The 144,179-nt window shown below is 40.5% G+C and overlaps 2 protein-coding genes across 4 annotated transcripts in view; both read left to right on the top strand.

Annotated features, from left to right (window-relative positions):
* Nucleotides 1-52,333, top strand: part of ACSL3 (acyl-CoA synthetase long chain family member 3) — a 78,668-nt gene extending 26,335 nt beyond the window's left edge. For both annotated transcript variants that reach the window (XM_082396808.1, XM_082396809.1), the window contains 14 exons: nucleotides 21,516-21,932; nucleotides 30,733-30,910; nucleotides 32,143-32,252; nucleotides 33,207-33,345; nucleotides 35,302-35,452; nucleotides 36,697-36,820; nucleotides 37,062-37,133; nucleotides 38,421-38,560; nucleotides 40,151-40,323; nucleotides 41,992-42,066; nucleotides 43,156-43,347; nucleotides 44,637-44,751; nucleotides 46,160-46,317; nucleotides 50,391-52,333. In XM_082396808.1, the coding sequence (XP_082252934.1) occupies nucleotides 21,555-21,932; nucleotides 30,733-30,910; nucleotides 32,143-32,252; nucleotides 33,207-33,345; nucleotides 35,302-35,452; nucleotides 36,697-36,820; nucleotides 37,062-37,133; nucleotides 38,421-38,560; nucleotides 40,151-40,323; nucleotides 41,992-42,066; nucleotides 43,156-43,347; nucleotides 44,637-44,751; nucleotides 46,160-46,317; nucleotides 50,391-50,548 (2,163 nt within the window). In that variant the 5' untranslated portion in view covers nucleotides 21,516-21,554 and the 3' untranslated portion in view covers nucleotides 50,549-52,333. The remainder of the gene's footprint in view (nucleotides 1-21,515; nucleotides 21,933-30,732; nucleotides 30,911-32,142; nucleotides 32,253-33,206; nucleotides 33,346-35,301; nucleotides 35,453-36,696; nucleotides 36,821-37,061; nucleotides 37,134-38,420; nucleotides 38,561-40,150; nucleotides 40,324-41,991; nucleotides 42,067-43,155; nucleotides 43,348-44,636; nucleotides 44,752-46,159; nucleotides 46,318-50,390) is intronic.
* Nucleotides 52,334-81,177: 28,844 nt separating this feature from the next.
* On the top strand, nucleotides 81,178-129,582 carry KCNE4 (potassium voltage-gated channel subfamily E regulatory subunit 4). Of its 2 annotated transcripts, XM_082396826.1 has the most exons (3): nucleotides 81,178-90,073; nucleotides 123,795-123,899; nucleotides 124,456-129,582. In XM_082396826.1, the coding sequence occupies exon 3, from the start codon at nucleotides 124,482-124,484 to the stop codon at nucleotides 124,992-124,994; it is 513 nt and encodes a 170-aa protein (XP_082252952.1). In that variant the 5' UTR covers nucleotides 81,178-90,073; nucleotides 123,795-123,899; nucleotides 124,456-124,481; the 3' UTR covers nucleotides 124,995-129,582. The 2 variants fall into 2 exon arrangements, with proteins under 2 accessions (XP_082252952.1, XP_082252953.1); XM_082396827.1 differs by lacking the exon at nucleotides 81,178-90,073 and having other exon boundaries at nucleotides 106,612-123,899; nucleotides 124,375-129,582.
* The last annotated feature ends 14,597 nt before the right edge of the window (nucleotides 129,583-144,179 follow it).

Genomic DNA, 144,179 nt, shown 5'->3' with positions numbered 1-144,179 from the left:
TTGGATTTATCGTATATGGGACTCTCTGTGCTTCCTGTACTTGATTGACTATTTCCTTTCCCATATTAGGGAAGGTTTCAACTGTAATTTCTTCAAATATTTTCTCAGTCCCTTTCTTTTTCTCTTCTTCTTCTGGGACCCCTGTAATTCGAATATTGGTGTGTTTAATGTTGTCCCAGAGGTCTCTGAGACTGTCCTCAATTCTTTTCATTCTTTTTTCTTTATTCTGCTCTGCAGTAGTTATTTCCAGTATTTTATCTTCCAGGTCACTTATCCATTCTTCTGCCGTTGATTCCTTCTGGAGAATTTTTAATTTCATTTATTGTGTTGTTCATCATTGTTTGTTTGCTCTTTAGTTCTTCTGTGTCCTTGTTAAACGTTTCTTGTATTTTCTCCTTTCTATTTCCAAGATTTTGGATCATCTTTACTCTCATTACTCTGAATTCTTTTTCAGGTTGACTGCCTATTTCCTCTTCATTTGTTTGGTCTGGTGGGTTTTTACCTTGCTCCTTCATCTGCTGTATTTTTCTGTCTTCTCATTTTGCTTAACTTACCTTGCTTGGGGTCTCCTTTTTGCAGGCTGCAAGTTTGTAGTTCCCGTTGTTTTTGGTGTCTGTCCCCATTGGGTAAGGTTGGTTCAGTGGGTTGTGTAGGTTTCCTGGTAGAGGGGACTGGTGCCTGTGTTCTCGTGGATGAGGCTGGATCTTGTCTTTCTGGTGGGCAGGACTATGTTCGGTGGTGTGTTTTGCGGTGTCTGTGAACTTATTATGATTTTAGGCAGCCTCTCCGCTAATGGGTGGTGTTGTGTTTCTGTCTTGCTAGTTGTTTGGCATTGGGGTGTCCAGCAGTGTAGCTTGCTGGTCATTGAGTGGAGCTGGGTCTTAGGGTTGAGACGGAGATCTCTGGGAGAGCTTTCGCCATTTGGTATTATGTGGGGCCAGGAGGTCTCTGGTGGACCAGTGTCCTGAACTCTGCTCTCCCACCTTAGAAGCTCAGGCTTGGCACCCGGCTGGAGCACCAGGACTCTGTCAGCCACCCGGCTGAACTGTGCCCTGAAGAGCAAGCATATCTTCTACCACCTGGTTATCAGGTTTAGAAAGTGAAGTGAATGCCATTGCATTGTAGGCATTAAAAAAATGGCTTTCTGTGGATCCTTAAGTGCCGGAAGACCTGGCTTCACGTGGACTATAGACGTCGTATGCCTGTGCCTGCGCGCACTGCACCCGCACGTGTCCAGCAGTGGAGTTTTTGTTAAACTGTAGCAAGATCTTCCTGTTAATTAGTTGTCATGGGGTAAAATACAGCATAGTTTTGTTCTTTACTTACTATGACTTCTGAAGTGAATTAGAATTTGTGAAATTTTGGGGCAAGAATTTAAGGATCAGGTGTCCAGAAAGTTTTTAGCATTCTGAGAAGTGAAAGTAAAATTGGTTAGAACCGTTATAAGGAAGAGTCCATGTTGGTCAAGTGCTTTGAAAATATGAGCAATAAGCGTTTTATCTATTAGAATCATGATTGTTGACATTTATCTGTTTCAGAAGATCATTTCAGAATCTTTGCCCACAACTGTTGAGTTTACTGATTTTACATTTTCTACTGATTTTTAAGAAATTACATGAATAATGTTTATTACTAAAAACTGTAAACAGTATAAGAATGTGCAACTAAAAGGGAAACTTCCCTGTCTCCTGTTTCTTTTGCTAGAGGTTACCTCTTACCAATTTGGAGTGCGTCCTTCTAGATTTTTTACGTGCATATCCAAGATTATCATCTTTTAATGAAGCAGGTATGATGGAGAAAGGCAAATACCTTGCCCATTGGTGTGCCTTCATTTTACGTTAGACATTTCTTTGCCTACATCTTCTTGAGCGATATACTTGGCTAAATGAAGAATGCTTTGAAGTGACTAAATATATTGGAACACTGTATTTTCTCTACAGATTTCTTTTAGCAAACATAAAAGGGAAATTCTTTGGAAACTCCAAACTTTAAATTTCTAGCTAAGAATAGATCAACATAGTTTAGATTTACATTGAAGTTAAAATCGCGAAGTTAATTTACTGTGTACTGAACAACAGGTATTAAAGAGTAAAGCATTTATATAAATGACTGCAATTAGTGTTGCCTTTATTGAGGGTCACCTATACTGGGGTAGAGAACGAAGTGGTTTTGGAATTTTAGTCTGTCTATTTAGGGTGGGGGAGGGAAACAGTGCATGGAGAAAAAAGTGCTGTGGCAAAGTGACAAAGGTAACTTTGTCTCTCATAATTTTGCCTAGACTTGATCAGGTATCCAAAAAGAGGAAAGGAAATTCGTTATTTTATGTAGGTTAGCTATATTATGAAGTAAATAGAATTTCATGGACTATTTGAGAAACCCAGTGTCTTGAATTATAAAACTTAGAACTCCACCTCTTCACATTTGGGAACTACTCATATTCAGAAGTTTTGTGACTTAAGATATGATGTAAAAATTGACCTGATTCACATGTGTGCATATCCTTTGTGTAGTTGTTAGATTGAAGCATTTAAAACAACGTAAGAAATTTGGAGAAGCAGATTTTGATTTGGGTTTTATTTTAATGCTACTTATTAGTAGTCCCCCCAAAAAATGACATGTAGAATTTAAAAGAGAACATTAAAAAGTAGAATTGTATGTGAATAAATTTAGATTCATTATCATTGCTATTCAGTAGTGTTTTAAATCTATGTTACAGATTCACAGCAAGTTGATTACTCTTTTTCTTGATGTTCAGTTATACTGATTAAAAAAAGGGAAATTCTATCTATGATTCTAGTGATTCATACTTACATATTTTATAGAGTAGACAAGTTTTGATGGCCTTCAGGATTTCATCACTCACTTGATCCAGTAGTCCACGTCCAGCTGGTAGCAGAAAGGGTTACTTGTGCGTATAGTCGTGCAATAGAGAGAAATTATTCAGAGTATTTTCATTTGTATTTCAGTGAAAATGATACAGATTATAAGTTTGCAAGGAGATGGGGACAGCAGCGGTTTTGCCACTCTCTTGGCATAACACGAAAAGGTTTCTTAGAGTCAGGCCAAATACTGCTGATAGCTATTGAAGGTGGATTCCTTTTTTTAACACCTTCTGTTTTTAAAACACAATCTAGTTTTTGAACATTGATGGAAAAGCTGCAGAGGCCAGAAGACTGAGCACATCAGAGAGTGGAGGAGAGGAGTGGGAAGACAACGCTTTATCTTAGTAGCTTTGATTTTGAAACCTGTTTAGATAAAGCTTTATTAGTGGTAAAATAATTGAGAATTTATGGAAAGAAGAAAATATTTTATGTAAATTAAACAAGGAAAAAATCATGAATAAAATACAATAAAAGACTGCTGACTAAAGGAAGTAGTTGAATGTTTAAACCTTATTCTTCAGATAGTATAAATAATGAAGTTGATGTAATGTTGTGATACAGGTCATTCATCCAGTTCTGTGTATTTCCACAGTGTACTTATAACGTCTAATTATATATGTTATTTGCTTTTTCTTAAGTTTGTTTTTAACTGGTATGCCAAGATTTAGATAAGAAGGGCTTTTGGGGTGAGGAGGTGAAAAAGGAAATATCTAAAGAATCTTACTGAACAATTTGTAAATCCTTGAAATTGAAAGAACAGGTTATAGAGTCAGACTGGATAATTTTCAGTAGACTTTAGATTGCAAAATTATTCTAGCATTTTATTATTTTTTTCTTTTTTACTAGAAGCATTTAAAAATTATCTTAGATTAAATTATCCTGAAAATCTTAATTTAGACACTTGAATCTCTTCATATTCCTGAAGGCTAAACTTACCTGAAGCGCTTTCTTTTCTCAAACGTGCATACTTTGCTCATTATAAGCACATTTAGTTTGCTGATGTATTTCATATGTTTGGAACTATTAAACCTTTGAATTTTCTTTAGTTTTATTTTAAATTTTACTCTAGGGAAGAAAATAGGTAAGTTCAAAAGAGAAATTGTTAATACAGCTAAATCAGCCTTCACTTAAAAATTAGGCCATCTGGGGAATTCCATGGTGGTCCAGTGGTTAGGACTCTTCGCTTTCACTGCGGAGGGCCTAGGGTCGATCCCTGGTTGGGGAACTAAGATCCCACAAGCCGCACGTTGTGGGCCCCCCCCAAAAAAAACATTAGGCCATCTGTTTACTGTTCTAGGTATGGGTTCATGTAATACTATATATAGCACTTAGCTGGATTGAGTTGGAATTATAAAGACCCTCAAGTACCAACCAGCCAAGCTGATGTCATTATATAATTTAATAGTTCATGTTCTCCTGAAATGTTTATATAGTTGGTCCTCATTAGCCATTTTGTGTGAGATCACTGGAATAAATAAGGAATAGTCCTAAAGGGGAAAATAGTCCTATTTAATATATGTTTTAATATAGTCAAGGAATTCAGTTCTTGGCTGGTTAGTACTTACTGGTAAATATTGTTATGTCAAAACAGTGCTACTAAGTAGGGCTCCTAGGTTTGGTTTCTCTGCCCTACCATTTGGGCAATGTAATAGTGACTAACATGCCATTCTCCCCATTCCCCTACAATGAATCAACCTTGAACAAAATTCTAATGTGAAAAGCTGTACTTTTGTATAGAGAATTTCATTATCACTTCTTTTGGATATAATAAGAGGAGGGTATATGTCTTGGGAAGGTAAGTAGAAAGCAGAGTAGGGGTAGGCTTTCCCATAGATGAGGAAGTTGAGGCAAAATGATTCAGAACCCTGAACCTGGGGCTTGTGTATGTGTGGTTGTCTGGGCGGGAACTGTTTGGTGATCGACCACACGATAATGAGATAGATGAATGGACTCCAGAGCCACCTCTTAGTACTTCCCTGTGTGTTGCTGGGTCCAGGTATGAGGTTGTTAAGGGTGGACCTAAACCCCTGAGAGTTAGGGAAGCTTGTTGAGGATCATATTCTTTAGGTGTATGGGGGCTGTGTAAGTTGAATTGGTTAAACAGAGTTGGTCCTGAGTTGTGTTCCACATGTATTCTGTACCTTTGGGACTGGAGTGGGATCCAGGGAGTGGGATTCAATAGTTCTGTGTTGTAAAATCCAAGGACATTTAAATTTTTGCATGGAGTACTAGACATGAGAAAAAAATATTAGTATATGTATTTTCTTAAACATAAATTGGTAATCATCTAACTAAAGCTCATGGAGAGAAATTCCCAAAACTGACTGGCTAGCTAAGGAGGCTCAATGGACTAGTACCAATTCCAAATACAAGATGTGTTAAGGGTCATTATTTTTGCTTACTATTTTATAAGGGACTTCATGGATGTATATATGGTTTCAGCTTCTTCTTATCTTTGAATCTTTATTTAATCAATAATAATAGCAGCAGCTGAGATTTCAGTGCTTATTATGAGGCAATTGTTATATTCTTTACATGTATTAACTGTTTATGTGATACAGATATTATTCTCCACATTTTACAGATGAGGGAGCTAAAGCTTAGAAAGGTAATTTACCTAAGGTGACATTTGGTAAGTAGTAGAGCAAAGTGTCAAACCCAGTGTGTTGGGACTTTCCTGGTGGCGCAGTGGTTAAGAATCCGCCTGCCAGTGCAGGGGACGCGGGTTCGAGCCCTGGTCCGGGAAGATCCCACATGACGCGAAGCAACTAAGCCCGTGCGCCACAACTACTGAGCCTGCACTCTAGAGCCCATGAGCCACAACTACTGAGCCTGTGTGCCACGACTACTGAAGCCTGCGTGCCTAGAGCCCGTGCTCCACAACGAAGAGAAGCCACCGCAATGAGAAGCCCGCGCACCGCGACAAAGAGTAGCCCCTGCTCGCTGCAACTAGAGAAGGCCCACGTGCAGCAACGAAGACCCAACGCAGCCAAAAAAAAAAAAAAAAAACCCAGTCTGCTTTACTGAGAGCTTAGGCTGTGGAACCAGAGTACAGTTGAATTGACTTCAGTACCTTCAGAATCAGAGGGGTAAAAGAAATTACCAAGATAAAAATATTGATATTGGTATCCATAGTTTTGTATAAACAAATTTAAATTGCTACTAAAACGTACGTTGTATTTTGTAATTTATGTAGAATGCTTTCACCTACTTTTCTTGTTTTTTCCTCAAGGGAGTTTTGTGAGGTATTTGTTATCACCCCAGTTTTACAGTGAACCTGAAGCTTGGGGGTGTTAATTGACTTGTCCCATGTTAAACAGTGAGAACGTGGGGGGCCAGCATCAAACCCAGAGCGTAGCCTTAGTTCTGAAAGGAGCAGGTCTGTTGAACAGTTTCTGTGTGCAATCAAACCAGTGTTGCAAGGAATAGGACCTTCAGTAGGTCATGTAAAAAGTATCTAAGTAAAACAAGTACCTGTCTGCTTTGAAGCTCCACATGAAAAAGAACTTTGTACCCAAACCAGCTATGCTAATAACTAGCATTTATCATGCCTTTGCATTTTTCCAGAGTCCCTTATATCTACTGCACTTTACATTTTGTACATATGGGGAAATAAGGTACAGAAAAGTTATTTCATTAGTAAAAGATCAGACTTGACTAGTGGTGGAGCCCAGGCTATAATTGGTTTGCTTACTTGGTGAAATGATTAATTTTAGGGTGACTAGCTCATTCTGGTTTGCCTGGAACTTCCCTGGTTTTAGTACTGAAAAGTCCTGTGTCCCAGGAAACCCTGAAGTCCCAGGCAAACCAGAGTGGTTGGTCATCCTAATTTTCCCACTTTGTGGTGGATTGGGGATGGGAGTAGGGTTGCCATATAAAATACCAGGCACTTAGTTAAAGCTGAATTTCAGATAAATGTTGAATAATGGTTTACTGGATGTCCCAGATATTGCACGGACATATGTACACTGAAATTTGTTGTTTAACTGAAATTCAGCTTTAACTGGGCATCTTGTATTTTTATTTGTTAAATCTGGCAACCCTAAGGAAGAGTGAAGGGACATTCTAACGGGTAAAAAGGCCACTTGACTGCTTTTTCTGTGTGGACCTCGGGTTTGTACATTTATCTATGTAAGGGAGCATCATCTGGCCGTTTCCTTTTCTGGGGTACTTGACTCGTTCTTTTAGCCAAGTGGACATAGATGTGAGAGGTCAGGATGAATATATGAAACCACATTTTGCCAATGCATTAAAACGTGTGTGTGTGTGTGTGTGTGTGTGTGTGTGTGTGTGTGTGTGTGTGTGTGTGTGTGTGTGTGTTTGAGCACTTCTCCTTTACATGGTGGGAAACTTAACCCAGATCTGAACCCCTCTGCTCTTTGTTGGATCAGTCTGTCCAACACCAGCACAATCTCACAGATCACCCATATCATCTTTAGACTATAGATACGTTAAAAAGTACTTTTGTTGTTGTTAAGATAGTACGTTCACGTGATTCAAAATGAAAAGGAAGTAAAGACTTTCCCTACGCCTTTCTTGCAACTCTTCTTTTTCTCACCATGGAGGCAATCTGATTAGAAAATGTTAGAATTTTTTTTTGAAGTGAACCATTTTTAAAGTCTTCATTGAATTTGTTATAATATTGCTTCTGTTTTTATGTTTTGGTTTTTTGGCCGGGAGGCATGTGCGATCCTAGCTGCCCGACCAGGGATCGAACCTGCACCCTTTGCATTGGAAGACAAAGTCTCAACCACTGGACCACCAGGGAAGTCCTGAAAATGTTAGAATTTTTGAAATGGATTTTTAGAAGTCTTCTCGTTGAGTGTTTTTTCTTTGTGTGTGTATGTGTGTTTGTGTGTGTGTGTTTTTAAGCAGGGAACTCTTTCCCTACCCCTTTTCCCTTCACCCCCAAAAGGAGAGGGGATGTACCTTATAAAGAAGACAGAAATGGGTTCCTCAGGGCATTTAAATCTCCAGTGTTTGACGGTTGTCAGTACTTCTAAATCAGTCTGGGAGTCCTTTACATCAATAGAATATAGTCTTGAAATAGATGTAGTTGAATTCCATCAACATTAATGGTAAGCAAATTAGGATTTAGTGACTGGGACAAAGACTCATAGTAATTGGGTGCAGAGCTGAGACTGGTGTAGGTGTGTATTCGTGTATTCTTGTGCATGAATTTGTTTAAAATCCTTGTTCTATAACAAGCAGAAAAAGGTATAAATTTCCTTGCCTAATTTCTTTGTTTCTTGTTTAATTTTATGCCGGTACCCAGCATTTTTTATTTTTTGAAAGAACATCTGGCTTGGACTTTATTTAGAAAAGGAAAATGGAGTAAACGTTTTCAGACATATATCTGTATTTTCACATCACTTTCCGTTGTAGGTTGTTATAATACATTGAATGTAGTCCCCTGTGCTGTACGGTAAATCCGCGTTGCTTGTCTATTTTATGTATAGCACTGTGTAGCTTTTAATCCCACACTCCTCATTTTTTCTCCCCCCACTTCCCCTTTGGTAACCATAAGTTTGTTTTCTACACCTGTGAATCTGTTTCTGTTTTGTATAGATCCATTTGTATTATTATTATTATTATTTTTACCCTTTGAGAAAGCTGAACATTTTTTTTTTGAAGTATAGTTGGTTTACAGTGTTGTGTTAGTTTCAGGTGTACAGCACAGTGATTCAGTTTTTATATATATATAAAGCATATATATAAGAATTCAGTTATGTATGTATAAAGAATATATATACTCAGTTATACATGTAAAGAATATACATATACTTTTCCAGATTCTTTCCCTTTATAGGTATTACAAAATATTGAGTATAGTTTCCTGTACTATACAGTAGGTCCTTGTTGCTTATCTATTTTATATATGGTAATGTGTATATGTTAATCCCAAATGCCTAATTTATCCCTTCTCCCCTTTCCCCTTTGGTAACCATAAATTTGTTTTCTGTGTCTGCAGGTCTATTTCTGTTTCGTAAATAAGCTCATTTGTGTCTTTTTTTTTTAAGATTCCACATGTAAGTGACACCTATGATATTTGTCTTTCTCTGTTTGACTTACTCCACTTAGTATGATATTCTCTAGATCCATCCATGTTTCTGCAAATGGCAATATTTCATTCTTTTTTTTTTTTAATTATTAGCACCTTTAATTATTATTTATTTTTTGGCTGTGTTGGGTCTTCGTTTCTGCACGAGGGCTTCCCCCAGTTGCGGCAAGCGGGGGCCGCTCTTCATTGCGGTGCGCGGGCCTCTCACTATCGTGGCCTCTCTTGTTGCAGAGCACAGGCTCCAGACGCACAGGCTCAGTAGCTGTGGCCCACGGGCCCAGTTGCTCCACGGCATGTGGGATCCTCCCAGACCAGGGCTCGAACCCGTGTCCCCTGCATTAGCAGGCAGATTCCCAACCACTGTGCCACCAGGGAAGCCCTTCATTCTTTTTTATGGCTGAGTAGTATTCCATTGTATATATATATGACATATTCTTTACCCATTTTTCTGTCAGTGGACATTTAGGTTGCTTCTGTGTTTTGGCTATTGTAAATAGTGCTGCTGTGAACATTGGGGTGCATGTATCTTTTTGAATTAGAGTTTTCATCTTTTCCAGATATATGCCCAGGAGTGGAATTGCTGGATCATATGGCAGCTCTATTTTTAGTTTTTTAAGGAACCTCCATACTGTTTTCCATAGTGGCTGCACCAAATTATTGATATATTCCCACTGACAGTGTAGGAATATATCACACCCTCTCCAGCATTTGTTATTTGTGGACTCTTTGATGGTAGCCATTCTGACAGGTGTGAGACTCATTGCAGTTTTGATTTGCATTTCTCTACTAATTGGTGGTGTTGAGCATCTTTTCATGTGCCTGTTGGCCAGCTGTATGTCTTCTTTGGAGAAATGTCTTCTGCCCATTTTTTGATTGGGTTGTTTGGGGTTTTTTGATACTGAGCTTTATGAGCTGTTTGTATATTTTGGATATTAACGCCTTGTCAGTCTCATCCTTGCAAATATCTTTTCCCATTCTGTAGGTTATCTTTTTATTTATGGTTTCCTTTGTTGTGTGAAAGCATTTAACTAGATTCCATTTGTTTATTTTTGCTTTTATTTCATTTGCCTTGGGAGACTGGTTAATTTATTTCTAGGTATTTTTTTTTTGACACAATTTTAAATAGGAATTTTTTTTTTTTTTTTTTTTACTGCTTTTCAGTTTTTAACTTATATTTATGGCAAAGACTTTAATTTTCCTCCCTCCTTTCTTCCTCCCTTTCTCCCCTTTTCTCTTTCTTTCCTTCCTTTTCTTCCTTTTTCCCTTCCAATATATGTCTTTAGGGTCAAAATCTTATTTTCTGAGGTTAGAATAAATATAAGCCTCATAGTTTTCTTGAAAAGACCAAACTATTATTTCCTCATCACATTTCCTAGTTGTGAATTGAAAGTTCACTTAATCCAGATGGTAATATGACTCATCCCTCTAAAAATGTCTTTAATAGACTTTCTGGTCCAGAATTTCTTGAGCTTTTTAATTTGTTGTATTAAGGAAGTACTTGCTGTACAGTCTAATTTCATTCATAGAATAGTAATAGCTGTGAGGTCAGAGTTCGCATTTTTAAACTTGTGAAAGGTTGCATTAGTATTTGAAGTTTTATAAAGGAAAAGTCTCTTTCAGTAAAGGAAGAGGTGAGAACCAATGCAGTACTGAGTCAACATAGTAAATTAGCTTATATGTTGATATTTGTAAGAATTAAAAAAAACTTTCCTACAGTTAGGGTCTGGGTGTTTTTTTGTGTGTTTTTTGCAGCAGTGCATAGAGTCAGTGAATGTTTTAAAATCATTCTCCTGAAGCAGATGTGTATTTTTCATATTAGGATCTTAGCATTGGGAGGCAGAGAAGCAAACATGTTCATCAGAGCCAGGGTCCCGCCTCTAAAATTCTTTCCTGATAGCAAATCATAATTGCTGGCTGTATTTTCTATGACAATTCAGTAAAGCCTAGTTTTGGAAAGGAAATCTTTCTTTCTGCCCTTCTTGACCCCAGTTTCTTATTTCAAAATAAGTAATTTGGATAATTTATCAGGACTCTTGGTTTCTGTAGAATGTATGTGACTGTGACTCTTGTGGAAGGGAGAATCTATAAGTAGTGAGGGGCTTTTTATCTTTTTTTTCCACCCCTTTTTTAAAAAAGAGTTTAGGAGGTATGGGGAATTAAAAAGTTTGGGTTGGCTTTGGAGTCAAACATGTTGGTTAAAATTTCACCTCATCTGTTAGATGTGTCTTTGGGCACGATCTGTTTGAAATTGGGTTTTTGTGACAATTAAATGAGATTATATGAAGCTCCCTACATATTACTTGCTTGCTTGGTACTCAGAATTGCTTCCCATTTATTGCAAGCGTGGTGAAAAATTCTAGTTACGCTTTATGCCAGCAAATACAGATTTCTTGATATTCATTGCTGTGCAATCCACTTATACCTCATTAGAGATAAAATGCTAAGCTGTATTTTTTTCCAGATATGGGTAGTTATATAGTATTGATGCATGTTTAGGTGTGTAGGCTACAAGGAAAATAGGAGGAAATAGGACTGGGTGGTGGGCAAGGTTAAGCAAGAAATAAATTGTGGGCATCAGGATGCCCCCTCTGGAGCATTTTTTTGTCACCTCCTCTCTCTTTTTGGGTCACTCCCTCTGCCCCCAGTGAATTTGTAGGAGAATTTCCAAGTTTAGGGGTTCTTCCCCTGCTCTGGAAGTTGAACCTTCAGGTGCCTTTTCTTGGTGGGGGTGAGTGTGGAAGCGTAAAAGTCTCTGTTGGCAGAGGGAATATAATGGTGTTAATTGACCTCTTCCCTCCTGTAGATATTGCAGATGTCTTAGATTCAGAGTGACTCCCATTTCCGTTGTTCAGTCCTCCAACTTGTGGAGGTTGATGGATTGAGATACTGCTATGTTGCATCTCTCCTGAGCCTATGACCTTCTTGTAGATGAACCAGATCTAAGCAGGTAGAACCATGGAATATGATAGTATGAACTTGATCCCTTTGGCAGCCTATACCCCGACACCCCACCCCATAAATTCAGGCATTTACATTTTTTTCCCTGTTACTAAAACATGTTGTCTCTGGAAGCTGTTCATATGAGAATTTGTAGCTTTTTTTTGGGGGGGGGCTGGCATTTAAAGAAAAGTGGGGACTTAATATAGGTTGTATGACTATGATATTACTAATACCCCTTGGTAACAATTTAAAACGTAAAATTTTATCTTAACATCAGAATTTCATATGCTCCTGAAGCATATTATTTGAAGGTGGTTTTGTAGGTGGGCATTAATCTCCATTGCTTTATGCACAGTCATTTTCATAACCCCAGCTTCTGTCTTCAGTGTTCTGACAGTTAGGCACAATCCTGTCTGCCCTCCTTCCTCCTCCTCCACTCTCTCCAAGTCTCCTGTGTTCTTCTTCTCAAATAATAGAGGCCACACTTGGAGAGATTTTTCTTAAACTTCATCATTATGATTTTAAACAAAAGCTAAATAAAATTATATAAGATCTGAATAACTTATTTTGATGTAATACAAATTGACCATTTACATAAAACATCATAAAAACATATTTCAGGTGTTTGAACCTAGCTAGTTGTAATCACACAGTTTCACATTTTAAGATTTAGTGTTGGCTAATCTATCATTGTGTAAATAATGGTGGGTCATTTTCTTTTAATGTTAAACTTGACTCATCTTGTTATTTTAATTAGCAGTTCTGAGAGCATTGTAAAGGTGGAAGTTATTATGGTCTTCAAAGATTAATGTACTTTGACCAATTATAGCTGCATTTAAATTTTTTTACAATTAACAAGATACGTGGAAGTCCCTCTAGGTTAATTGCAGGTACATATAACTTGTTTGTAATGGCTGCATAATTGTCCACACATAATCGTCCATAATCGTTTGTAACGGCTGTAATGGATCTGTAAGTTCTTTAGCCGTTCTTTGATTTTAGATTGTTTTCTGTTTTTAGTTGTTAAAATTTTCCACAATTTTCTGATCTAGTAGGATTTATTCAGCAGTTCAAGAATTAGGCAGCATCCAATCTAGCAGACAGAAAGGAGCTCCAAAGAGCTGTACAAAGCAAGAAATTTTTGTAGATCACGATGAGCAGGAAAAAGGAAGTTATACTGGGCATTTGCTGATTGGTTAAAGCAGGCTTATTTTCCTTTATATGGTGCAAAGGGTGGTATTGGAGCTGGGTCAGGTAACTTGTGCTGAGCAGGCAAGACTTATTGGTTGACCTACGCCTGCCTTTTCTGGGAGAGCTGAGCTTAGAAACTTAGCTAAGTTTTGCTTTGCTGACGTGGGGCTTAGCATGAGCGACTCCATCTTGGACCTAATCTGATTAACAGTTTTTTTGCCTTTGAAACAGTACTACCACATCCTCCAAGCTTTGCCTACAGACTGTACTACTTACCATACATGATTCCTTTTTTGTTATAGTCATCTATCCCCTTATTCCTTAAATATTAGAACCTCAGGCTTCCTATGACTCTACTGCTATCCTATCACGATTCTTAGCGTTTTCAATCTTTCCAGTACCACAGCCTTTCATTTCCTTAACCTCCTGTCCTTAAATGATCTCATATTCCAGTCTGCCTCTGCTTCCCCTTTCTCCGTTACTATAATCTAGACCTCCCTGTGATGGATAACCATACGCCCTCAGCAATCTCAACTTAAAACATTCTGCACAGACCATTACCTCCTGTGGTTCCAACTTACACCCTTTTAGCACCTCACCTCCAGCAATTCTGTGTCTAATTCCACTGATCTGTCTCCTCATAAATGCTTTCCCTCCTCGTGGCCTTCCTTTCTCAAGTTAAAATTGCCTTATCAGTCATTATACTCACTCCCTTGGAAACAGACTTAGTTTACTTATCTTTCCTTTCTTTACCCCTGTTTTGTTCTGGAACTTGCCTGATAAAATCCCATCCTATAGGAATAGGATAAGAATCCTATCCTAGGAGCTGTCTTCCTATTCTTTCTCAAACTCTCTCCAGTTGGGCTTTGATCTTTAACCACAGTTCTTTTTAAGGTCAGTAGTGACGTTCATGTTGTTAAATCCAGTGTCTGATTCCCAGTCCTCATCTTTTTTTTTTATTTTTTATTTTTAAAAAATTGTAGTAAAATATACCTAACAAAATATACTATTCATTGTAATCATCTTTGAGTGTATAGTGGGCATTAAGTATATTCACATTGTTCTGCACCCATCACTATCAGCCGTTCCCCAGAACTTTCCCATCGTTCCAAACTCTGTACCCATTAAACATAATTTTCCATTCCCCTGCCCCCTCAGCACCTGGCAACCACCATTCTACTTTGTCTCTTATGGATTTGCATATTTTAAGTATCTCATGAAAGTGGAATCAAATATTTGTCTTTTTGTGTCTGCCTTATTTCACAGTGTAATGTTTTCAGGGTTTATACATGTAGCATGTCTCAGAACTTCATTCGTTTTTCAAGGTTGAATAATACTCCATTGTGTGGCTGCCACATGTTGTTTATACATGTATGCGTCATGGATATTTGGGTTGTTTCCGTCTTTTGGCTGTTATGAGTAATGCTGCTGTGAACTTTGGTGTGCAGATATCTGTTTGAGTCCATGCTTTCAGTTCTTTTGGAAATATACCCAGAAGTGGAATTGCTGGATCATATGGTAATTCTGTGTTTAATTTTTTTAAGGGACTGCCAGTCTGTTTTCAGTAGCAGCTGTACCATTTTACATTCCCACCAGCAGTGAATAAGGGTCGCAGTTTCTCCACCTCCATCCCCCAGCCAATGCTTTTTATTTTCTGTTTTGTTTTTTTCTGTTTTGGTAATGGCCATCCTAATGGGTGTGAAGTCTCATCTCATTGGTGGCTTGGCTTACATTTACCTTTGTTGACAACATGTGTAAAGCGCATCAGTGCTCCTTGACTCCACCCTCCTGCTTTTCCTCTGTCAGCACTGACCCCTCCTCTCATGCCGTTTGCTGGCGCCTCTCGTCCCCGAGTCCTCTAAACATTGACATGCCCCAGGGTCTGCTGTTGGTACCTCTTCTCACTCCCTAGGCCATCTCAGCCAGTCTCATGCCTGAAATACCGTAAATAGGCTGAGAATTCCCAAAGTTAACCTTCCACAAAACGGAACTATATTTTTTCAAAATCTGCTCCCCCTGCAGTCTTCCCTGTCTCAGTAAATGACAGCTCAATATTTCTCAATGTCTCAGGCCAAAAACCTTAGAGCATAATGATTCATTCATATATATTCTTTTTCAGATTCTTTCCCATTATAGGTTATTACAAGATATTGAATATAGTTCCTTGTGCAATACAGTAGGTCCTTGTTGTTTATCTATTTTATACGTATCAATAGTAGTATGTATCTGTTAGTCCCAGATTCCTAATTTATCCTCTCCCGCCCTTTCCCCTTTGGTAACCATAGTTTGTTTTCTATGTCTGTGAGTCTATTTTTGTTTAGTAAATAAGTTCATTTGTATCATTTTTTTAGATTCCACATATAAGTGATGTATATGATATTTGTTCCTTTTTGATTTTTTTTATTTTGATTTTTTAATTTAATTTTTATTATTTTTTGGCTGTGTTGCGTCTTCGTTGCTGCACGCGAGCTTTCTCTAGTTGCGGCGAGCGGGGGCTGCTCTTTGTTGTTGTGCGTGGGCTTCTCATTGCGGTGGCCTCTCGTTGCAGAGTATGGGCTCTAGGCGCGCGGGCTTCGGTAGTTGCAGCACATGGGCTCAGGAGTTGTGGCACACGGGCTTAGTTGCTCCTCGGCATGTGGGATCTTCCCAGACTAGGGATCGAACCCATGTCCCCTGCATTGGCAGGTGGATTCTTAACCACTGCGCCACCAGGGAAGTCTCTGATTTTTTAAATTGTGTTTCACCGTAAAGAAATGTTAAATCTTTAAAATTTATGTGGAATTAATTTCTAAGAATTGATGAGAAAATTTTGAAAAATATGGCTAGTGAGGGTCTTACCAGCTATTTAAAGCAGTAGTTCTCAAACATAAGTGCACATTAACATCACATGGTTGCTGTTTAAAACTGAGTCTGCTAGTAGTTTTCAGCTTATAGGTATCGGGAAGGAAAGGAAGGGAAAGGTATGTCTGAGGAATCTTTATTTAAAATATACTCTAAGGTAACTCTGATCTGATTGGTCCATGGATCACAGCTGAAGAAGCATTGTTGTAGATCTGTCTTTGGTGTAGTGTGGTATTAGCAAAGCAGTAGACAGATGGATCCGAGAAACAGAACAGCGTCCAGAAACGAATCCAAGTGTGAATGATAACTTATTATGGAAGATGACATTCTGGTTAATTGAGAAAAGGATGGTTTATTTCATAAATGGTTCAGACAGTTCACCTGAAAGGAAAAGTTAGCTTTTTCCCTTACACAATGGAGAAAAATAAATTCCATGTTGATTAAAGATCAAAATATAAAGATTTTGCAAATACTAGAAAAAAATATAGGATACCATTAGTTTAACCCTGGGGTTGGATGATGCCTTCTTAAACTAAATTGGAAACCTAGAAGCTGTGAAGGAAAAGGTTAATAGATTTAATGGTTCAAGTTTACTTTCTGAAAGGTGATACTCATATTCTAAGCTGTGGCAACATAATAAAGTAGCTGTGACTGGTTTCCTAGTGTGGATGAAGAATGTTGCCTGCCGCATCAGTAAACAAAGGATGTTGTGGCGGTCAAGCCATGAGCCCATTCAGGATAGAGAAAAACAGAATACTGGCCCTACACAGTTAAGGTGCATATCAAAGGAATGATTTCAGTGAGCCCAGACTCTTGCATCTTCCTATACATAGAAAAGCACTAAATTCATTAACTTGATGTTTGTTTGTTTTCTTTAATTAGCAGAAATCTTTTGATATTCAACTACCTGGTTTGTTTTTGCAGAACTCCTATATATCCTGGCTCCTTCCTTACCTCTTTGGAATAGTCTTTCAGAGCTATCTGAGAGCCTGTCTCCTGGGCTTAAGCTCTCAGTATGTCTGTGGAATAAAACATAACACTCGACTTTTTGGATGTGCTTTCTTTCAGTTGACACTAGTCTACATTTTCTGTAGCCATTGAGCAAATAAGATGCAATTGACCAAAGTTTTGTTACTTTACCTAGTTTATCTAAAACATTTTAGAAAAGTTAAATGTCTTAATTGCATGTGACTGGTACATCTAGGCTACTCTTGACACCATTGACTCTCCCCTCCCTTGACTTTCATGACACTGCCCTTTCCAAGTTCTCCTACTTTATTGGCCTTTTCCGTGGGATTTTCCTCCTCTCAGTCTTGGCATTAGTTTCCCTCCAAAGTTTTCTGTCCTTGAACTTATCTTGGAGGTTTTCTGTGTGTTCTTTTTGGGCAGCTCTGACCCTTCTTAACTTTCACAGTTTGTGTATTTGGATGACACACAGACATCTTAAACCCATTATTTTCAAGACTTGTATTCATCTTCTTTCCACCAATCATCCAGCCACTGAGCAACCTCTTCACTTTGTGTGTTTCTGTCTCAGTTGAAGGCACCCCAGCTGTTTTCCCTCCTTTCACTGCTTCTGCTCTAATTTGCAACTTTATTCTGTTCACGATTCAGGTACAGTACCACCCTCACTATGTTAAGCAGAAAGATTTCAGTTGTTGGAAAGGCTGGAGGAACAGCTGCTACCCTTGCCACCCAATCCTGCCTCTGGTCAGTTAGGAGCCAGGAATCCTAGCTGCTCGCTCCTTGTCACACCCACCATAGCTTGTGACCTAGGAGTAAATGATTACTTGTTACCTCTTATGTGATTTCCTTCCCTCCAGTTTCTGCTGCCTTCAGGTTAGCCTCTGCATAAAGTTATTTTCTAATGCTGTGTGTTCATGTACATTGGAATGCAAACTAAGTTTCTTCCTCAGCATCAAAGCCCACAACAATTTGACCTTTAAAATTTGGGGCCTTTAATACCCTGCCCTCATCTCTCATCTCCTCATCCCTACCCTGCTCTACTGGGTGGCTGATGATTTCCTGAACACCTGCTGATTTTGGTGCTTGTTCAAGCTATGTGGTATCATCTATTCAAAATCTCCATTCCTCTGCCCTCCCTATCCCCAGACTTTTAAGATCATAATAAATAGCTGTTTGGTTCAAGAGGATGTCTCAGAAAAAGCCAGAACTAGCCTCTACCTTTTACTGTACTCTTCTTGAAACACTTTATACTCAATGATTAGTACTTATTAAAGTTTCATAGTTTTAGTTCTTATATTTAGACCTGTGATCCATTTTAAGTTAATTTTTTGTATGGTATAAGAAAGGGGTTCATCTTCGTTGTTTTATGTGTAGATGTCCAGATGTTCCAGCACCATTTGTTGAAAAGACTGTTCTTTCCCTATTGAGTTTTTTTGCCATCTTGTTGAAAATCAGTTGTCCATAATAGAAAAGTTTATTTCTGGACTCTCAATTTTATTCTGTTAATCTATACATATGTACTTTTTCTAGTACCACACTGTCTTGATTAATATTGCTTTGTATTAAGCTTTGAAATTGAGATGTGTGAGCACTTCAACTTTGTTCCTTTTCAAAAGTTTTGGCTGTTCTGGCTACTTTGAATTTCCGTGTGAATTTTAGGATCAGCTTAACAAAATTCTCTATAAAAGTCAGCAGAGATTTTGATAAGCATCGTGTTGAATCTGTACATCAGTTTGGGGAATGTTGCTATTTTAACAATATTAAGTTTTAAAATCCATAAACAGGATGTTTTCTATTTAGGTCTTTAATATCTTTAAACAATGTTTTGTGGTTTTCATAGTACAAAGTTTGCACTTCTTGTTATATCTAATCCTCAGTATTTTTGAAAGTGTTGTAAATATAATTGTTTTCTTCATTTTCCCATTATTCATTGCTAGTGTATAGAAATACAATTTATTTTTGTATATTCATCTTATATCCTGCAACCTTTGCTGAACTCTTTGTTTGTTCCATTAGTTTTTCAGTGGATTCCTTTGGATTTTCTATACTACAGTCATATCATTGGTGGATACAGATAGTTTTTTAAATCACAGTTATTTTTAAATTCAAAATACAAACATGCAGAATTAAATTTCAGAGTACTTAGTGAGATAACATCATTCTCCTGGGTTATTAAGGTACATCTCTATTCTTTGCAGTTCTGATGTCCTGAAAGTATTAGGGCCATTGTTTTCGTTGTGCCACTTCTCTGTACAGAAACCTTCAGTGGCTCCCCATGCCCTTTCTGGCAGAAATCTAGATTCTTTGGACTCATTCTTCAGGGTCCTACACAATACGTTGTTGAAGAAAAGAGCTTGGAATGGTGAACAGAGCCCAGAGATCAGTTGGGAGTCCTGGCTTCTCACCAGCTGTGCATGAGCAAATTCGGAGGTGTCCCTTTTCTTGTAAAGTTGCAGAGTTTGACTTTTAATTTTTTAAGAATGGTTTCCTTTAGTTCTCTGAACATACTTATAATATCTGCTTTGATGCGTTGTCTGCTAAGTCTGACGTTTGGGTCCTCTCAAGGAGGATTTCTGTTGCCTGCTTTTCTCCCTGTGTGTGGGTCATACTTTCCTGTTTGTTTGCATGCCTCATAATTTTTTGTTGTAGACTGGACATTTTAGATATTTTTGTAGCAGTTCTGAATACTGATTCCGCCTTCCCCGTTTCCGCACTTTCTTGTTGTGTTGTTTGCTTGCTTGTTTGCTGGCTTGGCTGACCGGTTTTGGTGAAGTTTACTTTTTCTGCAGTGTGCCTCCTCTGATGGGGCTCCTTCAAGGGCACAGCCTTGGGAACACGCACAGTTACTTTGAAGTACCTTCTTCAGGGGGTGACAGCACGGTTCTTGTAGGGCTCCCTTTAACGGTCTCTCTCCCTCATCTGCCTCTGTGTTGGCACCGCACCCAGCAAATATTCTCCACTGATAGCTAGTCGATTGCTTTATTTTGCACAGTGCCCTGGGCTGTAAGTTGCCCCACAGTGTGATCCAGTTAAATTAGATGGTTTTTGTAGGGGTTGTGTTTGAGGCCAGTCTTCGAGCTGCACTGACTCTAGGAGGGCTCTTCCTAGCTGTCTCTTTCCATGATTCCATTGAACTTCTCTGGATCTGTTCTTCTGCTTGTTTCTGTTGTGGAACTACCAGCCTCATCTTAGTTGCTCACCACTGAAGTCTCCATTGTTTTCCATAGTGCCATTAGGCTTGAACTTCTCTGTTCTCTTTTCCAGCTAAGGTCAGTCCTCTTAGGGATTGCTGAGTGGTTCTGTGTTCTTACAGCCTGCTTCTCTGGCCTGGGGAGAACCTCTGTGCCATTGCTCCAGAGCCAGGGCCAGGGGCAGCAGCTTGTCCTCTGCTCTGGGAGTGGGGTCCCGGGCTTGGCTGTAGCCACTGGTCTCTGGAGCGTCTCTCCCTGCATCCACCTTATGAATCACGGTGCCCAGTCTTGGTCTGCTGCGTCTGCCGTAGATCTTCTGCCCTGAGTGGAGACTGGGTGAAAGAAGGGATTCGTCAGATCTCTTGGCCAGAACAGAATTTCTACAACATGGAGATGAAGAATGCTAGAAATCATAATCCTGGATTTAGAGCTGGGTGGAGTAATCAGTTAGTAGTTAGCTTCAGTTTTGTTTCTTCAAAAATGATATTATCACCTACCTAGCGAACAAAGCCCGTGTCCTCTGCCTCGTGTTCTTCTTCCCCACTCTCCCTCTTCCTTTAAGTCTCAGCTCAAATATCACTGGCCAGGGAGGCTCTCGTGGACCACCCACATACTAGAGCGCCTCTTTAGCCTTGCCTGGTCACCTAGTATTTCCCTTACTGGGTTCATTTTTCCCTCTTAGGGTTTCTCACCATCTGGTGATATTTGTCTACCTCTCCCAAGGAATGTATAGGTTCCATGGGAGGAGAGACTTAGATTGTTTCCTTCACTATTATAGTCTCTGTACTTAGAACACTGTCTGACACATAGGAGATTCTCAATAAATCTGATAAATGCAACATATAAAATGTCCAAAGTCTGTTGTCTTCTTGCTTCACAATTTAACCTGCCTACATTGAAAAATATCTAGAATCACTGTGGGAAGTGAATTTCATATTGTTTGCTAACTCCAATTGCTTGTTGCTGCCTAGAGTGGGAGAAGGGGGCTCCCTGGGAAAGAAAGCAGTGATGATTTAGCAGTGGCTGCAAGGGTCAGGAGAGAGGAGAATGTGGCATATGTGCTAAGTGTTTGCCATCTCTAATGTAATGAGACACTGAAGAACAGGAAATGGGTGCATCGTTGGTCTCCATTCTCTTGTAGGTCTTCTGGCTTGCTTCCTCTTCGCCACTGGGAAGTATTTGTGGTTACTTGGGGTTAGGTTGGAAAAGCCACCTGTTTACAGAATGATGTGGAAACTTTTCTGTAGAAATCCTATTGTTAATAGATATGGCATAAATGTGTATCCTGTAAATATCAGGAGTGGACAGGACATTGCTGGCGGCCAGTATACTAGCTGCTGCTTATTGGAAAAAAAATCGTGTGCCTATCTGATATGAAGATTTTTTCTTTAAAGTTATTTAAGAATGATTTTTGACTAATAACTTTCTTTCCTTTCCTTCTAGATTCTTACGGAAATCTGTTAATTCTACTTTTTGAGCACTATGAATAACCACGTATCTTCAAAGCCATCTACTATGAAGCTAAAACATACCATCAACCCCATTCTTTTATATTTCATACATTTTATAATATCACTTTATACTATTTTAACATACATTCCATATTATTTTTTGTCTGATTCAAGACAAGAAAAATCAAACCAAATTAAAGCAAAGCCTGTAAATTCAAAACCTGAGTCTGCATACAGATCTGTTAACAGCTTGGATGGTTTGGCCTCAGTATTATACCCGGGATGTGATACACTAGATAAAGTTTTTATGCACGCAAAAAATAAATTCAAGGACAAAAGACTCTTGGGAACACGTGAAATTTTAAATGAGGAAGATGAAGTGCAACCAAACGGAAAAATTTTTAAAAAGGTAATGTGGTTTTCTGTTGCCTTTGAATTCGCTCTGAATAAAATGTACACTTAGAAATGGTGGCAGGGGACAAGCATGGCCTGCTTCTATTGGAATTTGCTCATGTGGCAGGAGAAACAGGGTAGAAGGGGACTAGACTGCGCTTTTTTCTCCTTCTGCACCCCCGGCATGGATTTGTTCTGCATTTTCACAAAGACATTGAGATCACTCACTGGTGTGGGGCACTTCTGAGCCTGAATGGCTACCAGGACTTGGAATAGAATGTCTAGGGCAGTTTGGGGTTTGAAACTATATTCCCTGGTACTTCCAGAAGCACCTGTGAGCTTGAGATTGCTCTGGGTTTTGGGGTGTGACCTGCTTTTTCTGATTACAACGTAGGTTCCATTGGATACTTAATGATTTGGTACTTTGGTTTGTGGCAAGTGCTTTGGTTTTCTAAGAATTTCTTTTCACAGATATAGAAATTGCCATTATTGATTTGAAACAGAGGATAAGACCTCCTTAGAGGCAGTGTAACAGTGGTTAAGAGCCTGGACTCCAGATACAGACTATGGGTTCGAATCTCGGCTTTGCCACTTACTAGCTGTGTGTGACTTCGGAAAAGCTACGTAACAAACTTGCCTCAGTTTCTTTAACATGGAGGTAATGATCATTGCTGACATTTATTAGCATTTCTTATGAGCCAGGCTGTTTTAAGAGCTTCACACATATCAGCTTATGTAAGACTTACAGTAGCCCTACGGGTTAGTGTGATCGGGATATCCTCCTTTACAGGTGGCGGCGCTGAGGCACAGATAGGTTAGGGAACTTACCCAGGGGCATTACAGCTAGCAGATGGTGAGGCTGGGACCGGAACCCAGGCTGTCTAGCTCCATACTCCTTAAACTAACCCCAGCTCAGAGCTGTTGAGAGGATTAATAGAGAAAGGGAGTGAGAGAGAATGAGAGTGTATGTGTGTGTGTGTGTGTGTGTGTGTGTACGTTCTACAAGTGTGTGTGTGGAACAGTTTGTGGTATCTAGTGTAAATGCTCCAGCTTTTGTTATCATCTTGGGAATTCACTGGGCAAAAGCGTATGAATGAATCTGAAGACTTATATCATGGAGTAGTGCAGCCCTGTGAAGGGTAGTAAGTATAGAAATGTCATGAAAATGCTGTTTATGAACTTGGGTATGTGAGTTTCTTATAAACGGTTCTTGAAGCTCTGGTAGGTGAAAATGGAAGATAAAGTTTTTTTAGAGGCAGTAAGATGATCTGTAGTTAGTTGATAATTTGGTTAGGTTATAGGTTTAATACCTGTGTAGGCAAAGTTGTTTTTCCCTTACCCTCTTTTTCCAACTACATCCTGACTCCAGCTGTCTTTTTTCTGTTAATCATGAAGGAACTCTCAGATCTTGGAGGAGAGTCCAGATAAGCACAGCTATGGAATGAAAGGCTCAGATTTCTTCCTTACTGCAGAATGTGGGGAGGGGAGTGAGAATGATGTTGTTTAACTTAATGGTCCATTGATTTTGCCACTTACCACACAAATTCCAGTCATCATCTTCTAAACGTAAAGGAGATGGCACGCAAGTTAGTATCAGTAACGCCTAGAAATTAAAAAAACATTATTTTAACTCTAGACAACAGAATCTGTATGTGTTCCTAACCTTCAAATGGAGTGATGTTTTATCTTGTTGTGCCTGGAACCATCCTGACTTATACTTGTTGTTCTGGCATTAATAGTGCCCCCTACAGTCGCCAGAGTGATTTGGATAAATCCTATGGTCACTCTACTTTTAAGGCATTTTCCCTATTTCTTTTGGTGACTTAGTTTTGCCTCACTTAAATGATTTTTTTTTTTTTTTTTTGCTAAATTAAGATCTAGCTGGGGTTAGTTAATAGCACATTTCGAGAAATTGAAGTCATGTAGTTAAGCATGTTTGATTACTCTTCTCTAGCCTATAGATTATAATTTGCAAAACACTTTATCATAATGGTGTCTGATTTTTGTCATATTTAGTTGCTATTTTTTATGGTGTACCATCCTTGATTCTGTCTTTGCGAGATCTGGTAGTTATAAAAGGTACTGAAAACACTACATTTTTTAAGTGCTAAAGTTTTCCACTCCTCTGCCTTCTTTTCTGTGCTTTTTGTATCTAAAATAAACATTCATTTTTGTCCTTTGACAATTCCTACTGCTATTTGAATTCAAAGATTGGGTTCTCTTACTTTTAATGTAAGCATATATAACAGAAATCCTGTTTTAGCAGGAAGCTTATTTTTTCTCTAGTATCCTGCACACACTGCAGGATAGTGAGTGCAGGATACACACACCGCATGCATTTTATGGAGCTAGCACTTTCACTCATCCAGTGCTCACAGCAGCAGACTGGTTCCCAAGTATATAAAAAGGAGAAAAATATGGTGAGTATGAAATTCTTTCTTAATTCAGGTATCAGTATAATTAGGACAAAATAAAATCCTAGAGCTATCATAGTTGTTCCTTAAATGTGGCCAGATAATGCAGTGGACACAAGCAAAGTTCTTCTTCTTCTTCTTTTTTTTTTTAATTAATTAATTAGGTTGTGCTGGGTCTTAGTTGCGGCACATGGGCTCCGTAGTTCTGGCTCACTGGCTCCTTAGTTGTGGCATGTGAACTCTTAGTTGTGCCATGCCTGTGGGATCTAGTTCCCCGACCAGGGATCAAACGTGGGCCCCCTGCATTGGGAGCACAGAGTCTTAACCACTGCACGACCAGGGAAATCCCAACACAAAGTTCTTATGCCCCGTGCATGGGGTGTGTGTGTGTGTGTGTGTGTGTGTGTGTGTGTGTGTGTGTGAGAGAGAGAGAGAGAGAGAGAGAGAGAGAGAGTATGTATGTGGCTCTTTCCTCCCTGTCTTGACCATGGTGCCTTTGTATTCATTGTTTATTCAACAAAGAAATATTTGAACTCTAGTAGAAAAGTTAGAAGGTGAGAGAAACCATTTTCAGTTAGCACCCTTTTCTGTCTATACTACATCACTGTCGGGGGTTTGCCTACCATTGACATTTGCCATTAACTTCGCATTTGTGATTCATCAAACTTTTTTCAGAAGTCTTTAATATAAACTCTGATGTAGAAAACACATATTTTTTCCTGTTTGAAATTAGACTCATTGGGAAAGTACGTTTTGTGTATCACAAACAAAGCAAATATTTTCTGTTAGCCTTACTGGAGAAAGTGTGCTATACCACTGGTTAGCTAAGACTTCAGTTTCTGTTGGTCTGCATTGCAACTGTAGCAGTGGTCTGTAGACTGAATAGGGGGTATCTCCACTGTGTATTAAACTAGGCTGCCCCGCCCTTGGTTTCTTATTTAACGCCCATTGTATTGCAGCAGCAGCTGCTGCTATGGAAGGATGGTGAAAAGGGGACCTTTCACAACCTGCCCCTAGATGTATAAGTGGAGTTGCTTAGGCAGTGTGGCCTCTGCTCAGAGTGCTTACTAAGAGTGGAACACATACGTAATCTTGATGGAGTGTATCTTCATTTAATAGTTTCCATAAATGAAGATAATCTTCTATTGGAAAATAAAGCTAGTGATTAGCAATATCTAAAAATTTTCTCCCTGTTTTGGGGGACTGAGCTTTGGGGATTAACCCTAGAGTGTATCTGGCATGGTTGAAACAAAGATACTCAAAGCCTTATTTCAAATGAATGAACTCTGAAGCTTTGTTTCCATCTTATCCTAAAAGTCTGGTTTGAGCTTCCAAGGGAAGGTAAGTGGAAGCTGTGATGGTTCCGCTGTAATTATGCCCAGGATAGTGCGGCCATCAGCTTCACCAAGACAAGTTTCCCGAGGGGCACAAACAGAAGAACAAACGGCGAAGAAACAGAGGCGGCTGTGTTCTCGAGGCTTGGCCAGCTTTTCCAGGACTGTATCCTGCTGTCATTTTAAGTCTCATATGGTTTTATAAAACTGTGGCAGAGTGAAGCGTGTGAAACGTGTGTCAGTAGCTCCTGATTCCAGCCTTCCCAGCAGCAAGTGCTTGTGCTGATGTCTTTTGAAATGAATTAACAATGAAATGATCAGTTTCCAGAACGTTTTAAAAATACATGTACCTGAAATAGAACAAAGTTGCAAAGAGTAAAAATAACTTTGCAGTGAAACAGAAGACACAAGACCACCTCAAACATTTAGTGATCTAACTTCCAGAGATACTTTAGGTTTTTTTCTTATATATTTTACACACCTTAGAGAGAAGAAACTAGAAGGAATTATGCAGTCTCATAGTGCTTAGAAAGAGAAGTTTCACTATGACTGACATTCCTTCTAAATTGATGGAAAAAGATACTAGAAATACTCATTTCTGTTCTTAGGAGTTGACTTAGCTTTCTTTTCCTCTTCCTCATTGCCTACTTTTGTGTTATTTCTCTCTTGAGTCATGTTTTTATCCTATTTGCATATGTGTATGACATTTATTTTTTGACTTACTAGGATATTTACATAATTTATATAAAAAATAATGACCCATCTCTTGGCCAGAATTTGTGGTTGGTTATTATATTAATACTCTCCCCAGCCAGAACGCTTGGTTTTTCCTTTCCATACTTGCTCCTCTCCCTGTCATACCCCTGTTTGTTAAAGGCACCGCTGTGTACCAGATGGCTCAAGTCAAAAACCAGGAGTCTGATTTTTTTTTATTTCCCCCTTACAGCTCCCTCCACCCCCCTCCCTTTTTTTTTTTTTTTTTTTTAAATCAGGTCTTCTGCTTCCACTCTTGCCTCTACTATAATCCACTCAAACACAGCAGTTGAAATGATATTTTACAGCTGTTAATCAGGCCACCTTACTCACTTGCCCAGTGACATCTCAACTCCTTTCTATAGTGCAGTTGGAGTGTTGTGATTTAGTACTTAGATTCTGGAATGAATCTGCCTGGGTTCATATCCTAGTCTGTCACTTAATAGCTGTGGGATTTGAGCAAGTTATGTTTATTCTGTCTGTGCCTCAGTATTCTCATCTGTAAAATAGGGATAATAATAGTAATTGTCTTAGAGTTATTGTGAGAGTTACTTACAGCATACCTAGCACGTAGTAAACACTAGTAAAGGTTAGCTTCCCTCATCGTCGTCATGGTTATTACCAACTGTCCAGATCTCTTGAATATTTTCACTCTCTCTGGCTCCCTCACAATAATTTGTTTGTAAAGATCTTCATTTGCAGAGGGAAAGGTTAAATGAAGCCAGATGTACTTTGTCGACAGTAGGAAAGTATATACTTTTGAGATATCTCTGTTCTGAATGGTTAAAGTGAAAAGTTCTAGTGTTGATAGAGGTTAAACTCAGCTACCTGAAAACTTAACCTTTATAGAATATCTCATTCTTCAGGGCCCTGACTGGTTAAGTATTGTGTGATTTTGTTTTATAGAATGTTCTGTATCTTATCTCCATTTTATTTTTATAGTTTTCTTTTGAGATAAGAGGCCTTCCTCATCAGCGTAATCAAGGTATCTAATTTCATAGGTTCCTAAACAAAGGTAAATTATTAAGTTCCTGTGTCCCAGGCAGTGATAGTCTGAGTGACAGCATTGATATTTACATATGTGTATGTCACACCTGTCACAGAATGAAAATCCAGGCAATTGAACGTGAGAGAGGAAAGTGACTGTAGGGATCGTTTAGCCCCCAACCAGGTTTACAGATGAGGAAACGGCTCAAGACTCCATGGTAGTCGTTCACGTAGCCACCCTAGTCATGCGTTTTCCTGACTCTTAGGACAGTCAAACATATCTATGTCTCATGGGTCACAGGTAGGAATATTTAAGAGGTGGTGGCAAAGGATGTATGCGATTGAATGGTGATGACAACAAAAGAAGCCAAGGGAGTTAAATGATCACGTGGATATGGACCTTTAAAAAAAAGTCCTTTAAAGACCTTTAAACAAATGAGGCTGCTGGAGGAGAGGTTGAAGACTCCGAGGCCCAGAGTGAATTGAAGTTGTTTCGTTACACCAGTCCGTTCCACACATTTAGCGAATAATCGCTGAGTGCCTACTATATGCTAGTACCGTCCTAGGCACTAGGAGACAATAATGAACAAGACACACAGATTACTCTTTTCTGGATCTTGTATTTGTATGGGAGGAAGAGAGACAATAAATAATAAGGTAACAGATTTAATAACTATTTTGAAGAAAGAAAGCTGATTGGAGATCAGTGATAGCCTCTCTGAGTAAGTTATGGCTAAGTGGAGGCCTGAAGGACACGGAGGAGCCAGCTTTGTGAAGATCTGGGTAACGAACCTTCTTTGCAGTGGGACAGGATTGTGCAGTGGCTCTAAAGCAGGAATGAGCCCAGCTGGGTGAGGCACTTAGGGAGCAAAGTTCATGACGGCATTCAGACCCTGAGACTGAGTGCCTCCTTAAATTTCGTGCCCTGAGCACCTGTTTTGCCTCATCTTGGGTCCTGCGCTGCCTGTTTGAAGGACAGAAAAGACAAAGTTGTATTTATAGGAAGTGAGTCAGGACAGAGGTTTTGAGATGAGCACAGAGACTCTGGCAAAGTCTAGGACCCTTAAGGCTTTGTAGGCCAAGGTAAGGTTTTCCAACTCCATTCCTACTGGAAAGGGAGAACACTTGCAGAGGAGTAAGCTGATTTATGTTTTTCAAAAACTCACTGCTGTAGGGAGAAGGGGCTAAAGGGGAATAAGAATGGAAGTTGGCCAGTCAGCATTCATTAGTTCAGGGGAGAGATGGACTACATGACAGGTGCAGGTGGAGGGAAGTGGTTGCATTGGGGGAATATCTGTTAGACATCTTAGTTGCACAATCAGGTGGAAAAGTAGGTTGGATGTCCAAGTACGGGTGGTCAGGACTAGAGGTGGAAACTTGGGAAGCTCTTCAAAGCAAAGTCCTAGTGAGTCGAGCTTTTGTCAGGGACACTCCAGCCGCTGTGATACCGTGAGGGACTGCAAAGGGTATGGGTACAGGTGTATGTAGGTTATTAAACTTGGTGGTAGGGAGCTAAGGGAGTTTCTGTGTAATTTCTGGTTTCTCAGTGGAGTGTAAGATAGTATCGTCACATGGAAGTGGAGAAGGGAGAGAAAGGGTAGAGGATATTTGAGTAGAGAGAAGGTTTCAGACAGCCATTTCAGAGGGTGAGAAAATGAATGTAGCAGGGAAGCGTAATAGGATGGCTGGGCGGTGAGATCTGTGATCCTGGATTTAAAACACCCGGTTGGTGTTTTCCAGCAGTGCTCTACAGTATAGGCAGGGGATAGATGCATGAGCTTAGTCTCAGGTTGGGCTAACCATAGGGACAAAGTGAGGATTTGAAACCTTTTCTAGCACAAGTCAGATAAAATTATGCGGTAGGCAGGGTCCCTTAAATGTAATCTTTATGGGAAAGATCACTCCTAGAAAATTCAGTGGTTTAAAGAACTAAATTCAGATTTTGGTTACACTTGAATTAAACTCGTGACTTGATTTCTTTGCACCATCATTTATTTGGGTTTATGTATTTGGGTTATATAGCTAATGCTTTTTCAGAACACATATATTCTCTGAAATTTACAAAACTCATTTAGATTCTAGAATCTAAGAGGTAACTCATGCCTATCTTTGGAGTGTGAAATTCTTAATAATGGTAAATCCAGTTCCTACATGTTTCGGCCAAATTCTCATCTGCCTTCTCACCGCCACAGAGCTCCTTTTGAAGCCGTTGGAGCTCCACGTGCTGAGCATTTCATGGGGGTGCAGAGCAGGGTGAGGGTTTGGGACCCACTAAAGTTAAATGAGCATTTTAATTTCAGCTGCTTTATCCAACAAAATGAAAATTTACTTCTCAAGTCCAGTTTGGAATAGGGCACTAGAGGGCAGTATTTAACTTTTTCCACTTGTATCTTCATCCAACCTCTGTTTCTAGAAATCTCTTAAATATTATAAGCATTTTTGAAAATGAATATGGTTAGATGGTTTTAAGGCATGAGAGACGTATGTTAGTGACACAGCCATGTTTGGAACTGTCTGTATATTTTTGCAGCAAGAACAGCTTTCTGTCTAATCTGTATATAATTGGGGATTTACGGTCTGATATAAGTTGGAGAAAATTCCTAAAGGTAGTTAAGAGGGGGTTGTTACTAATGTGAGCCTTGATGTCACCTGCACAAATAAAAGTCGAAAGCCCTGCCACGCCAGCGGGCATTCAACAGAGGGACTCTGGAAAATAGTATAACAACTCCCCACCTGGTCGTATAAATAGAGACTTGTTTACTCTGCTTATCCAGAGTTAGTTAACAGCAGTTCCAACTGAATGGCCATAAGCATTTCTGTTAGCTTGGGTCTGCCAGGTTCTGTTTGTGAATCATGTTATACTGTCTGATATTGAAATCCAGGAATTCATAAGTAGAGGGAAAGTAAAATGTTGGTATCAGTAGTACTTGACACTAGGCTAAATTATAAACTAACATCTACCTTGTTTAAATAAATGAAGTCTATAAATGAATTATTAATATATGTGCCTTTGGCCAGAAAGTTGACATTTAAGATCCTGTCAAACCTTGAATGATTTTTTTAAAAGAAAAACAACCCCCCACCCCCAAATTACAGTTAAAGATTTAGCAAGAGATTTGAGTTGTCATAGAAGATATCACAAAATAGCTAATTTTCAAAATAGACTTTTCACTTGAAACTCACTTTCCAGCTTTTCGTTAGAACAAAGTAGTTTATATACAAACACAACTTTCTGGTTTGTCAAAATTTGGAACACATCCTGGCTTCTTTCTAGAAATTAATATCTTGGTTAATTTGAAAACTATTTGTATGCTTTCTGTTTTATCAGGTTATTCTTGGGAACTATAATTGGCTGTCCTTTGAAGATGTCTTCGTTAGAGCGTTTAATTTCGGAAATGGCTTACAGATACTGGGTCAGAAACCAAAGACCAACATCGCCATCTTCTGTGAAACCAGGGCTGAATGGATGATTGCTGCACAGGCCTGCTTCATGTATAATTTTCAGCGTACGTGGACTTTCTTATCTGCTCAAAGCGTGGACCTAATGTTGTGGGAGAGATGATACTCACTTTTTATTATAAATATCTACTCCCAAGAGATTAAAATTCTGATATTAATTTTTACCTTGTATCCAATCAGTGGATAACTCTTTGTTATCATTTAGAATTACTGGTCTATTTTGGAAAAGGAACCAGTCGTGGACCAAATTACACAATGTAGTAAGGGGACTTGAACCTGTTCAGAGGGGACTTTCTGGGTGTGGGGAACTCGATCTATACCTGTGGGTCATTGCTCTGCTACCCCCTCTCAGAATTTTCTTTTGAAGTTAGTGTCATCTTGTTATGCCACTTCTGTCAGTAACAGCTGGCCTCTAAAACACTTCCAATACTCAAAGCTAGCTGCTCTGTTAAATGATAATTTTTATGTTGTAACTATAACACAACCTGTGGAAGTTGTGATGCTTCAGTCTGTGAGGTAGTCCTGGAGGCTTAGTTCAGAGGTCTTGGTGCCAAATATGATGCAAAATACGGACATTGCTTATCCTTCAGATGAAACAGAAAAGATACTTTTATCAGATTTCTTGCTGTAAATGCCTCCGCTGGTTTTTGTTTGTTTGTTTGTTTTTAAACTGGCATACCTTTTTGTTGTCACAGGTTTAGGTTTACAGTATGTTTCTTTTAAGAAGCTTTAATTATCTCTTAAAGTGACTTTAAGTCTAACTTTTTTGAATTAAGGAGAAAGCAAATAAAAATTCTCTTCCTCCTCATCATTATTTAATTTCGACATTTCTAAGAATGTCTTTCTTTAGATTTTTCTACTTTAGCATAAGCAGTATTACCACTTTTTCATGCTATATTCTTAACAAGTAATATCTTAAATATGACATTCAGTGTGTTATCTTATTGGTATATTTTTCTTATTTTAGTATCAAGTAGTTAACAACTAAGACTGTGACATTTTAGAAGTCAAATGTAATTCCTTTCAACATGACAGTCTCAGAATAGCATCTATAGGTAAAACAAAATAAAATAAAAAATTTTTAAATTTTAAAATATTGCAATTTTGGGGGGAAGTTACAGAAGGGTGAGTAGGCATAATGTTAGTTAATATATTAAAATAATTTAGAAAAACAGCATGATTAGATCACAGACTGTGGATCTAACAATTTAGGGTTTAATTCCTTTTAGTATTTCCATGAAATGTCCAAATGTTTGACTTGCCCTTCTTTTCCCTGTAGTTGTTACGTTGTATGCTACTCTAGGGGGTCCAGCGATTGTTCATGGATTAAATGAAACAGAGGTGACAAACATCATTACTAGTAAAGAACTCTTACAAACAAAGTTGAAGGTGAGAACTAGTTTTCTAATAACTCTTCCATACTTTAGTATTTTCAGTGTCATGAGCTCATCATTCTTTTATGATCTTTAAAATCCTTAATATCTCAGTAAACTTTGTGGGACTATCATACTTTATTCTTCTCCTTTAGAAAAGAAAAAGTGGATTTCATATATATTTGTGTATAAGTAGCATAGAGAGCTACAAATTAATTGTTAATGTGTCCATGTCAAAGGTGAAGGGATTACAACTTTATTGTGCTCATCTATTTTCTAGTCTGTTTTCAATAAATTTGTAATTTTTAAGGGTTATTTTTAAACTAGTAATTCACTTGGTTCTGAAGCGTTTGAGTCATTACAAGTTTCAGAATTTTTTAAAGGGAAGAAAAAGACTTTACAAAACTACAGGAGAAGGGTTTCTTTCGTCTCCAGACAACTGAAACATTACAAGTTTCAGAATTTTTTAAAGGGAAGAAAAAGACTTTACAAAACTACAGGAGAAGGGTTTCTTTCGTCTCCAGACAACTCCAGACAACTCTGTGAAAACAATAATATCTGTTTTTTTTTTTTTAATCCAAGTTTATAAGAGAATTCCCTTCCTCTCCCCCTGTATCTTTATTTGCCTCTTAAAAGCATGAGGAATGTTCGGCTACCCTGTAGTTCAGGCAGTGTGTGTTTACATGCCCATTTTTGTCAGGAACTGACTTTATTGATTAAGATTTTACCAAAGAACAAGGGTACACACAGTAAATATAATGTAATAAAACAGTAACTTATATTTCAGACCAGTAGTTCTCCATCTGAAAAAAGGGGTATTCATACCAGTACACCCCACCCTTGCTTTTTTGAGGCAAGAAATTAACAATTTGCTGAATGTGGTAAGCTGCTTTTCTTGTGTCCTGGACTATTTGCCAAGCTATTCAATGAAGAGTAATGAAGACTACAACGAATGCTTGTGTTTTCCCAGGATATAGTTTCTCTGGTCCCGTGCCTGCGGCACATCATCACCGTGGACGGTAAGCCGCCGGCCTGGTCTGAGTTCCCCAAGGGCGTCATCGTGCACACCATGGGAGCAGTGCAGGCGCTGGGAGCCAAGGCCAGCGCGGGTATGTGGCGGTTTCCCAGTTCCTCGTGTACGTTCTGCAGTGACCGTGTTCTCCAGAAGTGCTCCAGATATTTGATTCTAAAGTTAGGTCAGGTGACAAACTAGTTTCCTAGGCCATCACTTTGGGAAGAAAGGTCACCCTAGGTATACTCTCATCTACCCTTTAAAAAAAAAAGCTTAAGGAAAAACATGAACATTTATTTATTAAAATGTTCTAAAAGTAGTATCTATTTGAAGTTAATTTAAAATACTTTTTACGTTATACAGTTTTCCCGTTTCCCTTTTTCTCTTTGGTTTAAAGTTAGTCTTTAAACCAAATAACAAATAATGCCATTATTTGTCTAAACAAATAATGCCATTAAACTTGCTCTATGTGAATTATCTGTAAGTATTAACAGATACGTAAAGTGTCTAAACCTGCATCCCTCCTTTTACTTTCTGCTCCAGCTGTGTTGTTTCCAGAAGGGGACATCTTTCTGTCCTCCAACTAGCACACCCAGGCATGGTAACTGGAAATTCCCACTCTCAAATAAGTGTCAGAAAATGTTAGAGAATATATTGATGTTTAAGGATATCACAAAAGCTGTTAGGATGGTGGGACTGTACTTCCTTTATAGTTGGAAACATAGTGATGAATTAGATGTAAACATTCACTCAGCTTGGGAATGGGGTTATGCTGAGGTTAATTTTGGACATGTTGAATTTACGTGCTGGTGAGACATTCAAATAAATGTAGCTTTGTAGTGGGGAGTGGCCTATACAAGTCTAGTACGCTGGAGTTTAATTTGGAGTTAAAGGATTTAGAAGCTAGAAACAGATTTTAATTAAAGCTGTGGGAGTAGGTGAGGTCACCCACAGAGAATGGTACCTCCAAAGGCCACCAAGAATTGGTCAGAGAAGGAGGAAGAAGACACGCAGCGTGTGGTTCGTGGGAGCCGAGTGAAAGGAGCCCCTCAGTGAGGCAGGAGTCTTCAGAAGGACCAGGTGCACTGCAGGAGGCCGATGATGCAGGGATTGCAGAAGCACCATTGGACTTCTTAGCCAGTGTCGCTTCAGAGAGAGCAGCTTCTAAGTGCTGGTGGCAGAGGAGAACGGTGCCATGGGATGAAGGAGTGAATGACGGATTAGGAAGCAAGAACTTGAATAATAACAATTGTCAAGAAATATATCTTGACAGGTAGGAGAGAAAGAGTTCACTTGGGAACATGTTTAAAATGTTTTCCTCATTTATTTAAGAAGACCGCATTGAGGGTAGTTCCAAGATTAATTCCGGCAGATCACCAGTGCTATCCGTGACCTACTTCTCTTAGTCTTTCTTACTGTGTCACCTCTGTAGGATGTTGGCTGCTGTTCTTAGGCTTGTGCAAATGAGGGACATTGTCTTTTAATCCAGGATTCCGAGTATCGCCATGTTAACTTCACCGCTCTGAAGCAGAGAACATTTTTTAGCAAATGTCTAGGTACCCTAGTCTAACCACCCTTATTTCTTAGTTGAGTTGCTGGAATAGCCTTTTGTCTCCCTATACCTCCTTCCTTTCCTTTTTAAGTTAGGTAGCCACACAGTAGCTAAGGTGGTCCTTGTCACAGGTGATGACAAGCCTCTGTTCAAAGTAACATTGCTTTCCACCCAGAGTGAAATCCAAAGTCCTTCGCATGGCCTCTGAGGCTGCATGATATGGTGCTGGCGGCTACTTCATCTTCATTTCCTGCCACTTTTGCTAACATCTTCTCACCTTGCCCTGCTTTATTTTTCTTCATAGCTCTTCTAACATAGATTTGTTTATGTCTGTCCCAATAGCATATGTCTCTTATGTGCGGGGACTTGATCTGTTTTGTTGAGCTTGTATGAACCCAGTTAATAGTTGTTAACTCAGTTAGACAAATAGATGATTATGAAAAAGTTGGTGATACAGCTAAATTTCTTAGAAGTATGTGTGTTTTTTCTTCTCCAATACAGAAAACAAACCTCATAGCAAACCAGTGCCCTCAGATATTGCAGTAATCATGTACACAAGTGGATCCACAGGACTTCCAAAGGGGGTCATGATCTCCCATAGTAACCTTATTGCTGGTATAACTGGGATGGCGGAAAGGATTCCAGAACTGGGGTATGTCATAGTAAATAAATTTGGGGTAGTCCAGTATTTCTGTCTGTTGTTACATTAATGTTTGTGTCATTTATTAGTATACGGTTAAATTAGTCCTTCAGAGTCTGTTTACAGTAGGTATTTCTTCAAGAAAAGGACATTAAAATTACAAAATAGTTATAGTTGGGGGTTTTAAAGTATAGTTGATAGACATCATTGTTAATATTTACTTGTTACTTTAAAAGTGCAAACTTTAACTGACTTAAATGTCTTAAATTATTTTAATCAGTTGCTGTTGTTACCTTCATAGTCATTTTTATACCTAAATATTATAATTCAAGTGAACAAATAATATATCCAATAAATGCTTATTGAGCTTCTGTATTCAGTCTCTGATTTTTCTTTTTAAGACACATTCCAGTAGTACTGGGGGAGAGTGGGTATACTGGGATGGGAAAGAGACCAATGGAGGAAACCAGACGGGAGCGAATTTTAGGGGTGGTAAAGCTAGCATTCACAGAGATGGAATCAATATTGTGATGACTGATCTAGTGCAGTGGTTGGATATTTTTGTTGCCTTTATGCACAGAAATTATACACACACATGTTACTGTGGAATTGAATTTAGGAATGGAGAGAGAAATTTTTCTTGTGTGTGCATAACTTTCAGAAAAAAAACTAAGAGCAACTAATTCCTTCTGGGAATGGGAGCAGTTCTTGAAATATATGGATATGTATACATATACATTTTATTACGTAAGGTATAATTTAACTCTCAGAACAAGAATCTCATCCTGAGATTCCTGACAGACGGTTGTGGATCCTATTTGAACTCTCCTGTTTGATAGCCCATTAGCTTTAAAGACCATTTCCTCCTTGGGGGAATTTCTTCTGTCCTTCAAAAGAACCCTCATTTTCTTTTTCCCCCCTCCAAGCCCATATTTCTTCTGTCCTGGCACTTCGCTTCTGCAGCACTCACAGTTAGTGAGTGCCTTCCAGGAGGACCCGGAAACAGGAGCCACTTCCTTGGAGTGTCTGCCTCCTCAGCTTTAGGTTGAGCTGTACTATAGTTCTTTTCCCTGACACCCCCAGTGTCTGTCTCTGTCTCTCTCTCTTCACACACACACACACACACCACACACACACACACGCATGCGTGTGTGCACACACAGAGAACCCAGATTGAGCCCTGAGGGTAAAGCTCGCTCCCATTTTCACAGAAACAGCACCTGACTGTTGCTTCCTGTATCTCCCTTTGCTTTTAGGGAGAAAGATGTTTACATCGGATATCTGCCTCTGGCCCACGTGTTAGAATTAAGTGCCGAGCTTGTTTGTCTTTCTCATGGATGCTGCATTGGCTACTCTTCACCACAGACTTTAGCAGATCAGGTAAATTAAATTCTGTGATTTGAGATACTAAAAAATCATAATTATCTTTAACACAATTTTTATTCAGTATGACAGTATATTGTAAGGCTGACAGTTAATCATTCTAAAGGAACTTGCCTTTTAAGTGCTATTTAGAATATAAGTGAATTAAAATGATGAATTTGTAATGTGTTTTTTTAAGAGTTTCACTGAATTTTTAAAATAAGGATCACTTTATATAGATAACTTTTTCTCTCTGTAGTCTTCAAAAATAAAAAAAGGAAGCAAAGGAGATACATCCATATTGAAACCAACACTGATGGCAGCTGTCCCGGTAAGAATTGACCATTAATCAATATTGCCTGCTAAAAAAGCATCTACAGAAAGTAAATGCTAGTGGAAAAGATATTGTTGACAAGGTAGCTTATGTAGGATTTATTCCTTATTCATTATCTGTGTTACCTTGAGCTCTACAGTATTTATTTGATCTTGTTTATCTTTTTTTTTCTTACTTATTAAACAATCAACTTAGTTTCAGCTTCGATATGATATTATCAGTGCCTTTCCCTAAATAGCTTCTTGCTCAAATCATTTTTGTGATATCTGTTTGCTATTGGTAGAAACCTGAAGCCCAGCAGGAGATAGGAGAAAAAGTTTGATAGCACCTCCTTCTAAGCAAATCATATCTCCCGAGTCCTTGGGGAAAGTCTGGTCTAGACACCAAAAAAAAGGGACAGAGAAGTTGGTGCAACTTTGAATTACCCTAGCAGCACTGTGCATCTTAATTTAATACCAGGCATAGGGAGGGGCCTGGGAATAAGAGCAGTAGAAATGCGATAGCAATGATTTTCTGCTCCCTTAATGTAAATTTTACGAGGCTTTCTGATTTTGTTTGAAAGTGTTGGGAATTATAATTGGATACTGAGTGTTCACATTCAAGCATAATTACGTAGTTATTCCAAAGTCAAATATAAATGACCAGTAATTTTGGAGTTTCATTAGGTATGTAGTTTCCTTAGTACTATATTTCTTTAAATTTTTGGTTCACATAAATATTAAATATAATTTAAAATTGTAGAGAGAAACTATTTCAAGTCATTAAAGTATATGTCATAGGAATAGGCATAGCAAGCAAAACACAGTGCAGACAAGGAAATTCTTCATGGGTGCAGCATTAAAAATCAAACAAACAACCAAAATAACCCCACGGTCTTTTTGTGAGCAAAGAATGTAGTACTTTATATCTTTATAAGATAGAATGGTTTTTAAAATTCTCTTAATTTTATATAGTTGTTCATTTATTTAGTGAGTTTAGTTTGTAGTTCAGAATAAATAAGAGCAAAGCAGTATAAAGAATCAATAATGGCATATTACTGCCCTAAGGTTTTTAATATCTCCCTGCCCCCCCCTTTTCTTTTTTTTTTACTACTCATGAGCATCTATTAAAAATTACAGAAATCTCATTTTTAAACAAATTGTGGCTCTATTTTAAAAGTTTATTCTTGACAGAATGTATCTTTTAAAATGCCTCTATTGATGGAAATAGTAATCTGATGTTAAGATTTTAAATAAGGTAGCTGATAGCATTATTGACTGTTTTAACCCATTTTTATACATCTAGGAAATCATGGATCGGATCTACAAAAATGTCATGAATAAAGTGAATGAAATGAGTAATTTTCAACGCACTCTGTTTATTCTCGCCTATAATTACAAAATGGAACAGATTTCAAAAGGGCATGGTACTCCGCTGTGTGATAGGTAAGTAAAGGCTCTCCCTCTCCTTGATAATTTGATCATTTTATTCACATTAATAGCCCAATTAATTGAGATAGTTATAAGAAAAAATTATCTTAAAAAGTCAAAGGGACTCTAAAAAAAATCCATCTTGCATAAGAATATGAGCAATTAAAAAAGATTGCAATGTTATTTGAAAAAAATTTTCACTAAAAATTTTACTGTGTTAAATGTGTGCTTATGTCTTCTGTGGACACTTATATGATTTTAATTATTTTGAGAAGTAGTTTCTCTTTGCTTTTATATTTATTTCAGTATGAATATAAAATGGCAACCAAATATGATTAAATGTTTTGTGTTTAAAGTGTTAAATGAGTTTTACCACACACTTGTCCCCCCCTCCCCGCCATGGCACTAATAGAATAAGTAGATTTAACTATAAAATAGTTTAGAAATTAGAAAATAAAAGTATGACATTCAAATTATTTTTTATGGGAATGTTAATATAGTTTTCAGATGTATTTCACATTATTTAAAACTTTATAATATTTTTTCCTGCTTTTTACTTATATCTCCAGTGACATACAGGATTGCTTTGTAAAGCCTATTTACATATATATATATATATATATATATATATTTTTTTTTTTTTTTAATGATTGCCTCTTGGTCTTTTTTCAAAGTTATTAAAATACAAAACAAAACCCTTCCCCCTTTTTCATCTAGGTGGTAAGCAATCTTTTTAGTTAGTGTATTTTCAGAAACATTTCAATTAGATGTTTGAATTGTTTCTTTTTTTAGTTTACCAGATACTTCAACTTGAATTAGTGAAATTTTAAAGACTTAAATTGCTGTATACAAATACGTATACATTTCTAATGAAGTAAGCGAAAGCAAAATAATAATTTTTCATACTAAATTTTATGAAGATACAATAGGATTATTCAGTATTAATATAATATGTATTATATAATGATATAAAACTAATTGCTCTGGCCATAAGCAAGGGTTTTCCATTACTATATAAAATTAAACATGACAATTTTGAATTCAAATATTACTTGAAGTTCTCAAGAGAAAATCACATGTTCTTGGTTGAATAAACTTGGTTGAATAAACATTTAGATTTAAGTAGTGGGTCAAGAGAGTATCTTAAATTGACTTTGTGGCCTTGGATAGGATACTTAATCTCAACATCTCATATAGGTGTACCTCGTTTTATTGCACTTTGCTTTATTGCGTTTCACAGTTACTGTGTTTTTACAAGTGGAAGGTTTGTGGCAACCCTGTATTGTCAGATGGTTAGCATTTGTTAACATAAAGTATTTTTTAATTAAGGTACGTACATTGCTTTTTAGACGTAATGCTATTGTAAACTTAATAGACTATAGCATAGTATAAACATAATTTTTGTATGCACCTGGAGACCAAAAAAGTCATGTGACTTGCTTTATTGCAATATTCACTCTATTGCGGTGCTCTGGAACTGAACTCTAAATATCTTCATGGTGTGCCTGTGTATCAGAATTGGAAGATTAGTCTAAATGATTTGGAAAATCCCATTCAGCTTTAAAATTCTGTGATTATCTGATTGATTTTTTTTTTTTTTTTAAGGTTTATTTTCCGGAAAGTTCGAAGCTTGCTAGGTGGAAATATTCGGCTTCTCTTGTGTGGAGGTGCTCCACTTTCTGCAACCACACAGAGATTCATGAACATCTGTTTTTGCTGTCCTGTCGGTCAGGGATATGGACTCACTGAATCTTGTGGGGCTGGAACAATTACAGAAGGTTAGTGTTATCTACAAAGTGGTGTGTCCAACAGAGGCTGGGGTGCAACTCCAGGCACTTTTTAGTATGGGTTGTTTTTTGCAGATATGTAGAAGAGCAGTTAAAATATTTGTGTAAATCCTAAGTAGTGTGATTATTGATATCAGTTTTTAGAATGTATTAGGTGTATCTAATTGTCAATAATTCATCTAGAGGAGTTTTCGCGTTAAAACTATGATATGTAGTATTAAAAACTCCTTAGCTTTCTAGAAAAGAAGTTTTCGTCACAAGCATTGGCTGTATTGTGTACATTTATCATCTTATATCAGTTTTTAAATTTCTTTTTATGTAGAAAAATTAATGTGTATTTTCTGGTTGTTTAGGTATGTTTATTAAGGCTCAAATTGAGAAATATTTATTGGGGTGGGTGGTCTGTGTTAAGTGCAACGAGGAACTAGATTCCGGTCTAGAGAATCTGATTTCCGGAGTTTATCATGGTGATGAGGTTGAGGGGGCAGTCCATTACTTGAGTGGTGCCCAGATGACTCCCCTAGTGCCTCATATGCCCTTTTGTGGAAGAAAGTTACTTTGTTCTCCAGTCCTAGATAAAACTATGCTTCTCCTTTGTGTTTTCTAGATACTGATAGACACTAAACCTCTTCACTTTTCATTTTCCCTTATTTACCTTGAGCTCTTTTGTGCACCATTCTTACGCCAGGTTTATCCTGCATTACTTCTGTATTTTCCAGTTTTCAGTTACGTTCTCTGTATTTTATGTATTTTTGGAAGCTGCTTCTAAGTCTTGTTTTGCACAAAATAGACAAGCAATCTTAAAAACATGCATATACGGTTCCTGAAGAGCCTTAATTTCTTCCATTTTTAAGGTTTCCATTGGATGTGTGATTAATCAGTTACGGTTTATGTTGTAAATAAGTCTGTAAAGTATTAAATATCAACCTTTCATTTCTGATATTTGAATGCTCTTTGAAGAGGAAACATAATGCAGTAGTAGTTCGTAATAGTGGTCGGTTCTTTCCCAGATCCTTGAAAGTTAACAATCTTAATCTCCAGCGTGATCTCTGAACTCTTATTATATGAGTTTATGAAAAAATAGGGTGTGATAGTATAAACTGATGTGAGGGAAGCTTCAGAGATCTCAGTTTGAAATAGTGGTACATGGGAGAAGATGGGAGAGGTTGTTTGTACTGCAGAGCTGTTAAGTCTAGTAAGAAAGTGGAATAGGTGTAAACCATTGTGTTCCTTTATCCTTTAAGATAGAGAAGACAAACTCATGAGCCAGGCAGCTACTTAAATGAGTGAAGTGGGCCCTGGTGTAAGAAAATGTGATGGTAAGGGATCTGGGGAAACTGGAGCAGGCCTGCACCGTCTGATAGGGGCTACAGTTGTTGCTGTGCTGGAAATGTGGGCCCATTGTTCTTGGAGATTCCATACTCTTTTGTAAAATGTCTTGATTTTTAAATGTCTATAACCAGTTCGGATAAAAAAAAACAAACCAAAACACTTCAGTATGGGCTACACAGCTTGCTTCACCAACGTGCTACTTCTGCATTTAAGGGTTCTCTGGGGATATCTAAGGTTTGGGATAAATCACTGGTTTTTTGTAGTTTAAAAAAATGAAGCAATTTATTAACTACTGTAATCAAATACTTTTTTCTATTTGCATTTTAGTGTGGGACTACAATACTGGCAGAGTGGGAGCACCGTTAGTTTGCTGTGAAATCAAATTAAAGAACTGGGAGGAAGGTAATAACCTCTTTTAACCACAGAGCATTAATTTGTATAATATTAAACTTTAGAATTGTGCTTCATTTCCTTCCTTACTTTAGAGTGTAAAATCACCCACAAGTGCTCACTTTTGTCCTTTATAATAGAAATATTTTATCTAGAGCTATATGAATGCATTTATTTTGCTTATTTCAAAGATGATTTCGAAGAATTATAATGTTTTTATTTGCTTATTTTATTACATAAATGCAAATAAGAATTATGGGAAAAACTTGAGAAATGTGCTAAATAAATAATGCCCATAAATTACAAATGATCATGTTTTGTAGAAACAAAATCATATCATTCATTCTGTGAAACTGAAGATTTTTACCTGTTTGTTCTTTTTTCTTTCTCTTCTCCGAGGGCTTCAACCCAAAATTATCAGAAGGGAATTTTTACTATAATTACATGAAAATCTATTGCTCATGCCATTTAAATACTAGTTACTTTTAAAAAATTTTATATGACCCTATTAACATGTACATATTATCTATGATTTGTTTGGGTGCACCTTTTATGCAAAGAGATTCTAAGGCTTGGGTGTCATTTTTCAGCTATCTTTTAGCAGAACTAGTGAAAATGTTTAATAAGCTTAAACTTGGAACCATTCTGAAATTATCTGTAAGGAATAAATCTTCTAAATATATAGTAATTTGATTTTATACAGAGATTTATTCTCAAAATGCACGATTTAACACTTTTATCAGTTATTAGTATGATATTTAAGAATCTCTACAGAATCCTTAAAGGAATTGACCTGTGTTGTCCATATGTAATTATTTTATACAATAGATGTTGGATTTTCGAGTTTAATTTTTTTCTTGGAATAGTAGTTTGAAAGCAGAAGTGCTTAGGGTTAAGCAGCTGAAAATTTGCAACTAGTTTTATGTTGATGAATTTCGTTCGTAGTGCCTGCCGTATTTCCTTTGGGAAACCCTGATTGGATCAAAATCAGATGTCCCTATTTAGAAACTAATAGTTTCAAATATTCACACGATGCACGCAGGCATGCACGCATGCATTCAACGATGTTGAATTAACTCTAAATTATTCTGTGTTTGTTAGGTGGATACTTTAATACTGATAAACCACATCCTAGGGGTGAAATTATTATTGGTGGCCAAAATGTGACAATGGGATACTACAAAAATGAAGCGAAAACAAAAGCTGATTTTTTTGAAGATGAAAATGGACAGAGGTGGCTGTGTACTGGAGATATTGGAGAGTTTGACCCTGATGGCTGTTTGAAGATTATTGGTAAGCGAACTAATGCTCTTTTTCTTTAAGTGGATGTTTCCAAAATAGCTTTTCAAAAGAGAGACTATATATTTAGAGAAGCTGTTTAATAGTGTAAGAATTCATCTTTATGTAGTGTTGGTATGGTCTCTGCATTATCCCTGGAATATAAAAATGTACAATAGGGACTCTGTGGAATTTGTAAGGCTTGACATATTATGAGGTCTCAAGGTCTGTTCAGCAGCAGTGGTATTTTTAATTACTACTAGATAATCCTTAAAGAGTCCCGTTCTTAATAGGGAATATTCATTTTTGTGAATTCTTTGCTATCTAGAGGTTATTAGGGCTCTTTTCCTGTCAGAACCATGTCCTTCACTTGCCTGTGAGAGCTAAGAAAGGCCTGGCAGCTCAGTACTAGGACCTGTGGGTGAAAATACCTTCCTTGCTTCTCCTCTTAGGTGCTTTCTCTCAGTTAATGGCACTTCTATCCCAGTCGTGCCATCTAGACACTGGCAGGAGATGAGAACCTCTTCAGTCAGCTCCCCACATCTAATCCATATCCCACTGCTTTACCTTATAAAAATATGCCTCAAGATCATTCTTTTCTGTCTGTCCCTCTTTCTGTGATCGTAGGTCAGGCCTGCACCTTCTGTCACCCTATTGCAAGAAATTCCTTTCTGTTGCTATGCTCGCCCCTGCTGAATGCACCCTCTCGCTGCCACCACGTGATAACTAAACCCCCATGTCACTGGCTGCTTTCCTGCTGAAAACCTTTCCTCCTCCTGTATGCTGCAGTAATTCAAGCTGGCACGTCTCTCTTCTTTGCCAGTGTTCTCTTCCCTCGGCTACTGCTCAGTCTTCCCTCAAGACTCAGCTCAGGCCTCACTTGCGGGAATTCTTTGAAAATCAGCAGGTTGGAGAGTCCTAACACCTAGTACTACCGTATCGTATTAAAGTGATGTTTTTTCGTCCTGCTTCTCTTCAGATAGAATGTGAGCTTTCAGATGGCATTGAGTATATTCTTGACCTTTCTGGTATTAATGTGTACCAGGAACATAATCTGTTCAGCAGAACATGCCTGAAGCCCTGATGATGGGGTCCCTTAATCAGAAGCTAATTCTTTAAAAGAATATATTTAGTAGTACAAAAATAAGGGCCTAATTTTATATGTGTTTTTAATTTTAGCATAACTACTATAGTGAACTTAATTGATAGCAGATTACTTAGGGAATGGCCAATATTTCTATGTATTAAAGGTATAATAATATTGTCCTCCAATGTGCCCCCCTCCCGGTCTTGTTTTTGCGCAGATCGTAAAAAGGACCTTGTAAAACTACAGGCAGGAGAATATGTTTCTCTCGGGAAAGTAGAGGCAGCTTTGAAGAATCTCTCACTAATAGATAATATTTGTGCATATGCAAACAGGTAAGAAAGTAGAATTTATGCTACTTTTACTTAAAACGTTTGGTGTGCTGTTGGCATTTCCTTTCTATGCCGGCCTTCTTTGTAAAATTATACCAAGAACTCTTCCTTCTTATCCACTGTCTCTGGGAACGGCCTGTTCTCATTACAGCCACTAGCTGATTCTTTCCTTGTGATGCTGCTCTCCTTCTCTTCCTCTGTCCCTGTTTTCTGTTTTCCATCTCAGTGCAGTGTTCTGTGTGATAGGAAGGGGAAGGAAATAAAACCCTCCTTCGTGCTGCCTTGGTACCCCTAGCCACCTGTCCCTCCGCACAGGGAGGCGTCCCACAACCAGTCCAGAGGGGAGGCGAGTGAAGAAGGACGTCGGGGGTGGGGTCAGAGCAGTGCTCTGCTCAGTTCTTACTGCCCCCTGTCAGTTTGAGCCTGCTTGGGACCCTAGCCAGGTGTGGGCTTCCGTTCCCCCTTAAGCTATGTTAAGCTGTGGCTTAATACATAGCATCTCGAGCCCATGATGATATAGAGGCAGCTGGGAAGGAGAGTTTAAAGTTAAAATCCCAGAAATGCAGTCTTGGGAAATGTGTTGGAATTTCAGATGGGCACCCTGATTACATTTTTTCATACCAGTATTGCATGTGGCAATCATTCTCCAGGGTTAATGATCGGATATTTTGTGGCCAGCCTGGGACCCTTACTACAGCAGTTGACATAATGCTTATTATGAAAAGATAAAATCTGGTGTTAAGAGAACCAATTTAGAAATAGACTTTGAGGTACAGCCCACTTTAAAGATTTACTACATTGATTTATAAATGATTCTGCCCTTTGTTAGTCATGAAGTGTTTTCTTTAGTGACGCTACAGTTCTGGATTTTCATATGTGATATTAACCAGAACTGACCTTCTCCTGGTGCTGCTGCCGTTTCTTCAGGCTGCTGCCTTCAGCGAGCATACACTCAGAGTTCCTCTAGAACACAAATTCCCATGGTAACAAAGGAAAAAATATGTATAATCACATTACTTTGACTTGTTGCCAAATTTTTTTAGAAACAGTTTCATATCTACATTAGCTTTCAGTTTTGTTTAATCTGTTGATGTGAATTACTGATTTTTTGAGGATGAATTTTCTGATTTTGTAATTTTCTTTTTTAAAAGCATAATTCATAGCAGTTATACATATACATAGTTGAAATTTATCATGAAATGTCAGGTTCAGGTTTATTTAGCAGTGAATTCTGCCAGAGCACCGCAGCGCGTTATGAATCAGACAGCAGGCGTGGCGGTACCAGATATGCCCTCGTGCGTGTTGCTTGGGATGGTGAAGAGCTGATCGCTGAATGTCAGTGTAGCCGGTTAACCGTAGTTAACGCGGTGTACGCCATGTGGTGCCTTAACCAAGTTGCCCTTCATTTCAGTTATCATTCTTATGTCATTGGATTTGTTGTGCCGAATCAAAAGGAGCTAACGGAACTAGCACGAAAGAGGGGACTTCGAGGGACCTGGGAGGAGCTGTGTAACAGCTGCGAAATGGAGAATGAGGTGCTCAAAGCGCTCTCGGAAGCTGCTGTTTCAGGTGAGAGAGTGTTGGGCTGATTCCGAGAACTGAGGTGGGAAGAGGCTACTTAAGCTTGCTTATCCTGTTTTTGCTACAAGGGCTTAGGTTACATTTCCTGCTCAGAAACCAGTCATATTTTCCCACCATTAGTAGGGAGAAGAACGCACTTATCAGTCCCCCACTGAAGCCCCTTTAGGGACACACAAATCATCCACGCCCACCACTGATGGGCATGTCCCAGAATGTCCTCTTCTCGGCAGCTTCTGTTTTCTGGGTTGGCCCTTTCTCCACTCTTCTCAGCTGTTTCCAAGGCCCTGCTTAGCTTCCTGGACACCGCAGCCCACAGTGAACTGTCCAGGACTCTTTGCTACACTGTTAGTGTGCTGGTAGTCGGTTGAACTACCACCCCGTGTGTGTGTGTGTGTGTGTGTGTGTGTGTGTTGAGGGGTGAGTGCAGAGAGACTTCGTTTAATGTTGTTGGTTTCATAAAAACAGCTGTACCTTCTGAGTCATCAGTGTCATGTGTAATACAAGTATGCATTTTTATTCTCCTTAGATATGTTATTCAAGATTATGAAAAATGTAAATTGCATTTAATCAGACAAAATCATTTTGACCCTTCAACAATAATTGTGTTTTGTAGTATGTCAGCTTGAAAATAGTTTCCAACTTTTCTAGGTAACTTGAAATCCTTGGTCTGATGCTAAATTGAGTTAATTAATGGATATGAAATTAGAAACCTACATAATTTCTAAGTAAGGTAGACTACTGAAACAATAAGCATAATTTAAAATTTATATGCCTTCTTGCTTTATTTTTAAATTTTATGTATATGTTAACAGCTCTGAGATATATTATAATTCACATACCAAACAACTTGCCCATTTAGTATATACAATTACATAGTTTTTTAGTATATTCGCAGAGTTGTACAATTACCGTAATCAGCTTTAGCACATTGTCATCACCTCAGAAAGAAAGAGCGTGTCTATTAGCTGTCACTCCCCACCATACCTCAGACCTCCTAGTCCTTGGGAACCACTGATCTTTCTGTTTCTATAGATTTGCCTGTTCTGAAGATTTTGTGTAAGTAGAACCATATAATATATAGGGTTTTGTGACTGGTTTCTTTCACTTAGCATGTAGTGTTCATCCAAGTTTTCTTGTAGTGTGTATCAACACTTCATTTCCTTTTATTGCCAAATAATATTTGGTTATCCATTCATCAGTTGACACCTGGGTTGTTTCCACATTTGGCTGTTAATGAATAATGTTGCTGTGAACATTTGTACGCAAGCTTTTGTGTGGATATACTTATTTATTTCTGTTGTGTAGATAACTAGGAGGAGAATTGCTGGGCCTCTGCTAACTTTATTTTGAACCTTTTGAGGAACTACCAGGCTATTTTCCAGAGCATATTTTTCTAAATATTTTCCAGACTATTTTAAAAAATGGTGGCACCATTTTACATTCCCACGAATGTTGTATGAGGGTTCCAGTTTCCCCACATCCTTCCCAGCACTCATTATTGTTCATCCTTTCAATTTTAGCCATCCTGGTTGGTGTGAAGTGGCCTCTCATTGTGGCTCTGATTTGTATTTCAGATGGTGGTTTATGATGTTGAGCATATTTTCATGTACTTATGGCCATTGTATGTCTTCTCTGGAGAATGGCTGTTCAGATTCTTTGCCCGTTTTTTAAGTGAGGTTGTCTTTTTATTATTGAGTTGTATGAGTCTTTATATATTCTAGATGCAAATCCATTATCAGATACGTGGTTTGTAAATATTTTCTCCCATCCTGTGGGTTGTGTTTTTACTTTTCTTGATGGTATCCTTTGAAGCACAACAGTTTTAATTTTTATAAGATACAGTTTATTTTTTTCTTTTGTTGCTTGTGCTTTTGGTGTCACATCTGAGAAACCGTTGCCTAATTCAAGTTACAAAGAAATAGCCCTTTGTTTTCTTCTAAGAGTTTTATAGCTTTAGCCCTTATATTTGGGTCCTTAGTCCATTTTGGGTTAATTTTTATATATGATGTGAAGAAGGGATCCAGCTTCATTTTTAAGCAAAATCTATATTAGGTTTACACCAGAAACAGAATCAGTAAGTTAAATATATTAAGAAACTTATTGTAGGGAATTGGTTTACATGATTATTGGGGGCTGGCTAGACAAACTTGGAAATCTGTAGGGCAAACTGTTTAAAAAAAAAAAAAAAAAAAAGGTGGAGTGGAACTCCTGGGCACGAGCCAAAGGCCCTGTCCACAGGCAGAACTGCTGCTTGTTTGGGGGTGCCTCGGCTCTGCTCTCAAGGCCTTTCAGCTGACTTAGTCATATCTACAAAACCACTTGCAAAGCAACACCTAGATTAGTGTTTAATTGAATAACTGGGAACTCTAGCCTAGCCCAGATGATGCATAAAACTATCACAGCCCACCCAGTGTCAGCTTGGTACCCAGATACATTTCCTTACACCATAGTTAATTTCCAAGTAAAGACAGTAACGAAGTCAGACTATCACCTAACATTATACACCTGTTCTGCGTGCAACTGAAGATACTTTAACCTTTTCCCCAGAAGTGGATGCAGACCCCTTGACTGATTTTTTTTTACTCTTCTCCTTTGATATCCTGTAACTTAAATACTGTGATATAAAGTGAACTTATAAATATATTTTGATTAAGAGAATAGGAGGGAAGAAAACAAAAATATTTGCTTAACTTATATACAAGCAGATTCACAACAAAATAGGGAAGAAATACTCATAATTATACTTAGAGTCCCCATTTCTTCACCTGGTCGTTTGGTTGTAGCTGTGTTCATTTTTCTAAAACCTGGTCTAGATGATATCACTGTACCTAAACTAACGTCATGTTGAGTCAGGTCGTAGAGTGCGGTTCCGACCGATCACTTAACAGCTGAACGTGGGCTTCCAGTGCTTGCCTGTGAGTCTCCCCACATCTCCGTCGTGTCAGACTCCTGTCCCTTAAGAACTGTGGTCCCCGCCTTACTGCTTTTTCTCATAGTGGTTTTTCCTCTTAGAAACCACTCCTGACGTATTTTTCATCTTTGAAGAATAAAACTTTGTTATTTCTGTTTCTTTTTACAGGTTAGAGTTAATATATCATTTTTGTTCCCAAGGCACTTATACCTTTTAATTCAGTTCTTTTAAGGTATATACCTTATTATGGCTAGGTGTTTACCTGTTTCCCGATAGTATACCAGTTGAGAGCAGAAACTATTCATTTTTGTATTTTAAAAGAATGTTTAGTAAAGCACCTTATACAGTATTTTTTTCCTGGTAAATATTTGTTAAATGAATGCTGGAAAAGTAAATCAGTCTTTTTAAGGAAAGGTGTTTCTTCAAAACTACATCTCTTGTCCCTGTCTTCCCCCCACCCCGCCCCCCTCATTTTTCCACTGTGGAGGACCTGCTTGGTATCAAGCAGCGCGGGCGGAGCACGGTCGTGAGCAGACGTCCTTCCTCAGAGCTCGTGGCGAATATCGTGGCTCAGTGACAGGATTCTGTGGAAACTTTGTTATTTCTTAGTTTCTAAAGTGATTTTTTAAAATAAATTCAAAGAAAACAAATAGGTGTAAGGTAAAAAGTGGCATTTCCTTTTCCTTAATCCTGGATCCTAGCCCCCTAGAGGTATGCGGTTTATTTTGGTGTGTATCCTTGTCGCACACATCTAGTTGCATATAAGTTTATCTAGTGTTAAAAAACAAAACTTCTTTTAAACCTAACAGTATATTGCAGGTATCTTTATATACCCATACCAGATAGATCTAACTCATTTTTAGTGACTGAATTGTGTACATTTTATGCCTGTATCATAATTTATCCAACTCCTTCTATTGATGGACATGTAGATTTTCTCAGCAGTTTTTTGCTGTTGTAATTCTCATACCTAATCTGTTTCTTACTTCTCATATTTCTGAGGGATACATTGTTTAGAAGTGAGATTTATGAGCTGTTGGCTTTGCATTTTGATGAGTGCTCAAAGGCTGAGGAAGTTAAATTATTTGCCAAGAATTTTAATTGTATATTTTTCATGACCTTGCATTTACATTTTTTTCCACCGTCTCAGCAAGTCTGGAAAAGTTTGAAATTCCAGTAAAAATTCGTTTGAGCCCTGAACCGTGGACCCCTGAAACTGGTCTGGTGACAGATGCCTTCAAGCTGAAACGCAAAGAGCTTAAAACACATTACCAGGCGGACATTGAGCGAATGTATGGAAGAAAATAATTATTCTCTTTCAGCATCAGTTTGCTGCAGGGAGCTCAGATCAAATAGGAAAATACTTGAAATGCATGTCTCAAGCTGTGAGGCAGACTCCATTCCTCATATTAAACCTAAACTGTTATTTCTCATGACATCACCATTTTTAACTAACAGGATTAGTAAAATATTAAGACAGCAAACTTGTGTCTGTCTCTTCTTTCTTCCCCTCCTCCAAGTTACTTTACCACCTAGGACTGCACTGGTCAGCGTGAGGACGTTTTTGAATCATCTTCGGGGAACAGTGATTTTAAAACCTCAAGTTTTTAAACATGATTTGTATGTTCTGTATAATGTTCAGTTTGTAACTTTTTAAAGTTTGGATGTATAGAGGGATAAATAGGAAATACAAGAATTGGTTATTTGGGGGGCTTTTTTACTTACAGTATTTAAACATGCAAGGGTATGGATGTGAAATTATGTAAATTTCATTCAAATGCTTATGAATCAAATCATTGTTGAACAAAAGATTTGTTGCTGTGTAATTATTGTCTTGTATGCATTTGAGAGAAATAAATATACCCATACTTATGTTTTAAGAAATTGAGACCTTGTGAATATATGCCTGACAGTGTCTTCTTTATATATTTATTTTTTCTTAGAAAAAAAATTAAGTTTGGTTGGTCCTGCATGAAACAAAATAGCAATAGAGGGTTATGGTTTCATAGTAAAGAAGAAAACACAGCAAGGGTAGCACCAGTGGATCATTAATCTCTAGTAGCTTACCATCAGAATATCCAGAGTCTTCTAGTTAGCTGTGGAAACTAGGAGACTAAACTTTTAGAATTGGGAACAATTTTAAAAGTTAAGGTAGAATTAAAAAAAAAAAAAAAAAGGATGGAAAGTTATTCTTTATTTCATGGACTGCATGTACATTGAGTTGTCTGTGAGTTTATGACCTATTAGTCACGGAAAATTATTCTATCCCACTCTACTTTTAGTCTAGCCGTTTAATGATATGTCTCATTTCCAAATTAGGATTATTTTCTTGGATAGTTTGCACTGGGTATGTGTGTCAGCCACTGTCAGTGTCTGTTGGCAGCTTATTAAAAAAGCACCTTATCTTTTCTACCATAACCTTTCTACACTAGAAAATGAAATAATTTAGAATGCTTCTAGTAATGACATTCTTACTATGATACATGAGAATTTAACTTTATAATGAGGTGAGTTAAGATATAATTTTCAGGTTTTTTAATGTCAGTGTGGAAATTATTTGTGATTCTAAAAATATTGTATTATATATAGTATGTCTTTTCATATGTATTGCTTGTCTGTTGTCTGGCTATTATTATTAAGAGTAATGTTGCACCAATTCAGATGTGTTTAGACTAGGATGTAAAAAAATCATAGGTACCATGTTTTTCATGTCATATTAGTTATTTTCTTGATTCTCAGTTACTTTAGGCACCAAAAAGGCAAAACAAAACAAAAATACACATATGTGAAAAGGTATGAATGTAGATCTGCGTAGGATAGTCGGAGTGTTGAGGACCTGGAACCCCTGTAGTTTTTGGCCATATCATGAACACATCGTGTTTGGAGATACTGTAATATGGTGTTTTTTGTTCTAAGCTTTTCTTGTATTCTTGTATATATTTGTATTATGTTTTGAACGCTTTTCTTGTCATAGTTTAAATTTTCACAGAGTTTTGAAAAACTGCCAAGAAGAAGTAAAAATAGGGAAAAATTAAATGGAACCTCCCTAAAATGTTGTGATCTAAACATTAAAGTCAGCTTGGGTGGACAGAATTTGTTTCTGATGCTTTATCTTTAGAATAATTACTTGCTTTCAAATGACGTTTGGAAAGTATTTAGAAAAAACCATTCAGCGCTTCAAAGGAGAGATATCAGTATAACTGTGACTTGAAATAGTGGCAGATGAATATGTAGCTTATCACTGATTCAGAATAAAAGTTGTTTCTTTTCAGAAACGTCTAATAAGAGTGGCTTAATCTGTACATAGTCCCATTTTTCTCTCTTTTTTTTTTTATAGTTCCTTTCATTCCTAAAATACCAGATGCCAGGTGTCAGATGCCACAGCAGAATATGAAATTAAATAAGTAGAATCCCCTTTCCAATTACTTTTTTTTTTTATAGATTTATTTTTTTATTGATTAATTGATTGATTGATTGCTATGTTGGGTCTTCGTTTCTGTGCTAGGGCTTTCTCTAGTTGTGGCAAGCGGGGGCCACTCTTCATCACAGTGCGCGGGCCTCTCACTATCGCGGCCTCTCTTGTTGCGGAGCACAGGCTCCAGACGCACAGGCTCAGTAGTTGTGGCTCACGGGCCTAGCTGCTCTGCGGCATGTGGGATCTTCCCAGACCAGGGCTCGAACCCGTGTCCCCTGCATTAGCAGGCAGATTCTCAACCACTGCGCCACCAGGGAAGCCCTCCAATTACTTTTTAATCCAAACCATCTTCAGTGACTTGAAAAATAGTGCGTTTTAATGTTATCCTTTCAAAAAAGAAAAAGTTGGTTGATTTGGAGGAAAAAAAAAAAAACACCCAAAAACTGTAATTTGATTACAAGAAAAATACTGGTTTAACCGGAAGATACTTGGAGGGAAACTTTCAGGAATTTCACAGTAAATGGCTAAATCTAATTAATACACACATCTGAAAAGAGACTATAGATTCTAAAAGGATGTCTTCTGAGAACTGTTGTTTTCCAGAAGTAAGCTACATGAAGAGTTCTTGAATCTCTCCTGTAAGTGTCTAGCAGTTTACATCAGGTAGATTGGTGGCCACCTCCCTCCCCCCCACCCTCCCCCAATCCCCACTCCCCCTGCTGGTATTTCTTAGCTTAAACTTCATTAGAAAGTTCTTAAAACAGAACAAAACTGTAAGCATTAGCTACTTTTTAATACTACTTTGTTTTTTGTTTTTTTTTTAAAATTATTTTCTCACAGTTTTAATAGGAATTATTTATTTCTTTATTTTTGGCTGCGTTGGGTCCTCGTTTCTGTGCGAGGGCCTTCTCCAGTTGTGGCAAGCGGGGGCCACTCTTCATCGCTGTGCGCGGGCCTCTCACTATCGTGGCCTCTCTTGTTGCGGAGCACAGGCTCCAGTCGCGCAGGCTCAGTAGTTGTGGCTCACGGGCCCAGTTGCTCTGCGGCATGTGGGATCTTCCCAGACCAGGGCTCGAACCCGTGTCCCCTGCATTGGCAGGCAGATTCTCAACCAGTGCGCCACTAGGGAAGCCCACTACTTTGTTTTTAAGTAATGGATTTGATATCCATGATCTCTAAAGTTTCTGATATTAAAACTCAATATTTTGTTTTTCCAAAGAAAGAAAAGCTCTCTCCATAAAAGTCAAACTTAATTGGACATTCCTGAAATACTCATTGGAAAAGGAGTTAGGGGAATTGTCTTTCTCGGCCTAGCAATCCATTTGAACGGAGACTTTACTGGAGAAGCTCTGTTCTTGATGTACCTGCTTTGCTAGCATTCTGTCCTCACTTGCCCCGAGCGCCCTGCGTCCCTCCCTCCCTCTGCTCCCTTGGGCTTTGACGGCAAGAGCCGTGCTGTCCGCCAAGTCAGTGGTGTTAAGAGGTTTTCCGCGCGTAGAACATTCACGTAGCTTGAAGTCTTGAATAGAGATGAAATCAGAATTTGGCATTAAAATCTGTGGGGCAAAGGCAAGGTGGCAGCAATGAAACATCGAAATTTCATGCCCGCACGGAGTCCTGGCGTCATGGGAGGAAGCGTGCTGTCTCCGTAACCGACCCCTCCCTGCCTTCAGCTGCTGTTCATGTTGGTTTCTGACAAGACCGGGTGTATGTACCTTTATACGAACGTGAACTTCTATAAAAGTAGGTCTTTATGTATGTAGTCTTGTAACTGTAACAAAACATATGGCAGCTTCAGTGTTTGGTTTGAATCAGTTTAAAAAGATTATTGTGCCTAATTTCTCTCATTAACTTTGCTCAGATTATTAAACATAGGTAGGTTAATATTTCTGCCATATCAAATACACCTGTAATTTTAGGATGAGGTAGGTAGGTCTCTGTTGTCATGGAAAGATTCTTCGGACATAGCCGTGTAAAAACAGCAGGCTGTGTACCTCTATTGCCTGATTTTAAGTAATGAAAATACGTTAGCTTCAATCTGATTCCCCTCCAGCACTCCTGTCTCAGATTCCCTTCTCATCGGCCCACGTGCAGGCACGCAGGCTACAAGGGCACGTCTGTTTAGAAACCACCTTTCACCCCAGGGCCTTGACATGGGACTGAGTAGGTGTTCCTTAACTTTTCTGAGCGGATTAAAGTGTTAAAATTATAACGACGGATATGTGTGTCCACATTTAATGTTACGTGCATCTTTCTAGTCAGTTCAGGCTTCTCAAAACACTCTTCAGCAAACCCTTCCGCATTAGTGCCCTTCTTTACTGATGCCTTTGAATACTGTTGGCTTTGGTGGGATTCATTCAGGGGCAACTTCTCCCATTTGGTGGTGGTTCAGGCTGGGCTGGAAAGGAAGAAGGGCGAGAAGGTGCTGATGTACAGAATACCAGCCCTAACAGCCCAGCAGTGTGTGCCCTGGAAGCCCCCTGTGTGGGTGCTGAGAGCTGGGCCTCTTGGTCCCAAGCCGCCCAGCCTCCGCTTGGGCCTCCCGCTCCCTCCCCCCTCCCCCTCCCCCCCCCCCCGCCCAGGCGAGCCCGGGGCACGGTCCCCTCCTCTGCTACGTGCTTGGCCTGCGCTGCAAAAAATAGCCCTCTGCTGAGCTGCAGTGCTGACAACAGTATCGCTTACCTACCTGTCTGGGTTCCAATGATTTCTGCCTCAAGAGGAGTGTGGCAAAACCTCAGGGAGTAAAAAGAAAAAAGTGCCCACAAATGGAGGAAAGACAGCTGTTCTACAGCCACGGTCACAAGTCTCCACCGGAATCTGATTTAACTCTGTTCACTTGATCAGTAGCTCATCTTTGGAAAGCAAGATGCAGCAGAGGCTGAAAATGTTATGTTTTTTGCCCATTAATTCCACTTCTAGGAGTCTAAGAAAATACCCGAGGTGTGGATTGAGAGTTCCTGCACAACGACCTTCATTGTGACGTTGTTTACAGTAATACCCAAACAGCTGATATTATATAACATTCATTTAATTCATTTGATTGGTTATATAGGCAAGAAAAGTGTCGCTGCAACTATCATGAAGATTATTTCATATTATGCATCATTTGGGGGGGAAGAAAGTGGGAATAAAAATTCAGGCTCTTCCGGTCATAAATCTGTGTGTTTGTATGCATGTATAAATGTGTGTGTGTGTGTGTGGTGTGTGTATTTAGCATAGAGAAGAACCTGGAAGAAAATGTGCTAACATGGTGTTGGTTTAGGAAGTGTGGCTGACTTCTTTTTCTCTCCATACTTTATTAAGAGCTTTTTACAATGGCATTCCTTACTGCTGTCATAAAAATCCAAGCTTATAAGAACAACTAGTTTAAAGCTTTTTTATTTTTCTTACTCTGGCAAAATTAATAATTTTTAAGAAAAAAAAAGTCTTGAAGTTGTCTCATGTTTTGGTAAAGAAATAACCAGAAACCCTTATATTTTCTAACCTTATTTATATTAGTTTCCTAGGGCTGTCATAAAATAGTACCACAGATTGGGTGATTTAAACAAGAGGAATCTATTCTCTCACGTTTCTGGGGGCTAGAAACCCGAAACCGAGGTATCGGCTGGGCCGGGCTCCCTCTGAGACCTATAGGAGAATCCTTCCTTGCCTCCTCTTTGCTTTTTGGAGGTTTGCATGATCTTTGGTATTCCTTGGTGGGTAGATGCATCTCTCCAATTCTCTGTCTTCACATGGCGTTCTCTCCATGTCTTCATCTTCCCTTTGCAAATATCCCTGTGTCTAAATTTCCCCTTTTTATAAGGACTTGGTCATGATTGGGTTAAGGCCCATCCTAATGACCTCATTTTAACCGGACCATCATCAATGAGTATCTCCAAATAAGGTCCCATTCTGAGATTTAGGAGCTAGGACTGCAACATATCTTTTTTTTGGGGGGGGGGGGTGGTGGAGACACAATTCAGCCCATAGCTGAATTTGTAGATTTTTTGAAAACTTTCTTCAGTTTTACTCTTGCTTATCAGTCTTGTTCTGTTTGTTCTGTCTTTATAATGTGATATGTGAGTACCTGCCCCAGTCTTCTACTCTTACATTAAACATTTTTTCCTTTGGTAGTTCCTTCCCTGTTCTGAATATCTTTATTTTCATGTACTTAGTTTGATTTTTTTCCTCTTATTTACTGTTTCATTACTTTGAATTTTACCATAACCAAATACTGTGGAACTTTTGTCCTCCAAGCAGACCTTTTCTAAACCCTTCATGTATATCCAATAGATTTGTTACATTCTTCTCCTTCCCCTCTAATGTAGAACTTTATCAGTATCAGTTCAGATGGTATATTGTTTTTCAGATCATCCATTTAAATAAGTGTAGGTAGTTTGCTCATCTTTAAAAGCAGCTCCCACAAGAAATGGAAGATCAGAGAGGTGGTACTTTCCTCCTATGTTTTTCCTGAAAGGCAAAAGTTCTCCTCTGCTCTTTGGTTTTGTCTTTGGCTGATATTCTGATTCTGTTTTATGGCACTGGTGTATTCTTGGCTTGTTTCCTCTCTGCCCCCAGGCCAGTGGCCACCCCTGTGGGATGGTTATTGCCAGTCCTTTAAAGACCAGGCCTGTGGCTCCATCCCTACTGTGATACACTTTTTAAAAAAAGTTTCATTTGAAAGTAATTCCAGACATAAAACATTGCAAAAATATCATAATAGTTTTTAAAGAATTGCTGATTTAACATAATAGATGAATTTATGCTCATTATAAAATTTCTAGCAATTCAGAAATATAAACTGAAAATAAAAATTCTCCATCTACACACACAGTTTTTAAAGAACGTATTAAAGGCTGAATTATATCCCTCCTCCCAGTTCATGTGTTGAAGCCCTAACGCCCAGTACCTCAGAATGTGACTGGAGACTGGGCCTTTAATGAGGTAATTAAATTAAAATGAGACCTTTAGAGTGGGCCTTAATCCAATATGGTTGGTGTCCTTATAAGGAGAGATTAGGACACAGACACACGCAGAGGGAAGAACTTGAGACAAGCCAAGGAGAGAGGCTTTAGAAGAAACAACCCTGCCAACACCTTGACCTCAGATGTCCAGCCTCTGGAATTGTGAGAAAGTAGATTTTAGTTGTTTAAGCCCCCCCAGTCTGTGGCGTTTGTTTTAGCAACCCTAGCAAACTAGTACAGAACATAAATGGACCATGGTGTATATTCTGGAACTTGCCTTTTTTTCATTGAGGGTACACTAGGCATCTTCCTAGGTCAGTATGCATAGGTTTACCTAATTAATTAATAATGTGATCTTTTTAATGGCTTCATAGTATTCCATAGCATGGATGTATTGTAGAATGTATTTAATCATTCCTCTATTGCTGGGCATTTAGGTGGTTGCAAATTTTACCACTAGGATCAGTGTGACAACAGACAGCCCTTACTAACATTTTTGTGCCTAAGTGGAAACTCATCTATAGGATAGCTCCCTGATAGTGGACTGGCTAGATCAAACCTTAGAATTTTTGCAAGCTATCCAATTGATATTTTGTTTTGAATATATATCCTAACTCCTCCGGTAAATTTCAATTCCAGAGGATGTGAGTCCTTTAGTGATTCTTTGTATCCTCCTGGTCTAGTGTAATATGACTTTCTCCTAAAAGATTCTGAATAAGTTTGCTACAGTTTTGCTTTCATCAGTTAGCCTTTAATTCAGGCTAACATGCAGGGAACAAGTGGAAAAATGATGAGCAGCGTGACCCTGGCAGGCCCATCCCTGTGAGCCGCCATGGACACCGTGTCGGGTTAGGTTTTTTTGGTCATATATTTCCTCCCTCCCTCCCTCTCTCTCTCCCTTCTTTTTTCCCTGATTACAAATCATAATTTCATATGCCTTTTGAGTCCTTTGTGGAATTGTTTTGTTCTGCCGTTTCCCAGGAACACACTAGTAATGAGTAACATAAAACCGAATCCAGTTCCATTAATCAAGCAGAGGCTCATGCAGGTATTTTCTGTAGAACTTAGGCAGTCTTGCCGTCGTGTATCTTGCCTTTCCTCCTCCGCAGCGTTTACGGGAAGCAGCAGGGGCTGTGTGGGGATAACTGATGTTGCTGTCTGCCACCGTCTACCACCTGTTCTCCCGTGAATCAGCAGCCCCGTGACACTGTCCAACACGCATGCTGAATGTTCGCCAGCTGCCACTTCCCGTCTTCCCAACGTGGCGTAGACGCAGAGCCTCTCTCTCAGACTCAGGGCACTCTGGGCAGCAGGAAAGGCTATTTCCAGAGGCAGAGAGGATGATGGATGCAGACTCACCATAGCAAGACACCCACGACCGCTGGTCATCTCCACGCCCTTGATGTTGAAACTGATTATGGATACGTGAAGAAAAGGATGGTTCTGGGATTGCAGTGTTGGTAACAAGAATTGCTTTTTGAGTTTTATGATCGGTCTCCCTATTTCCCCCCAAGTCCTGTCTTTTTTTTTTTTTGCTTTAAAGATACAGAAAAAATAATTTCAGTTTTATTGGAAAAACCTCTTGAACAGCCATGCTCTGTGAGACACTAACAGTTCTCATGCTTGTGGGTTCTGGAATAATAATAATAATGTAATGATAATTATTATTATTATAGTTAACACTGAGAATTAGCCAAGTATTTGATGTGTGTTAATCCCCATGACAGAGCCACAAAAAATGGGTGTCCTTATTCATCTTGCTTTACAGATGAGGAAGCTGAGACTTACAGCAGTTAAATGAGTAAGTGACAGAGCTGAGTAGGCACTGGGTCAGTCTGACACACATTGCAAACTAGTTTGGTGGACCCCAGTCTCCTAGACTCCAGACTCTCTTGGTTAATGCCGCCAGGCCTTTCCGAGCTCTCCTGCTGGTCCTGACCTGTTGACTGGCTGTAATAGCTCCAAACCTTTCATCCCTGCCTTGTTGACCCAAGATGCTAACTGTATTCTGCCCACGTAGTCTCCCACCCTTGCTTCTCCAGGCCTGCCCCGCTGTCCAGGAGTGGCACTGACATCTTTCCTGAGCAGTCAGTGAAATGACAACCACTCAGCTGATGGCTTACTGTGTGCCCTGCACTGCGCCAGACGCTTTATGTAGACGAGGTATAAATGAACACATTGACTATATGAAAACAGGAAGACTGCTATATCCTTAGAATGGAGTTTTGTTAACTTCGGTTTAGAGCGGACATCCTAGTTATCCTGTTCCTGACACAAGTCATTCTAGTAATTTCTATTTTGGTTTGAATTTGATAATCATAGCCACATTTTCCATTTAAATTTTTCATCCATTGGTTTCCTTTTTCTTTTTTTTTTTAAACTTTATTGAGGTATACTTTATATACCATAAAATTCACCCACTTTAAGTGTGTAATTCAGTGATATTTAGTCAATTTATAGAGTTGGGCAACCATCACCACAATCCAGTTATAGAGCATTTCCCTAACCTCATAAAGATGCCTCATGCCTGTTTACAGCCACTCTGGGGGCTTCTTTTGCTCCCTCCTGCCCCCATCCTGGACTTTAAAATACTTTCTCAAGGAGGGGAGTCAGAACTTGCACTGTGGACCATCTGGGATTTCCTTCTCTGTTAGCACGAGCTGTGGTGTCTGGCATCAGTGCTAAAAGTCTAGTTGGTTCTCTAAACCCTGGTGGCTTCAGATGCTGGCTCCCTCAGGGGGACCTCAGACATCTGCAGCCTCTCCCCTGGCGACTTCACCCAGAGCTTTTCGATATGGGGACACAGACACCTACTGTAGCCCCAGCAGGATCCCTCCCACCTCCACCCAGACTTTCCATGGGGCTCTTTCACCTTGATGGGGAGATTCTGTGGGATGAAAGAGAGCTGGCATGTCCTTGGGTACTAAGGGCAGCCTTCTCTGGGTCCATGGTCAGCACAGACCTCCCCACTATACCCACCTCTGCTTGGGGAAATGGTGGTGGCGGTGGGTGAGTTTGTTTCAGTGGCTTCTCCTGACACTCACGTGACTGCAACGTCATCTTCCCATGGCCCTTCCTCAGGTTTTGGCAACACTGGAGTGGTTTGCCAGTCCTGCTGTTGAGCAGAGCGCTGGTGAGATGTAAGTGCATCTCGCACCTCACCAAGTGACAGGGTGCTGTGCTCCTATGCAACCCTAGACCTCTCCTCTCTGTCCCACTTTATGTATTTGTTCGCAAAAGTTGCCAAGGAGATGTGCCTCATATGAACTGTGGACTGAGCTCCTCACACCAGGAAGTGCAGAGCTATGTAGAATATAGAATCTTTGCTGCCACTGGGAGCTTTGTCCACAGCAATCCCTTCACCTTTTGTTTGGGTATTTCACACACCAGTGTTCCATGTAATATACAATCCTTAGGTTGAGAAAAATTGAGGCTCAGAGACATTGAGTAAACTGGACATGGTCACACAGCAGAGATGCACACAAACTAGGTCTTGTCTGCAGACTGAGGAGTAACAAGGCGCAAGGAAGAAATCTTGTACCCAACACCAGGGACGTAGATTAAAATGAAGGAACAATCCTATGATGGACTATTAATGCAGTTATTTAAATTCCTCTATTTAAAAATATTTAATTGAGCAATGGAGGCAGACAGAAGCTATGGACAAAATGGAGCTTGTGAATATGCAAAGTGAAAAGCCCAGCGTGAGATGTGTAACATGCTCACTCCACAAAGCGATGCACATTGTAAGAGCACAAGCAAGCAAAAAGGAGAATGGGGATAAAACGAATGAATAAAAAAAGTACTGTTGACAAATATAGACTCTGTGAAGCACAACACCCCTCTGGCACCATTCCCCTTACATTTCTAGGTCTTTCTTTGGCTTCTCCTGTGTGGGTGTATCCTCCTCTAGCCAGCCCTTTAAACAGAAAGGGTTCATCAGGCTCAGCCCCAAGCCCTCTTCTCTCCCCAGGTGATCTCGTCCAAGCCCAAAGCTTCATAGCCAAAACACGCTGGTAACCCACACACTGCTGTCTCCATCTCTGTCTTCTCTGAGTGCCAATCCAGTGTCTCTCTTTGCCGAACATCTCTACTTAGATGTCCCAAAGCACCTCTAAATTAAATGCATAATAATCCTGTCCGTAAAAGCAAGCTTGGTCCTTTCAGCATGCTCTGTCTTAGTGAATGCAATCATTTATCCATCTAGCTACGACCTGGGTGCCATCTTGGACTCCTCCCTTGCACTTATTTCCAGTAGCCAACCAGGCACCAACTCCTGTGTATCATGCCTTCTAAATCTCTCTTGAATGGTCCGTGTCTCCACCTCTACCACCACCACTGTAGTGCAGTCTGTCATCAACACCCACCTTGATTGTGAAAATAGCCTACTCACTGGTCTTTCTGTGTTCATTTTCTATATTCCTGATTTTTCCCATGCTGCTACCAGGTTGATCTTTCCAAAACATAAATCTAATCATGCCTTAAAAAGAAAGTCTTATTAAGATATAATTCATATACCATACAATTTACCCATCTCAAGTATAAAATTCATGCTTTTTAATATATTCACAGAGTAGTGCAAACATTGCCACAATCTAATTTTAAGAATATTTCCATCACCCCAAAAAGAAACTACGTATCCATTAGCAGTGACCTTCCATTACCGTATATTCCCAGGCCTAGGCAAACACTAGTACTGTACTTTCTGTCTGTATGGATTTCCCTATTCTGGACATTTTCTATAAATATAATCATACAGTATGTGGTGTTTTGGGACTGGCTTCTGTTACTTAGCATAATGTTTTCAAGTTTCATCCATGTTGTAGTATGTGTCAGCCCCAGTTGAATGAAGGAATGATGGACTTGGGGCCTGAGGATATGGTGGGTGAATTCTACTCTAACACCAACCAGCTGTGTGATACAGTTGTCCCTCAGTATCTTTGGGGATTGGTTCCAAGAGCTCCTCAGATACCAAGCTCCATGGATGTTCAAGTCCCTTGTATAAAATGGCGTGGAATTTTCATATAACCTACACACATCCTCCTGTATACTTCGTCATCTCTCGATTACTTATAATACCTAATACAGTTGCTGGCACATAGCAGATTCAAGTTTTCACCTTTGTAGCTTTCTGGAATTTTTTTTCAAATATTTTCCGTTGGTAGTTGGTTGAATCTGTGGATGTGGGACCCATGGATATGAAGGGCTGACTGTACATCACTTCTCTCTCCCAGGCTAAGTGCCCTGATCCATAAATGAAAGCTGTGAACTGGTTGTGATGATTCCACTGGCTACAGTATAATGGGCTTAGACTAGTACCTGGAGATGCTGATGCTAGAGAAATGGTTGTTGAATCTGAATCTGTGCATTTTCCATGGGCACAAACCATGGTCTTTCCTGGTCTAAACTTACTCACAGGGCTTTGTAACTGGCAATCTCTACTTCTCCCCATTAGTCAGAAGCCTTCACATCCTTCCAGGTTGAGCTGAAAACTCCCCTCCTTTGTGACATCTTTCCTTACTAGCTGAACCCTTAGTGATCAGTCCCACCTCTGACTTCTCACTGTCTTGTATCATTTCTTTGATAATTTCTTCTTCTCCTGTGTTCTGTTTCTCTTTTTCTAGAAGTCTTGTTAGTCTGATATTGGATCCATTGATTGGTCTTCGAGGTCTGTTATCTTTTCTGTCATCTTTTTTTATCGCTTGTGTTTTGGACCTGATTTTTGGGAAGTCATCTTGGTTTTATTTTCCAATTCTTGTGGTGAATTTTTCCGTTTGTAGTCATTTAAAAATTTTCAATAGTTCTTATTTTTGTCACAATTTTCCTTACTTTCCTTAGCATACTATTTTTATTTTACGGTGCAATTACTGATTAGAGTTTTCTTTTTTTGAGTTCTCATCTATAACTCATTTTTCTTTAAATTTGTTGGAGTCATTAAAAAAAATAAAGGTCTCTATGCTGAATGGCTGGTCATACTTGCGTTCATTCAAATTAAAGTGTGAGGCAATAAAAATGTCCTGTATGTGGGCAGGACCTGTCAACTGGAGGGCTTTGGAGTTTGAGAGCATCCTGAATGCCAGAATGCAGAGATGTTTCCAGTGGGGCCATTTGATTTGTTTTGAGGAGAACTCTCTGATGGTTAGACTGGAGAATTGGGTGGGTGTGGATGCTGTCTGGCTTCCAGGTGTTTAAAGTGAGTGCAGTGGGGCAATGCAGCTGCTTCTTGTTCACAACTTCATTTCACTGTATTCATCATTCCTGTTGTTTCTGAGTTCTGAAACTCACCAGGGTTTAGCAGAATAGAAAGCTTTTTTTCTGGAATGTATTCCCTTCCACACAGACTCCAGGCTGTGATTTCCTCTTATTTTCATTTTAACATGCCTTCAGCCATCCTCTGTCTTCCAGACATGTGTTGAATTTTCATTAACCGCCTCCTCTCTTTAATTTTCTTTACTGTTGTTGGGTTTATGTCCACTTAAATTTTCCGGCTACCATTTTAATATGAACTCAGGCGTGGGAAGGAGTTAAACATATTCAACTTTCCATCTAGAACTTTCTATACTACTTATTTAATTAACTATTCAAATCAAGATAATTTTCTGCTTATGAGACTGGATTGTTGGGGATCATGTTTATTCTTTATTTCATGAAATCTAGCTCAATTTCTTCTGTGTGGGTGCTCAATTGATATTTCTCAATTGAGCTTTAACAGTTAAGCTCCACCACTTTACTTCCTGTTTCACGTTTTTATCTGTCCTCACAAGTGCAATTTCTCCTAAGATGGGCTCACATCTGGAGAGCCATTTGCATCTCCATTTTATGGCCTTTTCTATTTTCTGTCTTGACTGTGCACTTCTGCAGGATTTGAAAGAGATGAGAAAATATGGTGAGTACCCTAGGTGGAGAGATTCATATTCTATAACTTGTCTTCAAAGTGATAGTCCTCTTGGCTTACTTTCCTTCCAGGGAAAAGCATAACCTGGACATTTTATCCCTTATCTCTTGCTTGTTTTGGCTCACTAGGAAGAGTAGGTTATTTCCTCTTGTAAGTGCCAGAGTTCCCTGAGTTGGGGAGCGGCTTTCCCTCCTTCCCCATGGCTCTGAACACGTGGGCGTGCACACTTCCATTCCCCCCGCCCCACATACCCTAGTATATGCTGGACATTTTTCCCCTCAAAAGAAAACCAAATTGGTACTTTCGTCTTATCCAAGTAAAAATCATCAAGCGGAGCAGCATGACATGGTCCTTAAATCCCATAGGTCATATTTTTGGCAAATAGCTGTGTCCTGTAAGTGTCATTCCCATAATGTCCAGCTTACTCATCATCGAATGAATGACATTTTCTTGGTCTTGGAATGTTCCATCTCAATTAAAATTGGAGGAAAAAAAGTCATTCTTCTACAATGTACATGGAAAAAAAGTACATCATGGGGGCTTCCCTGGTGGCTCAGTGGTTAAGAATCCACCTGCCAATTCAGGGGACACAGGTTCGAGCCCTGGTCCGGGAAGATCCCACATGCCGTGGAGCAACTAAACCCGCGAGCCACAACTACTGAGCTATGCACCGCAGCTACTGAGCCCGTGTGCTGCAACTACTGAAGCCCACGCGCCTAGAGCCCCTGCTCTTCAGCAAGAGAAGCCACCGCAATGAGGAGCCCGTGCACTGCAACGAAGACCCAACGCAGCCAAATAAAAAAATATATATATATACATCATGGAGACTTTTCTCATCGAACTATAGAAGAGAAATCGGTGCCCTGCTGGGGTCTCCCAGGGGAGATGACTGGTCCAGCTCAGGAGGAAAGCTGGAAGATTCGTGTATTGTGTACTTGGAAAAATTCATTGGGATGTTTTTTCTTTTTGTGCTTCAGTAATTAATGAAACCACCCCAATTAATTCACAACATGTATTCAACACAGAATAAACTTTTATTTGCACAGAATAAAATTTAACAAATCCATAATCCAACCCATTTGGAATTAGACAATATAAGAAAGAACATTGATTTTTGGGGACTAAGAAAGACATGACTTTGAATAGTAACTCAGAACCATCTTCTTGCTTTCTATCTTTCTATCTATTTACTATTGTGGTAAAATATATATTAAATTTACCATTTTAACCATTTTTAAGTGTGCAATTCACACATTCACAGCGTTGTGCAACTATTACCACCTTCCATTTACAGAAGTTTTTCATTATCCCAAGCTGAAACTGTGCCCGTTAATACTAATTCCCCATTTCTCCCTCCTCCCCTCCTAGTAAACACTGTTCAACTTTTTGTCTCTGAATTGAATTTGCCTATTCTAGGTACCTCATTTAAATAGACTAATTTACAAATTAGGAAATTACAAATATTGTAATAGCACAATATTTGTCCTTTAGTGTTTGTCTTTTTTTGCTCAGTGTAGTTCAGCTTTCAAGGTTCATCCATGTTGTAACGTGTCAGAATTTCATTCCTTCAAAAAGCTGGATCCACTGTCTGTATAGACCACATTTTGTTTATTCATTCATCTGTTTATGGGTATTTGGGTTGTTCCCACCTTTTGTTTATGGTGACTAATGCTGCTTTGAATATTGGTGTAGAAATATCTGAGTTCCTGCTTTCATTTCTTTGGGGTGTACCCCCAGAAGTAGCATTGTGGGACCATAGGGTAATTCTGTGCTTAAGGCTTTAAGGAATCATCACAGTTTTCCACGGCATCAGCATCATTTTACAGATGAGGAAAATGAGGCTTGGAGAGGTTACCTTACTAGCCCAAGGTCACATAGCTGGCCTCTAAAGAGAGTTATTAATTTAGATAAATAAGTGTGTAATATGTATAGAGCTTGCCATAAATAGGCTGTCCATAAATGTATATTCTCTTGCCTTCTCCTTACAGTTTACACTTACTTAGGACTCCACACTCTTTCGTTTTCTTTACAGACCTCACAGAAACAAACAAACCCCTGCATCTTGGCTAAAGTGATTCGAGAAGCTTCTCATGTTTCAGAAGTGCCAGCTCCTTTCAAGCAACTCATGTGCTAATTACAAACCACCCATCTGTGTCCCTAACCTTTTCTCAGACTTTGGTGACTGTAGTTAATTTGTAGTTTGTGGCTCTTGAGAGTAATAGAATGGCTTTATAAATTATTTTAATGTCAAATTTTCAGAAATGAAGATTGATCTGCCCCCTTTCCCCTGCCTAGTCCCAAACACAAAGGTTGGAAGTAGTGAGATCACTCTGTGTGTAGGTAGACTGAACATGAAGCAAAGAGTAGGGTGTGTGAAGTTGAATTTGGGGGCTCTGTTGACCTTTCTTTGTCACAGGCTCTGCCCCTTGGTGTCTACCTTTAGACTTTGTCTTCTGGGTGACAAGTGACCTTCCTTCTCTGTCCTCACTCTTTAATACCTGCCTGTAGGTTGTCTATCGGACATTTAAGTTGGTATGATTGGAAATCAAGCTGTACTTCTCCCAGGATGATTTACATCTAAAGCCTGAGTTCTGATAGTGAAATAAAAGCGTATTATAGAACTCCCAACAGGCTGGTGGGTGCTGAATTTTGGAAACTGGGGCTGAGATGGCCTTCCACGATGACAAGGAAAGCATGCCTCGTAGGAGAGCAGCTTCGGGTATGACACACTGACATTACCTGCAGTGTTTCCTGACTTAAAGACTAGAATTGGGTGAAGCTTCTAAGTAGAAGAACAGTTTGGGAGAAGTCAAAACCTCAAGCACCCTCAGTTCTCTCCTTTTTGGGCCAGGAGGAAATTGATTTTTTTCCTGAAAGAGTGAGATCACCATTCTAAAACACTCCCAGTCATGGAGGAGTTTGGGACGTCAGGAAGGTGAGGAGAGGAGGAGTTTTATTGCTTTGGGGGCGGAGAGGAGAGCAGTAAACAGAAGCAGCATTTCACACACGCTGGGACACAGGAGGACCGGTTCAGGAGGTGCAGTTCCGAGTCTGTCCACAAGATGGTGCAGGAACTCCGCTCTCAGCCTCTCCTCTGAGGCATGATCTGTAGTCTCAGCCAGACTCCTGGTAGATTGATAAAATGGTTAGAAGGCACGATGAAGCCTTCACTGTGGCGAAGATACCTTTCGACGTTTTAAGCATTCAGATTGAATATTCAATTAGAAATGGGTCGAGTTCCTAATAAAGTAAATGAAATTACGAATGTGTACAAGAGCTCCTTGTACAGTGCCTGTCTATACGAGGGATCAATGTCAGGGAGAAGCAAAAGGAGACATGGGCAAGATGCTGGGTGGGGTGATGCAAAGCATCTCACGTTCCCAGAGAATCTTGAAGTCTTAACTGGGGATTCATTCCTTTGTCGCACTGGGCATTTACTGCAGACAGCACTACTCTGGGTGCTGTGTGGACAGCAATGAAAAAAATCCCCAGCCTGTGGAGAGCTTGCTTCCTATTGGGAGGATTAGACAAGTTAGATAAGAAAAATATGATGATATGCACTATGGGAAAAGTATTAAAACTGACGAGGGGAGGTGGAGGGCTACAATTTTAAATCATGTGACCTCTCTGAGACGGTGACATTTCGATAAGACCTGAAAGATTGATGGGGCAAACCGTGGGGATTTTAGGGGAAGAGCATTCTAGGCAGAGGGCACAGCAAAGGCAAAGGTCCTGAAGTGGACATGTGTTTGGCTGGCCAGTGTGGTTGCAGAGGGAAGGAGGAAGAGCAGTAGGATATGAGTCAGAGAGATGCTGCTGGGGGTAGAGAGGGGATTTTGTAGCAGATGGTTCATGTGAAAACATGTAAGAATTATACGAACTTTGGCTTTTATCTTGGCATGGATAGGAGCCATTGAAGATTCTGAATATAGAAGTGACACGATCTGATTCATATTTTAAAAGGATCACCCTGGCTTCCGAATTGAGAAGGGGACAGACGTAGGAGCAGGGAGACCAGCTAGGAGACGAGTGTGATGCTCTAGTTCGAGACATGATGGTGGCTTGGGCCAGGGTGATAACTGATTTTGGATATACTTTGAGTCCGTAGGATTTGATGGTAGATTGAAGGAGTGTTTGAGAGAAAGAGAGGACTCAGAGATGACTGTGAGGTTATTTTCCTGAGCAACTGAGCAGATGAAATTTCCATGAACTGAGGTTAGTTGGAGGAACAGGTGTTTTGGGGGAAAGATCAGGAGCTCACTTTTGGATGTGCTGAGTTTGAGATGCCCCGGAGACGTCCACGTGGAGATGTTTAACATCCACGAACCTGGAATTCAGAGTCTGGAGTGAGATGCAAGTTCAGGTCTCGGTAGGTCTGAAGATATTTAAAGGCATAGACTGAAGTGAGAATGGTGGAGGGATGAAGTCCAATGACCGAGCCTTGCACACACCAGTGTTTAGAAGTTGGGGAGTTAAGGAGAGACCAGCGAGGTTGGAGGAAACCCAAAAAGTGTGATGTCCTCGAAGCCAAGTAGGAGAAAGGGCAAGAGGAAGGAGAGCTCAGCTGTGTCAGATGCCGCTGCTGGGCCAGCACACAAGTCACCCTCAAGCAGGGAGGCTTTCTCGGCCTCAGCACTGCTGATGTTTGGGGCTGAAAGTCGTTTGCTGTGGGGCTGTCCTGTGCATTGTAGGATGTTTCGCAGCCCCCTGGCCTCTCCCCACTAGTTGCCAGTAGCACCTCCCTCCTGGCCGTGACCATCAAAAATATGTCCGTTGGGGTGCATGTGTCTTTTTGAATTAGAGTTTTCTCATAGAAGCACTATTTACAATAGCCATGACATGAAAGCAACCTAAGTGTCCATCGACAGATGAATGGATAAAGAAGATGTGGTACATATATAGAGTGGAATACTACTCAGCCATAAGAAGAATGAAATAATGCCATTTGCAGCAACATGGATGGACCTAGACATTTTCATAATAAATGAAGTAAGTCAGACAGAGAAAGGCAAATATCGTATGATATCACTTACATGTGGAATCTAAAACATGATACAAATGAACTTATTTACAAAACAGAAACAGACTCACAGACATAGAAAACAAACTTATGGTTACCAAAGGGGGAAGGTGGGGGGAAGGATAAATTAGGAGTTTGGGATTAACAGATACACACTACTATATATAAACTAGATAACCAACAAGGACCTACTGTATAGCACAGGGAACTATTATCACCATCTTGTAATAACCTATAATGGGAGAGAATATGAAAAAGACTACATATATGTATAACTGAATCACTTGGCTGTACACTAGAAACTAACACAACATTGTGAATTAACTATACTTGAATTAAAAAAATGAATCCAGACATTGTCACAAGTCCCCTGAGACACAAAGTCACCGCCCCCGTTGAGAACCATTGCTCCAACTCAAGGTCTGAAGAACTAACATTCAGGGGAAGGAAGACCTCCTCTAACTGAAGTGGGAGGACGCTTCTGGGGAAGCTGGCAATTTAAAAAAAATGTTTATTTTTATTTATTTGGTTGTGCTGGGTCTTAGTTGCGGCAGGCGGGCTCCTTAGTTGCGGCATGCGAACTCTTCGTTGTGGTATGCATGTGGGATCTAGTTCCCTGAGCAGGGATTGAAGCCGGGCCCCCTGCCTTGGGAGAGTGGAGTCTTATCCACTGCGCCACCAGGGAAGTCCCAAAGCTGGCAAATTTGAATTTGACTTTAAAGGTTGGGTAGAATATTGACAGAGAGTAACTGGGACAGAGTGGTCGAGGGCATCTCAGCCAAGGGACCGTTCCTGAGGCTTGATAACCGTCTCTGTATGGAGATCAACATCTCCTTTTGGAGTCATGGAAACAGTCCTATCATTTTCACCATCTCTTGCTTTCGGCACAAGCATGGTTTCCATGACATCTTTCTTCCTCACAAAGGAAGACTGGAGGTTAAAGGATTTTTTTTCTCTAAAATACGATTTAGGGAGGTTTAATCATGGCAATACATGTTATACCATTTACAAACCGTGATTAAAAAAGAAAAACTACTCTCCCACCCTCCTCACCTCTGCTGCCTCCCCACCCCTGGCATCTTTCCTAAGTGATAAAAGAGAAACTTGTCTTTCCCCCAGTTTCCAAGTACCGGGTCAGATTGTTTTTCCCCTTTGGAATACATGGCTAATTTATTGCTTTGCTTAAATCTGACTCAAAATCTCTCTGCCCCTACAACACACACACACGCACACTGAACTGAAATAAAACAATCTTTTTTTATTTTTTTAAGCAAAAAATCCATGGGTACATTAGGACTTTTACTGGGCACCTGTCAGAGTGATTATTTTTCCATGATTTTTTTGCTGGACTGTCATATTTTAGCCACTATGTTTCAAGGACAAACTCATGTCGCATTTACAAGACTCTCAACAGGTAAAGTCTTCAGCGTGAGAAGGGGTAAATTGGATTCCACTTTGAGAGCAGGGAGGTTCAGATACAGCTCAAGGTAAAGACCAATTTAAGCGGAAAGCGTTAGCGCTTTGGCAGGAGGGACTTTTTGCAGCAGAGGAGCAGGAAAACCCCTGGATAAGTAGAAGGAATGGGCTACTGGCGTCACGTTATCTTCTTGGAACTTGCTGGACAACTTCCTGATGACGAGTTCCAAGGACAACCAATAATGAGGACATGACGTTCCGGTGCAGGCTCTGTAAAGCTGGGCAAGGAAATGGCCTATTCCAGCGGTTGCCAAAGTTCGTTACCCATCACAATCATCAGGGATGCTTAAAACAGTGGGGGCCCACCCCTGGAGTCCTAGGTCAGTCTGTGTGGGGTAAGCTCACAGCATCTGTAATTTATAAATGTTCTCCAGGTGATTCTGACCAGCCCTGGACTCCCCATTGGCGTTTGGCAATTATTTGCCCAATTTTAAGAGAAATGAAGGCAGGTCGTACACAGGAAGGGGTTCTATAACTTTGTGACTCTGATTTCTCCATTTTTTTAAAAGTCAACCAATTGGTATCTAAATGAAGGTGGTAAGATCATAGCAGATATATAGCTGAGAAAAATGATTTTTTGACTTTTTGTTTTAGGGAGATTCCTGTTGAGCATCTGGCAAACTTTTTCATTGCTCTTTTTACAAAAAATTCTTCCACTTCCTCTTGGTCATGAACCCTATCATCTAGCACTATTGTACTTTGGTCCATGACGCCCTGTCAAATGAGGCTGGTGCCTAGGTCAGGCCCAGGCACTGAGACTCTGCTGGCCAAGCTAGTGTATACATGCTGATGTGCATCTGTCAATCACCTGAAGTGACTAACTTCATGCCTTCTCTCTTTTGAGGTCTATCAGCCTCAAAAAATGCCCACCCCTCATGTCGTCCTCTTCAGAGTATCCTTGGCAATCTTGGCTGTATAACTCCATTCATCAGGGATGGGAAAAGCCAAGAGTTTCCTAATGAATGGCCACTGTCACTCCACCCCTTTTTCATTAATAATGATGCAAAGTTTGTAAATCCCACTCAGCTTGCAGGGTATTACTTCACTGCTTTGTGTCTGCCATCCCTATTTTTATGGTCACATCCCAGAACCAAACCAAGAGATCTTTCTCCACGAGCAGTGGAAAGAACATGACTGATGGAAGACCAGTCTTCAAAGATCTTGGTTACTCTGGAACCATAAACATACAATGACGTGAAATGCTTAAGGAGTGTCTCCTCTGTAGGATCTTTTTTTTTTTTTTCTTTTTTGAAAGTCACGTTCCTTTATTTATTTATTTATTTATTTATTTATTTATTTATTTATTTATTTATTTATGGCTGTGTTGGGTCTTCGTTTCTGTGTGAGGGCCCTCTCCAGTTGCGGCAAGCGGGGACCACTCTTCATCGCGGTACGTGGGCCTCTCACCATCGCGGCCTCTCCCGCCGCGGAGCACAGGCTCCAGACGCGCAGGCTCAGCAATTGTGGCTCACGGGCCCAGCCGCTCCGCGGCACGTGGGATCCTCCCAGACCAGGGCTCGAACCCGTGTCCCCCGCATTGGCAGGCAGACTCCCAACCACTGCGCCACCAGGGAAGCCCTCCTCTGTAGGATCTTAAAGGCTTCCTGCAAAGTGCTAACTAGCCTTGATCAAAAAATTGTCTTCTAAGCTTGAAGGTAGAAATCTGTACATGTGCCCAGCTGTTCTGTGGTTTTCCACCATCAGTAAGGGCCCCTTCTTCTTTCCCTGGCTGGAGTGATGACTGCAAAATGGCTCATTCTCTGTGAAGAAAGATGGTTCACTTACAAGGCCTTTTCAGAGATTAATAAACATAATGTTAATATTGTTTCTGTCAGTACTCATCAGCAACTAGACACTCCACCAAGCCTAATCTCATTTAATTTTCACAACAATCATGAGAGAGTTATTAGCATTATTGCCCTTTTACAGATAAGTAAGACTGAGGTTCAGAAAGGTTAAGAAACTTGCACAAGGCTGGTAAGGGGAAGAGCTAGGCATCAAACCGGGTCTGCTTGACTCATGACTTCATGTGTTTTGAATGTCTTTGCCATGCTTTGTGGGCTTTGGACATAATCTCTGCACAGTAAAGGTAAGAGGCAGTTGGCCAACACAGTTCCCTGCATGTCTTACCAAGAGCACCACCTGTACGTGAAGGCTGCTGGCCTCACCACGGCTGCTGTTGGGGTGGTGGTGGAGGGAGAACACAGGAGGGTAGAATCTGTGATTCCTCCTGCTTTGCTGCATTGTTCATACACCCGCAGAAAGGATCTATCAAAGAATAAATGATCAGTCTCCCTGCTCATCATCTAGTCACCACAGGAACTCAAGTTAAAGATTAAATCCTGCATACACCAATATTATTAGTTATCGCCATCAAGGGCTTTAGCCCATTAGGTAATATCAAGCCCCCGCCATGTCACTGATTTTTTTAACTGTCGGCTGAAGAAGGGGAGACCAGCCCCAAGATTCTGTGTTGTCCTAATTGCCAATCAAGTTGCTCTCGGATGGCATGCTCTGTATATTCTGGAAACTTCATACTGCTACCAGAAATTTCATGATCACCTAGGAAACTTCTAAACATCTTTAAAGGATGTTATTTTCCTGGAAGTGTTATTTCCACTAATGAGCCCTGAGGGCACGGTGACCTTGCCTTTCTCCTTCAAAACGCCATCTCCATCCTTCGTTGTCTGCTATTTATATTGCCACAAGGGCTGTCTTCACCTGCTCTCTGTGTCACTGAAATGTCTTCTTGAATTTAAACAATTTATTTTCACTTCTCTCAGAGAAGCAGCAATGCCTCAGGCTCAAGAAGGTGCATTTCAGTGTCACGGGACATCTGCAATGTGGGCTCTCCGCAAGGGTCTATTCGCACAGCAGAGGTGTGCTCAGGCCGCCATCACACCGGCTGCATCCGCGGTCAATGAGGTCCAGGTGGAGGCAGCCCCCCGGAGAGTGGGTGTAAACAAGATGAAGAGAGCTGGTTTCTGTACTTAGGGAATTTACAATCTAATAAGAAAAGGGAAAGAAAAGTATACAAATAAACACAAAACAAGGAAGAATGTAATGGATGTCTTAAGAAGGCTTTTCACCAAAGTACTATAGAAATCCAGAGGAGGAAAGGGTCCTTTCATAGAAGGACCCACGCATTGGGTTCTTCAGGTGCATTGCAGGAATCCATGCTTTCTCTAGCACGGTGCTAAGTACACTACTTACCCTCAACTCAGCCTGATTCTAATTCTTTCCTACCGGTGATCATATGTTGAAAAACCAAAGCTGTTTCACTTGACCATAGGTGTTTATCAGTGTTGCTTACCCTTCATTCAGCTCCTTTCTTCTCTGCATTTGGCCTGGTGCCCCTGAAGGTCACCCTCATGTCTGAGTCAGGGTGGCAACATGCCCTCAGCAGGTGGGGACAAGCTATTGAGTGGCTTTTCCCGAAGGGTCTAGAAGAATGGGTCCCCAGCTCACCCTGGATTCTGATGGTGGTGCCCGGATATGACCCCCACGTACCTTGAATGGAGACATGATGATTCTCCGGCAAGTTTTTAAATCACCAGCTGATTTCTAAACCTGGTAAGAAGACACGACTCTTCTGTGTAGGTTATGTCCTGTAATGAGGCTGGGGTGTCTTTCCCCCCATCATCCTGTCTCCATCCTTCTTTAAGTCATTAAGAACTACTCTCAGCTGGCTTCCATGCTCCTTCCTATATTGTTTTCCTCCCCCTTTTCTGCGTTCTTGGGAATTCCGGTATTTGAGGGATTTTAAGACTATCTGAGGCAGTGATGATGAAACGGAGCAGGACCCTATGGTCCTCTCCCCCAACCCCGCCCCCCCCCCACCTTGTCCTCCACCTGCCTTTTGTCTGTGGAAAAACTTTAACCAAAGAATAAGTTTAATCAGAGAAGTGAGAAAATGCAGAAACAAAGGAAAACAGTCAAAGGAGACCAAATAATAATAGTTTAGTCATGAAGCATAGTCAAGGACCTTTAGTTCCTTCTCAAGGGCTATAGATAATATTCTGAGCCGTATCCTGTGAGCTGTCTTGTAGATACTGAAATCCCCATCAGGTGGAAGAAGTTAACTACATCATGACCAGACTGTAGCCATGACATAAGCTGCCACAATTCCAAGAATTGGCCTCAAGAAAATGGGACAAACCAACCCTGGAAGTGAAGATGAATTGTACTTAAAACAATCAAGATGACGCTGGTCAGACCACCGATGACCAATTTCAAGATGACGGTCAGAGCTGACCGTGCTGTTTCTGCACGTAGCCCCCTCCCTCTGCCTGTAAAAGCTCTTCCCCACTGGTTGTCACTGCGGGGGGGGGGGGGCAGTTGGCCTTTGGACAGGAGTCCGCCCTCCAACCCCGACTCTGGGGTTGCTGGCATCCAAAATAAAGCAAACTTTCCTTTCCACCAACCTTGCCTCTTTAAGGGCTTTTGAGTGGCGAGCAGCCAGACCCGCACTTTTGGTAACAATGAATCCTTGGGGGTTAAAACATAGTCCAGGACTGTTTCCACCCAGAAGGCCCTTTGAGTCCATGGTACTTTGAAAGTCTCCTTTTGTTGCAATTTATATTATTACCAACAGAGATTTAGGCCAGGAATATATCTGGATTCTTGTTTGTAATCTTAAGGGTATGTGCTAAGTTTATTTATGTTATAATGTCAAAGATTCCTTGACTTTATGAGGAGAATGATCACTTAGTCCACTTTCATGAATGTGAGTTATGCACTTTAATTTAATTTTACTTTAACATAATTTTACTTTAATTTTTCTGTGTACTGGGAGAAGCTCACGGCTCCCACTAAGCCAATAAGCTCTTATGATGTGTACGTATCTTTCCCCTTCTTTGTCTAAATCTTTGAATTTGATGGGGCTTTAAGAAATGGAAGTTTATATACTTTAGAATCTTTTTTTTTTTAAAACATCTTTATTGAAGTATAATTGCCTTACAATGGTGTGTTAGCTTCTGCTTTATAACAAAGTGAATCAGTTATACATATACAATATGTTCCCATTTCTCTTCCCTCTTGCATCTCCCTCCCTCCCACCCTCCCCATCCCACCCCTCTAGGTGGTCACAAAGCACCGAGCTGATCTCCCTGTGCTATGCGGCTGCTTCCCACTAGTTATCTATTTTACATTTGGTAGTGTATATATGTCCATGACACTCTCTTACCCTGTCACATCTCACCCCACCCCCTCCCCATATCCTCAAGTCCATTCCCTAGTAGGTCTGTGTCTTTATTCCCGTCTTGCCACTAGGTTCTTCATGGCCTTTTTTTTTTTCCTTAGATTCCATATATATGTGTTAGCATACTGTATTTGTTTTTCTCTTTCTGACTTACTTCACTCTGTATGACAGACTCTAACTCCATCCACCTCATTACAAATACCTCCATTTCATTTCTTTTTATGGCTGAGTAATATTCCATTGTATATATGTGCCGCATCTTCTTTATCCATTCATCTGTCGATGGGCATTTAGGTTGCTTCCATGTCCTGGCTATTGTAAATAGAGCTGCAATGAACATTTTGGTACATGACTCTTTTTGACCTATGGTTTTCTCAGGGTATATGCCCAGTAGTGGGATTGCTGGGTCATATGGTAGTTCTATTTGTAGTTTTTTAAGGAACCTCCATACTGTTCTCCATAGTGGCTATATCAATTTACATTCCCACCAACAGTGCAAGAGGGTTCCCTTTCCTCCACACCCTCTCCAGCATTTATTGTTTCTAGATTTTTTGATGATGGCCATTCTGACCGGTGTGAGATGATATCTCATTGTAGTTTTGATTTGCATTTCTCTAATGATTAATGATGTTGAGCATTCTTTCATGTGTCTGTAGGCCATCTGTATATCTTCTTTGGAGAAATGTCTATTTAGGTCTTCTGCCCATTTTTGGATTGGGTTGTTTGTTTCTTTAATATTGAGCTGCATGAGCTGTTTATATATTTTGGAGATTAATCCTTTGTCTGTTGATTCGTTTGCAAATGTTTTCTCCTATTCTGAGGGTTGTCTTTTCATCTTGTTTATGATTTCCTTTGCTGTGCAAAAGCTTTTAAGTTTCATGAGGTCCCATTTGTTTATTTTTGTTTTTATTTCCATTACTCTAGGAGGTGGATCAAAAAAGATCTTGCTGTGATTTATGTCAAAGAGTGTTCTTCCTATGTTTTCCTCTAAGAGTTTTTTAGTGTCCGGTCTTACATTTAGGTCTCAAATCCATTTTCAGTTTATTTTTGTGTATGGTGTTAGAGAGTGTTCTAATTTCATTCTTTTACATGTAGCTGTCCAGTTTTCCCAGCGCCACTTATTGAAGAGACTGTCTTTTCTCCATTGTATATCCTTGCCTCCTTTTTTGTAGATTAGTTGACCATAGGTGCGTGGATTTATCTCTGGGTTTTCTATCTTGTTCCATTGATCTATGTTTCTGTTTTTGTGCCAGTACCATATTGTCTTGATGACTGTAGCTTTGTAGTATAGTCTGAAGTCAGGGAGTCTGATTCCTCCAGCTCCATTTTTTTCCCTCAAGACTGCTTTGACTATTCGGGGTCTTTTGTGTCTCCATACAAATTTTAAGATTTTTTCTTCTAGTTCCGTAAAAAATGCCATTGGTAATTTGATAGGGATTGCATTGAATCTGTAGATTGCTTTGGGTAGCATAGTCATTTTCACAAAGTTGATTCTTCCAATCCAAGAACATGGTGTATCTCTCCATCTGTTGGTATCATCTTTAATTCTTTCATCAGTGTCTTATAGTTTTCTGCATACAGGTCTTTTGTCCCCCTAGGTAGGTTTATTCCTAGGTATTTTATTCTTTTTGTTGCAATGGTAAATGGAAGTGTTTCCTTAATTTCTCTTTCAGATATTTCATCATTAGTGTATAGGAATGCTAGAGATTTCTGTGCATTAATTTTGTATCCTGCAACTTTACCAAATTCATTGATTACCTCTAGTAGTTTTCTGGTGGCATCTTTAGGATTCTCTGTGTATAGTATCATGTCATCTGCAAACAGTGACAGTTTTACTTCTTCTTTTCCAATTTGTATTCCTTTTATTTCTTTTTCTTCTCTGATTGCCGTGGCTAGGACTTCCAAAACTATGTTGAATAATAGTGGTGAGAGTGGACAACCTTGTCTTGTTCCTGATCTTAGAGGAAATGCTTTCAGTTTTTCACCATTGAGAATGATGTTTGCTGTGGGTTTGTCATATATGGCCTTTATTATGTTGAGGTACGTTCCCTCTATGCCCACTTTCTGGAGAGTTTTTATCATAAATGGGTGTTGAATTTTGTCAAAAGCTTTTTCTGCATCTGTTGAGATGATCATATGGTTTTTCTTCTTCAACTTGTTAATATGGTTTACCACATTGATTGATTTGCATATATTGAAGAATCCTTGCATCTCTGGCATAAATCCCACTTGATCATGGTGTATGATTCTTTTAATGTGTTGTTGGATTCTGTTTGCTAGTATTTTGTTGAGGATTTTTGCATCTATATTCATCAGTGATATTGGTCTGTAATTTTCTTTTTTTTTTAATTATTTATTTATTTATTTATTTATTTTTGGCTGTGTTGGGTCTTTCGTTTCTGTGCGAGGGCTTTCTCTAGTTGCGGCAAGTGGGGGCCACTCTTCATTGCAGTGCGCGGGCCTCTCACTATCGCGGCCTCTCTTGTTGAGGAGCACAGGCTCCAGACGCGCAGGCTCAGTAATTGTTGCTCACTGGCCTAGTTGCTCTGCGGCATGTGGGATCTTCCCAGACCAGGGCTTAGAACTCGTGTCCCCTGCATTGGCAGGCAGACTCTCAACCACTGCGCCACCAGGGAAGCCCCTGTAATTTTCTTTCTTTGTAACATCTTTGTCTGCTTTTGGTATCAGGGTGATGGTGGCCTCATAGAATGAGTTTGGGAGTGTTCCTTCCTCCACAATTTTTTGGAAGAGTTTGAGAAGGATGGGTGTTAGCTCTTCTCTAAATGTTTGATAGAATTCACCTGTGAAGCCATCTGGTCCTGGACTTGTTTGTTGGAAGAGTTTTAATCACAGTTTCAATTTCAGTGCTTGTGATTGGTCTGTTCATATTTTCTATTTCTTCCTGGTTCAGTCTTGGAAGGTTATACCTTTCTAAGAAGTTGTCCATTTCTTCCAGGTTGTCCATTTTATTGGCATAGAGTTGCCTGTAATAGTGTCTTAGGATGCTTTGTATTTCTGCGGTGTCTGTTGTAACTTCTCCTTTTTCATTTCTAATTTTATTGATTTGAATCCTCTCCCTCTTTTTCTTGATGAGTCTGGCTAATGGTTTATCAATTTTGTTTATCTTCCCAAAGAACCAGCTTTTAGTTTTATTGATCTTTGCTATTGTTCTCTTTGTTTCTATTTCATTTATTTCTGCTCTGATCTTTATGATTTCTTTCCTTCTGCTAACTTTGGGTTTTGTTTCTTCTTCTTTCTCTAGTTCCTTTAGGTGTAAGGTTAGATTGTTTATTTGAGATTTTTCTTGTTTCTTGAGGTAGGCTTGTATAGCTATAAACTTCCCTCTTAGAACTGCTTTTGCTGCATCCCATAGGTTTTGGATCATCGTGTTTTCATTGTCATTTGTCTCTAGGTATTTTTTGATTTCCTCTTTGATTTCTTCAGTGATCTCTTGGTTATTTAGTAATGTATTGTTTAGCCTCCATGTGTTTGTGTTTTTTACGATTTTTTCCCCTGTAATTCATTTCTAATCTCATAGCATTGTGGTCAGAAAAGATGCTTGATATGATTTCAATTTTCTTAAATTTACTGAGGCTTGATTTGTGACCCAAGATGTGATCTATCCTGGAGAATGTTCCGTGTGCACTTGAGAAGAACGTGTAATCTGCTGTTTTTGGATGGAATGTCCTATAAATATCAATTAAATCTATCTGGTCTGTTGTGTCATTTAAAGCTTGTGTTTCCTTGTTAATTTTCTGTCTGGATGATCTGTCCATTGGTGTAAGTGAGGTGTTAAAGTCCCCCAATATTACTGTGTTACTGTCGATTTTCTCTTTTATAGCTGTTGGCAGTTGCTTTATGTATTGAGGTGCTCCTATGTTGGGTGCATATATATTTATAATTGTTATATCTTCTTCTTGGATTGATCCCTTGATCATTATGTAATGTCCTTCCTTTTCTCTTGTAACATTCTTTATTTTAAAGTCTAGTTTATCTGATATGAGTATTGCTACTCCAGCTTCCTTTTGATTTCCATTTGCATGGAATATCTTTTTCTATCCCCTCACTTTCAGTCTGTATGTGTCCCTAGGTCTGAAGTGGGTGTCTTGTAGACAGCATATATATGGGTCTTGTTTTTGTATCCATTCAGCAAGCCTTTGTCTTTTGGTTGGAGCATTTAATCCATTCACGTTTAAGGTAATTATCAATATGTATGTTCCTATGACCATTTTCTTAATTGTTTTGAGTTTGTTTTTGTAGGTCCTTTTCTTGTCCTGTGTTTCCCACTTAGAGAAGTTTCTTTAGCATTTGTTGTAGAGCTGGTTTGGTGGTGCTGAATTCTCTTAGCTTTTGCTTGTCTGTAAAGCTTTTGATTTCTCCATCGAATCTAAATGAGATCCTTGCTGGGTAGAGTAATCTTGGTTGTAGGTTCTTCCCTTTCATCACTTTAAGTATATCATGCCACTCCTTTCTGGCTTGTAGAGTTTCTGCTGAGAAATCAGCTGTTAACCTTGTGGGAGTTCCCTTGTATGTTATTTGTTGTTTTTCCCTTGCTGCTTTCAGTAATTTTTCTTTGTCTTTAATTTTTGCCAATTTGATTACTATGTGTCTTGGCGTGTTTCTCCTTGGGTTTATCCTGTATGGGACTTGCTGTGCTTCCTGGACTTGGGTGGCTATTTCCTTTCCCATGTTAGGGAAGTGTTCAACTATAATCTCTTCAAATATTTTCTCTGGTCCTTTCTCTCTCTCTCTTCTCCTTCTGGGACCCCATAATGCAAATGTTGTTGTGTTTAATGTTGTCCCAGAGGTCTCTTAGGCTGTCTTCATTTCTTTTCATTCTTTTTTCTTTATTCTGTTCCGCAGCAGTGAATTCCACCATTCTGTCTTCCAGGTCACTTATCCGTTCTTCTGCGTCAGTTATTCTGCTATTGATTCCTTCTAGTGTAGTTTTCATTTCAGTTATTGCATTGGTCATCTCTGTTTGTTTGTTCTTCAATTCTTTGAGGTCTTTGTTAAACATTTCTTGCATCTTCTCGATCTTTGCCTCCATTCTTTTTCTGAGGTCCTGGATCATCTTCACTATCATTACTCTGAATTCTTTTTCTGGAAGGTTGCCTATCTCCACTTCATTTAGTTGTTTTTCTGGGGTTTTATATTGTTCCTTCATCTGGTACATAGCCCTCTGCCTTTTCATCTTGTCTCTCTTTCTGTGATTGTGGTTTTTGTTCCACAGGCTGCAGGATTGTAGTTCTTCTTGCTTCTGTTGTCTGCCCTCTGGTGGATGAGGCTATCTAAGAGGGCTGTGTAAGCTTCCTGATGGGAGGGACTGGTGGTGGGTAGAGCTGACTGTTGCTCTGAGTTTGATAGTTATTGATTGAGTGAAAACACATATGTTATTTAACATAATCTCTAAGGATAAACACCAAAAGTTTATTTTTGTGATGAGAAAGTTATACTTTCTTTCCCCTCCTGAGAATTCTTTTCCCATTTACTTTGGTGAGAATGGGATGGAGGGCCAAGAACAGAGCTATGAAAAACAGAGAGAAGAAGGAAATTAGAAGAGATTAAAGCATAGAGAGTGATAATCAAGACAGAAAGGAAGTGAAAAGAAGGCTATCCTTCTTGATATTAGTGTATCAGTTTCAGGACCAGAGAGAAAAATGCCCATGGATTTTCAAAAAGCAAGCTGGGGTTCCCATCTGGCCATGAGGTAGGGCCATGTCCATCTGTCCGTGCTTCCGAAGGAAGAGAAGAGAACATGTGAGGTCTCCCTGTACAAAGTTCAGAAGGAAATCGGGCATCCACAGTCCAGCTGTCTCTCCATTCTGTTTATTTTCCTTTTCATACTCTCTCCCAGCTCCTAGGAACCTTCCCTTTCAGCCTGTTCAGCTGAAGATTGCAAGAAAACATAACCTTGGCAACCCCAAAGGGCCTTTGGAACCCATTCAGACATCCATTATTAAAATCCAAAAGCTAGATTTTTCCTGAGAACTAAGCACAGTACTTGGCTATGCTTGGTAGACGTATGGAAATATGCTGGCTCTTCCTTGTGGGTGAGTGGGCAGTAGCACTGTTGACCTACCTAAACTGGGAAAGCAAGTATAGGTGAAGAATCTTTAGTGCTGTGTCTTTTTACCCTTTATGTGAATACAGCCTGGAAAAGGTACTCTTGAAGTATGCTCTAGCCTAAAGAAGAGAAGTTCATGGTGGAGGCAAGAGCACATGGAACCTGGCTGCCAGTGTCATTGACAATGATCTTCCCAGGAGATTGTCCTGTTATGGTAGCTCTGAAAGTAGAACCTCCCTCACTCAGTAGATTCTGCTTGGAAATGGGCTAATGGCTTACAGTGGTTCCTCTTCCAGTCCAATTGCTCTCCTTTTGGGGTAGTAGCTCCAAAGTGCCAGAGGTGAGGGAAGGGGTGCATCCCTCACCTGAAATTGGAATATGAGCAAAATCTAGTTAAAGAGAATCTCCAGAGTAGATGTGACCTGTGGAATGAGAGCATTCATATGAGGAAGTGTAGCTGGTGGGAAGAAGTGTTTCTGAGAGGAGGTACCAGAGAGGGATTACAAGTAACTTGAGGGGTTTAGCAAGAGACAGTGGATAATGATGGTGGTAGGATACCTGTGGTTGCATTTCAGGGACCAACAGATAGCAGTTCTATTGCAGCTGCCAGCTGATAGCTAGCTGCCTGCTTTTCTCCTTCCAGTGGTGCCTTAAGAGTCCTTTCCTCAGAGTGTTGATCTTGGTACAGTTTTCCCCATATGCCCTTTACTAGGGATGGCTCAGATTCCTACACACAAAGGGAAGATAAGAATTGAATACTGAAATATTCAGATATATGGTTTATCCATGGGGTTGCTAGACTCAAAATCTCCAACTAGTAGGACATTTTCACCAAACCATATTTTACTTTCATGGTCTAACTATATGCATAGACAAAGATCATATTTTCCTCTGGGCTTTAGTATAGTATCTTCCTTTAGTACAATATCTTTCCTCTGGGCTTTAGTACAGTTGCTTTGGTATCCATAGGGGATTGATTGCAGGATTCCTGTGAGCACCGAGATTCGATGATGCTCAAGTCCTTTGTATAAAATGGCATAGTATTTGCATATAACCTATGCCCATCTTCCTGTATACTTTAAATCATCTCTAGGTTACTTATAATACTTAATATAATGTTATGCTATGTAAATAGTTGTGACTATAAGTGCTATGTAAATAGTTGCCAGCCATGCAGCAAATTCAAGTTTTGCTTTTTGGAACTTTCTGGAATTTTTTTTTCCTGAATATTTTTGATCTCCAGTTGGTTGAATCTGCAAATACAGAACTGTGGATACAGAAGGCCAACTGTACTTCAGAAGCTGGAAATCAATGGAAATACACACACACACACACACACACACACACCCCACACACATGCATGTAGCTTTTTCTATGATTAGGGTTGGTTATGGAGGAAAAGTAGGTAATGTTTCATTCATTAATTTGTTCATTCATTCATTCATGTCATATACTCTGAGCACAGTTTTGAGCTAGTTCTCCTACTAGGAGCTGAAGTATAGCAGGGTATAGTCAGAAGTCTTCACCCTTATAAGGCTCATAACTAATATGACCTCAGGCAGTAGATTGATGTCTCTATTATCTCTACAATACAATATAATATTCAGTTGACTTTCTTCCTCTCTGTTCTCTGTCCTGGGAGTCCCGTGGGCCCCAGCACCTCTGCAATCCCAGAGCAGATGCACGGAGGCCAGAGTCAGGGGAGTGCACCGCGACCCTGACTCATGTCCGCCGGGTGACTGGATAAGCCAGTGGGTTTCTTGGGGGCTTCCATTTCCACAACCGTATTATGAAAAATCCAATACCTACCCTTGCCACAAGGGCCATTCTGCTGGCTTCCAGTGTCCCAGCTATGCTAGGAACAGCTGGCTGTCCTAGGCGGTGCTTTTGCATTAGTGTTTCATGCTGTCTGTTCAATGTCCACATTCGTGGTGCGAGGACCACCTGGTCGGAGGTGGCCTGCTCTGCTTCGGCGTGGAATCCTGGCTTCTCTCTGCCGTCTTGTTTGTAAAGCTCCGCCTGCTCAGTCTCCGAGGAGAGGAGGACCCCAGGCAGCGCTGCTGGCTGCTCTGAGTCCGCTCTGCGAAGAGTTCTGGTAATTTTCCTCTGAGAGAAAAAGGGCTGGTTGCCAGCCTTAGCCTGTGATCCCTCCGCTGTCCCGCCTGTGTCAGCTGATGAAATAAGGGCTTTTGATTTCATTTTCCGTTATTTTCTCTGACACGGAGCCACTAAGGAAAGGAGGCTAGAAACTTTCAGGTTATCCCAGGCAGCTGAGAAATAGTCACAGGAACAAAATTATTAGACTCACTAAATCCTAGGACTCAAATCACAGTAGTATACTAACACTTATGAATACATTATGCCTTTGTAGATTTGCAGATATGTTTGTGTATGCACATTTTTATACCCCCCCAAATTTGTATCAGATGGGAAAGAATAATACCCCCTTTGCACTATCTTTGTTTTTCAGGTTGAAAAGCAAAAAGCACCATGGAGCTCTTGGCCAAAAAGAGCTTCTCTTCTGTACATTTTTGGAGCAGGGTTTTGTGGGAATCTAGGTTTTCCATCTTTTTAAAAAATTATTCCTGTATTCTAGCTACTTGTGGGGACCCTTCCTCTTGGAAAATGTAGAGTGTCTAACGCTGAACATTTTAGTTGAGGCACTATACCTCAAGCTCCTGGTGTATTTTGTTGCCTTCTAGTATATTTCACCACAGAAAGTGTGTGCAGGTATGGGTGTATTTCCTTTAACAACACAATCTAGTCCTATATGCCGGGAGCATTATTTTTCTTATCAAGACTTTAAATCCTTCTCTCCTTGCTAAATAATAAATTTAACATTATTTAAAGAGATTGGACTCTCGTGCCTATTTCCCTTATAAGAGCCTCTAAGGAGCTGAGAATGACTCTGCATGAAACTTCTGGAACAAGCGGGGTCAACCTTGAGCAGATTATTTCTGATTCTCAGCTCTCTCCTTTGATGGAAGGGGCATGGGGCTCAGTAAATGCTGCCAAGGATCTTTAAATTGTGGGCACATCTACCTGTATAAACAGTTTAAATAAATGCATCAGTGTGTTTCATTCGTTTAAGTTAGTAAAATATACACTTACTAAATTACACACTTGGATTCATTCTCTCCACACTGCTTTGGAATGAAACCAGCCATTTAAGGGAAAAGGTCAATTTGGTTGGTTGCTGCTATCGTGTAAGATAGAACAATGCACGTTAACATGCTTTTCCCCCTTTAGCCGTGGGCACAGCTGGTATTATATAGTCCAAAGTGATTCAACGGGTCAATTATTGTGACATTGCATTTCTAAACTGTTCCAAAAGCAAAGGTTGAAAGTTGCTTTTAAGAGTTATCAAGTGATCATTCTGTTAGTATCTGGAAGGAAAAAAACCCCTGAGAAAACCCTGCTCACAGGGGTCATTTCATTTGGTTCACATATTCACCGGAGGAATATCGGATTCCTCTCTAATAATCACTAAGGTGCCATGTGGGATCATTTAGCTAAGTGATATGCAGTTGTGGTCATCCCTCACAGGTAACTATGGCAACGGATGCTGTGCTGACAAGCTCTGTGCCTACCATTATTAGAGATTCGACAGTCTTCTCAACTACAATTAACTTGTATTTTTTCCCCCCTGGATCTGTAAGGCAATTGACGTCAGCATTTCCAGAGTGCAAATAAAGACATTTCGGATATGGAAAAAAAACAGACTTCATTTTAAAATCATGGCATTCACTCAGAAAGGCAGCTCAGAGAGGGAAATGCAAATGGGGAAGCATCAGTCTGGTCTGCCTTTCTCTTTTCAGAGAGAAGGAGCTTGTCAATGTTTCTATGTGTGAAATTTGAGCCAATGGTTTTAGACATTTCCATGTGTGAAAGAGCTAATTATTTTCTTGCAATATTTAGAGAGAAAGCATCCCAGAGAAAATTCTAAATAGCAATACACTATTTTGGCCAGCCCACAAGATAGCTTTTTCTCAGCCTTTCTAATGAGTTGTTTGCAGTTTTATTTCTCCAGGGTTTGTGGTGAAAAGCAGTCTGATTATTTTGACTTTGAAACTTTACTTAATAGTATTTTAATGTGTCAGAAATCCTTAGGCAAGGGACTAAGGCTTCAAAAGAACTCTGCATTCTGGGTATATTTAGTTCCATGGTAGGGTTAGGACAAAAGCAGACCTTGGTGTCTGCTGTGAAAAGCTGAAAGTCCCCAGAAAGAAACTTCAGCAGATTCCAGGTTAATAAGCATTTATTCAGTACCCATATGTGCCTTGAAAATCCTAGGTACTTTCACATTTATCTCCTCACTTAGTATCCTTATTAAGGTAAAAAGAACTCTTACAATTAGCCTTGAATATATATATATATATGTGTGTGTGTGTGTATGTGTGTATATATATATATCCCCAAGGAGATAATTAACAAGGGTTAAAAAAAGGAAATAACTCCACCTCATTGGATCTGAATAAAATTTGATGAAGAAGAAAAAAATAGAAGCAGAGTCCAGCAATGTTTGGATGATCCTATCTGGTCAACTCTGGAGGCTGTTACACCTAGTTCTTTATTTTTCTCTACTAATGTGACAGTGTGTTTCACCACCTCTTCAAGGTGGGAGTTTTTCCAATGATGTTTACTTGCTGGAGCTTGGACTTGACTCAGCTGAGTTCTTGCTCCAGAAAATTCAACGAGGACAGTGACTAAAGTCTTGAAGCCTCAGGCTGTGCTTATCAAGTACCATCTGATTTCCCTGGAGTTTAGACCTGGGGTCGGAAGGAATCAGGTATTGGGCCTCAGCATACCCAGACTGAAAGACACTCAGAAATATCATTCTTCTCCTACAGCAGAAATTTCTAGAAAGTTACTTCTAGGCCAGAAGCCAAAGAATGTAAGGTTCAGAGCTGGAAGACTTGGATTTGAAATCCTGGCCCTACTCCTTGCTCTCTTTGTGTCCTGGGATGGATTATATTACCTCTTTCTAATTTTCTAATCTCATATTGAAAAATGTTATAATGAGGTTGATTTAAATGTAAAATGAGATAGAGTAGGGGTGCGATTTCTGTAAATTCTAAAACGCTTTTGCAAAACTCACTAACTCACTATTGGAAAAATAAGAAAATACAATCTTGGGGTTGGAAAAGGAAAGGGAAGCCAAATGGTTGGTATTGGAGTAGATTTTTTTGCAATGCTTTCTTGGGCAAGATACGTACAATGGAGACAAATCATACTGAGCCTTATCCCACAGTCTGTCAGTTGGGAGTTGGGGGGAGGAGTTTGAGAAGAAGGAATCATATAGTCAGGAGTGTTTTGATACATTTTGATGCATAACAGCATCATGGGTAGAGTGATGCCACTCTATAGGTTGGGTGAAGGGAATGATCTTGATGCTACCATTTTTTAAGCACTTACTATGTGATAGGCACATCACAAAATGTGCAAAATGCTTTACAAACATTCCTTTATATGTAACAAGAAATTTATGCAGATGAACTCTTACTATACCCTAGTCTGCATATCAGGAGATTAGAATATAAAGAACTAGCTTGCCCTGCGTTCACCTGGAGAAAGTGGCAGAGCTAGCCCTTAAGCTTATGGAGGGACCCCAGCCCACCAGTTAACTAAACATACTCCGAATTGAGGTGAATGGAGTAAAATGATAACCTGATTTACATAAGATAAATAACGTATTTATTAATTTATTGAATAATAATAATTTCTGCAAGTTTCTGTGCTAGGACCTGGGTCTATAAAAGTAAGCATCTTGACCACCTGCAGCTTCTGGTCTGCTGGAGAAGTGTGATACATATGGAATAAATACTTAAATATTAATCGATTAATTTATTGATTAAATGCAAGTATAATAAGTGCTGTACAAGAGAGTATTGGGAGCTCTGAGAGCGTGTAGAGAGGGCGGTAACGTAGCCAAAGGGATAATGAGGAAGTGCCACTGAAGAGAATTCTTGGATGGAGTAGCCAGGTGAGTGACATGTATATAATTTCCTCCCATCTCCCCATGCCCACATTGTAGAAACAGTTCTTCAAAACTCAGCTCAAACGCTGCTTCCTCAGTGCTCTCCCAGCTGAACATGACCCTCCTTCTCTGGAGTCCAATAATTGTTTTATTAATAGTGAACATTAATTATGTACCTACTATGTGCCAAATGTTCTAAATGCTTTCAATGGATAACTCATTTGACCCTCACAACAACCCCTTAGGTATCTACTATTATTGTCACCATTTTGCAGATGAGAAAACTGAGGGAGGCAAAATAACTCTTCTTGTCCAGACAGTGCTGTACAACCCAAGAGAGGGTGGTTATAACACTTGGCTATGCAGGCTCTAGCTATGCCTCTCTTGTGGGACTTAGGCTTTCTGACCAGTATTAAACTAATTTTTGGAGGTATTATCTTCCTTATTGGACAGTAAGTGCTTTTTTAAAATATATAATTTACATGCAATAAAGTGAACAGACTTTAAACACCCCTCCTCTATAAAACATTTCCATCACTGCTGAAAGTTTCTTTGGATCCCTTTTCAATCAAGAACCCTCTTCTCCATTTCATCCCAGGGATGATTTATATTATCACAGTTTGTTTTTCTCTGATGTAGAACTTCATATAAATGGAATCATACAGTATGCACTCTTTTTTGTCTGGATTCTTTCACTTAGCACAATGTTTTTGAGATTCATCCACTTTGTTCTTTTTTATTGTTGGTAGTACTCCACACATAAGCTCCTGAGGACCTGCCCATTTTTGTATCCACTGCTGTACTTAGAACCAAAGTGATATTAAAAATATTTATCAACAGGGATGACAGGGTGCTTATCAGAACAGACACTGGCCTAAGGGCTGGAGCAGAGTCATGTGCCAGGGGTTAACTCTTAGTCACTGGATTGTGGGAATGTAGGGGTCCTGGAGAGGTGCCATAGGAATGGGGATGGCTGGGGTGGTGATGGGGCACTTGAAGGCTCGGTACAGTGGCTATTCACCAGCCAGCATGGGAGTTTTCACTATTTCGACAACTGATACAAGTGTACCGGTGTATGCTGCTGAATATCAGCTCTGCCTAGTAAAGTGTCCTATACAGTAAAGACATTCGATAATATTTGTTTTTTGAATGGATTAATAACTACAAATTAAATGTAAACTGAGGATCTCTGCTTTTATCACTTAGAATTGATCTGTCTTGAAAGTATCTCTAAGTACTTTGGTTTTGTTAGTTGTATCATATAGTTATTAAAAAAATTTTAGAGCCTGTATCTAGATTGTAGCATTTGGCCCAAACTGGATCCCTATCGTGGTATCAAAGACTGATGAGCAACCAGTAAATGCTGTTAAGTCTTAAATTGAGTTTTCAGATACGAACAGTTATACCTGGAATATCACGGGGAGGAGAAGCAAGGCTATCGGTTGCGGAATGGGTACCCAATAGAGTACCGGGCACATGGTGAAGGCCCAAAAATATTCGTCAAGTGAATGATTATGTGAATGACTACTTGTATGTGTTAAGAAGAGGAAGAGGTCAATAAGGGTTGGAGTATCCAGAGGAGACTTCTTAAAGAAAGTGGGTGGAAGGTAGACCATGAGGGTGGGAGGTTTTAGATGAGAGAGTTAGAATAGTGAAGAGCATGAATAAAGAAATGGCACGGGTCCTGTAGAGGACACGTTTTTGCCTTCACAGCACCCCTTCTTCTTGCTATGGGGGACTCAACTACATTTTCTCTGTTGCTTTCAGGCTTGGAGGGATGGCCAGTCAAGGAATTCTCTCTTCCCTGGACAGAAGTGGATGGGTGATCCAAGCTACACTGGTAAGACGTTCTCTTCTTAGCATGTGGATATCACAGAGAATAATCCAGAGAATTTGGTTAAACTCATGAATCCTGATGGCAGTGCCCTGAATGGTTGCTTGGTTGCTGCTACCTAGCTCTCCAGAGCTTTCCTGATTCCTGGATTTTCTGAAATTTTGACCACTCTGCTATTCCTTCGTTTCTGTGAATTATTCTATGCCTTTCAGTATATATATATATATATATATATATTTTTTTTTTTTTTACTTAATGTAGCAGGAGTCAATTTCTGTTCCTTGTAACCAACAAACCTTGATGGACTTAGGCATTTTCTGGCTTCCCAGCCCCTAGCAGTTTTTTTTTAAGATATCCTAGCTGGTCAGTAGCTGATTTCAGAATTCTTTTGAATGTTTACTTTAGAGAATGGAATCCCCTACACTTTCCTTATGAGCAGACCTTGTGGTTTCACTACTTGAGTCATAAATTGAGATGTCTAGAAATGGAATGTTCCTCTTTATAACTCAACATCACGTTTTGCTATGCATGACCCCCTAAGAGGTTCCACTCAGAAGGGTGTTGTGAAGATTTGAAGATAATACCAATCATATTGTAGACTCTTAAGAACAAAGATATAGTCTGATTTTAAAAAAATGAAGATTCTTAATTTTATAGCTGTAGCCAGTGGCTGTCTTGTGGGTTTTTCCCCCACTTACTTCATCTACTATTTTTCTTGCAATAAAAGTAAATTTTTCTCTCTCCCTTCCCACCTCCTTTTATTGGGATAAACCATTGTTGTGGTGGTGCCTTCTGTCTTTCTTTCTTAGCCTCCACTAACATTTTCATTAGCTTCATCACTTGCTACTTACTTGGAACACTCCAAGGTTTGCTTCTGACTAGTGCTAATTGAACTATACTCCTCATTTTTTCTCATGAATCCTGGGGAGAGTAGCATTTTCTCCCCGAGGGAAAATGAAAACATGACAGATGACAGAGGTAGCTATTATGTAAACAAGAGAGGAATCACAGAACAGATTTCAGTGGCCTTTGTGCAAAGGGAAAGCGGAAGTGAAGAGCAATTCCAGTCCAGGCCTGGCCACGTGGATTAACCTTTTTCAACCATATGATAGCACAGCATGAGAAAAAAGGAGGGCCTGACTCAAGAGGAAGTGCTCCATGTGGGATGGCTGAGCAAGTAATTGCTCTTACAGTCCTCAGTGGAATCAGGATGAATGGGGAAAAGAAGGCCCTAAAGAATCTAAATATGGTACAAAATCAAAAGAATCCAAGAATGAATATGATTGTCAACAGTTTTATTCTTTGTCGTTGGTTGATAATAAGTGCCTTTAGCAGATAGAAAATAAGCATTAGCTTGGGGAAAAAAATCTGTCCTTCTGATTTCAAGGCAAGCGCCATATCCTTGGGTGCTTTGAAAATTACCTATCAAGTCTCACTCCTCTCTGCTCTTCCCATCATGGATCTTATTCAAGCTCTCATTATTCCTGGTGTAATTTTCTAATGGTCTTTCTTCTCTGGTTTCTTCCTTCTTCAAGCTCTTCTTTCTGCTCCCAGAATAAGCAAGACCTGGCCATGTCAACCACCTGCTTAAAGACTTTTGAGGATGTTCCTTAGTCCACAGATGGAGTTGGACTCTTTACCATGGCAAATAAGACCCTACCCATGTGGGCCTCCACATGCCTTCCCAGCCTGTCTCCTGCTACCTGCTCCCACCTGTCACCCCACACACGTACTAATCTGCTTGCCATTCCACAAACACACCAAGCTCTTTAAGGCCTCCGTGACTTTGCTCATGCTTCTTCCATTCTGGTTTTCTCCTCAAGGTTTGCCTCCTCCAGAGAAATCTCTTAAAGACCAATATTAAATGTCAAAATCTCTGCCCAGCAGAATCTGTTGCCTTTTCCTCTGTGCACAATTTTCTTTCTATACATACCACACACATAGCACATAACATTATATCAGTGCAGCCCAATAGAAATATAACATGAACCAGATACATAATTAAAAATTTCCAGTAGCCACATTAAAACAGTAAAAAAAAACCATGCAAAGTTAATTTTAATAATATATTTTATTTAACTCAATATATCCAAAAATATCATTTCAATATGTAATCAATGTAAAAATTACCAATAAGATATAATAAATTCTTTGAAATCTGGTGTGTGTTATATACTTACAGCATACCTCAGTTTAACCTAAATACATTACAAGTGCTCAATAGCGACATTTGGCTAGGACTACCATATGGGACAGTCAGCATTATTTTATAGGTCATTGTTCTCTTGTCTTTCTTCTGGTTCAGTGATGTGTTTCTCAGGGGCTAAGCCTTATTCACCTTTTGATGTCTGCTATATAGTCCTCTATGTGGGGAACATAGCAGCTGAGTGAATGTGTGCTGAATGGAAGAATAATTTTTAAGTCTTGGGAATTTATGAATGTTGGGCCCACAAATGAACCATTATATTTCCTTTTATGTCAGATTCCCTTGGTCGTCTCAGTGCAAGCTATCACGTAATGTTCAACAATTCCCGTAAATCCATTGCCAAATGGTCAATGGGGCGGTGCATAATAAAAATGACCTGGATGGAAGGTTAGTTGCACTGTTCAAATTCCATTTGGCTGTTGTAAAATTATCATAATAGTTTGAATACATTATGACTATAATGATTGCACTGTAATTGAACACTTTTCGGGTATTTTTCTCATGACATTGACCTAGATGAATCAGCCATGCACACATGATCTAATCAATCATGGACAGCATCCCTGAATGTTTTCAGAGAAGATGGAAGTGGAGGGAAAAAAGGGATTAGTTAAATCCCATGTTATTTGATTACTGTCATCTCTGAACTCCTATAGCATTTATAACCCCTGCTGGGTAACATGTGTACACAATGATCCTATGGGTTCAGGGTCACAAGGAAAACCTGTGGGACCTCTGAGAGCAATGGTTACACACCACTGGCAAAGATCCTGTTCTTTAATCCTACACTGTTACGACCTTCTCAGTACCACAGGGACAGAATCTGTGGTGGGGACTCTTGGGATTTCAGGATGAGATTGCAAAATACAAAGTACTGTAACATACATTTAATGGTTTATAAACAACATCTCTTTTGGCCAGACTAAAGTCCTTGAGAATCACTCAATGACTCAAAATACAAATAATTGTGACTAAAAAGATTATCCAAAATTGAATTCCTTTGCTAAAAGAAAACCCCCATTTCTGTTCCCTAGATGATAATATTCAGATGAGACTCTTGTCACGTCTGTCACCATATTCACCATCACAGATCATTTTGACTTTTCCAGTGTTTTTACATGCTTTAATCTGTCATAGCCATTCATTTATTCAAAAAATGGGTCAAACTCTTATTGTCATCGCTTGCACTATGTTCACATTGGCCATGGAAACTATAAAAACTATTTAAGCTAATATTTTGGAAGGCGTCTGTTATCTTTCAACGTATAGACGCAACCATAAATAATTTCTTTCATGTTGTAAATAAATCAATAGCTGTAATTAAAGGAAAATCAGTTAAAAGGAGGTAACAATATTAAGACTTTGTTCCCTACTCACTTCTCTCTGTGGAAGAAATTCCTGAATGCTGGGAGCAGGAACAGACGGGGTCTTGGTGGACAATACCTCATCAAGAGGAATAGTCTTGTCTCCAGCTGTGCAAAAATATAATTACTTTGGCATGTCTCAAAAGACTCAACTCTTTTGTGTTCTGGAGAAGGGAAGAGCCAAACATGGAATAGTAATGTCGATTTTCAGGCCATTTATCAATAAAATCTAATCATTAAAACAATAATGTATTCAACATTTAAAAATTTTAAAGTTTCTGTTCAGCCCAATTGTTTGAAGCACGTATGTTTTAGTATGTCTTTTTCCCCTCGACCTAGACACTGATAATATGAGTGAAATTTGAGTCTTGTCCAAATATAAACTGAAATCTAAAGGTGACGGAAGATGAGGTGCTTTGGGGGGACCATTTTTCATGCTCCATCTGCTATGAGAACCCTCTCGAGGTTTGTTGGAGAAATACTACATGATCCATTGTGTGCCTGCCTTGTTTTCATCCTTTTCCCAGACAGCCCATCCATCTGGTGTTGAGTAGAGGTGGAGAACGGCTCTGGTGTCAGACAAATCTGGGCTGGATTCACTCTGGGATTTTGGGCACGATACTACTCATTAAACAATGAAGCCTTTTCTTTATATTGTTCTTGATCTTTTTTCAATTATGTATATACATACCCAAAATTCAAATTACCATTCAAGCTTTGAAACATTCTTAGGAGATTAGATCAATGGCAAATTTAGTTTATTTTTTTTTCCCAAGAGTGTAATAAGGGAAGAAATTCTACTCCCTTATTGCATGCCATCAACTTTAGACTATTTATTAGACCAACTGACAGATTTTCATCAGTGTGGCTAATTTGGAACAGCATAAAACCAAAACAATTTTTTGTTTGGGATGCTCTTTGGCTTGGGTGATTTCCAATATGTCAGATAGCCCTGCAGTTAAGCTCAAGTATTGAACTCAGTAACAGTTTGTCCCCAATTTTAGAAGAGCTAAGCACAAAATCAAATCTCACTAAGCAAATAAATTAGGAGATGGTGATGCTTCTCCGACAAGAGAAATATTCTGATTACAATTTATCCTTGGGTTCCTTTAAATCAGACATCCTCAATGGAACCAGTTTTGCCCTGTAGGGGGCAGTTTTCGTGTTACAGTGACTGAGGTAGTGTTACTAGCATTTAGTAGGAAGAAGCTGATGGTGCCTGACTGTGTCCCAGTCCTGCACAAATGAATTGTCTCTTGGCCTTTACAATTGTCAAATGCCCAAAGGGACATTCATACAGGTGGAAAACCTGTTTTTATTGAGCTGAGCCTAGAATCCAACCCTATTTTACATATAAACATAATGTGGATTTGGTGGGAAGGCATAGTTTTAATAATATACAGTAAATTTCATGGGAATGCAATGACTTTGAAAACTGAGGGGAGATTATACTATTTTGTTCTGTTTAGAAATTTACCAAGAGTTAGTTTCTCTTATGGACTGATTGTGTTACCCCCAAATTCATATATTGAAGCCCTAACCCTCAGTACCTCAGAATGTGACTGTATTTAGAGACAAGGCCTGTAAAGAGATAATTAAGTTAAAATGGGGTCGTTAGGGTGGGCCCTAGTCCAGTATGACTGATGTCCTTATAAGAAGAAATTAGGACACAGATACACAGAAGGATGACACAGGAAAGATGGCCATCTGTAAGCCAAGACGAGAAGCCTCAGAAGGAACCAAACCTGCTGACACCTTGATCTTGGACTTCCAGCCTCCAGAACTATTAGAAAATACATTTCTCTTGTTTAAGCCATCTGGATTATGGTCTTTTATTATAGTAGTCCTAGCAAACTAACACCATGGCTTTATTTTTAGAAAAGCACACTAATGATGTTAAAGCTGCTTTTTGCACTTGAGTCCCCAGTACAATGTATTCGTGTCAGTCTGCATTTGTAGCTGTCACATTCACGGTGAGTCTGCATAGAGCGCAAGCGTTGTGATCGCCTTACGCCTAATATCATCATGTCTGAGTATTTACTTAATGACATTCCTATAATTATGTTACAAATTACCTTTCTCTATTTTACTTTTAATGATAACTAGGTTAATATAGTAATATTTTTGGACATTATGTATATAGGCAAGTTATATTACCTATGAATTTTAATTCAGAACATAATGCAGACATTTAAAAATATTTATCACGAAAGGCCGGCATTGGGTTTGCTCAAATCACTAGAGGTGATTTGAGGTTTGCTAAAGGTTTGCCGAGCATCGCTAGAGGTAAGTTTTAGGTAGGTTTTTTATTTTGCATGCTGAACAAGAATACCCCTATTGTCTAAAGCAGTGGTTCTTAAACGTGGGTTTATGGTAAGAAATCCTTACCTGGGTTCCACTCTGAGAGATTCTACTTTGGTTGGAATGTGGCCTGGGCAGCTGGAGTTGCAAAAGCTCCCCAGGTGATTCCATAGTGTAAGGGTTGGAAGTCACTGTGGTGGGTTTAAATCATGTCTGCAAATTCTTTGACATGCCTTCCATCAACAAGTGGGTCTAATTCCCCTTGACTATGGGCCATTTTAGTGACCGATATCTTTTTTTTTTTGGATGTGCTGCGCCGCATGTGGGATCTTAGTTCCCCGACCAGGGATGGAACCCCTGCCCCCCCTGCAGTGGAAACAAGGAGTCCTAACCACTGGACCACCAGGGAATTCCTTAGTGGCTGATTTCTAGCCAATAGAATGCAGTGGAGGCCCCCCTGCACAACTTTCAAGGCTACATCATAAAAGGCAATACAGCACCCACCTCGCTCTCTGTCTCTCTCTGGGTCTCTGTCTTGCTCCCTTTCCCCAGGCCTTCACAGCCCTGAGCAGCCACGCAAGAAGAACATCCTACGCTGAAGCCACCACACGGGGAGGGATCACATGGAGAGACCACCTAGAGGTAGAGAGAGATGTCCGAGGATTACCAGCTATTCACCCCCAACTGTTTGGTCCTTCCCAGCCAAGGCACCAGTTGTGTGAGTGGCTGAGGCTTCCAGATGGTCTCTGCCTGCATCCTTGGAGGGACCTCAAGTGGGGCAGGACCACCTAGTGGAGACCGGTCAACCCTGCAAACATCACGTAATAAATAATAAGCGACGGTTATTGTATTAAACTACTGTTTGGGGTGGTTTGTCATGTGGCAACAGAAAACTGGAACATGCCTTGTTGGTATTTGCAAAGCCCTTCCTTTGATGGAATTAATTTAATTCAAGAGTTTTTTGTGCTCTCACTTGCCTCCAGATCACGTTAGGATGGCACGCACCCTCTCTTCACTCTGGTGAGGACCACATGAGTCTGCTGGACTCCCGGCTCACCTTGGAGTTCTGTTTATCAGGCCTCATTTGCTTTTAACTTGTTAATGGGAGGAGAGGCAATTGTCAGTCCAATGTAGACAAGTTCTGACCAATCCTAGTGTAAAGGACAACACTGTAGGATTGCATTTGTTAAACAGGAGGAGAGAAGCCTATATTTGCTTTGCTACCTGATTAGTCTATATCTTACACGCTGCATTTCTTAAAGAAATTTGTTCCTTCCACAAATTCCTGGCACATTTGGTTGGATGCCAGCTAGTCCAAGTCTAGGCAGATAGAATCCATGTCTTCAGGTGATCTTGTTGCAAGCTGCCCAGCTCTGACACAAGCAAAGGACAGCAGACAAGCCATCATTGTCCCCAGTAGAGCCGGAGTGACAGAGAAGTACAGACCTAGTTCACAGGAGGCCCTGATGAATCCTGGCAGAAGAAATCAGACAGTGCACCAAATGTCTTGAGTGCTTTATGTGCCCTTTTCTCGAAGAGCCAACCTAGAAGATAGAATGAACAAATAATATAATAGTGGATGCAGTTTGTCTTTTTTGAAAGCACTTTGCTGTGCCAACTTCCATTGTTTCCTTTCCAAATGGTAGCCCTCTGCAATGGTCTCCTTCTCATCAAGAGTTAGTTAAAACCAAGGTGAGTAGGAGGTTGGGTGGTCATGGGAGTTTGGGGGTTGTGGTTTCCTAGACAATGTTGAGTCCTTCGGATTGAATCCTTGGACGTCTAGGATTTAGGTCCACTTACATAATTTCTAGGGTGTTTGAGGCCTCCCACGAGCCATCCCCAAATAGTGTTTTCTCACAGAAACACGTCTTCTGGAGAACCCAGGTTAGAGAAGAACTTGGGTTACCCAGACTAAGAGACTGGCTGGCTATGAGGTGGTCCATCTTCTGAGCAGGCATTTTTAGAGGGTAGTGGAGGGGGAGGACCATCTTTGCAAGGGACTGAAATGGTTTTCTCTGGATTGAGTGTGAAGCAGGTTATCTGGAGAATCAAAACTTTATTTATAGATGCAGGAAACTAATGATTTGTGGAGGATGGAAGCTTCAGGGGAGGGTAAGAATATTTGTATGGGGCTTTTGGAGAGGAAAGGAATAGGGCTTCAAGAATATTTGCCTGAGATGTACAGTCACTGAAATCTCTCCGAGTATCCTGGAGCTTGGGCTCCAAGCAATGCCCAGTGACAGGGAAGGGCACTGAGACAAAATCGTCTTGGAGGTAGAAAGAGACATGGCCAAGTCAGGCGGTAGAAGGGTCGGTGTGTGAGAGCAAGCAAGTTCTGGAACGCATCTGGTGAATTTCAGGACTTAGTCTGGGAGTTAAGCGGTAGAGCTCTGTATTGAATTTCCTGCTAATGCCTATCCATGGGAGCTAGGACCTTATTTGCATCCCTCACAGAGAACCAGGACGCCAATACCTTTCCATTTTGATAAATGGAATATTTATAAATGGAATGGAATATTTATAAATGTAATATTTCCTGCCATATCAATAAACAAAGGATGTTACAGTCATCAGCGATTGCACCCCTCAACGTGGGCCGGTGAACCCTGAGGAAGCTCTGGAAGGAAAGGATACCTGCCATCTAGCAGCCAGCCCTCAGACAGCAGCCACTCCCTGCGGTGAGCCCTGAGGGAACTCAGGATGTGAAAATACAGGATACTGGCCCCAGAGAGCTGAGGTGCATATCAAAGGAATGATTTCAGTGAGCCCAGACTCTTGCATCTTTCCATACATAGAAAAGCGCTAAATTCCTTAACTTGGGATATCTGGTTTTCTTTAATTCACAATAATCTTTTGACATCCCGACTACCTGCCCTTTTGTTGCAAAACTCCTATATACCCTGGCTCCTCCCCTCGCCTCCTTGGAGCAGTTTCTCAGAGCTATCTGAAATGCTGTCTCCCGCGCTGCAGAACTCCTTTTGCCCCAAATAAAACTTAACTCGCAACTCTCACGTTGTGCATTTTCTTTAAGTCAACAGTTCGTATAGTACTTGCAATTCACAAATTGACTTTGAATCAGCGTTTCCACTTACGTCTCACAAAGGTTTATTGATGCTGTGGAGCAGGTATCACGTATTGTTCCCATTTTACAGATCAGAAAGCTGATCAAGATCACCCAGGACGGAAGCAGTTGTCTACTATTTTTTTTTAAATTAATTAATTAATTTATTTTTGGCTGCGTTGGGTCTTCATCGCTGTGCGTGGGCTTTCTCTAATTGCAGCGAGAGGGGGCTAATCTTCATTGCGGTGTGCGGGCTTCTCATTGTGGTGGCTTCTCTTGTCGCGGAGCATGGGCTCTAGGCGCGCGGGCTTCATTAGTTGTGGCGCGCGGGCTCAGTAGTTGTGGCTCACGGGCTCTAGAGTGCAGGCTCAGTAGTTGTGGCGCATGGGCTTAGTTGCTCCGCGGCATGTGGGATCTTCCCGGACCAGGGCTCGAACCCGTGTCCACTGCATTAGCAGGCGGATTCTTAACCACTGTGCCACCAGGGAGGCCCCTTTTTTTTTAAAAATTAATTTATTTATAGTTGTCTACTATTAATGGCTGACACTTACTGAGGACTTACTATGTGCCAGGCACTGCTGCAAGCATTTTACTTGTATCGGGGTTATTATTTCCCCGGTTTTACCAGAAGGGAAATGAAAACACTGAGAGGTAAGTGTCGCACAGGAGAACCCCTATTTGAAGCCCTTGCAGTGGAACAAGAAGTCCCACTCCTTAATTGAGAGGTGGTCCCTGCTGACTGCCCTGTAGAATCCTGCGTCAGCATTTGTTATTTACATATAAATGTAACCCCTGTGTGATGTCTGGGACGTGGTGCCCTAGTCTATTGAGGGAAAACTGAGGTGAGATGAAGTCAGTGTCCATTTACAGGTGACTGCGCCAATTTCTCAAATACTTATAACAAGAATTTGAATAAGGAAGGAATGCATCAGGCTGCAAGCCTGGGAGTAATTTCTCCTGTTTCCAGTTTCACGATGTGCGACGTGAATAGCCTGGTAATTTCACAGAACGAGAGGATCTTTTTTTTTTTTTTTTTTTTTTTATAAATTTATTCATTTATTTATTTATTTTGGCTGTGTTGGGTCTTCGTTTCTGTGTGCGGGCTTTCTCTAGTTGCGGCGAGCGGGGGCCACTCTTCATCGCGGTGCGCGGGCCTCTCACTATCGCGGCCTCTCTCGTTGCGGAGCACAGGCTCCAGGAGCGCAGGCTCAGTGGTTGTGGCTCACAGGCCTAGTTGCTCCGCGGCATGTGGGATCTTCCCAGACCAGGGCTCGAACCCGTGTCCCCTGCATTGGCAGGCGGATTCTCAACCACTGCGCCACCAGGGAAGCCCAGAACGAGAGGATCTTGATTACATTTAGTCTCAATCCCTTTTGCCAGACAGAACACGCTGGGATCAGCATGACAAGAGAGGTGATAATGGGCATTTTCAGAGTTTCTAGACCAAAGAGTGAGAGCTTTAGGAGGCGTGCCCTGGGATAAAATGACAGGATGGAAAGAGGGGACATCAGTTCTGGGGTTCAGCTTACTGACCTGATGGGATGTCAGTGTGGTATAAGGGTAAAATAAAGGCTCTGAAAATGCCAGGGTTGAAATGCTGGCACGTTAATTAACCCCCATTTCATAAATCTGCAAAATGGGGATAATGGTATCCTATCCTATAGGATTTGGGGAGGATTAAATGAGTGAATGCATGCAAAAAATTTTTTTTGAAAAAAATTCCTGCCCCAGGGACACAGGGTTGTTCCTGTCTGGTGTTCTGCTGCATCCGCTAGCACCATGCCTGGCACACAGTCGGGGCTTGGCAAATAGCTGTCTAATGAAAAATTGTGGAGCAAGGGATAGTGAGAAATGGGCTGGCACAGTTAGGAAGGCACTTTACAAACCCCCGATTGCTCTGCTGTGGTTTTAAATCAGAGCGTGCCTCTCTTGCCTGCTTCTGTCTTTTTAACCTGTGAGCTGGGCATAAATCTGACACTGCCTGTGCAGGAAACAAAGGAGGGGATCAAGGTCCACTAATTCGGGGTTTCTCAATCTTGGCACTGTTGACGTTTGGGCCTGAATAGTTCTCTGTTGCTGGGGTCTCTCCTGTGCCTTGTAGGATGTTTAGCAGGATCCCCGGACTCTATCCACTAGATGAGAGTAGGACCACTACCCCCAGGTTGTGAGGTCCAAAAATGTCTCCAGACGTTGCCAAATTCTCTGGGTACAAAATCGCCCCTGACTGAGAATCACAGGTTTATGTAAGTTTATATAAATGTATTAGTTTACTAGGGCTGCCAAACAAAATACCACAAGCTGGGTGACATAAGAGGTGTTTATTATCTCACAGCTCTGGAGGCCAGAAGTGTGAGATCCAGGTCTGGGCAGGGCTGGTTCCTTCTGGAGGCTGAGGGAGAATGTGTCCCAGGCCCCTCCCCTAGCTTCTGGTGGTTTGCTGGCTGGCCATCCTTGGTGTTGCTTGGTCTGTGACACATCACCTTGATCTCTGCTTTCGTATTCACGTGGTATTCTTTTACGTATATGTGTCTGTGTCCAAAATCCCCCTTTTTCAAAGGACACCAGTCATGCTGGATTAGAGGCCCAACGTAAACCCCTCATCTTAACTAGTTATATTTGCAACAAACGTATTTCCAGGTAAGGTTACATTCTGAGATACTGGGGTCAAGACTTCAACATATGAATTTTTGGGGGAGACACAGTTCAACCCATAGCATGTATAAGTTTGTATAAATGTAGGGACCATAGACTTGAAAGCCTGCACAGCAGGAAGTTAAGGTGTAAGCAGCACACAATCTGGTGGGGGTGGGCTGTGTTGAACGAGAGTCTGGGACAGGCAATTGCTGTCAGGAAGAAATATGGCCTCCGTGAAGCAGACCTACATTTCCAGAAGAAGCTGCCCAATCCAGGTTTTAAGTGACATTTCTCAAATTAAAAATGTTAACTCAACCATTTAAGAGAATTTTAAAACAGTCCCCAAATACATTTCTGAGCAGTGCCTGGCCTGTGGATGGCCAGTTTGCAGGCTTTTGTGCAATAGGATTATAAAATTTTGTGAAGGCTAGAATTCAGAAACTAATTAATTTTTACCACTAAGGGAGAATGAGGAGAATTGTAATCAGATCCCTAAGCTTTGGGTGACCATGTAATGTGGTGTTCAAGCTGGGACCCTTCTGATAATGAAAGGGAATACTGTCAATAATTATCAACGTATGTAAACTGGAATCATCCCACACAACTGGGGTGTATGGTCAAGTTACCTCAGTTGCATCTTAGTAGAGAGAAACTTTTTTTTTTTTTTTTTTCTTAAGCACACACCTGAGACATTCATGGAGCAGAGATGGTCAGACTCATGGGAATAGGGATGCTCTGGTAAATTTTTTTTTAATTTTTAATTTTTTAATTTATTTATTTTTGGCTGTGTTGTGTCTTTGTTTCTGTGTGCGGGCTTTCTCTAGTTGCGGTGAGCGGGGTCCACTCTTCATCGCGGTGTGCGGGCCTCTCACTATCGCGGCCTCTCTTGTTGTGGAGCACAGGCTCCAGACGCGCAGGCTCAGCAGTTGTGGCTCATGGGCCTAGTTGCTCTGCGGCATGTGGGATCTTCCCAGACCAGGGCTCGAACCCGTGTCCCCTGCATTGGCAGGCAGATTCTCAACCACTGCGCCACCAGGGAAGCCGATAAACTTGTTTTTGACCAGGATGATCTCAACCGTTGGAGAAGGACCATGTGGGGTGGGGTGAAGTGGTGAGGGAGGGCTGGAGTGGTTGGTGAAGCCCAGGAGGTGGACCACTCCAGGTTCCACCAATTACTAGCTGGGGTGACCTTGGGCAAGTCACCTTCTGGATTTCTGTTTCCCTCATCTGTTAAAAGAGGCACTAGGCTCAGGTGACTTCGCAGCTTCTTGCAGCTTTGGTCCTGCAAATAAATGAAAACCAGGATCCCATGAATGCTATGACTCCTGTCAAAGAGTGTTCTGCCTATTTTTTTTTTTTTTTTTTTAATAAGCAAGGCATCTTTTTTTTTTAAATTTATTTATTTATTTATGGCTGTGTTGGGTCTTCGTCTCTGTGCGAGGGCTTTCTCTAGTTGCGGCAAGTGGGGGCCACTCTTCATCGCGGTGCGCGGGCCTCTCACTATCGTGGCCTCTCTTGTTGCGGAGCACAGGCTCCAGACGCGCAGGCTCAGTAACTGTGGCTCACGGGCCCAGCTGCTCCGTGGCATATGGGATCTTCCCAGACCAGGGCTCGAACCCGTGTCCCCTGCATTGGCAGGCAGATTCTCAACCACTGTGCCACCAGGGAAGCCCCTGCCTATGTTTGTTTCCATGAGTTTTATGGTTTCAGGTCTTACATTTGAACCCACAGTATCTTTGGGTGATTCTCTGTCTCACCACTTTCAACATGGTCTTATACCAGCTTCCATCTTAAATTCTGGCTCAGGTGTGGAGCCTTTCTCTCTAGCTGAGTTGTAAGCTGCCTCTTACAACTCCTTCAGGGCTTATAGTAATAATAATAGTGGTTTACATTTGTCTGGCAGTTTACTGTTTATAAGCATGCCTTATTGTTAAAAAAAAAAAAAAGTTAGGCATGAGAAGAAAGGAGAGAGTAAAATGGACGGCAGAGAAGAGATCCATTCGGACAGCCTCAGGTTGATAAAGCTGAGTCCGGGCATCAGAACCTCAGGACTGTGCCCGCGGGGAGGAAGCTGATGTGTGACTGATGGAGACAGGTCAGCTGCCCTGAAGGGCTCCACTCCGCTCCAGTAGGGAGTTGGTCCAGAGGCCTGAACTAACTGACTCAGGATATTTGAAGAGGGGCCAGAGAACCTTCCCAGAAGGCATGGAAGGTCCTTCTTCTAGTTAGTCTTTTATTAGGGTTTTGCCCACCACCACCCCCCAGAACATCACAGCCCTGTCATGGGACCCACGGAAGCTTAAGTGGTTTGGTCCAACCTACTACTTAGATGATTGAAGAGCTGGGTTGAACCCAAGTCTACTTCCCACGAATGATTATGCTCTTTCCACTATTCCAGTGACATTTGCAGAAGATTCATCTGAAATGGTTGGTAAAAATGCAGATTCATACTCCATCCATGAATATACAATTTTACTAAGCAACCCTAGTAATTCCAATAGGTGGTTCATGCATCACACTCACCTTGAGAAGCCCCTTTCTATTCCAAGTGGCCTGGCAGACACGGCTATTTAGATCTCTAAAGTATTCTTCAGTTTATAAAATGCCAGGACATAAATTTTTCTCATTTGTAAAATGAGGCAGTTGGTGCAGAATCTAGATGATCTCCAGGAGCCCTTCTATCTCCAAGAAGTGGTGTTTCTTTGCTTGCAGAACCAGCATGCGAGCTCTCGAGGGCTTGTCTGAACCACAGTTACCGGAAAAAGGAAAGGGAGTAGCTGGGTAGCTGAGTGTGCAGACACTGCTGCCTGTCACGTTATGGGGAGAGCCCCATGCCGAGGACCTGCTGACCACCTTTGCGTGAGACCTCTGTACCCCAGGACCCTGGGTGTTTTCAGCAGAGATGGCTGCATGAATTGACCTCAGAACCAGAAGACAAGCATCTGTGGAAATCTCCCAACTTAGGCAGAAAATTCATAGACACAGGGAGTGCGTGAACCCACCTAGAGAAGAAGCAGTCTTCTTGAGGAGCAGCCCATTGTCTGGAAAGAGCATCAGGCTGGGAGTCTGGAGATGCTGTCCAGTCCTGGCCCAGCCGCTCACTTGCTGAGTGGATATAGGCATGTCACTGGGCCTCAGTTTCTTTCTTGGTAACAGAAAGGGATTGAATCAGATGTACCTTTGCAGCCCAAAGGTGGAGGGGCTCTGGGACCCCCAACCCTGCTTCAATTATAGGAGCTGGGAATTTGCCTATTTCATTTATTTGGGTTCTGTGTAAACTCTCCCTAGAAATATGGGCTCCAGTGCTAAAAAAAAAACATTCGAAAAGTACTGGTCTTTGCTTCAAGGCTGGCTGAAGCTTCAAGTCTCTGAGGCCAAACTTTTGGGGAACCCCTGGAACAAACTTTTGGGGGTTCAAGTGAATTCAGATGCAAATAAGCACATCATAAGCATTTAATTCATTCATCTGATTTCTCTTCAACGAAGAACCCCAAGTTCAGGTGAGCAGGATGGGGTTGAATAGTAAATACTGGAGCTAGTTAGGACCAATATTTAATGTAAATAAACACAGCTGAGCAAACAGAGGGCTTTAAGCTAGGGCTGTATTTATGTAGCTATTTCCTCAGCGGGTTATGTTCCAAATGAATTCAATGGCTTTTTGACTTTTTTTCCTTCTGATCTTAATAGTGATCTGTTTGATGAAGTTGAAGGAACCAATTGAAAAGTCCAGACATGAAAAACTTGGAACCTTTTAAGAAAGGGCATTTTTAGCTAAGCCTTTCATTATTTCCTGGGGTAAAACAGAGGGCTTAAGGGACTTCTAGACATTCAGAGCAGAATGATTTGTGTATCTTAATCTCCTCTACATTCTTTCCTCCTCTTAAGAAAAGGTAAAAATCATTCTGGGGCTATTATACTGACACACTCTGGGTGCTGTATCTTGAATGACTTAGCAGAATCATCCAAAGTGGTTCTCGAGGGGGTTTCCTGGGGCTGATCTGAGTTGGATCTTGCTGTTTCTTAGGTGAGGGCTCTGATGTCACAGCCTTGGGAACTGCAATCTCATCATTTAATTAAGAAGCAGAACATGTAGACAGGGCCTCCATGTAATTTACTGGCTTGGGATATATCAATATTTTTATGGTTTTGAGATGCTTCTCATTTGATCCATGTGTTAATAATAAGGCAAGTTGCTGTAAAGCTAAACTTTCAAACTTCAGTGGCTTACCACAGTAGAAGTTATTGCTCTCTCATAGAGTCCACAGTGGGTTTAGGCATCCTGCTTTCCATGCAGTGATTCAGGGATAAGGCACACTGGATTCTTACCCATAGTAGCTGAGATGTGATATTCATCGCTTTCGTTCATACTCCATTGCTGAGAACTGACCCTACCAGGTGTAAAAGTGGCAGAGATATCATCCTGAGTTGGCAGTCATTTCCCAAGAAAAGCTCTATACAGTGGAAGGAAAGCACAAGTTATCTTTGCCACAATCAGCAACAACAAAGGATGTTGCATAATCACCGAACTAAACGTGCAATTTTGACGCCTTAAGTCATAAACACTCAAGTTGATGGCATTATCGACCTTAGTCAAAGCAAGAGGAGAAAATGCCTAAGGAAATGACACAGTTTAAGCCTTGTAGAAATGTCCCATCTATCTCACCTAGTATTACTGAGGGCAAATACTTATGTTGGTGACCCCTGCAGGAAGATGCGCTCAAGCAAAGGTCAGCTTCTTCCATGTAGGTCTGCAAAATGACTTTCTATCTGTGCCTCAGAGATTTTCTACAGAATGAAATTGTTCGATTAGATCATCTCTAATACCTATAGTCTGGCAATATGAGTTTCATTTCTTCTGTTATTGAAATCACTGAAATGAACATATCTGTCTTTGGTGTGATTAAGGATTGTTCTTCAGGAAAGGTGTAGACAAAAGTCTTCTACAAATTAGTCAGAGGAAATGGGGAGCTAAATGTATGCTTTTCTTAATGAGTCTTGGCCGTGTTTCCAAATACTTAAATGTAAAATATGGATCATTTAACCACAACTTTAATACTAAGAGAAAACACAAAGCAGATGGTTAAATGGCATGTATTTTAAGGTTTTAATCCCAAACAACCTACATAGAAAATTTTCAAATAAGAATAAGCCTATTAAGCCACTACAGATATGAATTTTGAGAATTAGTTTTTGAACTTCAGTCTCAGATCAAATTTTTCTAAGAATGTATTTTATCTCCAGCTATTTTGTGTCACTGTTGGTTTTTAAAAAGACAAATAGTTGTGAAGGTACCAGGATGGTGAGGTTTCCTACTGAATCACTGCCCATACAGGGTTTGATCCTGAGCCTTTGGGGCAATGCAGTTAATCATTCGTTTTGGTCCAGGAAAGTAGATTTTCCTCCAAAAAGGCCTCCCCAGCTTGCTTCATCACTGTTCACAGGACTTTGGGTTTTGTAAATGCAGAAAAGCATCTATATTTTGGTGCTGAAGTGTCAACTGATGTGAGTTAAAACAGGAGAGAAGATTTGTGATGCACAACTGTTGACAAATAAGATGCTCTCTGCAGTTATCTGTGTGTATGAAGAGACGGGGTGTCTTCCATGGGACGGTGAGGAAGAGGGCCAGACCTCACTCTGCTGTGGGCAGAAATCAGGATGACAGTGGATAGATAGATCCTGGGGGATGGTTTTCCTGTCTGCCTGAAGAGCAGCTTGTTTTATTTATATTATTTATTTTTATTTACTTTAAAAATATTTCTCAAGCTCCCCTCTCTCTGGATTTCTAAAGGAAGGACCAGAACCTTTGAATGCTCCTTGGCCCCTTTATTCCAAGTGGCATCATGGAGCAGGAAATCAGCATAGTGCTGGGGGCAGGTTCACCTGGGCTGGATTTGGGCATCTGCTACCCCATAGCTTTGTGAGCATAGGTTCTCTGTGCCTCAGTTTTCTCATCTGTAAGATCGGTCATTGTAAGTATTAAATAAGATAGTCATGAAAAGCACTTGGCACATAAAAATAATCCTATCCAACCTTATCTATCTTCCATCTCTCTAGTGCTCAATTTTTAATCATCTATTGCTCTATTTTATCATCATCAATCTCTGTTATTTATCTGTCATCAGCATCTATTATCTATCATCTGTTTATCTATCAATCTTACCTACCAATTTATCCTCTATCATCTTATTCACCTATTTGTGCTCTTCTCTCACTCTTATTATACATATATACATTATATTATGTAAAATATGTACCATGTATAGATCAATAGATAGTGAGAAAGAGAGGAAGGTGGGAGAGGTGTTCCAGTTCTTTTGGGATAACTTTGACTTAGTTTTTTTGGTTATGAAATATTTCAGGCATACAAAAAGGCATACTAATTTAGCAGATACATATGTATTTGCCATCCAGCTTAAGAAGCAGAACCATACAAGGTCAACCGAAGTCACCTTCATACTCTTTTAAAATCTATGTTCCTTTCTTTCCTCTCTCCTTTCTCCTCCCCAGAAGTAACCACCAGCCTGACTGGGTGATCACCACTCCTGTGCAAGTTTTTATACTTTTACTGTCATGTTCTTATCCACCAACAACTTACAGTATTGTTTTACAAGCTTTTAAAGTTTAGATAGATGACACATTGTATGTATCATTCTGCAATTTGCTTTCAACGTCTAGTGTTATATTTTTGAGATTTATGTGTTGATATGTGTATCACTAGTGTATTCATTTTAACTGCTGTGAAGTATCCCATGTGTTTTCTTTTTTTTTCTTCTGGTAGACTTTCTTTCTCCAGCTTCTTCCTGCCATACTTTATTCCATCTGTCCTTCTCTTAAATTTCTCCCCTTATGTCCCCCCCAGTGAGATGTTGTATTGGCAAAAGAGAGCAGGAAAAGCCCTTTGGCTTACTGCTGACCTATGAGAACACCCTTTGTTCTGGTCTCCATGACGGATACACGATATTTTGATGTGGCTTAAAAACACATCATTAACCTGTCGGGTATAAAAACATTCTACTAAATAATATTTGCGAAAGATATACTCATCCCTGGAGTGGGGTCTGTAATGTCTATGGTGCACATTGTATGGTAAAAAAAAAAACAATGTTTGAACAGCCTTCTCAAAATGCCCTTCTTTTCTGGGAAAAACCCCTGTAAATGTTCTCCTGTCTCCCTCTCTCCCCTTTTCTTTTTTTTTTTTTTTAATTAATTAATTAATTAACTAATTTTCGGCTGTGTTGGGTCTTCATTTCTGTGAGAGGGCTTTCTCTAGTTGTGGCAAGCAGGGGCCACTCTTCATCGCGGGCCACGGGCCTCTCACTATCGCAGCCTCTCTTGTTGCGGAGCACAGGCTCCAGACACGCAGGCTCAGTAGTTGTGGCTCACGGGCCTAGTTGCTCCACGGCATGTGGGATCCTCCCAGACCAGGGCTCGAACCCGCGTCCCCTGCATTGGCAGGCAGATTCTCAACCACTGCGCCACCAGGGAAGCCTCCCCTTTTCTTGGAGGAAAGAATGTTGATAGAAGCCACTCACACAGTGTTTCCTTTATGATCTTTTAAACATATTACATTTTATACTTATTAAAATATATAATGTATAGATATGTTGTAAACTATAAGAACATAATTAACATTCATGAAGCTATATGTCAACTTAAGAACTTGAACATCACAACAACTTGTATTACCTGTAGGCTTCAATGGAGCTGAAGACATCATTTAAAGCATTTTTTAATGCTAGTCTTGAGCTTCTGTACTTTGGTGAGGATGTGAAGTATCAGGGAGCAGGTGAAGTAGGAGCCATTCTGTTTTTGCCTGAAATTATAATTGCAGGGGGCTGGACATGAGCCCAGTTAGTGATGTTGGAAATTTAGATTTCTGAAGATACATCTGGACCTGTTTAATTCATTTCTTTTTTGGGGGCCTCGGTCTTCTTGCCTGCAAATGGGAAGGGCTGGATTAGATGAACTTTAAGGTCCCTTCCATCTGTTTAGTAAAACATACGCTTCCGTTAGGTCTCCATGGCTCCACTAAGGTAGTATTGGTCTGCAGAAAAACTCCACTCAACTGCTGGGGAGCTGAAAGCATCACCAGACTGCTGTGTCCAGTTACAGAACTGTCCTTCCTTGGGTGCTCTTTTAGGGGGTGACAGAAATCCACTGTTTCCTCTGAGCATTCCAAGGACTTGTGTCTTTCTTCCCTGAGAATGAATCATGGAATCAGGGAGCTGGATCTCATCCAAACCTCAAACCAATCCAAGTTATTCACTGTCTTTGAACTCAGTTTTTGCTTTTTTTTTCTTCTTCCTAGTATCTAGTTACTGAGTCAAGATTATGACCCCTTTCAGACTATGAGTAAGTTTAAGAAGAGGAAGAGAGCTTTGGTGGGGGTGGGCAAGGGATGCATGTTGACTTAAATATTTGTTGGCTATCATGTTGAAGATGAAGGAAAGCATTCTAAGATAGTCACAAAGGGGAAAGCCATGGTCAGAGGCTACAGAGATGCAGTTTGGGGCTGATATAAGAACTTTTTGACAACCAGCCATCTTGTGAGGAAGCTCTTTGTCCAGAAAGGTGTCAAATACTGAGTAATTGATTAGGTCAATAAATATATGATGTAAATATAATTGGGCCCTGGGCTGGGTTCTGTGGGGGAAACAAGCATGAATAAGATGTCACCCCTACAGTCAGGAGCTTCTAGCCTGGTAGACACATTTTGCTTCACAAAATATTTAGAGGCCCCTCTGCAGAGCCATAAGTCAGCCGTAAGCAAAGCACTCTGCAGAGTGGAGAGGGGAGCTCTCTCAGGCTAAAAGAAGAGGAGATGTGGTTATGGGGGTGGTACAAGGTCCTGGCACTTGAATTAGGCTTTGAAGGTATAGAGCAGGTGACGATGTGGGCACGGAGACAGTGGTCCAGAGTGAACAGTTCGGGGAGCTGGGAAATGGCTGCTCAGAGGCATGTTACTGTTTAAGAGCTTCCTGCACAACACGAGACAGTTTGCATCAGTATGCTGTCGAGCACTTGCACCCACAGGGAACACACCATTTCTCTTCCAAATGAGCTTCTCCTTCCAACTTCTGTCTTTGCCCAGCCTAGCAAACTTTGATGTTTCCTTTTACCTCCTTCCTGTCTTTGCACACCTGTTGCTGTGCCCTAGGGTGCCCCAGTCCAGCTTCAAGGTAGGTTGATGGCTGATTCCTCCTACACCTACACACCACCCTGCTCCATGTACACAGTGGTGGTTGGGGGGTAGTTTGTAGAAGCCTCTCTGACTGGCTGAGTGATTTGGAAAAAAGTTCTTGAGGTGCAGGTGGCCATCACCCCTCTCATTAGATGGCCTGCCAGGTGCCAGTGAGGTCTGGAAGCATGGCAGAGCGGTGCTCCACCTCGAGCAAAGGGCAGCCTGTCTGAGCTGTTATGGGGTGGGGTCACCCTCAGTGCCCCTCAAGCTCCTCAAGTTAGCCCTAACATGGCAGAATGTTCTTTTTTTTTTTTTTTTTTAATAAATTTTATTTATTTATTTATTTATTTTTGGCTGTGTTGGGTCTTCGTTTCTGTGCGAGGGCCTTCTCCAGTTGTGGCAAGCGGGGGCCACTCTTCATCGCGGTGCGCGGGCCTCTCACTGTCTCGGCTTCTCTTGTTGCGGAGCACAGGCTCCAGACGCGCAGGCTCAGTAGTTGTGGCTCACGGGCCCAGTTGCTCCGCGGCATGTGGGATCTTCCCAGACCAGGGCTCGAACCCGTGTCCCCTGCATTGGCAGGCAGATTCTCAACCACTGGCAGGATGACACTGCAGGACGCATTAGTCCTCTCTCATCTTTCGAGGTGCTTACCTTCCATGCCCTGAAGGTGATGCTCTCATAGCTACACTTGCCCACTTGAGGGGATTGAACGGAACAAGTGGTGGGAAGGAAGTGAGCATCGGTGCCCTGAAGACGATTTCAGAAGAAGAAAAATAACAAAGCACAGTTTGATCTGCCTGGGGCACGACCCCATCAAATCATTCACATCCAGCTCCTTCTTTGTCTTCTCACTGATGCCGCTAAAGTCCCCTTCCCAGGAGTAGAGCAATACCCTGCCAACTGTTTTTTCTTTTTCATTTCTTGCTGGTCTTGGCCACACTCCTTGCGGGTGACTGAATATCAGAAACATCCCAGCCCTTGCCAGCCCCAGCAGGACCCCTGGACCATTCCCACTAGGTTTCCTAGCTGCCCATGCTCTAAGGGCATTTTGATCCCTGATGGGTTGGGAGCTAAGGAGGTATTCCTTTTTACCTCTCATGCTCGCTTGGCTGACTGGGAACTGTGGCTAGCTGCCACTGCCCAGCCTCAAGAGAGAGTATCTTACCGTATATTGCTAGCCCCGGGAAACAGATCAAAATTCAAAATTTAAAGTCTGGTTTCTACTGGATGTATATTACTTTCACACCATTGTAAAGTTGAAAAATTATAAGTTGAACTTTTATAACTTGGGGACCCTCTGTACTGAGAAAAGAAAGGTGCAATGGGAGCCTCCAGTCCTTGGGGGATCATAGTGTTCACAGCTGTGGAGCTCAGTCTTTATTATATTTGCCACCAGACCCTGACTCCTTTTATGGCTGGTCAGTGGCATATGAAGACATAAACTTGGGGATCACCATGCACCTTGGTTTGTAGCAGCACAGTGGGGGCTGCTAGCTACGTGACCCCTGGCAAGCCCCTTAACCTCTTTCTGCTCCCCTTTCTTCATTTGTCAAAGGATAGAGTAATAGCACTTCCCCTAGCACTGCGTTGAGGAATGAGATAATAATAACAGCAGTGTCAATAATACCAATATTTATTGAGTAGTTACTACATGCCAGGCACTATACTAGGTTTTCTTCATGTGTTAACTCTTAATCCCTTATGACAATCCTATGCAGTAGATACTATTATTATATCTCTACTTCCTGGAGAAGGAAATTGAGGTAGTTCTCAACAGAGAAGTTGAGGAACTTGACCTAGCAAGGTGACACACCTAGCAACTGGTAGAGATGAGATTTGAACCCAGGCAGTCTGGCTGGCAGATCCCAACCTCTGACCACAATGCTATACTGCATACAAAATGCTAGGCAGAAGAGATGTCATTGAAAATTGCAGAGTAAGGGCTTCTGAAAATTCTCTCCTCCACAAAAGCCACAAGAAAACTGGCACTGTGGTCAGAATTGACTTTTTCAGAACTCTGGAAACTAGCCAAAGTCTTGCAGCAATCTGGGAAGTGTATGTTCAAGAAAAATGGCTGAATCTCAATAAGAACAGCAAGTTTTATGGTGTTTTAAGTTGCCTTATTCCCATCTTCTTCTTCAGTTGTACAGTAGCCTTAAAATTAACAGCCTAGGGACTTTCCTGGTGGTCCAGTGGTTAAGACTTCCAATGCAGGGGGTGTGGGTTCGATACCTGGTTGGGGAGCTAGGATCCCACATGCCTCGGGGCCAAAAAAACCAAAACATAAAACAGAAACAATGTTGTAACACATTCAATAAAGACTTTAAACATGGTCCACATCCAAAAAAATAAATCTATTAAAAAAAATTAACAGCCTGAAAATGAAATCGCACTGAAATCTAATAGTCTGGCAGCCACCAGAGGGAGCAGAGAGGGATGGGAGCTCCTTCAAAGCCTCATTTCTAGAGAATTGTCATTATTTTACCTTTCTGGTTGTTTCCTGGGAGACACTATTTGCAAGGCTGTCTTTAGTTTCTTAACTTAGAGCTTATCCAGTGAGGAAAGCTTTTTATCCAGAAGCACTTGTTGAAACAATTAGAGACAATTGATTAACTTTGTGACTGCCTCAGGCAGTGAATAATGTTTGGGGCAAATAATAAACTTACAAACCCCCCTCCAAAAAACAGAAATAAAAACTTAAAAGAAAAAAACTGAGGAATGAGCTATTCACAGGGGCTTTGAAAAGCTCTGACCTCTTCCTGGGAATCTAGAAAGTCACACGCATAGGGGGAGGGGCATGCTCAGGAAACTCTTAAATAGGCCCTAAACTGTCACCTCTGGCTGACTGCGAGGCTCTGTGCAAGTGGGAAGTGAAGGCCAAGGCAGAGTTGTAAATTGCCTGCTAAGTGTTGAATGTGTGCCCCAACATGCACACAGAACCCTATGGTAAAGAACAGGAAATTTATTGGTTCTAGGAGTTTAAGTAAGATAAATCTCTGTTTAGTCACTAACTAACCACTAAACTAACTGAGTAGAGACTTCAGTGGCCACACATGACAAAGGATACAGATGGTACAGAGTTAATCCAGAGAGTTCAGTAAACAAACAAAAAGCCCCAAACACGTAGACAAGGGAAGGAAATAAAGATCATCCAGATTGAAAAGGAGGAAGTAAAGAGATCTCTATCTGCAGATGACATCATTGTTTATATAGAAATATTTAAGAAATTCACTAAAAAACTTGTTAGAACTAACAAACAAATTCAACATGGGTGCAGGATATAAAAACTATATGTAAAATTGATTGTATTTCTATACTCTAGCAACGAACAATCTGAAAATGAAATGAAAAAATCAATTCCATTTACCATAGCAGCAAAAAGAATAAAATACTTAGTAATAAATTTACCAAATGAAGTGCAAAGCTTCTTCACTGAAAACTATGAAGCTTGTTGTAAGAAATCAAAGAAGAGCTAAATAAATGGAAAGTCATCCTGTGTTCATAGATTGGAAGACTTGATATTATTAAGATGGCAATAATCCCCAAATTGACCTATGGTTTCAATAAAATCACTATCACAATTCCAACTGTCTTTTTTTCAGAAATAGACAAGCTGATCCTCTAAAATTCATATGAAACTACAAGGCACCCAGAATAGCCAAAACAATCGTAAGAAAGAGTAACAAAATTGGAAGACTTACACTTCCTGATTTCAAATCTTACTACAAAAGGTACAGAATTCAAAACAATATGGTACTGGCATTAGGCTAGATATATAAGATCAGAGGAATGGAATGGAATTGAGAGCCCCAAATTAAACCCATACACTTATGGTCAATTGATTTTCCACAAGGGTACCAAGCCCATTCATTGCGGGAAGGAATAGTCTTTTCAACAAATGGTGTTTGGACAACTGGATATTTACATGCAAAAACATGAATTTGGACCTCTACCTTACACCATATACAAAGTTAAATAAAAAATGAATCAAGGAACTAAATGTAAGAGCTAAAACTATAAAATTTTGGAAGGAAATACAGGTGTAAATCTTTGTGACCTTGGACAGGACAGCAATTTCTTAGATATGATACCGAAAACACAGGCAACAAAAGGAAAAAGAGATTAACTGGACTTCATCAAAATTAAAAACTTTTGTGCATGAAAGGCACTAACGAGAATATGAAAAGGCAACTCACAGAATGGGAGAAAATGTTTGCAAACCATATATCTGATAAGGGTTTATTATCCAGAATGTATAAAGCATTCTTACAACACAGCAATAAAAAGACAAAGAACCCAATTAAAAAAAAATGGGCAAAAGACTTGAATGGACATTTCTCAAAGAAGATACATAAATGGCCAATAAGCATATAAAAAGATGCTAAATATCTCTAGTCATTAGAGAAATGCATATCAAAACCACAATGAGAAACTACTTTATAACCACTAGGATAGTTATAATCAAATACAGAAAAATAACAAGTGTTGATGAGGATGTAAATCAACCGGAACCCTCAAAAATTGTTGGTAAGAATGTAAAGTTGTGTAGCCTCTGTGGAAAACAGTTTGGTGGTACTTTGAAAAATTGAACTTAGAATTCCTATATGATCCAGCAATTCCACTCCTAGGTATATACCCCAAAGAACTGAAAACATATGTTCAAACAAAAACCTATACATAAATATTTAGAGCAACATTATTCACAATAGACATAAAGTAGGAACAACCCAAATATCCATGAACGCATAAACAAATTGTGGTATATCCATACAATGGAATATTATTCAGCCATAAAAAGAAGGAAGTACTGATACATGTTATGACATGGATGAACCTTGAAGAGATTATGCTAAGTGAAAGAAGTCAGTCACAAAGAACCACATATTGTGTGATTCTATTTCTAGGAAATGTTCAGAATAGGCAAATTCATAGAGACAGAAAGACGACTGGTGGTTGTGGGGAGTGGGAATGGGGTGACTGGTATTGGGTAGAGGGTTTGTTTTTGGAATGATGAAAATGTTCTGGAATAAGATAGTGGTGATGGTTCCAGAACATTATGAATAAGTTAAAAACCACTGAATTGTACACTTTAAAATGGTGAATTTTATGGTGTGCAAATGATATCTCAATTAAAAATGTTAGGCACATTGCCCTGCCCTGGTCAGGACTAATAGTAATAGCTAAGTTATGGAGTGCTTAGTAGGCACCGGACAATGTGCAAAGTGCTTATACACGATCTAATTTAGTCCTTACAACCTTAATCAAGGCACAGATGGGTTAAATAAATTGCCTAGGGCCACACAGCTGGTGAGTAGCAGAAAGTGGGACTCAAGTGCAGGCATCTGATTCTGGAATCTGTGTTTCTAAACACTTTGTTGCTCTTCTACCCATTCTTTGCTGCTACGGTGATTATTATTTTTCTTTGTATGCCTAGGTGGCTTGGATAATCTAACCAACCTTTTCTTACACTGATGAAAGAGGTAAAATTTGCCCTCCTACTCCAAAGGAAAAACGTAACTCTTTACACCAGAAATAAAAGCGAAGACATAGAGTACAGTTTCAAATGATCCTCAGATATTTTTTTCTTATCAAAAAAAAAGAAAAAAAAGAAGAGTTCCTTTCCCAGGAGACTTGCCTTAAGGGCCTGGCCTTCTGGAGGTTGGGCTTGTGTTGCTAGTCATACTGTCATAGCGAGGCTAATAAGCCCTACTGCTCTCACGCTAGGCAATCACTGGAGTCTGAGGAGCGCCATGGTGATCCAGTGCTCTGAGATCCCAGCCCTGCGTCTGCACTGCTGGGAGCTGGAGTGTGATTCATTGTAGACAAATGTTTGGTCCTGTTCAAAGAGGAAGCCAGCATTATTCAGCCAAGAAACTTAGGACCTGACAAAGTCCCAATGCCAGCCGCTGTTGTGCATCACTAATTTTTATTTTGACATATTTCTTTGCAATCAATCACTTTTTTTTGTTGTTGTTTTGATCCTTTAATTTTATGAAATATGTATTAGTTAAGGTTGCAGGACATATGTATTTATTTGACTAAACGAATCAGCGAATGAATAAATGAACAGTTATAGGACAAGTGAATATATCATTAATCGAGGTTATGCATAGTGGAGCATGGGACCAGGACCATGACATGGGTTTGGCTGAAATTTCTGGGAATATTCATCTGAGACAACTAGCTCTGAGTCTACCCAATTTATCATGTGACTTCCTCACTCCCCAGGACTCCCCTGGCAGGATGGGGCCACATTCTCCTCTTCTCATGCTCACTATTCAGCAGGGATAATCTTTTCTGACACTGCTTCCTGCTTATGGGCAGGAGTGAAGTATTTCTTGAGCTCAGAAGGAATGCTTCTCTCTCAGCCATCCAGTGTCCAGGTCTTCTTTCTCCTTGGTCGCTTGTGGGAAGCCGTGTGCCACTCTTTCCAATTGCTACCGTGTGTGAAGAGCTGGCTTTGGTATCTTTGGGATCCAGCTGTGACCAGATAGGCAAAGCCTGCCTGCCTGACATTGCTGGGTGAGCTTTCCTCAATGAGCAGGGTGGACCCTGACTGCTTGTACAGCCATGGCTGTGGCTCTTCATGGCCTGTTGGCCTTGGGCTGCCCGGTGCTTTAGACTCCAGCTTCATCTCTTAATTTTATTTTTTTAACTTTACTGAGGAATAATTGACAAATATAATTGTATACATTTAAAGTGTACAAGGTGATAATTTGATACACATATAATTTGAATGATTTCCAAGAGCAAGGTAATTAACACATCTATCACCTCGCATAGGTAACATAGTTAACTTTGTGTGTGTGTGTGTGTGTGTGTGTGTGGTGAAAATGCTTACGATCTACTCTCAGCCACTTTTAAGTATACAGTACTGTATTATTAACTAGAGTCCATCTCTCAGTTTTTGTTGGATTCTGTGGTATCATCTGATAATCTGGTACTTGGAAGGTGTAAGAAAATCTTTTAAGGGCTTCAAAACCTTTCTTTTAAAGAGAGTCAGCTTTGCCCCCCTCAGCTGAAATCCCTGAAGCCCTTTATTAGCACACTTTTTCCATCATGCTCTGAAGCTGGTCCTGACCTCTTTATTAGCTGTGGTCAGAGGAAGTGACCCACAGTCACTGAGTAGTGTGTGTCCCAGAAATGGAGTACGTGTCTGGCGAGATTTCAATAGGAGGCAGGCTGGTCCCTCCCTGCTCTGCTATGTACTGCTGTGTGAGCAGGAAGAGTTACTTACCTTTTCAGGTCCCACTCTCCACATTTATAAAATTCTGCTCACAGTAGCCCTATTGGGTGGGCTCTTGTGAAAATTAAATAAGAAAGTCTGTGAGGAGTACTTAGCACCTTCTTTCTGTTATTCATTCAACAAATATTTCTAGAAGGTCTACTGTGGGCCATGTACCCTTCTAGGTGCTGGGAATAAATTAGTGAACAATCACTTACGGTTCTTCAACTTAAATTTAAGATAGATAATGCCATGGAGTGCCCCAAATATTGTCTTTCTGCATTTTTCTAATGTTCTTTAATATTTATGATAAATGAACTCTTGCTAGTTCTAGGCACAGATCCAAGCATTTTTCACACATAATCTTGTGATAAACAAGCAGGACTTGCAGGGTGTCATCACAAAGCAAGCCTTTATGTTGAGTCCCACAGCTTCTTCAGACTCCTGCTCTAGGGCCAGCTCCTCCCCTGCCGTGTGATGGAAATCTGGGGGCAGATCCCACAACTTTTCTGGTCTCTCTTAGGTAATAAAAATCCCCTGGCTGCCCTAGTTTCCCCAAACAGCCTCAGTTCAGTAATTAAAATGTTTATTCCCACATCATGGTCAAAAATCCTCAAGTTCATTTAGAGTTAAATCTTCTTTTGCTACATCCCCTCCCCCTTCCATATTCACCCTTTTACCCCTTGGGCCTTGGGCAGACTGGGTGCCAATGGGGGACAGGGCTATGACCTCTGACCCCATTCCAGGCACTTCCTTTGGACTTGGGGAACGCATCTCCTTTCTTAGCCTCTGGGCTGTGGTCTTGGACAAGAACTAGCCGTATCCCAGGTCTGTGTGCTCCCTTCTGTGTGGCACACATCTGGCCTATCCGAAACACTCCCGTATCTTTCTCCCGACAAACTCCGGAACCATGGGCTTCCCTAACTCAGGAACCTCTCTCCAGAGCTGGGGCCATAGTCCCCTTCTGGCTTTTCCAGGTGTGGAAATGACCCCAGTCCTCTGTGTCCAGCAGGTTGTAGGCTGTAGGGAACACTTAGACTCTCTGTCTGTCTGTCTGTCTCTCTCTTTTCTCTCACCTACTACAGTTCCGGTGCATAGTGCAAAAACTCAGTAACTAGAAGAGACCACGTGGTATAGTTGTTAGAACCAAAGACTCTGGGTTCAAAGTCTCAGCCGTGGCTTCCGATGCCAGCTCTGCCATGTACTAGCCGTGTGATGTTGGGCAGCCTACTGCGTCCACTCTGTGCCTCAGTTTCCTGATCTGTATAAAATGGATGATAATAAAGCCTGTCTCCTAGAAGGTTTAGGAAGATTAAATAAGATAAAATTTGTAAAGTGCTCAGAGCAGTTTCTGAGACATTTTAGGCACTACGCAAGTATTTGTTAAATAAATATCAGGTGAAAAATAGTCTGAATAATAAATAGCAAAGACAAGTTAATGGCAAATTTACCAGGCACTCTTTAATTTCAGGCATTCTGGGTTCTTTCATCCTAATCTCTTTTGGGTGATGTCCAAGCAGGATCTGCCTACAGCCACGTCCCCCTGAGACATAGCTGGTATTATAGGAGGGGCTGGAGGTCTTCTTAAACACTATAAGATACCCAGTCCTGTTTTACTCCAAGTGCTAGAAATGCTAGAAAGTAAGTGTCTAGGGAGGGTGACTCAGGGCATTAGGAGGAATGACCACTGCAAGAGTTCCCAGACACAGTTTTTCAGAAAGGGTTTCTGGGAAAAACAAAATTAAGGTGGGCATTGAGGGTTTCATTTTTTAACACTCTACCAGCCCTGCGGCCTGCTTATCCCACATCTTGTTCTGCTCTGTTCCTTACTGTCTCCTCAGGACAGGGATGGCCTCATGGATTATGGGACATTTTTGAGTATCTGAGACAATTAATTATCCTACTCTTGACATGCCTGAGGGGGCTAAAACTGAAACACAGAGAAATTATGCAACTGAGCCAGTCACGTAGCATGGGTGGGGCTGAGCTGGGTCAGATCTCTGGACTCCAGATTTACGTTTAATCTGATGAGATTCACCACCGCACTATTATCCCAGCACGGAGTTTGTTTAGTCACAGAAGCTGCTAACATAATTTCAGAGATGTGTGGTCAAGGACCCTTGGGTCGTCGGGTGAAAATGATGTTACCAGGAAATTTAAAAACGTAAAGCTCTGGAGAAAATTGTGTGTCATGATAAAGTTGGGGAAAAAAATCAAAACAAGACTAGAAATCATTTGTATATATAAGCAAAAGGGAAATTGTCTCATTATAGAAAATATGAATATAGGATAAAGTTATTACTAGCTCACTGACAACTTCCAGAATATACTAAGGTTGGTGTAGCCTCCAATAATTAAGATAGCACGGATTTGGAAGAAACACTTTATCACTGCATGTTTGCATTTATGTTTGAGTATCTGACCATCTAGGGATTCACTTTTTAAAAAGTTTTATGAAGACTCAAAAGAAGTTGAAAAAATACTCATCTTTTATCTTCTACTCTTTCTCAGTTCCTTTCCTGGTTCCCATTGAGTGAGGCAAAGGGTAGTGGAAAGAGAATAGGTTCTGGAATTGTACAGACCTGTGGTCAAATCCTAACTCTACTACTAATGAGGTGGTCTTGAGCAATTTACTTAGTCTCTCTAAACTCCAGTTTCCTTATTTATGGAATAGTTATGGTGATACTTACCACACAGGGTTGAAGTAAGCAAAGCCTCTCCCAACGCCTGGTTCACAATAGACACTTAGCTAGGGATGGACCGCAGCATATTTTAGACTCATGAAAAATCCCAGTTCAAAATGGATTTATCAAAGGAGCATGACACTGATGCAAGGATAGCTAGATAGACCCAAAGAACAGATTAAAGAGTTCAGAAATAGACCAATTAAATGGTTAACTCATTTTTGACGAGGTTCCAAGATAATTCAATGGGAAAAGGGTAGTCTTTTCAACCAATGGTGCTGGAGCAATTGGACATCCATATAAAAAAAGAAAATAAACTTTGACCCATACCTTGCATGATATACAAAAATTAACTTGAAATGGATCATGAACCTAAATGTAAGAGCTAAAGCTATAAAACTTCAAGGAGAAAAATGGGAGAAAATCTTTGTGACCTTGGGTTATACAACATTTTTTTAGGATACATAAAACACAAATCAGAAAAATTTTGATAAGTTGGACTTACCAGTATCAAGAAATGTTTGCTCTTCAAAAAGACACTGCTAAGAAAATGGGAAGCCACAGACTAGGAGAAAATATTTGTAGAAAGGATTTATTTCTTTAACATTGCTGTCTCTTGATACTATGGTATAAAGTAGATGTAATCAATAATTCTTGTGTGTCCCCATCCTTGCCCTGATAGAGTGCACTTTCTAGATGCTTTTCTTTCCTCCTTGACTATTTATGTCCTTATTCACTGCCATAATTCTCATAATATTGTTATGAGTGAGGGCTGGAGAGAAGACTGAGCTTCGTGTTGTGAGGCTGCAAGTCCTACATCTTAAATTCCGTTCTTGGTGGGAGAGAAAAAAAGCAACAATGAAAAGGAGGACAGGCACATGTCCATCAGGAAGCAAGCTGAAGCCCTTGGTAGCAAAAGGACACTCTCAACAATGACATCAAAAAGCATAGACTGAGCGTACACATTCTTCCAGATATGGTGCTAAGTGCTTTACTTGCATCATTTCACTTAACTGTAGGAGAAACATATGTAGGAGTCAGCACGAGGTCCCAGAGGCAGCAGGGACACCAAGCAGGTCTCCAGCAGAGTTTCACTTGGGTTGTTCCCTCCCTGAACACCTGCAATGGATTGTGTTCTTCCTATGTCCCTGTATTGCTTTATCCTTTGGATGCCATTCTAGATTCATCCATGTCTTTTCTTGGTTTTACCGTCTTGGGACTGTTGGCTTGCTTTTGAAGATTTATCTTGTTTGAAACTTCAGCCTCTATTTGACTCCTTGGCACCAGGCTTTGTACTTCCTTGTTCCTTAAGTCTGGTAACCCCTTTCCCACCTCCTCTCTGCCTCTTCCAAGCTTCCAATTTGCAATGTTTGACCATCCCTGGGTGATTGTTAGTCTCATACATCCCGGGGTACATAATCAACACTACACAATCAACAGGCATTACTCTCATGGGTCTCTCTTGTTCTAGTGTCCCTGGCAAACCACTGTAGGCATAGCTGAAGAAGAAAGCCTTCAGGTACTTACAGTAAGTACAGGTTGAAAAGGCCATGTCTACCTTGACCAAGGTAGCTGTGGAGCTTTTTAAGTAGATATAACTCTGGGGATGTCTTTACTGGTGTGAGCAAAGTTCCAGTGTATGGATGATCTCGGAGTTGGAATGGTCAGCTGTCGATACCTGATAGCCAGCTGGGGACTTATGGGCAAGCACCGCCCAAACCATAAGGTGGATAGACCAGTGGGGAAAACAGCAACCTGCACTCCTCTTCCTGCTCTTTCCACAGGTGTCCAGATAGAATTAGAGCCAGGCGCTACCCCAGTGGGTTCATGTAGCAGCAGTGAAAGTCCCCATGCTTGGGCTATGTATGTGCCTGATGGGGCAGAGGGATGGTACCATGTTTCCCTTCAGCTGCAATTTAACAACAGCAGGACCACAAGAGATGTCTTCTCTAGAGTGGATTCCCCAAGAGAGTCTGGCTGCAACTCACAGGCCACGGGCAACTGGGGCAGAGCATTCTTCCTGCTTTACTTCAGTTTAGGATGAAAGCTTCTCAGAATAAGCACCCCGGGGAGCAGACGGACTGACACCAAAGTCTTCAATCCCTTCGCCAGTTTTGATCTCCGTGACCATTTAACACAGGGTCTGCTAGGTTTTCAAAGCTTGAACTGTGCTCAGTTGCTCACCAGAAGAATCCCTGCCCCTCCCCTGACCTGCTCCTCCCCTGACAGCAAAGAGATGTGTGAGTGGTCTCTGTGTGATGCCCCGGGGGGGGGGGGCAGTTATGCATCGTAGAACTGGAGAAAAATTTGCCTACAGTTAAGTATCTTGCGCTGTAACCTGTTTCCACTTCACACAGACTATTGAAAAGCATCTGGAAGATATATATCTATTATTGTTAAAAAAAAATAGATTTATGAGCGTTACGAGATTATGATGCAGAAGACAGGTAGAATCTCTCTGTGTTTTTAAAGGGCTCACCCACACTCACCAGCCTTAAATCTTAGAATGATTAAGCTGACAGGGACTCAAAAGCTCACACGGTTCATATAATTCTACGTATTGAAGCCCCCTACGTCCAACAGTTTCACAGATCAGGAACCTGAGGTGCGGAAAGGCTCAGTGAGGATTTATTACATTTGCATAGTCAGTGGAAGAGCTGAAACTTAAGCCCTGGTTCCTTGACAGTAAATCCTGCGCTTGCCTGCAACTATCTTTTATCTAGATTATGGTATTTGTCTGTCTCTGAAAACCTTGAGAGACATCATGGTTATTCCCCAAGAGGGAGATGAAGCGTGAACTAATTTTCAATGAGAGTGGACTTTGGGGGAACAGTTCCCTCTGGGCACATTCTTTTCTCCTTTTTCATGGCCACCTGAAAACTTTGGCTGGGTGCTGGCGGGGGGCGGGAAGCTGTTTCTGCTTCCCAGTCTTTTTCTGTTCACAGCTGCAGAGTTCAGTGAGTTGAACTGCCGTGCTGTGAGTTCACTGTTCACTCTGCCACGACCAACCTCTGTTGTAAATTTTCCTCCCTGAACACGTGACGATGTATTTCTTGACTGTATATCCCAAGGGCGGCAGCGGAACTGTCAGAGCGCCGAGCCGCACACGGAGCAAGAAGTCTCTTGGACTTGACGATCTAGGAATTCAGGACTTGGGACAAATTTGCCAGCCCTTGGTAAGTTAGCAACGCCGCTTTGCTTCGGAAACATAATGAAAGGATATTTCTAGCAATTTGTAGATGCAGTTTTCTTTTCCTTTCTTTTTTCCCTAAGGAAATTTTGTCTTGAATTAAAAATAGGTTTACGTTTGAAAGCAAAATGTAAGCTTTTTTTTTTCTGCGCAATCAGTTCAAAAAGTTTCCTCGTGATTAAGACGTTATTTCTTTTCTCTGTGCACCCTTGTCTTACACTGATTTTTTTTTTTTTTTTTGCTTTTAAAATGATAAAAGCAAAGCATTTTACATGCTCACTTTATGAAATAAAAATATGATGGACATGTATACATGAAAAATAAAAGTCTTCCTCTCATTCCCTCCCACCTCCCCGTGTCCCCATGCACCCCAGCGCCTCACAGCTGACCCCTGTTAACTGTTTGGTGGGACCTCTTACCGCTATTTCTCCATGCAGCTTTACGCTTTTTTGATATTGCAGTTCCACAGATCTCGTGCTCGCCCTCTTCCCGGTACTGTGGCCGCCCCGTGGGAGAGTTCTAACGTGCACGTTTCTCCCCAGACCCTGGCTGTGTGAGCAGAGCTTCAATGCTGAAGATGGAGCCTCTGAACAGCACGCATGCCAGCACCGTAGCCCCCAGCGGCCCCCTCGAGTCCCATGTGCCGGGCAGTGGCAGCGGCAACGGCAACGAATACTTCTACGTTCTGGTGGTCATGTCCTTCTACGGCATTTTCTTGATTGGAATCATGCTGGGCTACGTGAAATCCAAGAGGCGGGAGAAGAAATCCAGCCTCCTGCTGCTGTACAAAGACGAAGAGAGGCTCTGGGGGGAGGCCATGAAGCCGCTGCCCACCGCGTCCGGCCCGAGGGCGGTGCAGGTGCCCACGATGCTGAACGCGCTGCAGGAGAGCGTGGCGCCCGCGCTGTCCTGCACGCTCTGCTCCGTGGAAGGAGACAGCGTGAGCTCCGAGTCCTCCTCGCCCGACGTGCACCTCACCATCCAGGAGGAGGGGGCGGACGACGAGCTGGAGGAGACTTCGGAGACGCCCCTCAACGAAAGCAGCGAAGGCTCCTCGGAGAACATCCACCAGAATTCCTAGCACCCCTAGGACTTCTGGAGGTGGCCCCATCAGCCAGCACCCTTAGAGCGAGGGAGGGCACTTTTCGTGTCTGGTTTCACCTTTGCAGGGCAACTACCACTTTCAGGAGACCCTCGGCAAGCCCCTGAATTGGGGGGGGGGGGGATGGGGGACAAGGCTCAGGCGGAGACAGCAGCAGCCCGCAGTCCACGACGCGCCACCAAAAAAGCCCTGAAGATGTGCAGTGTGTACCTTTCCTTGGGATCTGGGGGTCGGGGTACCTGTGCAGAATTGGGCAGGTCGAGGTGCTTGCGGTTGTTTCCTCACGGGATGCCCTGGGTAACACCTGCAGCATCTGCCCACTCCCAGGGCTGCCAAATGCCTAGGGCATCCTGAGGGACTAGTTTCGATTTGACAATTTGCCTAGAGCTTTGTTCTTCTACATCTGATTGGCTGTAAGTACCTCTAATGTGAACCTGTGGTTTCAGTTCCCCCTCGGGTTACAGAGCTTCTCTTAGAGGTCTTTTGGGTTAGAGGGGGGATATTTGACAGAGGACTTTTGATGGGAGGAAGCTGGAGATCTGAATCTGGTCCATTTGCATTCTGTAAGGAAAAAATAGGCAATTTTTAAACCTGTTAATGTTGGCTGGGATTATAAGACTAATCTGCTATTTTGACCCTTTGTCTAACCTGTGACTTTGAACTCGGATCTGGGACCATCCAGCATCACATGCTGACATGACATTTTTTTTGCTTGGAAGGGCTTCCCCAGAATCTAACCTGCACTCCGAATGGCCATGCAAGGAAGCTTCCCAATCTTTCCAGAAGGGGTGATGGTGAGGTTGAACAAACCCAACCGTTAGCTCCGCTGCTACTTTTTTTCCCAGCCCAGTTTTCTGAGCTGGGAGAGGATATAATGTGGGCCTCCACAACATGGCATTTCATCACGTAGCTGAGACTTAGAAGGGCATACTCCGGTGAGATTGTGCAGAGCTGGGGTCCAGGTTCTCTGTTTCTTAATCCCAAGCCCCGAATCTGATTTGCTGTGTGGTCCTGGGCATGTCATCAAGCGGCTTACTGCCTTCCTGAGACTCCTGGTGATCTAGATCCCCAGAGGGCTGGGAGGATGTCTTTAGATTTTAAGACTCTGTGATAAATCCTACATGGCCTGGTGTGAGGAAGTTTGGACAAAATATTTCCCCCTTGGCCAGTTCGTCTGAAAAAGGATCTGCTTACTTAAAGGGGCAGTTGGAGACTGAGAACACATGTAGCTGGGAAATCCAGGGTGAATCACTAACCAATCCCTGCTGTCACTTTCCCAGCAGTGAATCAAAGAGGCAGATACCACATTTTACTCTGCAGGGCTGTCTGGGTAGCGGACTATTAACGCTCCAGTTAAGGGAATGAGACATCTAAGAGAAAATGCTCAGGAATGCTTGGTAATGTTGCCCTGTATTCCTGTGGTCAGTCGCTTTGCAGCAGACTCTTTAGGCCCTTGAAGACAAGGCAGAAGAGAAACACACCAAAAGGTCAAATTTAATTCCAGTAAAAACAAAAACTTTTTTTTTTTTTTTTTTTTTTTTAAATACGCTCTCCCCGGATTGGAGACAGCAATAACTACTGTTCCCATGGAAGGGTTAACAGTGTAGGAGCTGGTTTATCAGTTCGCCTTAACACAGTGCTAGAGGAAATCTATGTTTGGGGGAAAAAGGGCCCTCCGTTCACTTTAAAATTCAGAGTGTGGATTTACTCCAAAGGGGGCTGTTTAAGGTGAAAGAAGCCAAGTTAAGTTTGGCCCCTTGCCTGGAATCACTTGAATTCTGAAACTTTACTGCGATGGACATGTGCGTTGTCACATTTTCCATTGCTTAATCCTGAAGTTTGGTGCAAGTCTATCTGCGCCTATTAAAAAGTGATGTATATACTTCCTTCTTATTCTATTAAGTTGTATAAAATTGTCTTCTGTATTTAACAGTTTGTAATTTTCACAATATTTTTTAATTTAAATAAACACATTTTCCCTAGGAAGTTATGAGTTTTCTTTGATCCGTCGGTATAACTCCTAATTTCTAAGACATCCCAGACGCATTTTTCCAAGCCATCTCTGAATCTGGGTCATCTTCCAAGTCAGACTCCCATGAAGGCATATCTTATTTCTGCCTAAATCATAAAGTGAGCAGGGCCAGGTTTTTCCTTCCTTTGATATGCTTTGCAATGAATAAAAAATAAGCTGTACATAGGTCTTGCATCCACTTCTGTTTTTAAATTTGGTGGCCATGGGGTGAACACGCAGTGACGTGGCAACTGTTGTGATGTTCCTCCAAATTTGGTTGCAAGAAAACCTTTGATTTACATGTTGCCTGGAAAAAATATTATCCACACGTGGCCACAGCGGCACAGACTAATGCGCAGGGAACTGCTGTATATAGATGTTGTATATACATTCGTATACACATATACATAATGGGGAGGGCGATTTTTGTGTATACACAAGCTTACGAACATACCTAAGCACACAGGCCGTGAGTTAGGGTTGGCCCTCCCTCCTCTCACAGTCACCTCCACGTGAAGACTGACGGCCTAGGTTCCTCCCCCTGGTCTTGCTATAGCTCTGAGCACAGCCAGCCTGTCTCCTTTAAGATTTTATTTGCGCAGTTAGAAACGCTAAAGAAAAATTACCCAAACCGGTGACCCATTTTGAATTAAGCAGACGGTAGAGAGTGGCCTGACGTTTATGTTTCTCCGTTTCCTGTGTGTTTGGTTTTTCTGTTTGAAGTAAATGTTTCCCTTAGGTTCACAAATAACTGTCTCCCTGAAGGATTTATCTGGCAAAGGTACAGGGGAGCCCTGATGCTTCCCGAAGCATATCAAGCATCTCAATCCACCAGTTGGTACTTTGACAACGTAAGATGAGAAGATTATTTTAAAAGACAAGGAAGCTCTTCAATTGATCCCAGCTTAATGCCATTCTTGGGGAGGAAATAGTTAAGGAAAAAACTTTTTACCATGGGCGGAAGAAGAGGGAATTCTAAACTCTAATTGTCCTAAAAATATGCAGAGTACACTATGTCGTTTTAACGGAATATTTGTTTTCTTAAAAAAAGCAAAAAACAAAAAAAACAAAAAAACTTCTAAGCAGAACCTAAGGCCCAAGGGGTTTAGTCTGTGTGGATTTACTCATGCATGTGAGAAACTGAGAAGGGAATTTGGCCCCGTGCACCTGGGATATTAGAACCATATTTTAAAGCACTTAAATGTTAGGGATGAGGTAAATGGGTCATCCTGCTTGCTCCATGCTGTTCTAATTACACCTTTGTACGTCAAAGGCAGGCAGGGATGCTGCAGAGAAAAAGATTTCTTTCATGGGCAGAATCATGGGATCAGAACTACCAGGAAAGGCTGAAGCTGGGCCAAGGAGTGAGTGCTCTTGGCCTGTGATTCTGGTTGGAAAGTAGACCCCATGGTACATTTGAGAGCTGCAACTGGAGGGTTTTGTGGTCAGGCACGCACTCTCAGGGCTCAGCTGAAGAAGGGTCATTTATCATCCTATAAAACGCCGCTCTGATCCTAGACATAGTGGAACAGACAGAACATGGAGCTTACAATGCAATGAATTCTCTAGTTTGAGAGCATACACTTGCTTAATCATTTCACCCAGAATCCAGGCACCCTGTTGGAGGAAATCACAGGGAGTATCATGGGTCATGGGACAGGAGGTGGAATCCAGGGCTGGAGGGACCCATGTCAGCTGATTGACGAGGATGGTGGCGCAGGCAGGGGCTGGACCACAGGAAGGCAGGGCGGAAGTGGGGCTTCAGTAGAGGCTGCCATGTTGCTCTGTAGCTCTGGAGAAGGTACCCATCCTCTCTGACATGCAGGCTCTGTCTTTCAACATCAGGACATGCAGGCCTTCCTCTTCGGGGAGCTGCTAATGAAAAGCATGGCGAAGCATCCTGAGCAATACTGAACACAGCATGAAACTTAAAAGGAACTAATGGAAAAGCAGCTCCAGGCTTCTCCTTTTAAAAATGTATCCTGGGCATACATCTGCAAACCTCCTCTTCTGTGCGTGGTTTCCTCAGGAGACAGCGGTGTTCAGGGAAAGGACACAATTTGCCAAAGGAGAAGGGTCATAAGAGAGAAAAACCACTGTTCAATTCTGCCTTTCCCCGTTTCTGAAATATTTCCTCCCACATAAGAAGGAACAGTTTGGGATGTGAGCTGTTACCATGGAGATAGCCAGCCAAGGTCATTTGTTTGAAGGAGCCCACGTGAAGGCCCCACGGCACTGAATCATTACGGCGACTTTATGAAGCTGGGATTTGGTCCTTGACTCAGACAGCAAGCTTTGAGCCCGCAGCAGCCTCCATTCATGGCACGGAGGAGGGGACGCAGGGAGAACAGACACACACACACACACACACACACACACACACACACACACACACACACCACCCTGCACAGCCCCATCACCCATCATTCTCCTTACACTTCCCGTGCCCCATTCAATATGGGGCAAGATTTTGTTCTCCCAACTCTAGGAATTTATTTTCTTATGCTGAATTTTTTTTTTTTTTTTTTTTTTGGCTAAGAAACATGATCAAAGAATCCTTCACATAAGTAGCTATACATTTTTCTGTCCTTAATGGTTTTTCACCCCCTGTTCCAAATGGTGAATGACATGTTCTCTCTCGTCTTAGTCAATTCTGGCTGCTGTAACAAAGTACCATATTCTGGGTGGCTGAGAGACAGCAGACATTTATTTCTCACAGTTCTGGAAGCGCTAGCATGCATGCACTCTGGTGAGGACCCTCTTCTGGTCTGCAGGTGGCTGACTTCTCATTGTGTCCTCACGCGGCCAAAGGAGAGCAAGCTAGCTCTCTGGCCTCTTCTTCTAAGAGCACTAATCTCATTCATGAGGGCCCCACCTTCATGACCTAATGACCTTCAAAGGCCCTATCTCCAAATTCCATCACACTGGGGATTAGATTCAACATATGAATGTTGGGGGGATGCAAATATTCAGTCCATAACATCTCTTTTCCCAACCTCCCTCCCTGTTATCCCCTCTCACTTCCGTCCATTACACAAAAGGAAGGAAAAACCGAGTAACCACAATGCATAATAAGCTCTTACTACATGCCAAGCATATACTTCACCCAGTTGTTACAATCCTATGCTTTAAGCTTCTACTTTCTTCTAGGTACTTCACTAGATGCTGGGGAAAATGTAACACCTGCCCAATCCCCCAAGAGGTCACAGTTTCCATGTAGACAAATTCCAATAAAAATATCTCTGATTCTGGTTAATTTATAACATTAGTTGAGAATTTCTGTGTGCAGGGTCTTCTGGATGTCAGAATACACAGTTTGTATCTTTGAACAGTTTGAGGGCACAGTGGTGTTATTAAATGGACAAAATATACTGTTTACCTAATATTTGCTTTGCTCTGTGATGGGTGCTTTCCCCTTGATGATCTTATTTAATCGTCCCAAGGAAACTCTGAGCTAGGTCTCTAATACTCTTAATGTACATATGAAAGTTTAGGCTCAAGGAAGTTGCAGGTCAATGTAATGAATGATCAGGGTTCCAATGAAGGTCTTTTGATATACAATCTGGTGTTCTTTAAATCACTAGGAAGCAGAGAGACTCAGAATCTAGTCCCGTCCCAGGCATTAGGCAACTCTGTGGCATTACATATGTTGCTCAACCTTCTGGGCATGTTTCACATTTCCTGACTAGTAACATGGAGATAGTAATATCTTCCCTCCTGACTTCAAAACATTGTCAGAACTGCTTAAGAAGCAGCTGGAAAAATACAAAGTCTTCTTATAGGGACACTAATCTCTTTGTCTTGGATAGGAGGCTGTGTGTAGACACCACTAGCATTCATCAATATCCAGTTCTTCTCCCCTTCTGAGAACACAGAAATTTCCACTTCTCAACCCCTTCTCTTGCCCCTCCTCCTCTACCACCAGGGGTCGAGCAGGGATGTAAACTCATTCTACTTGACGTAAACTGAGTGGAAGTGATGTATGTCACATGTGAGTTGAGTCAGGGAAAAGCCCATGTATGATTCTCTAGTTGTCCTCTTTACCTGCATGTTATCAATGAGACCATATGTTCCAGATGGTACGAATAATAGGTAAAGCCTGTGTCAGCCTGGAAGAGTGAGTTACTGCATAGAAGTCAATTGCTCTGGAGAGTTGCCCAAACTTACAGCTGGCTTTACAAGAAGCAGCAATAATCTAAGTTTTGGTAAATATTGAGACATTGGGGTTCTTTCAGTTTCAGCATAACCTTACCCATCAGATTAATACAGAGTATGATCATATTAAAGAGACAGAATGTTGGAAGGTGACTTCTAGATTATCTAACCCATCCCCTATGTTTAATGATGGGGAAATTAAGACTCATAGTAGTTAAGTGACGTGTTCAAAGTCACAAGGGGAGACAGGAGCAGAAGTGGGGTTACAACCCAGGTGTCCTAACAGTTGGTTCTAATCCCCATGGTGGGTATGGCCATGGAGGCCTTTGCTATGGCTTAGTGAAAACAAAATACCTAGAGGGTCTTCTCCCTTGAGCTCCTCACCTTGATCTTCTCTGAGCAGCACTGAGTCACTGGTACTGCCTCTATTTACTGGTCCCACAACCCCTGCTGAGAAGTAGCTTCTTTTTTCCTAGCACTTACTGCCCTTTGTGGAAGGATGGATCTGAGCATGCAGAAGTAAACACATTCCCCCAAAGCAGTGCAATGTGACATTGATGGAAACTTTAATAAAAGGGAAGAAGCTGTAAATAGGAGGAGGAAAATAATCAAACAGGGTTGAATGTAATTGTCGTGCACACAGCTTACTGGGTTTTGGCTTTTGGTTTTATTTTTTGCATGTTTTGGCTTAGCTCCAGTGCCAGAGCGGGTCACTGGCAGGCCCCAGTGCTCCCAGGACTGATGTGCCTAGGTTCCTGGCAATGATCCTTGCAGGTAAACCCTGAAAGTTCAGCTCCAGATTGGGGTTGCACATGGCGCAGAAACCAATAGACACCTCATTGATTATTATTTTTATATTCTTAGCCCTGATATGGAAGGAATGATTTCTCTCTCATCTCGATCTTCCTTTTTCACTTAGAACTTCTCCCAAAGAATGGGACATGGTGCTTGGATAGAGAGATTCTGTTTCTTTTTCAAAATTTTCTTCTTTTTATATTCCCATCACACTATCCTCATGCCTCAATTACAGCAGAAGTCGTACTCTTTCCCACAGGATTATACACCTTGTGAGAGCCAGAATCATATGTTATTATTTTGCAGTTAGTACCTAGTTTGGGCTGGAATTCCTCAGGAGTCTCTCTTATCATGTTCTTTTCTTTGTATCATGTTTTCTCCTTGGGGGATCTCATTCACCCTCAAATCTTCAACTAGTATGTAAATCATTAAAACAACCACCTGTCTAGTGCTTACCAAGTGCCAGTCATTGTTCTCATGATATTTAATTCTCATGGAAATTTAAGATATAGGGATTTTAAAGCCCATTCTAAAAATGAGGAAAGTGAGGCGTAGAGAGATTGAGAACATTGACAAGGTTAACAGAGTGAGCTGTAGAACTGGGATTTGAGCCCAGCAATCTGGTTACAGAGTTAATGCCACGGACAACCTGCTCTACTGTCTCTCTGTCTCCAAGTCCCAATCATTCAGTTCTCACCTAGAAGTCTCTCATGGGCATCAATGCCTGTGGCTCTATTCACCTGATGTCCCATGAGCACTTCAAATTCCTGTCATCGAAACTCAAACTCATTACCTTTCCTCGTAAACCTGTCCCCCAACTTACATTTTTACAGATGTGTCTATCCTTTACCTTATATCCCAGGCCCTCTCTGCAACCTCTTTCCATCAGCATGGTCATTACTTACCCCCAAAGTATTTCTTTCATCAGGAAAATACTGAGGACCAGAGAAATGTTAAAAGAGGAAAAGATAACATGAGCAGAACTGTGCTTACATAAAAAGTAGTTTAATATTTAGGATTGCACGTGCTAGGCACTGGCTGTGTAAAAAATATCCAATCTCTGTCATCCTGGTATTTAGAATCTTCCCCATTCTGTAAGATAAATCAAAGAAGACAAAGGAGGGAGGTAAAGAAAACAGGATTCCCGGTGACAGGTGAGAGGTGCCTGGACTGGGGCAATGGCAGGTGAAATGGAGACATAGAAGCTAGAAATAAGGAGGAGTTGAAACTGACGCGATTTCACAGCTCCTTCAATGTTAGAGACGAAGAAGAGCGTGGGAATGAAAGATGACTCTAATGTTTTGAGTCTGCATAATTGAGACAGTGGAAGCGCAAACAATAAAAATGGGCAGTAAATCCTGGAAAGGTTCTATCTTGTTGTACGTTTTGAGTTGGTGTTGACATGATATCCAGAAAGTATTTGGAAAATAAGTATGAGAACTTTTGAGGGATGTTGGACCTCAAGACAGCGTTGGGCGCCATGCACATGAATACATGGACTCGAAACCCTGAGCGTGGCTGAAATAGCCAAGGATCAGTGGGAATGGAGAAGAGGGCAAGGGGCAGTCATTTGGGGACCAGCTACTTCTTTGGGGTTGGAGGAAGAGGGGCAGAAAGAGCAGGAGCAGTCCAAGGAGTAAAATCAGAATGGCAGAATGCCCAGGAGCTGAGTAAGCATAGATTTTTCTAGAGAGAAGAGAAGCTCCACCATAGAGAGATGGAGGGAAAGAAGCTTCTTTTGATGACTTGCAGGTGGTTAGTATCTATAAAATGCAGAATCTGTAGAGTAGTAGGGTGGAGATATCACAGGTATAAAAGACTATTGAAGAATAAGTCACTCATTATAAACTAACCCTTTGAGAAGACTGGCTGTGAAAAGCAAAGTATAGTGTGGATCATGCAAGGATTTGGAACTATTCAGAGCTCATATTCTTTTTTACTTGCCATTAATTGCTACTTAGCTTAGGTTGCAAATCTACTTTTACTCCCTTTGGTAGCATGGGCTGATGGATTTCCTTTCTAGGTGTGTTTCTGTAGGGGCTGATGTTTTCCCAAGTTTATAATGGATCTCCATCAAAGACACCCAGGGTAGGTATTAAGCCAGCCTGGAGAAGTTGCCTGGAGAATATGTGTTTAAGGCTGATTCAGGGGAGTAAAATTAACACAACTTTCTCTGTCCCACTGCAGATAGCAGAACACAAATATTTTGCTGTCAAGTCTCTGCCTTTCCATGATTTTCTCTGCAGATTATACAAAGAAGCACCAAAGATAATAGGGTGACCTTTTATCAAGAATTGTCCTGAATTTTGTATTTCCCCAAAGTGATTTTTGCTCAGGATCTCAATTTTTCTAGGTGCTTGAAAATTGATTGCGTGTATGATTTTATGTAATTGTACTTTTTTATACAGAAAATGTCATAATGAAGTCAAGATGTTATTATATGTCATTGTATTTAATTTCTGGTTGTTGAGAAAATGGTTATCGAGTATTTTACCTACATTAGTTGTGATTCAAACTACCTTTAAATAAGTGAGTGAATAATGCAAAAAATTTGTTCTAGTAGAGATTACATAGTGCTACAAACTTCATGGTCACATCATGGGCTTCCACCACAATAAAAAGCAACATTACAAATAACATTAAAATCTTCTTTGTGTTTCTTGGTCCATGAAGAGGGGTACATCATCCTGCAAAATTACACACAAAGAAGGTGGCAATCTTCAACATGGAAAATGGCTTTAGGTTGCCCAGGGACAGATGTTATAGACCAGAGGAACAATGTTGCACCAAGAACCACAGAGGAAGTCAGGTTATTTTGACCCTTTCCTTGTAATTTAATGAATGGCCTTATCTTGTGGTGATAATGATTAAGTATTTGGACTTTGACAGCTGAAAAATCATCTCAAGAGATATTACTATATTTCAGTTAAAAAGGTAAAATATAATTTTGCTCTTCAGATAAATCAAATGATACTATTAAAATGAAGACAAAAATAAGGAAAAATTCTAGAACTGGCATGTGAATATCAAATGTTTGTAATTTATTACTGAAACCAATATTTTTAATAGGAAGTAGGTCTGATTTTACCTCAGGGATTAGGTTCTAAAATCAGAGAATAAGGCAAATTTATCCTTGGAAGCCCCTTAATTGCTCTTAAAATTTAAACTTTTGTGGTTTCTCAGAGTGCTTTGGTCATGGCCTCCCAATCTCTGGGTAACACAGTCTAAGGGTGACTTTAAATAGTGGAAGGGCATAGGGGGACTCTCTCTCTCTCACACACACATACATACACGCACACACACACACACACACACACACACTTGAATTCCCATAAACATAATGTGCCTCTTCTGAACTTGGCTATAAAATAGATGAGTGCTTTCTCTGTGTTGTGGTTGTTTCTGTTCAAAAAGCAATTGTACTTCTATGCTATCCTTCTATGCTCCCCAAGTAAGAGGCACTGTATTTAGTCAACTGTACTCTTGACTAAAGTTGTCATGAGAATATATTACTGAGGTGAAAAATAAAATTGCTTTTTGTTCAAATTCAACCAGAGATATCATAAGAGTTTAGGGTTTGTAGTTTCAATGGTCACTTCCTTTGCATCTTAAATTGTATGTGTTGTAGGTCAATTAATATTTATTTATTTATTTATTTATTTATTTATTTTTGGCTGTGTTGGGTCTTCGTTTCTGTGCGAGGGCTTCCTCTAGCTGTGGCAAGCGGGGTCCACTCTTCATCGCGGTGCGCGGGCCTCTCACTATCACGGCCTCTCTTGTTGCGGAGCACAGGCTCCAGACGCGCAAGCTCAGTAGTTGTGGCTCACGGGCCTAGTTGCTCCGTGGCATGTGGGATCTTCCCAGACCAGGGCTCAAACCCGTGTCCCCTGCATTAGCAGGCAGATTCTCAACCACTGCGCCACCAGGGAAGCCCAATTAATATTTATTGAATGCCCATTCTATGTCTTTAATCCCTTTCAACATGTAATCTCATTCAGTCCTTACAATGGCTCTATGACATTCACTGTACACGTGAGAGACTGAGGCTCCAAGAAGTGTCCAAAGTCAAATTACTAATAAGGAGCATAGTTAGGATTTGAACTCATATCCACTGGATGCAAATGCAGGTATTTTTTTCCATTATAGAGGCTTCTTTTCTCCGTTATAGGGTCTTCTCTCACTTTCCACAAAATGTAATATTATGTAATTTTTTTTTTCTGTTTTAAGAGCATTCATATGAGGTTTTATCTGCAACTCACATTTTTCATGAGTTTGACAACTTATAACCAGTCGCGAAAGCTGTAAAACTTTAAAAAATTCTACACCACCACCCAAATTATCTCTAATGTCCTCTAAGGATCATTCAACAGAGACAGAGCAGTACTATTATAATACAGGTTAGACATGAAATGAGGCCATGGACTGAGATTGCCATTCCCCGGATGGTCATCCTGCGGTGGGAATAAAGACTGTGGTTCAGAGGAACAACTGGAGCCCTGAGGTGGTCAAGGACCAGGTAGTTCAAAGAGGAAAGAGAAGGGAGACTCTGAGATGCTTGCCTGAGACCGGAAGTGGCTTGAAGAGAGACTGAGACACTCTTTGGATAGGAAATTTAGCAGCTGTCCATCTGTATAGAATAGTCACCGCAGGACTTATTGTAGATGCAGAAAAGTGACTGGAAAAGGGAAAAGTCATTTGGATTAATGTATTCATTAATTCAATAAACATTCATTTTCGAGTCTTGTGTACAAGATCATTTTGTTCTAGTGCTCTGAATGATTCAGAGAAAAACAAGACACTTTTTTAGGGTTGGAAATATTAAGTATCTAACAGTGATGACTAGATAGTACCTTCAAAGTGCTTGGAAACGTTTTTTTTTGAATTAAAAAAGAAATTTTTAAAATTTTGTTATGCCAAGGGGCTTATTATTGGACCAGTTCAATAGAATTTAAGCATTTCATGGAAAGAAACCAATTCCTTTGCTTTTTATTTTCATTTGTATGGAAACTTCCAGCCCGGTCCTCCTGGTTGGATTTCATTTTGTCAGGTTCATACTCTGCCTTATTTACTGAATCTTCCCCAGCTCCATGGTGACAGACAACACAGACAGGGAAATATTTTGGGCCAAAGTTTGGGAACACTTGCCTCATATAAATTCACTCTAAGCACAGTTTTTCTAGATTTTAAAGTGCATGTTTTCATTGAAAGAAATGTAACCCTCATGCTTTTAGCCCCTTACACTGTTAATTAAAATGTCATTTGAGAAGAACAATTTGGCTTCTAAAGAATACTTTCAGTTTTTTAAGTAAGTCTGATTTTTAAAAATGGAAAGTTATGATAGGCTGTGGGCATGAAATCTGAAAACAAAGATTGTTAGGGAAATTTCAACTACTGTCATTTAAAATATTTATTTATTTTTCTTTTTTTCTTTATTTTTAATTAAAAATTTTTGCTTGCTAGTCCATTTATTTTCCCAGTGTTATTGAAATATAATTGACATATAACACGGTATAAGTTTAAGATGTACAACATAATGATTTGATATATATATCAAATCATGCAGACATATGTGTATATATACATATATAATGATTGTGTGTGTGTATATATATATCAGCAGTCCCCAAACTTTTTGGTTCCAGGGACTGGTTTCGTGGTAGACAATTTTTCCATGGGCAAGGTGGGGAGGAGGGGGTGCGGTGGTTCAAGAGGTAATGTGAGCAATGGGGGTGATGGTTCAGGCTGTAATGCGGGTGATGGTTCAGGCAGTAATGTGAGCAATGGGGAGCGATGGGGAGCGATGGGGAGTGATGGGGAGAGGCAGATGAAGCTTTGCTCTCTTGCCCACTGCTCACCTCCTGCTGTGTGGCCCGGTTCCTAATAGGCTGTGGACCGGTACTGGTCCATAGCCCGGAGGTTGAGGACCCCTGATATATGATTACCACAATTAAGGTTAGTTAAAATTCATCACCTTTCTTTTTCATTTAGTCACAGTTGGAGGAGACATAAGGATCAGTCTCAAAATGTAAAATCAAGTTCCATATAGTTTTAGTGATAAGCATAAAATACATACTCTCTCCACAAAGTTCATAGCAGCATTATTTACAGTGGCCAAGATACGGAAGCAAACTAAGTGTCCATTAACACATGAATGGATAAAGAGGATGTAGTGTATATATATATTTACAATGGAATACTACTCAGCCGTAAAAAAGAACAGAGCAACATGGATGGACTGGGAGGGCATTATGCTAAGTGAAATAAGTCAGACAGAGAAAGACAAATACTGTATGATATCACCTATATGTGAAATCTAAAATATACAACAATCCAGCAAATATAACAAAAAAAGAGGCAGACTCCAGATACAGTAGTTACCAGTGGGTGGGAGGGAGGGACAGCAAAAGGGTGGGGAAGTGGGAGGTACAGACTATTGGGTGTAAGATAGGCTCAAGGATGTATTGTACAATATGGGGAATATAGCCAATATTTTGTAATAACTGTAAATGGAAAGTAACCTTTTAAAATTGTATAAAAAATTAAAAAAGAATCTAAAAATATATGCTTTCTAATTATGTTAAATGAATTAATACATACACATATAGTTCTCAGAATAGTGCCTCATATAAGGTAAACATTCAAATGTTAGTTACTATTACTATTACATTTAAATTGATATTAATATAATAAATACTTACTAATGTATTTTAATTTCCCTAAATTACAATATTCTTATAATATACCAGGAACAATGCTGGCTTATTACAACTCACTTTATTAGTGTTCTCTTTGTCTAAAGAACATGAAACCTTAAGATGCTCAGTTTTTAGTGCCTAGGACTGGAATCTCTGAATTCCACTGCCACCATTTCATTACCATAGGGGTATGGAGAAAGAATGTATTTGGAGTACAAGTTTGTTCAGATTCTCAACCCAAGTTCACCCAATAATCACTCTTTGAGCACCCTCTATGTGCTAGAATTTGGGTGTAAAAGCTCATAGTCCTATACTGAGGTAGTTTACAATATAAGTGGAGGAGACAGATGTACAAGCAAATTGAATGTGATGGGGCAAGTACTAGAAAACAGTATTAGTCTGCTGTGGGAGCCAGAGTAGAGAGCAGCCTGGAGAGGTGGAGAAAGACTCTCCAGAGGAGATAGCATTTGATCAAGGTTTTAAAGGATGAATAGGAGTTGCCTCAGTTTCTTTATCTGTAAACAGAGGCAGTTGGACAGGATTCATTTACGGTCCAAATTTCCATGATTCAAACGTTATGGATCCCACTTGGTCAACCATGAGGGACATTGGCATTGGGCCTTTGCATTTTGATTTTTGCCAAAGACCTTATCTGCATAATTCTACGGCTTCTCAATCCACAGCAGAAACATCAGTTGACTGCTCAGCTGTTCTGCTATCCTGCCAAATAGCTGAGCTTTGAGATTTCAGGACAAAAAATTCACACAACTGGCTGAATGTTTCACTTTTCATCAGGATATTTTGGCAACAGGTAGACAACAACCATGGACGAATTTCAGGAATTTGAGTGATTTGGATTCAGTACAGAGAAAATAGCTTAGACTCTGATTTGAAGTGAAGCTCAATTATCCTAAGCCAAAAAATAGCCTTTCTTCTTCCAAGTGGTCTAAGATGTTCATTAGCTCTGGCTTTGGTCCTGGGGTATTTTTGTAACGAAGTCGGCTGAAAGTTTGTATGACAGATGGAGTTGCCATCCTTCATGGGGCTGTAGAGGAGAGCAGAGCTGAGCTGGAGACTGGAAGATATAAAAAATTCAATGAAGGAAAACAACCAAAATGTCACTTGAGTGATTATATAATTGGGCCCAGTTCTGCCTCGACAATTTCTTGGTGATTATGGTGGCATTTAAAAAAAAACTAACCTTATTGAGGTAAAATGTATACATTTTGTAAGTTCTTTGAGTTTTGACCAATTTATGCATCCAAGAAACCATTCCATAATTAAGATATAGAATACCATCATCAGCTCCAAACACTGTACCCCTTCACAGTCCTTCCTCATCCCACACTCCAACCTTAGACAACGACTAATCTGCTTTCAATCACTGCAAATTAGATTTCCCTTTTCTAGAATTCATATAAGGGGAATCACACGGTATACGCTTTTGTGTCCACCTTCTGTCAATCAGCATGTTGTTGAAATTCATCCATATTGTTGTGTGTATCTGTAGTTATTTCCTTTTAATTGCTGATTAGTATTTCATGGTATGGTATACCACATTTGTTTACCCATTCACCTGTTCATGGACATTTGGGCTGTTTCTAATTTGGGGTGCTTATTGCTAAAGCTGCTATGAACATTCATTTACAAGTCTTGGTGTAGACATGTATTTTCATTTCTCTTCGGTAAATACTTAGGAGTGAAATTGCTGGCTCATATGTGATAATGATCTAACTATAAAAAAACCACCAAACTGTTTTCTAAAATGGCTGTACCATTTTGCATTTCCACTAGCAATGTTTTAAGAGTTCTAGTTGTTCTACTTCCTTGTTAACCTAGTCTTTTATTTGTTTATTTATTTATTTTTCTCTCCACCGTACTGTTCTTTTTAATTGATGTATCTTTTACATACAACAAAATGCACAGATCTTCACCTTTCAGTTCAAGAATTTTGACAGTTGCAAACAACCAAATGAAGATCCAGAGTATTTCCATCACCCCAGAAAATTTCCTCATGCACTTTTCTGCCAATATCCCACACACGCTTTCAGAATCAATCACCATTCTGATTTCTATCACTGAGGTTAGTTTTGCTTGTTCTAGAAATTTATATAAATGAAACATACCATATGAACTTTTTTGTCTATGGTTTCTTTCACACAGCATAATATTTTTGAGATTCAACCCCATAGCTGTGTGTATCAGTAGTTCATTTTATTGGTAAGTAGTATTCCAAAATTGTATAACAAAATTGTTTAATTCATTCCCCTATGGATGGATTTGGGATGTTTCCAGTGTTTGGTAATTTGAATAGAGCTGTAACGCACATTCATGTACAATACAAGTCTTTTTTAGGTTTCTTGGGAACATAGTCTGTTAAATTTTAGCTTTTCAGGTAGGTGTGTAGTGGTTTTACACTGTTGCTTTAATATGTATTTCTCTGATGACGAATGATTTTGAGCAACTTTTCATGTGTTTAGTGGTCATTCATATATTCTTATTTGTGGAGTTTTTATTCACATCTTTTCTGCAGTGGTTTTGAAGCTTTTACATGGCAACCATGTGGTCTGGTGAATTGGCTTTGGGCTACCATGGTGCGTGGAGTAGGTTTTGCTTAAGGTTATTTTGAAAACACGTTTTCATGGTTAAAAGCAAAATTTGAAAACCATTGGTTTAAAGCATAATTGGGGAGGAGGTAAATTTGGCTTTTGGTGTCTCCATTCCTTTTTTCCTCAAGGGCCTGCACTTAATAAGTAGCAAAGTGCTGTGCTGAGTACTGCGGGGAGCACAAGACTTAGAGATAAGGTTTCTGAATTGTGTGGAGGAAGCCTTGTATGGAGGGAAACATGCCCAGGCTCTGGAGTTAGTTTATATCCAGATTCTACCATTTGTTAGCTTTATAAACTTATAAATTTATTATTAATAATATCTAAGTAGTAGGTTATTTTGAGGATAAAATGAAAGAATAAATGTAAAGTTTCTAGAAGCATGGCCAGCACACAGTAGTTCTGCATCAAGTGCTGGTTTCCTTCTCTTTCTCCCTACTTCTACACTCGCTTTATTTCTCTCCCTTTACTTTAGGATCTCAGGATTCCTTACTATGGCACTCCATCCTTCCCCTGGCCCCCTTCACAGGCTCTAGAGATGGATTAATTCTTCCTCCATTCCAACATTTACCTGTTTGTATTCTCCTCTCCCGATGAATGTGTGAGTAGTTAATCTGATAAAACATAATTTATCTTAAGGTGGTAATGGTTGATAACATCTCAAAGTTTTAATAAGTGTCTAATCAAAGGACTAAGATCAAAGAAGAATGACTCACAGGAGAATTTGAGGCCTGTGGAAGGCTGATTAGGGTAGGTAGTGTTTTTGGTATGGTTGACCTTCCCCAGAACCCCATAAATCGCATTATGTAAGTGGTTTTCTCCAAAGAGTTTACTTAAACTTGGACATTTTCAATTAGTTGGTTCTTTTCAAGTTTTTCCTCACCATTTATATGAGATGGTGGGAACACCGTCTTCTAGCAAGAGCCATATGAATGACTTTACAAGCCAAGTAATGGTACTTTAACAAAGGTCCTGTTTTTCTCCAAATTTATAGTTTTACCATGTTCCATTACTTGTTGATTGCTTGTGGTTTAGTGGCATCTAAATCTTTTGTAAAGATTTTAAGACTTCTGATAAAACTGCAATATCTGTAGTTGCAGCAAAATCCTGATTGAGTAGGCAGACCTAACACCGGTCTTCTGGGTTGTACTTTGGAAACCCATCTAGCATCTAGGTCAACAAATCTGCAAGTGGTTTGGATAATAATCAGCTCTACCTCAAAGATGTTGTGAAATCATAGAATAATAGAAGATTTTGGCTGGAAGGGCCTTAGGAAACAGTTAGCCTAACCCCATGTCCAGTTTTTAGATGAGGACATATACTATTGTGATTACAAAGTAATTTCTTGATGAATGTTGATCTGTTTCACTGGTCATGATGTTGACCTGGATATCACCACTGCTGACCATATTCTGAGACACTGATTCATTAATTTCTTGGATGTCACTTTTTGTAATTAAATTCACAACCTCTGATTCTGGTTACTGCCAGTCCGTTAGTTTTGTTAACACATCTTATTTTTCTATTGCTTTGGGAGCCAGAGAGTTCTGCAGAATATTAACATTATTCAAATAAAACCATGCTACCCACAATAACCCTCAGGTCCTAAAGTGAGCTAGCTTCTTTCTTGTCAAATTATTTTTAAGGACAAGTAAACAAATATCTAAAAAAAGTTTATAGCGTCCATGAGATAGCTGTCACAAAGGGGTTCTTACATTGAAACTTTATCCACTTAAAAAAAATATTTCCCAGATGACGGAAAAGATTGCCTCCAAACAGGGTAGCTGGACCGACATACATCTAAGTTATCCCAATTGAGTATTCCTGGAAAACTCAGTTCTATTCTGAGAATGAAAAGTTATAAGAGAAAGTGCACAGAGAGTTTGGCACTAACCACTCTCATCTGTCACATTAGGCAACTCCTCATGGACCACCCTAAAGAACATTAAAATGTCCTTTCGAAAACAGTGTACACCTCCACCCATTGAACAAACCTGGTCAATATCAAGTCTTCACTGGAAAAACAGAAGGCAACTCAGAAGGGCACAGCAATGTCCAGGTATGAGGTTATGATGACTTGGAAGTAGATAGTGGGAGCAGTGTAGGGAAAGAGGAAGAGGTAACATCCAAGTGCTGGGACTATGGAAAGAGAATAGAATTTTTAGCTGAAAATTTAAAATTCAGTTTTTAATACTCAGGAACAGCAAAAGAAGATTTGCAACTGTGCACATATGTCCTATTTGGATTCCCCTTGGCCTTCTGGCTAATGGTATCTGCCAGGAGTCCCTCGTGTCCCTCATGTGGTTCCTCCTTGGTCTCACATGGTGGTGCTTGTATTGTCTTGTTGAGTCATGCATGTGTCTTGTCGTTGAGGCAGCTGTGTTTCCCTATGGGAGTGGGGATTTGCATTCTTTGTGGAATATTGTGTGAAGCGCTAGAGAGCCCTGGGGGAGAGAGGGTCTCTGAAGGCAGGCACTGTTAACACGGAGCCAACCACGAAAAATAGGTACTCAGGATATGAGGATATTTACAGGAAAGAGGCTGGAAATTACCATCACGAATTAGCTTATAAAGTGTGATCAAGCATGCTTACCCTTTAGCACCAAGAGAGCAGCAGGAGAGAAGAGTGCAAAATATTTTTTAAATCTCCAAACTTGGAAACACTGCAAATTGCAAGAACAAATTTTGGGGATTATGAAGTGAGTATTGAATACTGGGTATTGCTTATGGAAGTTCAAAAGGAAACTTGGCTGAAATGAAAAAAGATCTTCTTTTGGGATTTGCATTGATGTTGATATTTTTCAAAAGAGAAAAAGCCTGAAGGGCCTGTTAAAACTCACAACGCTGGGTCCCACTCCCAGAATCTATGATTCAGTAGTTTTGGCATGGGGTCTAAGAACTT

This window comes from Balaenoptera borealis, assembly GCF_965194805.1.
Source record: "Balaenoptera borealis genome assembly, chromosome: 6".
NCBI classification, from domain to species: Eukaryota; Metazoa; Chordata; class Mammalia; order Artiodactyla; family Balaenopteridae; genus Balaenoptera; species Balaenoptera borealis.
Note: the sequence above shows the minus strand (reverse complement) of the source record. Positions and strands in the feature narration are given on the sequence as shown.

Bases quoted from the DNA above. Each gene is read 5' to 3' on its own strand.
- KCNE4 (XM_082396826.1), top strand. From the start codon at position 124,482: ATGCTGAAGATGGAGCCTCTGAACAGCACGCATGCCAGCACCGTAGCC.